Source organism: Crotalus tigris, unplaced genomic scaffold (assembly GCF_016545835.1).
Source record: "Crotalus tigris isolate CLP2741 ecotype Arizona unplaced genomic scaffold, ASM1654583v1 scf7180000019972.133881, whole genome shotgun sequence".
In the NCBI taxonomy this organism is placed as follows: domain Eukaryota; kingdom Metazoa; phylum Chordata; class Lepidosauria; order Squamata; family Viperidae; genus Crotalus; species Crotalus tigris.
The window spans coordinates 1-130,000 of record NW_024097801.1 but is presented as its reverse complement, the minus strand read 5'-3'; the positions used below and the strand labels follow the sequence as shown (position 1 = coordinate 130,000).

The 130,000-nt window shown below is 44.9% G+C and overlaps 2 protein-coding genes across 4 annotated transcripts; one reads left to right on the top strand and one right to left on the bottom strand.

Moving 5' to 3' along the window:
* The first annotated feature begins 21,722 nt into the window (after positions 1-21,722).
* APPBP2 (amyloid beta precursor protein binding protein 2) lies at positions 21,723-89,226 on the top strand. The gene is made up of 13 exons (XM_039365217.1): positions 21,723-22,204; positions 48,220-48,308; positions 52,658-52,809; positions 54,058-54,181; positions 60,089-60,257; positions 61,309-61,398; positions 62,874-62,941; positions 63,042-63,147; positions 65,951-66,075; positions 71,935-72,020; positions 73,582-73,772; positions 78,350-78,515; positions 80,627-89,226. The coding sequence occupies exons 1-13, from the start codon at positions 22,064-22,066 to the stop codon at positions 80,878-80,880; spliced, it is 1,761 nt and encodes a 586-aa protein (XP_039221151.1). The 5' UTR covers positions 21,723-22,063; the 3' UTR covers positions 80,881-89,226.
* A 4,678-nt stretch (positions 89,227-93,904) lies between these two features.
* CUNH17orf64 (chromosome unknown C17orf64 homolog) lies at positions 93,905-111,734 on the bottom strand. Of its 3 annotated transcripts, none has more exons than XM_039365219.1 (6): positions 111,495-111,734; positions 101,400-101,576; positions 99,583-99,758; positions 98,512-98,611; positions 95,801-95,982; positions 93,905-94,410 (listed from the first exon to the last, which is right to left on the bottom strand). In XM_039365219.1, the coding sequence occupies exons 2-6, from the start codon at positions 101,511-101,513 to the stop codon at positions 94,287-94,289; spliced, it is 696 nt and encodes a 231-aa protein (XP_039221153.1). In that variant the 5' UTR covers positions 101,514-101,576; positions 111,495-111,734; the 3' UTR covers positions 93,905-94,286. The 3 variants fall into 3 exon arrangements, with proteins under 3 accessions (XP_039221153.1, XP_039221155.1, XP_039221152.1); XM_039365221.1 differs by having other exon boundaries at positions 101,400-101,531; XM_039365218.1 differs by lacking the exon at positions 111,495-111,734 and having other exon boundaries at positions 101,400-102,093.
* Between the last annotated feature and the right edge of the window lie 18,266 nt (positions 111,735-130,000).

The following is a 130,000-nucleotide window of genomic DNA, read 5'->3' as shown; positions in this document are numbered from 1 at the left end:
TATAGGTTCTCCTGCTTGAGCAGGGGGCTGGACTAGAAGACCTCCAAGGTCCCTTCCAGCTCTACTCTGATTGATGGATTGCTACAAGAATCCTGAGATCAGTTGCTGATTTAATTTCATTTGGCAGCGGGTGTAAAAGTAATCCTAAACCATTTCCCACTTTAAAAAACAATAGAAAACTGCAGGAGTTCTCTTTTTTCCTTACTTCGGGGCATTACTGTAAAAAAAGTTTATTCATTTTTGATGGAAGCTACGTGTATTCAGACCCAGAATCCCCTTCTGGGGCATTTCATGAGGGGCCAATTTTACTCTCAGTCTGATTCATCTTCAGCAAAAAAAAAACCTATATATATGTCTCTAATTATATTAAAAATACAAATCCTGGGTAAAGCCATAAGATGAAAAACAAATAAGTTCGAACATCAGCATAACATGTTATGCTGTTAATAATAATAATAATAATAATAATAATAATAATAATAATAATAATAACTGTTAATAATAATAATAAACTTTATTGATTAGTTAATAATAATAGTAATAATAATAATATTTTTGACAAATTCGCTATTAGTCAATTGCAAAAGGCGGCCTTACTAGGAACTGCTTCCATTCTGCGACGATAACTGTAATACCATCAAACATCCACATCTGCCTATCCCAGGTCCTGGGTAAGGACTCGATAGGTAGACAAAATGCCAAAACCAGTCTGAACATCTGGCTGACTGTGCGATGATCCATAATAAAAAATCTTTATTGATTAGTCCTTCGGCTATATCAAAGTGCAAAGTTCCAGCAACAAATGATTTACTAAAGTTTGATAAAAGCAATTTAAAATGAAATTTGATAAAATACAGTTTAAAATGGAACTAGAGTAAAATACGACTTAAAATGAAATTGGAGTAAAATGCAGTCTAACATGAAATCCAAATAGAGTACAGTAATTTAAAATATAGATAAAATATGATAAAATTATGTCTTGGAGTCACCCTTGCCATCTACCCCAATCAGTCCCACATATGCAGATCTCAACCGAACCATTTTGTTTACGGTAAATACTGTGCTGCGTTAAATGTTATTTTCAAGTTCTGGACGCACATAAGGTAAGTTGTTTTGATATGGGGATCCCAATGAGTCATTCGTTTGGTATATAGACCGAGGTACCTGTCTCTCATTCTCTTGTACAGGCAACAATCAAATAGTATGTGAGCCAGATCTTCTAACTCTGCTGCTCCACAAACTGTTTAATACAAGTGCTGAGCTTTCGTAGGTATATATATATATACAAACACCCGCGAAAACCTCAGAAAACAAAAACACCAGCCTGAAGATGACGAATGGGACTTCGTCGAAACGTCGCCAAGACACTTCCAATTTTACGCGGGAGAAAACCCGAATAACCAAAGAGCTACATACAAACACCCGCGAAAACCTCAGAAAACAAACACACACACACACACACACACACACACACACACACACACATATATATATATATCACCACATTCTTTCAAAAGAAGAGTCAGAAAGATAGTCCTCACCTTACAACAATTCGCTTAGTGACCATTCAAAGTTACCACAGCATGGAAAAAAGTGACTTGTGGCCATTTTTTCACCCTTATGACCGTTGCAGCTTCCCAATGGTCACGTGATCAAAATCCAGACACTTGGCAACTGGCTCATATTTATGACGGGGTCACATGATCCCCTTCTGACAAGCAAAGTCAATGGGGAGGCCAGACTCACTTAACAACAGCATTACCCACTTAACAACTGCAGTGGTTCAACTTAACAACTGAGGCAAGAAAGGTTGTAAAATGAGGCAAAATTCACTGAACCAATGTTTCATTTAGCAACCCAAATTTTGGCCTCAATTGTAGTCATGTTGAGGCCTACCGGTACCTGTATTTCAGGAACTCTATGCTTACTTGTCTAGATTCAGAAATTCACTCTAGTTCAGCTGGACTTACAAGTGTGAGGGATATACAGAGTGATTCATACATTCTCAATCTTCACCTAAGCATACATAATTTAGGCGCAAAAGTATTTTGGCATTAAATAAGGGAGTCAACCTTGTTCTTTGAAGAACAGGATAGATAGCTGGATTCACACATGACGCTAATATAGTGGGGGGGAAATATAAAAGCTGGATTCATACATGAAACTAATATAATAGAAAAAAAATATATAAAAGCTGGATTCACACCTGTCTCTCTTAATATATTGGCAAACACGTAATATATTGGCAAAACTAGATTCATGCATGACACTAATATATTAGGAAAAATATACAAGCTGGTTTCACACATGACACTGATATATTAGGGGGATAAAGCTGGATTCACATATTTCACTCTATATATTGGGGGGAAAGTACAAAAGCTGGATTCAAATATAACACTAATATATTAGAAAAATATAAAAGCAAGAGTCACATATTCCCACTTGTAATATATCAGGAAACTTATAAAAGCTAGATTCATGCATGACACTAATATATTAGAAAAAAATATATAAGCTGGATTCATACATGACACTAATATATTGGAAAATATTTATAAGGCTGGATTCACACATACTAATACATTAGGAAATACTTATAAGACTGGATTCACACATTACACTAATATATTGGGAAATATTTATAAGGCTGGATTCACACATGACACTAATATATTGGGAAATACTTATAAAGCTGGATTCACACGAGACTCTTAATATCTTAGGAAAAAATTACAAAAGCTGGATTGAAGCACGACACTAATATATTAGAAAAATATAAAAGTTGGATTCACACATTTCACTCTAATACAGGGGTCTTCAAACTTGGCCCTTTTATGACTTGTGAACTTCAACTCCCAGAATTGCTGGCTGAGGAATTCTGGGAGTTGAAATCCACAAGTCATAAAAGGGCCAAGTTTGAAGACCCCTGCTCTAATACATTGGAAAGCAACTATAAAAGCTAGATTCAGGCACAACACTAATATATTGGGGGGGGGGGGAATATAAAATTCTCACAACACACAAAACCCCAGCCAACCTCTCCCCCTGCCATTGTGGCTTTTAACAGAATATGAGGTACCCAGCTATGTGCAAAGAATGTGACTTGCATACAATGGTTGTATGAATGTTAATGCAAGACATTTCATCCAAACCTACAAAAGATCAATCGTGAATCCAGTAATACAGGTACGCCTCCACCTACAATTGCTCGTTTAGTGACGGTTCAAAGTTGCAATGAGAATGAAAAAGTGATCAAGACCAGACGTCACGCTTGCAACCATCGTACGGTAGTATCTCCACCGTCACACAAACAAAATTTGGGCGCTTGGCAACCACCAAGTATTGAAAGAGCTGCAGCATCCCAGGATCATGTGATCCCCATGTGCAACTTTCTCAGCTGGCTTACGACAAGCAGCAAAGTCAATGGGGGAAGCCAGATTCGCTTAACAACTGCCTGATTCACTTAACAACCGCAGTGACTGGCTTAATGATCAGGGCCAAAAAGGAAGTAAAGTTTGTAAAATCAGGCGAGACTGACTTAACTGCATTGCTTAGCTAAGACACTGCGGTTGTAACTTGAGGATTACCTGAATAAACCTCCTTTCTGTTAGTAACCCACAACACGGATAAGAAATCCCAGAATCTGTATTTGAACCAGGCCCCAAACATTTGTAGGATTTGGATGCCCAACCAATCTTGAGGGCAGAAAGTAGGGAAACCCTGATTCACAGCATCCCGGGTCAAAATCTACAACCAACTATGTAAAAACACAGCCCTCCCTCCTATCCTGAATCTAAGGAGTTGCTTCTGCACGCAACTCACAAGTCGGAAGATGGCTTACATGTTTTTTTCATAAACACGCCACTAGAGAAGGCCAATGGGGAAAAAAAATGAACATTAAAAACCAGCTAATAATCACAGGACTATTTCCTTATTATTATAATTACAGAATTAGGGTCTGTGTGAAAGGTTTATTTATACGAAGAATACCTTGTAGGTACATTGTTGATTGTTTTCTGCAATATGCATTTTGTTTGTTGGTTTGGTTTTGCTGCCCCAACAGAAATGGATGATCTGCAAAAGCAGGCAGCCCATCCATCATGCTACCATCCCAGATTCTTTGTTTTGCTTTTACACACGTCCACCGGGCTTAAAACCCACCCATCCCATTTGAAGCCCTCCAGACGGTCTTACAACTAGTTCTATGGACCCCAACTTTGACTGTGAAATGCTTCCCCATGAAAAGCCAGCATAATTAACACGTAATGTGGGAAAAACATGGGTGTGTGGAAGAAACACCCCCCCCCTTTCCCTAAACTGCCATTCTTTCGACCCCTCCATTTGGAAGGAAGTTTTCCGGGATGGAATCAAAATAAAATAAAATAAAAATAATGTCTGGAAGGCATCCAGCGGCGTGCCTGGATGATTAAGTGAGGGGCAACGTAGGACGGACGGGGAAGGGAAGGATTAGAAGAAGGAAGGAAGGAAAGAAGGAAGGGGAAGTGGAAGGGAAGAAGGAAGGGAGGGCAAGGAGGGAGGAAGGGGAAGGAAGGAAAAAGTGAAGGAGGGAAGAAGGAAGGAAAGAAGGAACAGGAAGGAAAAAAGGGAGGGAGGGAGAGGAAAGAAGGAAGGGGGAAGGAAAGAAGGGAGAAAGGAGAAAGGAAGAAGAAAGGGGAAGGAAAAAAGGGAGGGAGGGGGGAAAAGAAGGAAGGAAGGAAGGAGGGAAGGAAGGGGGAAGGGAAGAAGGAAGGGAGGGGAAGGAGGGAGGAAGGGGAAGAAGGAAGGAAGGAAAAAGGGAAGGAGGGAAGAAAGAAAGAAAGGAAGAAGGAAGGAAGAGGAAGGAAAAAGGGAGGGAGGGGGAGAAAAGAAAGAAGGGGGAAAGAAAGAAGGGAGGGAGGGGGAGGGGAGAAGGGAAGAAGGAAGGAAGGGGAAGGAAAAAAGGGAGGGAGGGGGGGAAAGAAGGAAGGAAGCAAGGGGGAAGGAAAGAAGGGAGAGAGGGGAAGGGGACGGAAAGAAGGAAGGGGAATGAAAGAAGGGAGGAGAAGGAGGGAGGAAGGGAAAGAAGGAAAAAGGGAAGGAAGGAAGAAGGAAGGAAGGGAAGAAGGAAGGAAGAGGAAGAAAAAAAGGGAGGGGGAGGAAAGAAAGAAGGGAGGGAGGGGGAGGGGAGAAGGGATGAAGGAAGGGAGGGGAAGGAAAAAAGGGAGGGAGGGGGGAAAAGAAGGAAGGGGACGGAAGGAAGGAAGGGAGGGAGGGAGGGGGGAAGGAAAGAAGAAAGGGGAAGGAAAAAGGGAGGGGGAAGAACGAAGAAAGAGGGAAGGAAAGAAGGGAGGGAGGGAGGACGGAAGGGAAGGAGGGTCGGCTCCCGAGAGCGCCCGGTTGCCGTCCTCCGGAGCGACCCCCCCTCCCCCCGGGGTCTCCCTCCCGCGGCTCCAGCCGGCCTTCCCCCCCCCCCCTTTGCCCCCCAGCCACTCACGCAGCTTCTTCCACATGGCGCGGTGGCAGGCGAGGAAGCCCTTGCGCAGCGCGGCGCAGACGGCGGTCGGCTCGGCGGAGCGGAAGCCCTTCTGCTTCTTGATGAACGCCCAGAGGTTCTCCCGGGCGAAGTCGGCCGCTTCCCTCCCGCCGTGCCCGTCGCACACGGCCAGGAAAGCCACCGAGGACCGCGACGCCGGCACGGGCGCCCGAGGAGTCGGGGAGGGCTCGTTTGCCGGCCCGGCCCGGCCCGGGGCTGCTGCTCCTCTCCCGACGCCCTCCTTCTCCTCCTCGTCTTCTTCCTCCTCCTCCTCCTCGTCCTCCTCCGGCTCCAGCACGACCTGGGTCACGTCCTCCATGTATTTCCTGCCTCCCTGGTCCGAGAAGAGGCTCACCCCCAGCGAGCGGAGCCCCTCCATGCGCGGGGCAAGCGGGCCGCTTCCGCCGGGGAGACGACGGGCAAGGAGGAGCGGCAGGCGATGGGCCCCGCGGAGCTCCGGGCGTCGCTTTTTTCCCCTGGACGACACTTTTTCTTTTTTTTTTTCCTGGCCGGCCTTTTTTTTTTTTTTATTGTTTACACGCGCCGGGAAGGAAGCGGCAGAGGCGCTGTTCCGACATGCCTTTTTTTCTTTTCCTCCTCTTCCTTCTTCTCCTCCTCCTTTTCCTCCGCCTGCAACGTTGGCGAGGAAGCGAGAAACGAGAGCTGGGGGGGGGGGGGAAGAAAAGGGAAAGCGCCGCGGAACAATCGCCGATGGAACGCTGGGGAGCTCAACGTTCCAAAAGGAGAGGGGGGGAGGAGGAGGAGGAGGAGGAGGGACCACCCACCCTTTCGCCGGCCCCCACCGCTCGCCTACAAAGCGCGTCTCCCGCTGGCCCCGCCCCGGCTCCACCCCCTCCCAGTCTCTCTCTCTCTCTCTCTCTCTCTCTCTCTCTCCAAAGGAAAAAAAAATAATAAAAGCGTTTCCTTGTCTGGGTCTGGTTGGGTTAGGTTGGATTCGGACGAGCGGGGAGTTCGAGAAGGGGCTCGGGGGAACGTTCCGGATCCTGCTCCACGCTAAACCCCCCCCCTTTAAAAAAAAAAAAGTTTGATCGCTGGGGAAGTAAAGGAGAGGAATGGTGGGCAAGTTTATTTGCTGGGGGGGGGAGGGACAGAAAGGAGGGGAGGGGGGTCAAAGGGCAGAAGCTGATATTTGGATTAAAGTGTGTGGGGGGGGGAACTCTTATTACTTTCATCGAATTTGGGACTCTTCCCTCCCCCCAGCCTCCTCTTCATTAGGCTAAACAAACCTAGTTCCCTTCCAACTCTGCCAGTTCATTTGAAATGCAAAATAAAATGATTATGCCACTAATGCTGAAGCCGCCTTTCAACCCCAAATTGCGCAAAAGGCAGCTTCAAAACTTTTAAATTAGCGAAAGAATCTTTCAAGCAATGCAACATTAAGTCCAAACTTATAGAACAGAACAGAATATTGAGAATAGAATATTGAAAATAGAATAGAATATTGAGAATAGAATAGAATGAAATATTAGAATAGAACAGAGTAGGGTAGAGTAGAATAGTTGGAAGGGACTTTGGAGGTCTAATAGTCCAACCCACTACTCAGGCAGGAAACCCCATCAGACAAATGGTTGTCCAGTCTCTGAAATGGTATAGGATTTCCTCCCTGAGCAGGGGGTTGGACTAGAAGACCTCCAAGGTCCCTTCCAACTCTATTATTCTGTTTTATTCTATTCCATTCTATTCTGTTCTATAATAAAGTTGACCTTGGAGGTCATCTAATCCAACCCCCTGCTCAGGCGGGGAACTCTATACCAGGGGTAGGCAACCTTGGCTCTTTTATGACTCGTGGACTTTAACTTACAGAATTCATAAAAGAGCTAAGGTTGCCTACTCCTGTCCTGGCCTATACCATTTCAGACAAATGGCTGTCCAGTCTCTTCTTAAAAACCTCCAGTGTTGGAGCTTCTGGAGGCAGGTTGTTCCACTGGTTAATTGGTCCAACTGTCAGGAAATTTCTCCTTAGTTCTAAGTTGCTTCTCTCCTTGGTCAGTTTCCATCCATTGCTTCTTGTCCTGCCTTCAGGTGCTTTGGACAATAGCTTGACTCCCTCTTCTTTGGGGCAGCCCCTCAAACATTAGAAGACTGCTGTCATGTCACCCCTAGTCCTTCTTTTCACTAAACAAGACATACCCAATTCCTGCAATTGTTCTTCATATGTTTTAGCCTCCAGTCCCCTACAACAGTGCCAGTCCTGGCTGTGTGAAACTGGGTAAAATGTCCTTGCTGGCTTTGCAGCATCCAATGCTTGTGCCCATCCAGCCTCGATCAAGTTCTTGTATTTCTCCGTGTGTTTAAGTCACATAGTGTTGATTCAAATTGTAATCCTTAAACCCAGCGATGTGTACCTCGCAAATTAAGCACCGGGCTTTCCTTGGGCTTCAAAAAAAATAAAGGAGGGAGGTCAATTTATTTCCCAAAGCGCCACAAGGCAAGACACGAAACAACGGATGGAAACTAATCAAGGAGAAAAACAGCCTGGAATTAAGGAGAAACTTCCCAACACTGAGACAATTAACCAGCGGAACAGCTTGCCTCCAGACGTTGTGGGTGCTCCAACTCTGGAGGTTTTCAAGAAGAGATTGGACAAGCATTCATCTGTAATGTTACAGGTTTTCCTGCTTGAGCAGGGGGCTGGACTAGAAGATCTCCAAGGCGCCTTCCATCTATATTCTGTTCTAATATTTTGATCTAATACTTCCCCATGGACCTCTTGCTAAAAACTCTGCATTCTGCATCGATTTATCCTTTTCTTCACTTGAGCTGACATTTTGGAGGGTTAACCCCCAGCAACGTGTGAACGCGTTTGCCGATGGAAATTACTGGCACGTGAAGTTTCTTTATTTACCTTCCTCCGGTTGATGCCGGCTGATGACGCAAATTAGACGCGCCCAGAGGCCGCTAGTGCGCGTTCTAGAGCAGCGCGTACGGATTGGTTCGTTCCCGTCGGCCCGCCTCCTTTCAGTTGTATTGAGTTAATGCCATCTTTTTTTCTCTTGGAATGCTGGGAGGTGTGGCGGAAGAAAAGGGAAGGAGAAGGCTAGAGGCGAGTTTTCTTGTTTTGACCTTCCTATGCCTGGAATTATACAGCATAGAAGGCAATGGGCCGGAAGGGACCTCGGAGGTCTTCTAGTCCAACCCCCTGCTCAAAGCAGGAGACACTACAGGTAGTCCTTGACTTAGAACAGTTCATTTAATGACTGCTCAAAGTTATAAGAGCAATCACAACTTCTGGAGGCAAGTTGTTCCACTGATTAATTGTTTTAATTGTTTCTCCTTAGTTCCAGGGTGCTTCTCTCCTTGATCAGTTTCCATCCGTTGCTTCTTGTCCTGCCTTCCGGCGCTTTGGAGAAGAGCTTGACTCCCTCTTCTTTGGGGCAGTCCCTTAGAGATTGGAACATGGCTATCATGTCCCCCCTCGTCCTTCTCTTCGTTAAACCAGACATGCCCAATTCCAGCAACCATTCCTTATATCAGTGGTGGCGAACCAATGGCACGCATGCCAGAGGCGACACTCAGAGCCCTCTCTGTGGGCATGCATGCCATCACCCTAGCCTTGCCTTCCCCCAAAGCCCCCTCCTCACCAGTAGCCCCCCAGAGGAGAGTTGCCCCTGGGTGCAGCCTGCGCAGAGCAGCACAGCGAAGGACATGGCAGCCGGGTAGTGGAGACAAGACCCCACCCTCGCGCTCTGTCATGCGCAGATGATGCTGCAGGGCATGGGTGGAGAGTGTGGCCACCATGGCGCTGCTGGGCTGCCTGGGCGATCTGCGGCAGGCCATGGAGGCAGTGGCTAGCCCCGCGGGCAGGCGGGTGGCAGGCAGGGAGGGGTGGTTTTGGGGCACTCGGTCTCTAAAAGGTTCGCCATCACTGCCTTATATGTTTTAGCCTCCAATCCCCTGATCATCTTTGTTGCTCTTCTCTGCACTCTTTCTAGAGTCTCAACATCTTGTTTACATCGTGGTGACCAAAACTGGATGCAGTATTCCAAGTGTGGCCTTACCAAGGCATTGTAAAGTGGTATTAATACTTCACGTGATCTTGATTCTATCCCTCTGTTAATGCAGCCTACTACTGCGTTGGCCTTTTTGGCAGCTGCAGCACACTGCTGGCTCATATTTAAATGATTGTCCACTAGGTCTCCAAGATCCCTCTCAGAGTTGCTACTATTGAACGAGGTACATGCTGTGTGACTGTGGAGAGACACAAAGCCTGGCCAATCTGCTGGTATGTCAGCTACAACCTTAAACATGTACCAATAATGAATTATTTTTGGACAATTTCAAAGCCAAGAAGGTAGCTTCATTCTGGCAGTTTAAAATTTGATCTAGACAATGGAAGAAGTAAAAAAAATAACTGAGCCTTAGTAAAATATGACTTTTTAAAATAGTTTTACTGCATTACACAAAAATGACCATTGAATGGCTACATTTCTAATAAGAGTTTCTATGCATTTGTTATGTATAAACTACTGTCAGAAGTCACCCCCAGAGAAGGAAATATTAAAAGGGCAGAAAAAAGTATATTTCCTCAGGATCTTGAAGAGGCAGGAAAGCATGCCCAGTTTTCTTAATAACCCCAAGTCTGCCTCCCCCAAGCAGAAACCAGCTCTGTACAAATGCAGATGCAGACCATTCAGGAAAGTTGGAGCTAGAAGATTAAGAAGACAAAGACCTAAAATCTGCATACCTCACCCAAACACTTAAGAGTCATTAGCCCAGCCCCAGAGAAGCTGGATATGATCTTTGGGACATAATAGGATTAAACCACAGATACCAAGGCCCAGAAAAGCACACTCAGACTCAGTTCAAAGTTCATGCCACAGGAACAGGAAACAACTCAAAACAAAAGGCTTCAGAGGGTATAAAAACCCACTCCCTACATGTGTTGCCTCTCTTTTCTGCCAGAGCCATCTTTCTGTCTGGCTCTCCTCTCCAATAAACTACAGACTTCTTCCCAAAGCAGTTGCCATGTTTATCCCCAGCTTGGATGAACCAGGATGAAGACTTTTCTTCCAACACTACACATTTACACCATTCCACCTCAGCTCCTAACTATTAATAAAAGATTCTGATTATCTGTATTTTTTTCTGTACAGTGTTTTTCTTACATTATACAGTATGCCTTTCCTCGGAACAGCATCCAATAGACTGTGGTGCAACAGAGACTACAGAAGAAATAAGAAAACAAGGTTGGCTAAGATAAATATGTAATTATTTCAGTTACACAGGTATAATTATAGGCTTCCTTGAAGCAAGATATGGGACTTAGGGAAATATGCTGAGTAACTTTCCAAAAAAAAGGGAAAGTAAGCGGATACAAAAGACGTTTTGAGAGGCACTTACAAACACAAAGTAGATGGCATGATTTTAAAATAGGCGTTTTAAATGAGTGCGGACTTCTGCAAGAGAGGTTTCCAGAGAGCCAGTTTGCTCTAGTGCAGGGCTAGACAACCTTGGCTCTTTTATGACTGGTGGACTTCAACTCCCAGAATTCCTGAGCCAGCCGTGCTGAGGGGAAAGGGAGAGATTTCCAGACTGAGCCATACTGGCTCAGGAATTCTGGGAGTTGAAGTCCACGAGTCATAAAAGAGCCAAGATTGCCTACCCCTGGTCTAGTGCTTAAGGCACCAGGGTAGAAACCAGGAGACAGTGAGCTCTAGCCCCACCTTAGCCATGAAAGCGATTTATTAAGCAAAGCCATTGTTAAGTCAGTGGTGCCCAATTTTGCAATCTTGCTTTCTCACAATCAAGCCAATCGTTGCATTTCATTGAGCAAGGCCAGGTATTGTTCGTAGGTAGTCTTTGAGTTACAAAAATGTCTATGGAGATTCTCAGTCATCCAGGTCATGGTTGTTGAGTCCTTGGCGAAAAGCAGACACGAGAAGCAGTTGTAGTTCTCAGGTTTCTTTTATTTTGTGTTCAGCTTACAGGTGAAGGCTTCAGCAATGCCCAAAAGCTCCCAGCCTCTTATATAGGCAACTCCCGGGTCAATGTGTTACTTTTCCTGCGCCAGCACCCGCGCATGCGCACAGGCGCTGGCGACAGCCTGTCTGGTCCCGGGCAGCTTGCACCTGCCCGGGACTGCCTGCAAACGCCCCGAGCCCGTTTGCAAGGCTCAGGACATAACAATGGTTGTCTTAAAGGTGTTTTTTTTTTTCAGGAGGCAACTGGACTTCCTTGTTTGTTTGTTTTTGAAGATGTTTCACTTCTCATCCAAGGTTCTTCAGCTCTGACTGAATGGTGGGAAATGGAAGGATTTATATTCCTTGCAGACAGCTGGTCATTTGCCTTCTTTTAGAGAGCCGTGCACTAGAAAGGGTACAGAGAAGAGCAACAAAGATGATTAGGGGAGGCTAAAGCATATAAGGAAAGGCTGCTGGAATTGGGAATGTCTAGTTTAATGAAAAGAAGGTGGAGGGGGGACAGAATAGCAGTGTTCAAATATCTCAGGGGCTGCCCCAAACAAGAGGGAGTCAAGCTATTCTCCAAGGCGCCTGAGGGCAGGACAAGAAGCCACGGATGGAAACTCATCAAGGAGAGAAGCAACCTGGAACTAAGGAGAAACTTCCTGACAGTTAGAACAATTAATCAGTGGAACAGCTTGCCTCCAGAAGCAGTAAATGCTCCAACACTGGAAGTTTTTAAAGAAGAGACTGGACAGCCATTTGTCTGAAATGGTATAGGGTTTCCCTCCTGAGCAGGGGTTGGACTAGATGACCTCCAAAGTCCCTTCCAACTTTATTATTATTATTATTATCGTTGTGTTGTTGTTATTATTATTATTATTGATCATCACACAGTCAACCAGATGTTCAGACTGGATTTGGCATTTTTGTCTACCTATCGAGTCCTTACCCAGGACCTGGGATAGGCAGATGTGGATGTTTGATGGTATTACAGATATCGTCGTAAGATGGAAGCAGTTCCTAATAAGGCCGCCTTTTGCAATTGACTAATGGGGAATTTGTCAATGCCAATGGTGTTCAAGTGGTGCTACAGTTGTTTTGGGATTGCACCCAACGAGCCTATGACTATTGGTACTACCCTTGCTTGCTTTTGCCACAGTCTTTCTATTTCTATTTGTAGGTCTTTGTATTTTGTTATCTTCTCCAGTTCTTTCTCGTCTATTCTGCTGTCTCCAGGCACTGCTACGTCCACTATCCAGACTTTTTTGTCTTTTATTATTATTATTATTATTATTATTATTATTATTATTATTATTATTATTATTATTATTATTATTATTATTATTAATGCCCAGCTGTCTGCAAGAAATATAAATCCTTCCACTCCCCACCATCCCAGTCAGAACTGAAGAAGCTTCTTGGATGAGAAGTGAAACAGCTTCACATAAAAACAAGAAAGTCCAGTTGCCTCCAGGGGAAAAAGCACCTTTGGGACAACTGAGACCAAAATTTCCATCGCTGAGCAAGGCAATGAGTTAAGTGACTTTTGCCCCATTTTAGGACCTTTTAGTGCCACAATAGTTAAGAGGTTGCTAAGTTAGTAACACAGTTGTTAAGGGCATCTGGCTTCTTCTCCACAGATTTTGCTTGTCAGAAATTTGCAAAAAAGGGGATCCTATGATCCTGGGACACTGCAACCATGGGAAATAAATGCCAGTTGCCAAGCATGTCAATTTGGATCATGTGATCACGGGCGATGCTGCAACGGCCATAAGCGTGAAAACGGTTCTAAGTAATTTTTTTTTCAGTGCCTTTCTAACTTCAAACAGTGACTAAACGGTTGTAAATTGAGGATTACTCTTATGCTGATGATCCGTCAGTGGTAAAGCTCAAGGTCCAGTAGGAATGTTCCTAACTTAACAACTGCGGTGATTCACTTAACAACTGTGGCAAGAAAGGTCATAAAATGGGGCAAAACTCACTTAACTGTCTCACTTAGCAACTGAGCCCAAAGGCTAATTGTGGCTATACGTCAAGGATTATCTATACATGAGGAAAATACCTAATTTGTTCCTATAACACATTTCAACACACAGGAACCAGTATTCTTTCAGCTCCAGCATATTCCATTTGCTAATCAATTCTCTGATATAGGAATATCTGCATCACACCCAACAATTATGTAAATTGTCGTTACTGTTGGACAGCTATCGCTGTCTATATCTCCTGCAATTTATTTCCGACTGACTCCAGCGTGGGTGCATCCTTTGCCAAAGCAATAATTCCATGAATGTGTGGAAGGAAATCCACAAAATGTTGTACAGTACAGGCAGTCCTTGAATTACAATCACAATCGGGATCAGAATTTCCATTGCTAAGGAAGTGTTGAAGGAAACGTCTTTATCATGGTTCAGTCCAAGCTGGGAATAAACAACATGGTGACTGCTTTAGAAAGAAGGTTGCAGTTTATTGAAGAGGAGAGCCAGACAGGAAGATGGCTGTGGAAAAAAAAAAGAGTGAGCACATGTAGGGAGTGGGTTTTTATACCATCTGGAGCCTTTTGTTTGGAGTTGTTCCTGTGGCATGAACTTTGACCTGAGTCTGAGTTTGCCTTTCTGGTATTCTGATGGTGGTGGGTTAATCCTATTATGTCCCAGGGGTCATATCCTGCTTCCCTAGGGCTGTGGCTGATGACTCCTAGATTTTTGGTGTTGATTCTAGGGAACTTTCTTCCTAATCCCAGTTTCCTGACTCCAGTCTTTCTGACAAGATTATCATCTGCATTTTGCAAACTTGGTTTCTGTTTGGGACAGAGAGACTTGGGGGGGGGGTTGGTTTCTGCCTTTAAAATCCTTTAGGGAAATATATTCTGCCTTTTAAATATTTTCAAGAATATTTCTTTTTCTGGGGGGGCTGACTTCCCACAGAAGGCAGTTGTTAAGTGAATCACAGCGAATTTTACAGACAGTCCTTGCTAAGCAAGACAGTGTATTGTGAGTTTTGCCCCATTTTTACCATTTTTATGGCCCACTTGTTAAGCAAATACTGCAGTTGTTAAATGAATCATGTGATCATTAAGTGAATCTGGTTTTGGCTTTGCCCAATTGACTTTGTTGTTGAGAAACCAGCTGGGAAGATTATAATGATAATGATAACTTTTATTGTCATTTTTTTTCCTGTGGGCACAACGGCACACATTAAAATTGAAATTTAGTTGCTTGCTCTCAAGTGTACACATCCATAACACACATTTAAAAACATACTGTATACAACATATGTATAGGCCTACACCCTTACGTATAAGTAACATATAAATATTAATCGCTGTCCACCTTGAATACATAACAAAAGAGGAAGCTTTAGAATTCACAAGGTTAATACCGTATGGAACAAAACTCCGACTGAATCTGGATGTTCTGCTTCGGATACCAGAAGGTAACAAGGAAAACAGGTCGTGAAGAGGCTAAGTAGCATCCCAGACAATCTTACGGACCCTGCTCAAGCAACGCTTCTGTGCTACGTCCTGGATGGGAGGGAGGGAACTGCCAATGATCTTTTCAGCCATCCTTACCACTCTCTGCACCGCCTTCCTGTCTGAAGCAGGGATGCTTCCAAACCAGACTGTGATGCTGCATGACAGGATGCTCTCGATCGTCCCTCTGTAGAAAGTGGTCAGGACAGCAGAAGGAAGATGTGCTTTTCTCATGCAACACAGAAAATGCAGGCGCTGCTGTGCCCGCTTCATCAGTGTCTCGCTGTTGAGCGACCAAACCAGCCTACTCGTTAATTGCTCACCCAGGAATTTGATGCTGGTAACCATCTCCACAGGTGAATCATTGATGCACAGCGGAGTGTGGCTGTGCCTGCCTTTTCTGAAAGCGACAATGATCTCTTTGGTTTTTCCAGTTACAAGTGGTGATCACATGACCACGGGACAGTGCAGCCCGGATTTTGATCGCATGACCAGGTGATCTGCTGTTTTTTTTTTCCCCAGGGATGTTGTAACCTCAAACAGTCAAGAAATGAAGGAGTATAAGTCGAGGACTATCCATATGACCTCTTTTGCCATTTGATCATTAAATGAATCATTGCAGTTAAGTGAATCACATGGTTCTTAAGCCAATCCAGTTTCTTCCATTGACTTTGCTTGTCAGAAGCTGGCTGGGAAGATTCCAAATAGTGATCCTGTTATCCCGGGATGTTGCAAGCATCATAAAGACATCTTTAAATACTGAAATGTAAAATTAGAACATTAATAAAACATTATAAATAAAAAAAAAGACATGCCAGTTGCCAAATGTCTGAATTTTGATCGTGGGGATGCTGCAATTGTTATAAGTGCCAAGGACTGGCTGTAAGTCAATAACAATAACCATAGCAACAACAATAACAGTAAATATGCAAGGGACCTTGGAGGTCTTCTAATCTAACCCCCTGCTCCAGCAGAAGACCCTATACCAGTGATGGCGAACCTTTTAGAGACCGAGTGCCCAAAAACGGGCCCCGCCCCTGCTCCACCCCCTGCCCTGCCCCGCTCCACCCTGCCTGCCCACAGGGCCACTAACCACTTCCAGGGCCTGCCGCAAATCGCCCAGGCAGCCCAGCAGCGCCATGGCGGCCACGCCCTCTGCCCGTGCCCCGCAGCATCAACTGTGCATGTTGGGGCGTGAGGGCAGAGTCTTGTCTACACTGCCTGGCTGCCATGTCCTTGGCTGCGCTGCTCCACGTGGGCCACGCTCGGGGGCGACTCTCCTCCAGGGGGGCTGCTGATGAGGAGGGGGTCATGGGGGGAGGCAAGGCTGGGGCAACAGCACGTGTGCCCGCAGAGAGGGCTCCAAGTGCCACCTCTGGCACCCGTGCATAGGTTTGCCACCACTGCCCTATACCATTTCATAACAAATGGTTATCCAATCTCTTCTTAAAAACCTCCAGTGATGGAGCACCCACAATTTCTGGAGGCAAGCAGTTCCACTGGTTAACTGTTCTCCCTGGCAGGAAATTTCTCCTGAGTTCTAAGTTGCTTCTCTCTTTGATTAGTTTCCATCAGTTGCTTCTTGTCCTGTCTTGCCCTGCCTGTTAGTGCTGCTGTAACTTCAAATGGTTGCTAAACAAATGTTTATAAGTTGACGACTATCTACATCAATTTTGCGCAACCTGGTGATCTCCAGATTCCTTGAGTGCCAGCAGGGAATTCTATGGAAGGCTGACACATCATAAATTCGCACCTTCCCATATCTTATACAACATTATTTTTAAAAAATTATACCAAAAAACAAACAAGACTTGATCTATCTAATTAATTCTGGTTGGACCAATGGACCAACCTTCCAAGATTTTTTTGGCATCTTACTTTCTCCTATACACAAAGCTAGATTTGCTTATTTATTTACTTACTGAAAATGACTTAAAAAGTGTAAAGGTATTTTGCAAAGAGGCAATTTTCTTTTTCCTTTATAACAGTGGTTCTCAACCTGTGGGTCGGGACCCCATTTGGGGTCGAACGACCATTTCACGGGGGTCGCCAAACAACGCAGTCCGCCATTTTTTCCCCCCTTTTCCTTAGCTGTGCTACTCCCTTTTATTCTATTGGCTTTTGAAAGCCAATAGAATAGACTCTCTTGAATAGAGTCTAATTCTATTGGCTTTCAAAAGCCAATAGGAATTGTCCAGGCTGTCTCTGCCCTGCTGAGCCCGCCAAAAGTCCCATTCTGCAAACGGTGCTGCACCAGTTGAGTAGTCCTCGACTTACGACCGGTTGAGTAGTCCTCGACTTACGACCGGTTGGGGGTTGCGGCATTAAAAATGTTGAGAACCACTGCTTTATAAAGCAAAGATTTTTTTTTCCCCTAAGAAAATCATTGCGGGGATATTGAGCTGCTTTCTTTCTTTTTTTAATTCCCTATGTGGGAGAAAGCTATCCCAAGAGAAAGAGAGAGAGAGAAGACAAAAAATAGGTCTTTTAAATATATTTATTTCATTTCACGTGGCATGTGCAGAAGTCAGAATGTTAGGCAAAAAGATACCTTCACTTGTATCAGATCCTTCAAAATTTGTATTATATTTAATTTACAGGTAGTCCTCAACTTACGATCACAGTTGAGTCCAAAACATCTGTTGCTAAGTGGGACAGTTGTTAAGTGAGTTTTGCCCCATTTTACGACCTTGTCACGATTGTTAAGCAAATCACTGCAGTTGTTAAGTTAGTAACCTGTTTGTTAAGTGAATCTGGCTTCCCCATTGACTTTGCTTGGCAGAAGATTGCAAAAGTGATCACATGATCTCGGGATACCGCAACTATAAGTACGAGTCAGTTGCTCAGCATCTGAATTTTGATCACATGAAAAGCAGTCATCACTATTAACAGTGACGTTGTAACTTCAAATAGTCACTAAATAAACTGTTGTAAGGCAAGGACTTCCTGTTTTTTTTTTTGTTGGTTTCATTGCCTGCTTAATTTTTTTTTATTGACTGTGACCTGCCTTGAGCCAAATCAGACAATATAATTAAATGATTCAGACAACTGAAAACAGTATTTTCTCAGAAATGGTCCACTCTTTGTCACTTTTGTTTTTTTGCCAATTTGCTAGCTATTCCTCCCCATGTGTATGCAGTAACATAAAAAAACAGTGAAAACCATCAAAATTAAGCTTTTTCCATTTTTAAAATCTATTTGCAACTTATAAATCTAACTACTTGTATTGTCAAAGTTATAACTGTACAAACCCACTAATTACACCAGTAGTAAGCTGTGCTATGCCCAATGGCACTTAGTCATAGGAAATTATTTACAGAATGGGTACCTGAGGCTAAAATCCTTAGAGACAGGCCTATTAAATGCTGTACCTATGTTTACGGAACATGACAGATTAACACAAAAACTTGCTCAACAAGGAGGCAGGATCAAAATTGTACCTGCAGTCAGAATCAGCCAAAGCTTTTAAGCCAGACACGAACTTTATGCTTGCAGACTTTCCATCTGGTAAACTTGCAAGATTCATTTTTCTCGGCATATATATATGTATACATCCGAACTAGACTGTGTTGTTTCTCTGGGCCACATATTTGTGTGTACATGGGTATATGTGTAATTTATTGTATTTTTTTTGTCATGTTTATGCAGTGTATATTGGAGGTAGTTACCCTTTGAGAGCTATATGCAATGAAATCTCATTTTAATGTATGCTGATTAGTGTACATTTAAAGTGACTATTAATAATGTTATTATTCTATTCTATTCTATTCTATTCCGTTCTTTCATTATTCCATTCCATTCCATTCCTATTCTATTCTATTCTATTCTATTCTATTCTATTCTATTCTATTCTATTCTATTCTATTCTATTCTATTCTATTCTATTCTATTCTATTCTATTCTATTCCGTTCTTTCATTATTCCATTCCAATTCCAATTCCAATTCCATTCCTATTCTATTCTATTCTGGAGGAGGAAGAGGATAATATTTGTAGCTGAGAACTGAAAAGAGGGGTCCTTGGTGCTCTCTGAGTTTGGCAGTTCTCTTGCAGACGTTTCATGACCCAATTAGGTAACATTATCAGTGCTACAAGAGAGAGATGTTTGCAGCGAGGAGAATATTTCTATCTCAGGTTTGAACTATGGCAGTGATGGCGAACCTTTTAGAAACCAAGTGCCCAAACTGCAACCCAAAACCCATTTATTTATCGCCGGGGGCCAGGTGGGTGGGGCCCACTGGATGGGCATGGCTATGGTGGTCATGGCAGACTGGGTAGATGTGGCCAAGGTGGGCGTGATCACCTCGATGTTGCTCGTGGGGAGGGACGCCTGTAGGGGCCAGGCAGGGTTGGGGGAGATCCAGGGGGTCTCTGGCAGGTGGGGTGGTGGACAGGAGGCTCATCTCGCGGGGTGAGGCGAGGCAGGGCGGGGGTGCCATTGTTGCAGGGTAAGGCAAGGCAGGGGCTGGGGCGGCTGCTGCCTGACACCATCAGCCCCCGCACATAGAGGCCAGCGAGCACATGGGGGCCGACAGTGTCTGTCAGCAGCCACAGCCTGCCGACCCCTCAACCAGCGCACTCTGGGGCTCCGCAGCCCGCCAACAGTTCAGAGAAGCTGCCTCTGAGCTGGACAGATGCCGACAGCTGAGGAGGCAATGCAGTGGGTCATGCTGGGAAAAGGAGAGCATGCAAGGCCAGGAGGGATGGGACAGGGGGAGGGAAAACAGCCATGCTGGGATTCAGCCAGCCATGTGGGTGAGTTAGCGGGCGGCTGGTTGAAGAGGGAGTTGCCATCTCTTGGGCATGGTGCGCGTGCCCACAGAGAGAGTTCTGAGTGCCACCTCTGGCACGCGTGCCATAGGTTCGTCACCACTGAACTATGGAGTCCCAGGTGCTCTCTGAGCTTGGATGTTTTCTTGCAGATGTTTCATTACCCAACAATGAGCCCAGGTGGTGCAGCAATTAGAGTGCAGTACTGCAGTACTGCAGGCCACTTTAGCTGACTGTGTTCAGCAGGTCAGCGGCTCAAATGTCACCGGCTCAAGGTTGACTCAGCCTTCCATCCTTCCGGGGTAGGTAAAATGAGGACCCAGATTGTTGGGGGCAATGTAAATATATATATACATTGCTTACTGGTGTACACCGCTTAGAGAGTGCTTGCACTTAAAGCGGTATATAGTAATAGTAATAGTAGTAAAGTTGGAAGGGACCTTGGAGGTCATCTAGTCCAACCCCCTGCTCGGGCAGGAAACCCTACGCTATTTCGGACAAATGGCTGTCCAGTCTCTTCTTAAAAACTTCCAGTGTTGGAGCATTTACTGCTTCTGGAGGCAAGCTGTTCCACTGATTAATTGTTCTCACTGTCAGGAAGTTTCTCCTTAGTTCTAGGTTGCTTCTCTCCTTGATTAGTTTCCACCCGTTGCTTCTTGTCCTGCCTTCAGGTGCTTTGGAAAATAGCTTAATTCCCTCTTCTTTATGGCAGCCCCTGAGATATTGGAATACTGCTATCATGTCCCCCCTTGTCCTTCTCTTCGTTAAACTAGACATACCCAATTCTCGCAACCGTTCCTTATATGTTTTAGCCTCCAGTCCCCTAATCATCTTTGTTGCTCTTCTCTGTACTCTTTCTAGAGTCTCAACATCTTTTTTACATCGTGGTGACCAAAACTGGATGCAGTATTCCAAGTGTGGCCTTACCAAGGCATTGTAAAGTGGTATTAATACTTCACGTGATCTTGATTCTATCCCTCTGTTAATGCAGCCTAGCAATGTGTTGGCCTTTTTGGCAGCTGCAGCACACTGCTGGCTCATATTTAAGTGATTGTCTACTAGGACTCCGAGGTCCCTCTCACAGTTACTACTATTGAGCATGGTGCCACCTATGCTGTACTTGTGCATTTGGTTTTTCTTGCCTAAATGTAGAACCTTGCTTTTTTCACCATTGAATTTCATTCATAAGTCTCATAAATAAATAAATAAACTAAGTAACATCATCAGTGCTAGAAGGAGTGGGGATTGCAGCAAGGAGGAGCAGGAAGGACTGTGGGATCCTTGGTGCTCTCTGAGCTGGGTTCTTTCCTCGCAAAACTTTCATCGCCCAAGTAGGTAACATCATCAATTTGCTAGAGCGCCTAGTTCGGAGAATGCAGCCTCTGCAAAACAACCAAGCGCAGAGACCACCCCTCATTGCCTTATTAAAGCAATCCCATTTAAATCTGCATTTAAATCCAAAAAACACAATGGGGGGGGGGAGAAAGGCTCCCAGCTGCCCATTTTTGAAAACAAAACAAAACCCCACAGAAATGCTTATGACCGCCAAACCCCCTTCTTTCCCACACATACCAGTAGGGCTTTCCCACAAGCCTAAACACAAACACGTGTCTCCATCCATTTCCCTCCCACCTCCTCTCCCGGGCAACCCGAGCCCCCAAACTTAACAAACCAACACCCCCCCCCCACCCGTTTAGCCTGCCCTAAAGGATGACCCACAACCCCAAAAGCCCGGACGGAGGAGGAAAAGCGGGGAAGAGGAGAAATTGCACGGCTGTTCCAACAGCAACCTCCTCCCCTCGGCCCCCCCATTCCGACATCCCCCTCCGCTAAGTGGAGGGTGCGCGCGCCTCCTTCCCTTGCGGGGAGGGGCGTGGCCGGCCCCTCCGAGGCCGCGCGTGCGGAGAGGAGGGGGGGCAAGTCGCCCCTCCTATTTTATTTAGAGGGCCCTCCGCAAACCCCGCCCCCAACCCCCCCCCACTCCAGACGCCGCCGCGGCCTGCGCGCGCCGGGCGAGGCCGGCCTCCGCGCGGCTTTTCCTCAGGCGCTGTGAGGGGGGGGGGGGAAGCGCGGCGCGGACTCGCCCCTCACGCGGGCGGCGGGTCCTTGCCAGGCCGCGGCGGCCGCCTCTTCCTTCCTCCTCCTCCTCCTCCTCCTGCTCAGCGAGGGCGCCCCCAGCGGCTCCCGCCTCTCCTCGCCTCAGCCCGGCCGGGGAGGCGGGTGAGGCAAAGCGCGGGGAAGGCAGGCGGAGAGTCGCGGCGGCGGCTGGGCGGAGCGACTAGGCCCGAGTGGCGGGGATAGCGGTGGCCGTGCGAAGGCAGTTGAGGCCTGCCTGCCCGCCCGCCCGCCCGCTTGGTCTGGGCGGCCGCCCGAGCCAGGCAAGATGGCGGCGGTGGAGCTGGAGTGGGTGCCCGAGACGCTCTACAACACCGCCATCTCGGCCGTGGTCGACAGCTACGGCCGGGCGCGCCGGAGAGACATCCGCTCCTTGCCGGAGAACATCCAATTCGACGTCTATTACAAGGTGAGGAAGGCCCGGCCCGCCTCGCCTGCCTGCCTGCCTGCCTGCCTCTCCGGCTGGGATGGGAGACTCGGATGTTGGGGGGGGGGGAAGAGGACACGCTGGAATTTTGCCCCCCCTTTTAGACAAGGGGGGGGAGAAGAAAGCAGGGAGGGTGTCTTACCTTCCCCCCCACACGGCCGTTGCCCCCTGCCTCTTTTGCACCCCCAACTTTCCCCAAACCATCATCATCATTATCGACCTCGGACTTGCAAGTGCCCCCGATCTGCTGACTTAGCCCCCGTGGCTTTGCATCCCTTTTGGGAAGAATTGCACCCCCCTCCTATCTTTTTGGTTTCCCCCACCCCTTTGGTTTGCACCCCCATCTGAAGAATTGGTTAGCCCCTCTCAGCTTTTCACACCTAGGGAGAATTGCACACACACACCCCGCCTATCTCTTTGGTTTCCCCCACCCCTTTGGTTTGCACCCCCCTTTGAAGAATTGGTTGCCCCCCCCAGCTTTACACACTCAGGGAGAATTGCATGCCCCCCACGCCTATCTCTTTGGTTTCCCCCACCCCTTTGGTTTGCACCCCCATTTGAAGAATTGGTTAGCCCCCCCTCAGCTTTGCACACCTTCTAGGGAGAATTGCAATGCCCCCCTCCTATCTCTGGTTTCCCCCACCCCATTTGTTTGTTTGTTGCCCCCCTGTGAAGAATTGGATCCCTCCATCTGACAGCTGGTAGTATGGGCAGCTTTTTTTTATTGTATAAAGAAATTTGAAAGATACATCCCCTGTCTCCGCCCCCCCCTCCCCAATATGGGCCTTGTTTATCCTGCACCCAGTCAATTCATGGCAGAATTAATATTCCACCAAGAGTCCTTTTTCTTTGAATTCTGTTGTTTCAGTGTTCCTGGAAAATGACACCGCTGTAATCTGTGCCTTTTGCTTGTCTCTGCACCCTTTTTTTTTTTGCATCTGGGAGCTTCTCCCATTCACATGTTGTTGTTTTTAAGTCACCTTGGGACCTTTCAGCCTTCGGTGGAATTTTGTTTTCTTTCTGGGGTTTTTTTTTTTTTTTTGCAGTGGGATTGGCCTCTTGGAAATACCTCTTGTTTTCTGTTCTGAAAAATGATTTGCACCCATCAGAATAACTGGCTTCATCCCAGCCCGTTGCTGCATGATTTACTCCTCTTTGCTTTTCACATTTGCTTCCCAGGGATTTCTCTTCTGCCCATATTCCACCCAACTATTTCACTATTGCATCTCAGCTTCCTTGGACTTTTTCTCTCCACTCCACTCCAAACCCTCTTCATTTCAACCCTGAGCTACAAATAGAGGCAGTCTTCAACTTATAACCATTTGTTTAGTGACTGTTCAAAGTTACAACAGCACCGAGAAAAGTTATTTATGACCATTTATCAGACTTAATGGCTGTTGCAGCATCTCCATGGTCCCATGATCAAAATTCAGAGATGCTTGGCAACTGACTCATATTTATGACAGTTGCAGTGTCCCAGGGTCACATGATCCCCTTTTGTGACCTTCTGACAAGCAAAATCATTTGGGAAGCCAGATTCACTTAACAACGGTGTTACTAACTTAACAACTGCAGTCATTCACTGTGGCAAAGAGAGGTTGTAAAAATGGGGCAACTGCACTCAGTTAAGACATGTCTCACTTAACAAAGGAAATTTTGGGCGTAAGTTGAGGACTACCCGTGTTCTACTGTATTGGCTCCTCAAAAGCTTATCCCCACTTCTAAAGTTGGCCAACTTTGATACCCTTTCTTCATGATTTTTAAAACTTCCTCCAGAAAACTCCTCTCATTTGATTCTTTACAGTTTATTGGAGAATGTGAGACTTGTGCCTGTATGACACCCCCAGATGTCCTGGTCTGGGAAAGGTTTTGCGATTTCTACCCAACCGACTGCCATTTTTTAAGAGCCATTGCTCAACACATCTGGAGGGCACTGGTGCAGGAAGGCCAATTTAGGAGCTGAGGATACATCCTGTAGCACCCTAAAGGGCTAATTTACAACCGTCCTGCCCATCCCAGACATGAAATACTGTAATGTCAATGCTTTGGAATCTGTGTTGTGTTTATTATCTGTATTTTTCTTAGAATGCCCTGTGGTTTGTAATGTGTTTTTGAATTGTTCTGATAAATTTTACCAGTTATGATACAGATAGTCCTCAACTTACTGCTATTTGTTTAGTGACCGTTTGAAGTTACGACAACACCAAAAAAAGTAACTTAGGACCCGTTTTCACACTTGTGACCATTGCAGCTATGGTGGCATGATGAAAATAAAGAGGCTTGGCAACTGGCATGTCTTTATGACGGTTGCACTGTCCCGGGGTCATGTGATCACCATTTGTTTACCTTCCCAATTGGCTTTTGAGAAGCAAAGTCAATGGATGAAGCCAGATTCACTTAATGACTGCATGATACACTTAACATCTACAGTGATTCATTTAACTGCTGAAAAAAAGCAGGTAAAATAGGCCAAAAGTCACTTAACAACTGCCTTGCTTAACAATGGAAATTTTGGGCACAATTGGGGTCGTAAGTTGAGAACTACCTGTAAAGAAGGACTGGTGCTTTTTTAACTTTGGCTTTTGATGTATGTTCATAGATGGGACCTCATCAGGGTGCTGAGATTGGTGGAATTAATTGGAAACAGTCCTTTAATAGAGAATGTGTGCTTTGGGGCGGGGAGGTTTATGCCTCATAAAAATGATCATCTGATTGTTTACTGCAGTCCCTGCATTTTGCTATGTCTGAATATTTTCAGAGAGGGATCGACCGGAAGACTCCAAACAAGTTGGGCAATAATCCTTGGTGTTTGTCTAGACTAGAATTCAGTGGCTTTGTTTTTCATATTGGTTACGTAGCGCAGTGTTTCCCAAACTTGACAATTTTAAGGCATGAGGACTTCAACTCCCAGAATTCCACAGCCAGCAATGCTGGCTGTGGAATTCTGGGAGTTGAAGTCCACATGCCTTAAAATTGTCAAGTTTGGGAAACACTGACTTAGCGGATCACTTTATTTGTTTACATAGAACTTTCCTTTGAAACATAATTCATATTTATGTTCTTGATGATGGTGGAAACCCTGTTCACCTTCTGTCCATTTTGAGGCAGCGCAGAGACAATATGTGGCTTTCCTATTAAAAAAAAATAAGAATAGGTAATCTCCCACCTATCAGTCATTTTCATACACTGGAGTGAATGTTTGCATGTTATACCTATCTTAATTTTTCTTCCAAAAAAGAAACCCCTCCCATCCTTTACACTTAGGAGTAACTCTTTAAGGCAGTGGTTCTCAACCTTTTTAATGCCGCGACCCCCAACCGGTCATAAGTCGAGGACTACTCAACCGGTCATAAGTCGAGGACTACTCAACTGGTGCAGCACCGTTTGCAGAATGGGACTTTTGGCGGGCTCAGCAGGGCAGAGACAGCCTGGACAATTCCTATTGGCTTTTGAAAGCCAATAGAAGTAGACTCTATTCAAGAGAGTCTATTCTATTGGCTTTCAAAAGCCAATAGAATAAAAGGGAGTAGCACAGCTAAGGAAAAGGGGGAAAAAAATGGCGGACTGCGTTGTTTGGAGACCCCCGTGAAATGGTCGTTCGACCCCAAATGGGGTCCCAACCCACAGGTTGAGAACCACTGCTTTAAGGGATTCCGTGAGTTAGTTCCAAGTGCAGGATATATCATATGGACAGTAGAATGTTTTAATAATAATTTAGCTAGAACCTCTGGTTGAGAGAAGGAAGGGTTTCTGATTCAGTCTTTTCCTCCACCTGAAAATATATTACAGGTAATAATAATAAAGTTGGAAGGGACCTTGGAGGTCATCGAGTCCAACCCCCTGCTCAGGCAGGAAACCCTATACCATTTCGGACAAATGGGTGTCCAGTCTCTTCTTAAAAACTTTCAGTGTTGGAGCATTCACCGCTTCTGGAGGCAGGTTGTTCCACTGGTTAATTGTTCTAACTGTCAGGAAGTTTCTCCTTAGTTCTAGGTTGCTTCTCTCCTTGCTTAGTTTCCATCTGTTGCTTCTTGTTCCTCGGTTTACAGTCACAATTGAGCCCAAAATTTCTGTTGCTAGGTAAGACTTTTGTTAAGTGAATTTTGTCTCATTTAAAAAGTGGCTCATCACAGTTGTTAAAATAGGAACATGGTTGTTAACTGGATCTGTCTTCCCCATTGACATTCCTTCTCAAAAAGTTGCAAAATGTGATCACATGACCTCAGGACACTGCATCCGTCATAAATATGAGTCAATTGCAAAGTGTCTGAATTTTGATCACGTGACCACGGGGATGCTGCAATAGTCACAAGTGTGAAAAACAGTCATAAGTCACATTTTTCAGTGCTGTTGTAATTTCAGATTGCCACTAAATGAGCTGTCGAGGACTACCTTAATATGTTTTCTATAACAGGGATTTTTATCATATGAAACATCTGTCCTAGAAATTAAAGTGATTATGTGATGGGAATGCAGTCTCATTATTTAGAAACGGAAGGATGAACTTTATATAAGAGAAATCTGTCTGTAAAGAAAAATGTAAATTCCCCGTATGCTAACATTTAGCATACAGGTGCTAAATCTGATTCCCACCTGCTCCCCTCCTTACATTGTCCCTGAATTAAAATTAGAACATTATATAAGGAAAACATTCTTGGAGAGCTGTCAGGAAAAAATAAATATAACTCTTTAAAGTTAAATTCTTACCCTAGCCCTTCCCACTTTTTGACCATTTGCCTGTGTTAAAAGGTGACAGTAGCTCGATAATGCAGCTGCCAGGAGTCTCCTCCGCCTTAAAAAAAAACTTGTGCATTCTTGCTACTTCTCACAGCATATTACTTAGCTTATCAGTATGAGAAAAACAAGCCCTCCAGCTTGGAAGTTGTGAATTGCTGACTAAGCAGTTTGCTTTGTGGTTTGTGACATGCAGCAGTTCTGTTTTTGTAGGGTGATCAGGAGAAGGGGCCTGTGAACAGACCACACAAAGATCTGATCCCCTGGCAAAGAATTTATTGGGGGGGGGAATCCTTTTGTTCCACGCATCAGGTATTAGATCAGTGGTTCTCAACCTTTTTAATGCCGCGACCCCCAACCGGTCGTAAGTCGAGGACTACTCAACTGGTCGTAAGTCGAGGACTACTCAACTGGTGCAGCACCGTTTGCAGAATGGGACTTATGGCGGGCTCAGCAGGGCAGAGACAGCCTGGACAATTCCTATTGGCTTTTGAAAGCCAATAGAATTAGGCTCTATTCAAGAGAGTCTATAAAAGGGAGTAGGACAGCTAAGGAAAGGGGTGGGGGAAATGGCGGACTGTGTTGTTTGGTGACCCCTGTGAAATGGTCGTTCGACCCCAAATGGGGTCCCGACGCACAGGTTGAGAACCACTGTGTTAGATGGATATCTCTCTGTGTTTTTTTCAACATCCAATTCTTTCTGCTTGTGACCTTTAAAGGTCAGATGAATGCTGTTTTTTTTTAAATGGGCAGCAGAGAAGTACAAGAATTCTCGACTGATGACCAAAACTGAGCCAAAAAATTCTGTTGTTAAGTGAGTTTTGCCCCATTTTACAACCTTTCTTGCCACAGTCATTCAATGAATCATAGTGATTGTTAAGTGAGTAACACGATTGTTAAGTGAACCTGGCTTTTCCATTGACTTTGCTTCTCAGAAAGTCACAAAAGGTGATGGATGACGTGATCCCAGGACACTGCAACTGTCATAAGTATGAGTCAGTTGTTAAGCGTCTTAATTTTGATGACATGACCATGGGGATGCTGCAGTGGTCATAAGTCGCTTTTTTCACTGCTGTTGAACTTCGAACGGTCACAAAATGAACTGTTGTTAAGTCGAGGACTACCTATATCAGAGATAGGCAACCTTGGCTCTTTTATGACTCGTGGACTTCAACTCCCAGAATTCCTGAGCCAGCCATGCTGAGGGGAAATGGAGAGGTTTCCAAGCTGAGCCATGCGGGCTCAGGAATTCTGGGAGTTGAAGTCCACGAGTCCTAAAAGAGCCAAGGTTGCCTACCCCTGACCTATATAAATGATATTCTGAGACAGAGGAATAGTCTATATAGCATGGACAATACAGATGAATGCCAACAATGAATGCCAGTTGGAAATGTAATTTATTTATTTATTTATTTTATGAGACTTATATACCGCTTTAAGTGCAAGCACTCTCTAAGCGGTGTACACCAGTAAGCAATGTATATATATATTTACATTGCCCCCAACAATCTGGGTCCTCATTTTACCTACCTCGGAAGGATGGAAGGCTGAGTCAACCTTGAGCCGGTGAGATTTGAACCGCTGACCTGCTGAACAGTCAGCTAAAGTGGCCTGCAGTACTGCACCCTAACTGCTGCGCCACCTCGGCTCAGTTAATTTGATTAGAAGTGTCAGCAAATGACATATACGAGTCTAATGAACCACTCAGAATGGCAGAAGGCCCCCAGTTCCTCCAAGCTCAGCCAACGTGGCCTTCAGTCCAGGAGGATGGGGATTACGTTCAAATCATCTGGATGGTTTATGTTGGATAATTCTGTACCAGTTCACGTGTTATGCCACGTAACACGAATGCTTTCTGGTGGGGTTTTGCCAATGTTGATGTCTGGCAACTGCCTGGATTAGTCTCTGCAATTTTCTTGGCAGGGTTTTTAAAAATATTTTATCCTTGTCTTCTTCTAAGAGAGAGCTCATTGAGCTGGTTTTATGCCTAAAGTGGGATTAGAAATCACCCACTTTCTAGCCACTACACCAAACTGGCTTTTGGTTTATAACTACAGGCAGTCCTCAATTTACAACCATTCATTTAGTGGCCCTTCAAAGTTAATAGCGGCCCTGTAAAAAGTGACTATATGACTGTTTTCCCTACCTACACTGTTGCTGCATCCCCATGGCCACGTGATCAGAATTTGGACTCTTGGCAACTGGCTCATATTTATGACGGTTGCAGTGTCCCGAGGTCATGTGATCACCTTGTTTCCACCTTCTGACAAGCAAAGCAATGGGGAAGCCAGATTCACTTAACGGCTGTGTTACTAACTTAACAATTGCAGTGATTCACTTAACAGGAAAGGTCATAAAATGGGGCAGATACACTTAATAACTGTCTTGCTCAGCAGTGGAAATTTTGGACTCAGTTGTGGTCCTAAGCCGAGGACTACCCGTACTTTGGATGGGTCACACAACACATTGGACCAAAATGCATGCTGCAAATCTAACCAACTGATGTCATTAAATCAGTCATGGCTGAGTGAACTTTTTAGCTCGTCAGCTAGGATAGCAGCAGTCCAATTTGTTTAAATTGTTATTCAGCTGGTCCTTTTACATTTTATTTGTTTGATTTCAAAATTAAATTTCAGTAGGGTGGAAAGAGGTGGCACAGAGAAATGCCATGGATGCTGCTACTTCTGCAATAAGATATAAACCAAAGTTTACAAAACAAAAAATGGTGGTGCGATATACAAGGCCAAAACCAAACAACCCCATATAAACGACTAATGTGCTATGTCAGGGGTGTCAAACTCAATTTCATTGAGGGCCGCATCAGCAGTGGGTGCGGCCTTCTGGGTGGGCGTGGATGGAGTGGTTGTGGCCTACTGGGTGGGTGTGGCCAGCTCTACATCATTTGCGTCAAGGGTGCCTGTGGGGGCCTGGGCAGGAGTGGGACAGATCTGAGGGTCTCTGGCAGAAGGGGGTGGGACCAGGGCAAGGGCCAAGGCATGGTCCACTGGAGGAGCCTCACTGTTCCTCTCAGGCCATGCAGGGGGGAGGGGCTTATGGAGCTAAGACTGAATGCATTTCAGCATAGATGGCCACCACAGAATTGTACATTGGCTCCCGGCCGGCCTGGGCCAGGGCCAAGGCAGTGGGGGCCATTCCCTCACTGTTTCCAGGATGGCTTCGCGGGCCGCATGAAACCACATTGCGGGCCGCATCCGGCCCCCGGGCTTTGTGTTTGACATGTCTGCGCTATGTGAATCAAGCCTTTGTCTGACCCAGCATTTGTATCCTTACATTCATTGAACTTATTCTAGAGCCAACTAAATGGAATTGTGTTATCTTTGTTTTTCCAAGAAGCAGGAGGAAAAAATAATTTACAAAATGGGACTAGGAAGTTGTGAAATAGTAACTGGAAAATCTGGCAGGATGATAGCGCTGCAGAGGCATTATTTGCAAAAATAAGAAAAAGACAAAATAACCTCTGAGACTGTGTCTTCTTCTCAAAAGAACAACATGGAACTGTGATTAAAATGTTTAATCCTGCGGGGGAGCCAGTAGGTTCCTTTCCTGGGACAGAGCATGAAAGAGCATCACGGAGTTGCTATGCTATGTAAAATAAATATTGTGCGTTTAAGCAGCGGCTTGTTTTTTAAAAAAATTTTTGGAATATTTATTTACTTGATGCTTTTTCTCCCAAACGGAACAGAGTACGTCATCCAGTTTTTGAGCAAAGTTGTCTTTCATCAACATGTTGCTCTCATCCAATTCTGTCACAACTCCAATGTGATTATCCTACATTTTCAACTATGGTGGTAAAATAACATAGCATAGGTAAAATGCAGTGTAAGGGGGTCTGTTGCTTATACGGAAGGACTAATGCCTGCCTTTTAGTAATTTTTTTTTAATTTGAAGAATTAAAAATAAAATTCTACAATATCTGGAAGTTGCATGTGAATAAGATGTGTATTTATATTTTTAAAGGGCTGAGGGAGAGAGCTACTGGTCCAAAGATTAGATACTGGTACATAAAAATTAAATTCAGATTCAGATTCCAGAACAGTAGGTCCTTTTTAACCGCAACCCAGTTTGATTGATATATTCTCTCTTGAGTTAATCCCACTAACATGTGGTTCTCAACCTTTTTAATGCCGTGACCCCCCCCCAACCGGTCGTAAGTCAAGGACTACTCAACCGGTCGTAAGTCGAGGACTACTCAACTAGTGCAGCACCGTTTGCAGAATGGGACTTTTGGCGGGCTCAGCAGGGCAGAGACAGCCTGGACCATTCCTATTGGCTTTTGAAAGCCAAGAAGTAGACTCTATTCAAGAGAGTCTATTCTATTGGCTTTCAAAAGCCAATAGAATAAAAGGGAGTAGCACAGCTAAGGAAAACGGGGGAAAAAAATGGCGGACTGCATTGTTTGGCGACCCCCGTGAAATAGTCGTTCGACCCCAAATGGGGTCCCGACCCACAGGTTGAGAACCACTGCACTAACATCATTTGCTTCCCTTTAATCTCCAGAACGAATTCCTCTTTTCTAACTTCAACTATAGCTAAGCATAATTAAGCCAGTATTTTTTAATCATTGGTTATCAAAGTAATGGCTTGGTTCATACAACATGCTAAGCCAGGAAGCAAGCAGCAATATGGTTTAGTACAGGGGTCTTCAAACTTGGCCCTTTTGTGACTTCTGGACTTCAACTCCCAGAATTCCTCAGTCAGCCTGCCTGGCTGAAGAATTCTGGGACTTGAAGTCCACAAGTCACAAAAGGGCCAAGTTTGAAGACCCCTGGTTTAGTACAATGTTTAAATCTGGCCTAGGCACCGGCTTCAAAACATGATTGTTTTTGCAATGTCTAAAAGTTGAGTCATGGCAATTGGATTTCTTTTCTTTTTTGGTTTGAAACGTTTTGCCTGCTTATCCAAGTAGCTTCTTCATAACTTTGCTTCCTTTCATCTTTGGCCTCCAATTCCTGCTTTCCTGTGGCCGTTTGGATCCTGGAATGCAGAGTTCTACACCCAATAATATTCCTAAAGCACATTTGTTAAATTGCAGCACTAATCCAACACCATTCAGAGAGAGGTTACGCATAGGCTGATGTTTTTTGAAGAGCGAGATCTAAGAGGCAGAAGCCTTAAAGTGACAACTTGGATTTTAACCTAGAAAGAAATGACATGCTGTGTACAAATAATTATTTTCAGAAAGGAAGAGATGGAATACATATAAGAGAGTTCAAAAGATACAACAACAACAACATTATCATCATCATCATCATAGAGTTGGAAGAGACCTTGGGAGTCTTCTAGTCCAGTGTTTCCCAAACTTGACAATTTTAAGGCATGTGGACTTCAACTCCCAGAATTCCACAGCCAGCAATGCTGGCTGTGGAATTCTGGGAGTTGAAGTCCACATGCCTTAAAATTGTCAAGTTTGGGAAACACTGTTCTAGTCCAACCCCCTGCTCAGGCAGGAAACCCTATATCAGGGTTCCCCAACCCCCGGTCCATGGACCATTACCGGGCCACGGCATGCCAGCAACTGAGCTGCACAAACAAGGAAAGCCCCATCCACAGAAAGTTGGGAGGGACCTTGGAGGTCATCTAGTCCAACCCCTTGCTCAGGCAGGAAACCCTATACCATTTCAGACAAATGGCTGTCCAATCTCTTCTTAAAAACTGCCAGTGTTGGAGCATTCACAGCTTCTGGAGGCAGGTTGTTCCACTGGTTAATTGTTCTAACTCTCAGGAAATTTCTCCTTAGTTCTAATCTAGGTTGTTTCTCTCTTTGGTTAGTTTCCATCCGTTGCTTCTTGTCCTGTCTTCAGGTGCTTTGAAGAATAGCTTAACTCCCTCTTCTTTGGGGCAGCCCCTGAGATACTGGAAGACTACTAGCATGTCCCCTCTGGTCCGTCTCTTCATTAAACTAGACATACCCAATTCCAGCAACCGTTCCTTATATGTTTTAGCCTCCAGTCCCCTGATCATCTTTGTTGCTCTTCTCTGCATTCTTCTAGAGTCTCAACATCTTTTTTACATCGTGGTGACCAAAACTGGATGCCATATTCCAAGTGTGGCCTTACCAAGGCATTGTAAAGTAGTATTAACACTTCACGTGATCTTGCTTCTATCCCTCTGTTAATGCAGCCTAGCACTGTGTTGGCTTTTTTTGGCAGCTGCAGCACCCAGCTGGCTTATATTTAAGTGATTGTCCCCTAGGACAACGCACAGCTTTCTAGTGTGTTGTGGGAGCTCTCTATTAGACCCCGAAACTCCCATCTAGTTATCTGGTGATAAGATGGCTCTAGCTAGGTATGGCCCAAAGCATCGCTTGACCTGCTTCTGTTTCTGGTAAAATTCCAAGTGTTGATCTGTATACCTGTTTTATCAATTATCCCTGGTACGACTGACCTTTGCTTGGAGAACTCAAGAGACACATAGCCAACTCTTTTGGAAGTAAGGCCTCGCTAAAATATGACAGGCATTTGGGAAGAAGAATTACAGTAGTTACTTAAGCCACGCTCATTGGAAGAAGAGAAGTCAGCTGGTTCTTAACTTTTATAAATCAATATTAATTAGCTGATTATCTTTTCAGACTTAGAACTTTGATTTAGATACTTTTCATCCTTGAAATACTGTGGTTCTCTAAGATTGGGTTCCATGTTAAGCCTTGTTTAGTTTTGGTTTGGCATAATGGCGTTACTGCAGTTAATTTAACCACTGTGATAGAATCTATAGGCTGTGACTCAGTGCAGAGATATGATAGCGTGGGAGCCCATCATATTTCCCCTGCGAAGGAATTCCATTATTTGGGAACCATCAGAGAAAAAATGCTACCCTTAAGCAACATGCTGGAGGACTGATCTGTCATTAGAACAGTTATTCCATTTTCAGAATGTATGGCCCGGAGGAAAAAAACAAATTACAGGAAACACAATGAAATTAACAAACATAGTACCCACCACCATTTCAATAGCAGCAACAATTCTCAATGTCCTTGCAGGAAAGTTCAATTTTTTCCAGCCTTTCAAAGTAATGCCAGGGTAGATTTACCAACCAAAATGCCAGGGTAGATTTACCAACCAAACCTTTCTCAGATAAGTCTCCTTTGATGGGCCTTTGAGTCAATTGTAAAAGGAACTGTTACAGGGAGGGTGGTGGCTAATTAAATTCAACTATTCTTGAAGAAAATAGACAAATTTCATTTCAAAATAGATTTCAAGTAAACTCTAGTGCAGTGGTTCTCAACCTTTTTAATGCTGCGACCCTCAACCGATTGTAAGTTGAGGACTACTCAACCGGTCGTAAGTCAAGGACTACTCAACTGGTGCAGCACCGTTTGCAGAATGGGACTTTTGGCGGGCTCAGCAGGGCAGAGACAGCCTGGACAATTCCTATTGGCTTTTGAAAGCAATAGAATTAGACTCTATTCAAGAGAGTCTATTCTATTGGCTTTCAAAAGCCAATAGAATAAAAGGGAGTAGCACAGCTAAGGAAAAGGGGAAAAAAATGGCGGACTGCGTTGTTTGGCGACCCCCTTGAAATGGTCGTTCGACCCCAAATGGGGTCCCGACCCACAGGTTGAGAACCACTGCTCTAGTGTTAAGGTAACTTTGATTAGCCCAGGGGTCTTCAAACTTGGCCCTGGCCCTCAGCCAGGCACACTGGCTGAGAAATTCTGGGAGTTGGTCCACAAGTCATAAAAGGATCAAATTTGAAGACCCTTGGATTAGCCTATAATTGACTTTCACTAACATCCTGGCAGATAACAGACACAATGACAGTCTTCTGGGTTTGTTTGGTTCCCCCCCCCTTTTTTTTTTGATCTCTTTGGACTGGTGATGATACTCTGAACTGTGTGAGAGATTTAGAAGTGGGTCAAATACCTCCAGACTCTCTCCTGCCACCAGTGCTTTGCCATGGCTATATTAAATTACTGAGTGAGGTCACCAGAAGGTTTGGTGCTGTGTATTATTAAGATGTTGGTGTCACTCAAAACAATATGTGTCATCATTCTCAAGTCGTGTCATTAACCTCCTTAGATGCCTGCCAGCAGGCACTTACTAACCGCAGGAGTGACGATACATTGAAATGGAATTTAAGAAAGATAGTAGGTGTATTGTCCACGAGTGCTCCTGAATCCTGGTGTTTCAGGTTGAAAGGTACTTACTTACTGTTAGTAAGAGGTGCTTACTGTTAGTAAGAGACAGTTCCACTCATTTCTTGTAGCCTGATTTCCAAGAAGTAGTGCATTAATTGTCATCAAATTGGACTTCTATATAACTTGAAAAGTTTGGTTAATAGAAAATACAGCAATCAGATTATTGGGTTGTGGGTTTTTTTAAAACAAAAAATCTTGCCCCCCCCAAAAATCTTGACAAATTTAAACATTTGCCGTGACCCCTCATAGATTTCTTGGATAAATTATGAAATGTTGGCTATCATTTTTAAAGAAATAAATAGCTTAGATATGGATTTATTATGTGAACTCATGCGGCTGCCCATCTCAGTCAAAACCCTGGACAGCTTAACAAAGCATAAGAGCAGAAACATCAGTGAAAACAGTAGAACAAATAATAAAAGGCATCAGATAAATCAGTTCTGTTAGTACAGGGCAAACGACTAACCAGGCTCTATTTACATCTTGGCCCTAAACCAGGAGTAGGCAACCTTGGCTCTTTTATGACTCGTGGACTTCAACTCCCAGAATTCCTGAGCCAGCTTAGGAATTCTGGGAGTTGAAGTCCACGAGTTATAAAAGAGCCAAGGTTGCCTACCCCTGCCCTAAACCCTGAGAGAAGCACCCGATTTTTTTTTCTTTTTTATTTTTTGGATAGGCCCAACAAGCATTGGGCCTATCCAAACTTTAGTGGCAGATCTCTTCCACAAAGCAGGCACTGTGACAGAGAAAGTATCCCTCCCAGATTCCATATGATGACACCTATGGAAAGGACCTAAAGCAGTGATGGCGAACCTTTTGGAGACCGAGTGCCCAAACTGCAACCCAAAACCCACTTATGCATCGTCAGGTGCCGGGTGGGTGTGGCCAATTGAGTGGGCGTGGCTATGGTGGTAACGGCAGACTGGGTGGGACTAAAAGGTTCAGTCAATCAATTCCAACTTTGCAAGATCTTTTTTTTCCCACGAGAAGTTGAAATTAACTGATTGATTGAACCTTTTTTTTTTTTTTTGTACACGGCGGCGGAGGCCTAAAGCGAAAAGGTTTTATAAAACCCAGCTGAAGGCCTAGGACTGGGGCGACGGCGCGCGTGCCCACAGAGAGGGCTCCGAGTGCCGCCTCTGGCACCCGTGCCATAGGTTCGCCACCACTGACCTAAAGCATACCTATCTTGCCAGATCTGATAGGCTGGGCAGAAATGACTGGAGAGAAAGAACATTCAAGGTTGACTCAGCCTTCCATCATTCTGAGGTCCGTAAAATGAGGACTCTGATTGTTGGGGGCAAATATGCTGACATTCTAAACTGCCCAAAGAGTGCTGTAAACTAAAGCATTAAGGGGTATTATATAGGTAGTCTGTGACTTAAAAGGCGAGCCCAGAATTTCTCTTGCTAAGCGAAACATTTTGTTAAGCGAGCTTTGCCCCGTTTTTTTACCACTTTTCTTGCCACAGTTGTTAAGTGAATCACTGCAGTTTTTAAGTTAGCAACCTGGTTGCCAGGTGAATATGGCTTCCCCGTTGACCTTGCTTGTCAGAAGGTCATAAAAGGTGATCATGTGACCCTGGGAACTCTGCAACTGTCATAACAATGAGTCATTTGCCACGTGTCTGAATTTTGATCATGTGATTATGGGGCTGTGACAACGGTTGTAAGTGTGAAAAACGATCATAAATCATTTTTTTTCCAATGCCTAACTTTGGACAGTCATTAAATCAACTGTTGTAAGTCAAGGATTACCTATATAAGTGCTATTGCTATTTTTCTTGGAATAATCCCAGTAGCTCATTAAATCCATAAGAAAAAGTATGTTTGGGGGCAACTCAAGAATGGGCCTCTCAAATGTCATATTGAGAAAGACACTCCCTGTGAAATACCATGTTTTGAGGTGGTTTTGTGGCTCAAGGATAGTAATCTTTGATAGCATGGATCATGGAAATAAGGAGGAATTTCCTGAGAGTGAGAACTATTAAGCAGAGGTGTGCTCTATCACTGGAGCTTTTCAAGAAAAAAACCCAGAACATTTGCCAAAGATGGTATGAGGACTCCCGCTTTGAGCAGAGGGCTGAACTAGAACAGGGCTTTTCAACCAGTGGTACGGGCACCACCTGTGGTCCATTGGCACCTGGCAGGTGGTACGCGACCATCCTAGAAAAGTGGTAGCAGGGGAGGGGAATGAGCTGAACCGGTGGCAGCACCGCACAAGCCTGAGCGAGAGATGGCTGCAGCTGCAGGGCTGTCAGGGCTCAGCGGAAGCGTCAGGATCAGTGCTGCTTTCCAGCTGATCGGCGCTTCTTCGGGGCTGTCAGGGCTCAGCGGAAGTGCCAGGATCAGCGCCAGGCTCCAGCTGGAGCTCAGCACTGATCCTGGCGCTTCTGCTGAGCCCAGAAGGAGAGCTGATCAGCTGGAATATTGCAGCATCTCCTGGGTCTTGTGATTCTCCAGCACTGGAGATGGATAATTCACCAATGGGTCGAGACTGTATTCCTGCCCAATCAGATCAGCCAGCCAAAGTTGCCACGCCCGTCCTGGACCACGAGATTCCAGTCTTGACTGATCTCGCCCACTGGTCAGAGGTTGCAAACTTGGCTCAGGCAAGTACAATCTCCATTGGTGGATTATTCCGCAAACAATTAGGCAAATTTATTCTTTAATTCAACTTAAATTAATTCCTTAATTCAATTTAATTTGAATTAAATTATTCAAATTTAAAATTAGAAAATTTCTTTTTGGGGGGAATTTTTCCCAGTAGCTGTGCATTGGGGGGCGGGGGGAGAAAAGATCGGATTACTAATTAAGTCTTTGTTTAGTCTTTGTTTACTCTTAGTCTTTGTTTAGCAAAGGCTAAGAAGTATTCTCTTGCTGAGAACGTCAATCTAGGTAAGGAAGGTGATCCTTCCTACCCCCCCCCCCACTCCCCGTCACCCCCTCCTTCTCCTCGTTCCAGCCAGGGAAATCCGAGCCGGCTGTTAAAAAAACTAGTTTAGCCAGCTGGGGAGCGCGAGCCGAGCCTGCGGCTGCAGCTCTGCTGAAGATACAATTCCCTCGTTTAATTCCCTTGGGCAGCACCGGACCCATAAGGCTTCAGACTAGCGGGCCGGAAGAGGGGCGGGGGCACGCATGGGGGGGGGAGGCAATCCCTGGAATTCACACGTTCAGGCTCTAATCTTACGATAACAAGAGCCGGGAGCGCCGCCCGATCATTCTTGCTCGGACCTCCCATTTCAAATTTCGCGCGCGGATCCTTTGTTAGGCTCCACGTGGCTCAGGCAGGAAGAAGGATCACTGCGCATGCGCGGCAGCCATCTTTGCGCACGCGCGGTAGTAACCCTCTTCACTGAGCAGGGGAGTCACTGCACATGAGTGGAAGCCATTTCCTGCGCGTGCGCGGTCTTATCTCCTTTATCAGACCTTCACAGTGACTCAAGCGACCTGAATAATACTTAAATAAATAAATAAACTAGGCCTAGCTAAGGAGAGCATTGGGAACGACGAAAGGGGTAAGCCCCTTCCTAGAGAGGGTGAATACTCGCTTTTAGGATAAGAAGAGACCCCTTTTTCAGAGAGCGCACAAGGGCTAAATATTGATCTTCACCTTAGTGATCTCCATCTTTCCAGGACTTGGTGTCCCTTGCTTCCAAGTATCCACTATTTGATTGGCTCCACCCGGATTCCAGGCTCCCCCGGTAGTGTGCCTATCCTTATCGGGATAACAACCGCTGGGATTCCAGACGCCCCGTATCGTGCGTCTGTCCTTATCCACAGCATTCCAAGCCAGATTCCAGGCACCCCCATTAATTAATGTGTCTGTCCTTATTCATGCACAGCCATTGTTAGTATCTGGGCGCAGAGGCTGTACCTGGGTTCCAGGTGCCCCCAGTAGTGTGTCTGTCCTTACTCAGTGTGTATTCTCTCCTAATACCGGGATCCCCCTACTGTGGTCCTGTGCTATTGGAGAATGGAGAAAGCCATCATTCCCTTGACAGGAGCCTTGCCATCCACATCAGGCCTATCTGGCCTGGAAGGCAGCCACAAGGCAGCGACTACTAAGGCCAGATCTGCCAAAAAATCTTCCAGGAAGATGGACAAACAGGCAAGCAGGAGACACCAGGCCCTAGAAAAGGAGTTCGCTAGGGCGCAGAAAAAGGCCAGGTTGGAAAAAACTCAGAATGGGGGCCTAGCTCCTAAATTAACCCTTGGAGCCTCATCTTCTCCACTGGGGGCATGGTCGACGGGGGAGTCCTCTCAGTCCCCCACGCGATGCAGGACAGGTGAGTTCTCTTCCCTCTCCCAATCTTCCTCAGCACGGGTGTCTCAGGGGCCTACCGAGGCCACATTCACACCCATGGCAGCAGGACCACAACCTAGCGAGGCGCTTCCGCTACTATCGGAGGATCACCTGGCGGCCTTGATCGCACAGGCCATAGACCGAGCCTTTGAAGCTAGGGCTCTGGGTCCCAGGCCTTGAACGTCCAGGCCCAAGACCGGCCACCAGCAGGAAACAGGGACACTGAAATGTCCATCCTCTCCATCCGAATCATCTCTTTCCGAGGATTCTTACCTTGACCAACCAGGTGCAGAGCAAACGGTCCAAATGTCCGAAGATGAGGACGCCCTACCTGAGGTACCCTCGTTCAGTGGTCTCTTTAACCCCTCTCTCTTTGTTACCCTACTACGTAAGGCTGAACCCATGGCTCATTTCGAACAGGGAACTCCATCAGAACCTGTTCTTCCTGACGCGGAGGCCGACCCGAGGTTCGTGGAACCGGTAACGAGTCAACATCGCATCCCCTGCCCCGCCTTGTTCCTGAACGTGGTCAGGAAACAATGGTCCTCTCTAGCTTCCCTTCCTCTTCCAGGTAACACCGACAAGAGGTTGTATAACGTAGCCAAGGAACTGGAGGAGGCGTTGGAGGTGCCCATGGTAGACGAGCCCTTAGGGCCCTTAGTGTCGTCTACTGCCATATCTGGTGACTTCTCTGAGGCCCTTAAGGCCGAGGACCGCAAATACGAGTCCACCTACCGGAGATCACACCAAGAAGCAGCGTGGGCTATCAGGGCTGCAACCTCCGCCTCTTTCTTCAGCAGAGTCACACTCTGTTGGCTCCGTCAACTACAGAACCAGGTACCAGCGGAGGACATCCGCATGCAGCAGGAACTCAGTAAGATGGTAGCGGCCACGGAGTACGCGGCAGACGCAACACTCCAAGCGACCAGATTCTCGGCCAGGGCCATCGCCTCCAGCATCATGGGCCGGCGCATGCTTTGGCTAAAACATTGGCAAGCCGATGCCAAATCCAAATGGAAGCTGGCATCCGCCCCATACCAGGGAGGCAAACTATTTGGGGATGCGCTGACACCTTACCTAACAGAGAACAAGGACAAGTGCAAGGTCCTTAATCACATCCTCAAGAGACAGGAAAGACACCCCGGTCGCTATTCAAGGAGGCAATCCTTTCGTGCAGGGGCAAGGTTTGGCTATTCTCAGTCATCGCAGCCCTTTCAGGCCAGACAGGAGAGACAAACAGAGAGACAAAATTCAAGACCTAGGCAGCAAGCACAAGGCAAGCGGCCCTTTCGCGGGAATAACCACCCGTTCCGCCGCTCCAGATGACTCCTCATCAGTCCTTCCCATAGGGGGCAGACTCACCCTGTTTGCCCACCAGTGGGAAGCAACCACCACAGACGCATGGGTGATAAACACCGTCCCTCACGGCCTATCCCTAGAGTTCCTCTCCAACCCCCCAAATCGGTTCCGTTCTTGCCCATACCCCCGGAACCAAACAAAGAAAAAACTCATGAACGAAGCTGTTCAACATTTACTAAGCATTCGAGCCATAGAACCGGTGCCACCGGACCAGAGAGGCCAGGGTTTTTACTCCATACTCTTCGTCATCCCAAAACCATCAGGGGGATGGAGAGCTCTTCTAGATCTCAAAGGTCTAAATTTCCATCTGGCATATTGCAAATTCAAAATGCAAACACTACGCTGCATATTGGGAAGTGTAAGGAAAGGAGACCTCCTGACGTCGATCGACTTCACGGAGGCGTACCTACACATTCCTATCTCTCTGGCCCACCGCCATTTTCTACGGTTCGAATACGGGGGAAGTCACTTTCAATACAGGGCACTCCCGTTTGGCCTGTCATCGGCTCCCAGGGTGTTCACCAAGATCCTTGCGGTCCTGGCAGCTCATTTGAGGACGATACCAGTCAGAGTCCAATGTTACCTGGACGACATACTGATCCAGTCGTCCACCCGGTCCTCCCTGGCGGACCTCGAACTAGTGGTAAGGCTACTCCAGGATCACGGGTTCTCGGTGAACTTCCCCAAGAGTCACATGGTCCCCACAACAAGAATACTACACCTAGGGGCCATCATAGACGCGGTGGAGTGCCGAGTGTACCTTTCCCAGGAACGCTGGAACAGCATAAGGGAGTCAGTGCTCCAATTACACCGACGCCAGTCTACAACGCTAGTCAGCCTTTCCAAATTGCTAGGGAAGATGATCTCGACCATAGCAATCATGCCATGGTCCAGACTTCACTCGCGGGAACTGCAATGGTTCATGCTCCCATTCCAGAGACAGAACCTCAGTGCATCCCAGCAAAGGGTATGGCTGCCACAACGGGTAAGACGCTCCCTCGCGTGGTGGCTGTCCCCAGCCATGCTCAGAGGCTCATACTTCAGAGAACCGAACAGGTTAGTTCTCACGACCGACGCAAGCATGTTCGGTTGGGGAGCTCCCCTCCAGACAAGGTGGGTGCAGGGCCGTTGGTCCACATCGGATCTTCGACACAGCATAAACTGGCTCGAACTACGAGCCATTCACCTAGCCCTACGGCACTTTCACAGCTTGCTGGCACGGCGTCACATACCAATCCTCACGGACAATGTGGCAGCCAAAGCCCACATAAATCGCCAAGGGGGCACTCGCTCCCGCTCCCTATAGTCCGAGTCCCTCCTGCTAGGAGCCTGGGTGGAACAGAACCTGGCTTCAATCAGGGCCGATCATATATCAGGGGAAACAAACACTCAGACAGACCTACTGAGCAGGACAACAGTAGATCATTCGGAATGGCGCCTCCATACGAGGGTCTTCAAGGAAATCTGTCACTGTTTCGGTCGACCTCAGGTAGACCTCTTCGCATCTCAGTCCAATGCCCAGTTGGATCGATTCTTCTCCCGATTTCCGTCCGAGGGAGCGGAACAGACAGATGCATTCTGGAGCCCATGGCCTCGGGGGCTACTTTACGCCTTTCCCCCTCTGCCTCTTCTCCCAGCCGTAATACGCAAACTCCTTCAGGAACGAGCCGAGGTATTCCTGGTGGCCCCATACTGGCCAAGGAGACCTTGGTTCGCTGACCTGAGAAGCCTATCCCTGACGGATCCTTGGCAGATCCCCCCGGACAAGGTCTCAATCAATCAAGGGGTGATTCTACACCCGGACCCGCAGTGGTTACAACTAGCCGTCTGGCACTTGAACGCTCGATCTTAGCAAGGGGACTTTGTTCGCAAGGGGTCATCAGAGTAATTCAGGCTTCTCGACGCCCTTCCACAAACCGCATTTACGAGGCTACGTGGAAGAATTTTCAATCATGGTGCTCTGGCCAGCACCTGAACATCGGGGAACTTACGGTTCCCAACATCTTGGAATTTTTGTTAAGTGGCCTGGAAAGGGGTCTGGCTCCAAACACATTACGCAGACAAATCGCCGCCCTTTCCACGATTCTATCGTGCAACTCCGGGGAGTCTCTGGGTCATCATCCTTTACTCCGTTCGTTCCTTAAAGGGGCAGCGAACATCAGGCCACCCACCGTACACAGGTATCCTTCCTATTACGGGTCCTATGGGCACTTACCAGGGCACCGTTTGAACCACTGAAAACATGTGACATCCGCTACCTACCCCACAAGGTAGCATTCTTGGTAGCCGTTACATCGGCTCATCGTATCTTCGAGTTAGCCGCACTCTCGATAAGGAACGATCCGTGTTGCTTCCACAGGGATCGAGTAGTCCTGCGACTAGATCCCACTTTCATTCCAAAGGTCAATTCCTTATTTCACAGGTCACAGGAGATAGTCCTACCGGATTTTTGTCCAAATCCAACACACGACCGGGAATGTCAGTGGCATACATTGGACGTCCGTAGGGCTCTGAGGTACTACATTTCACAGACCGCGGAATTCCGCAGTTCTGAGGCTCTCTTCATATCCTTCCACCCCTCTTCCAGGGGTTGGAAAGTCTCCTCTTCCACTATTGGAAGGTGGATCAGAGCATGCATCGCCGGGGCATATCAGACGGAGGCCTTACCGATCCCCAGTCGGATCACGGCACACTCTACCAAGGAGTGCAGCCACTTCGGCGGCATGGGCCACCTAAGCCTCCATTGAGGAAGTATGTAGAGCAGCCACTTGGGCCTCTCCTTCCCCGTTCATCCGGCACTATAGGATCGATAGGTTTTCCTCTGCAGAGGCCTCCTTTGGTAGGAGGGTTCTGCAGCAGGTTTTAGACCAAAGTTCCACACAGGACCAGGCTATTTCCCACCCTCAGGGACAATGAGCTTTGGTATGTCCCATTGGTGGATTCTCCACCTCCAGTGCTGGAGAAGGGGCGTTGTCTTACCTGAACGCCTTTTCTCAGCACGGAGATGGAGAATCCACTCCCACCCTTCTAGGTCACGTAGGTCTAGGGTTAGTTGTTTTTTTTGTGTGTGTGTGTGTGAGCCACAACGTCTTGCTGTCAGTCAATGGCTTCACTCGTGTCAAGACTGGGATCTCGTGGTCCAGGATGGGCGTGGCAGCTTTGGTTGACTGATCTGATTGGGCAGGAATACAGTCTCGACCCACTGGTGGATTCTCCATCTCCGTGCTGAGAAAAGGCGTTCAGGTAAGACAACGCCCCTTTACATTCAGATGCTTGGCAACTGATTCATATTTATGACGGTCACAGTGTCCCAGGGTCATATGACGTGACCAAAACTGCTGCAACCAACCCAGCAGATGGGGGGAATAAAAACCAAACACTCCCCCCACCCCTGCTGCCAATCCTCAACAGAAATGCTCACAACAATGAAAACCTCAAACAGGAGGAAGAGCGCCGCCGGGCGGGCAGGCAGGTGTCTTGCTCGGCTATGGCTTAGGGGGCACTTTTTTCAGTGCCATTGTAACTTCGAACAGTCACTAAGTAAACTGTTGTAAGTCGAGGACTATCGGTACTTTATCACTTTTTCCGTTTTTGTTTTTTTTTTTTTTTGGTCGTCAAGTTTTTGACACCTTGCAAGGCGACTGGTGGTACTCGGATATTGCTATATCCTAAAAGTGGTACAATGGGTGAAAAGGTTGAAAAGCCCTGAACTAGAAGATCTCCAAAGTTCCTTTCAAACCTATGATTTTATGATTATTGCCAATATGTCATAGTATTGAGTTTACATCATAGGTCTCTTTTTAAGAGATTCAGAATGTGAAGGCTGTGTTGGTTCAGTGGGATTTGATAGAAAAATTGCAGCTCTAAATAGTTCTTTATGTTGTGCCTAATTCATGATCTTACTATTTCTTTCAAGCGTAATCAAGTTCTTAATCTTTTTTTGAGTTCAACAGTCTTGGTGGGAATTACCCTACATATAAAATTTAGTACCTGGCCAGTTAAGTGTGCCATCTAAAACAAAAGTGGCCTGTTCTGGAAGGATTTTAATAACAAATGAGGTTACTTGATAAATACTTCTGTGACATAATTGTGAAATAATTATTTTTCCGGCTATTTTGAAAAACAATTAAGATACATGGAAAAAATCATCAAATTGCCAGAGGTGTGTAATATTTGTAATGTACATTATGCATATTCATATGGTATTCAAATGATTAATATTAATGGCATATTTATTGACCTGGTTAGTGCCTACATTAATCTGCGGTTTGTGGAACAAGTTAGCATAGCATGGTTAACGTAGGATACTGAGCTACGAATTGGGCAGACGACCTTTTTTTGTTTCATATTTGTAGGCAGCAGCGATGCCACCAGGATGGCAAAACTGACATTTCTGTTCGCTCTCCTTAACCCCCAATGCCATTTTTAGGATATTTTGCGATCTAAGGGCAAAAGGGTGGCTTAAAAGTTTAAAGCTGAAAATGTACCTCTTTTGGCTGTCAGTGAAATAGCCGTATTTTCATTTAGTTCAGTATGCTAACTCAGCTACAGAGGACAGTTTACTAACAGAATAACAAAGTTGGAAGGGACCTTGGAGGTCTTCTAGTCCAACCCCTTGTTCGAGCAGAAGACCGTATACCAGTGGTGGCGAACCTATGGCACACGTGCCAGAGGCAGCACTCAGAGCCCTCTCTGTGGGCACGTGTGCCATGCCCCGGAGATGGCAACCATCCCTCTTCAACCAGCCGCCTGCTAACTCATCGAGGTCCCACATGGCTGGATGCATCCCAGCACCCATGTGCTCGCTGGCCCCTGTGTGCAGGGGGTGATGGTGTCAGGCAGCAGCCACCCCGGCCCCTGCCTCACCTTGCCCTGTGATAATTGCACCCCCGCCCCGCTTCGCCTTGCCTCACCCCGCAGGATGAGCCTCCTGCCAGAGACCCCCTGGATCTCCCCCAACCCTGCCCAGCCCCCATAGGCGTCCCTCCCCATGAGCAACATCGAGGTGATCACGCCCACCTTGGCCACACCCACCCAATCTGCCATGACCACCACAGCCACCGTCACCCATTGGGCCACGCCCACCCGGCACCTGGTGATAAATAAGTGAGTTTTGGGTTGCAGTTTGGGCACTCAGTCTCTAAAACAGCGGTTCTCAACCTGTGGGTCGCGACCCCATTTGGGGTTGAACGACCATTTCACGGGGGTCGCCAAACAACGCAGTCCGCCATTTTGTCCGCCATTTTTTTTCCTCAGCCGGCACGGGGGCGGCACCGCGCATGTGCACCATGCCGTGCACGCGCGCCGTGCATGGGGCAGCGCAGCGCATGCGCGACGCATGCTTATGGCCAGGGTCGCCGGTATAAAAAGGTTGAGAACCACTGCTCTAAAAGATTTGCCATCGCTGCCGTATACCATTCCAGACAAATGGCTGTCCAATCTCTTTTTAAAAGCCTCCAACGTTGGAGCACCCACAACGTCTGAAAAAAGCAAGCGTTTCCACTGATTAATTGTTCTCACTGTCAGGTTCCAGGTTGGGTCTCTCCTTGATTAGTTTTCATCTATTGCTTTTTGTCCTGTCTTCAGGTGCTTTGGGGAATAGGCACCCCTCCCCTCTTTTCTTTGTTGCAGACTTTTAATGCTACTGAATTTATTTGCTATTTTTTTCTCAGCATTAAGTCATTCTTTTTTAAAAAACAACAAGGAAATGTTCTTTTTAATAAAACATTAGATCTGGTTCCCTCAAACTAGAACACACTGTTTGTCTTAGGGAAAGCATGCGGCGCTGTAAACATATTTTTCCCCTAGATTATACAATTGTGCAGATTGCTAGGTGAGCGATATATTATTTGCTACAGCAGGGGAAACAAAGCTGCTAAATCCGTTGAGTGTTTCAAAAAAAGAAATTCAAGCACAATCCAAAAGATTTTTTTTTAATGAAAGTAGACTTGTTGTTGTTAGTTGCAAAGTCGTGTCCGACCCATCGCGACCCCATGGACAACGTTCCTCCAGGCCTTCCTGTCCTCTACCATCTTCTGGAGTCCATTTAAGCTCATTCTTACTGCTTCAGTGACTCCATCCAGCCACCTCATTCCCTGTCGTCCCCTTCTTCTATTGCCCTCAATCTACAAGCCGAAAGTAGACTAAGATGTAATAAATAAATAAAACAACATCATTTTGTTTGCTTGTAGCATCAGGTATTCTGAAATAAACTGCCCTTATATACAGGTAGTTGTAATAATAATAAAGTTGGAAGGGACCTTGGAGGTCATCTAGTCCAACCCCCTGCTCAGGCAGGAAACCCTATACCATTTCAGACAAATGGCTGTCCACTTCTTGACTTACGACCACAACTGAGCCCAAAATGTCCATTGCTAAGCAAGACAGGGTGTTAAAAGTGAGTTTTGTTCCCATTTTACAACTTTTACAACCTTTCTTGCCACAGTTGTTAACTGTTAACAACTTCACTGCAGTTGTTCAGTTAGTAACACAGCTGTTAAGTGAATCTGGCTTCCCCATTGCTTTGCTTGTCAGAAGATCTCATGACCCTGGACACTGCATACATCCTAAACACCATGCCATTTGCCAAGCATCCGGTTTTTGATCACATGACCACAGGAACCATTTGGGAAAAGGTTGCAAGTCACATTTTTCAATGCTCTTGTAACTTCAGTCAGTCACTAAACAAATCATTGTAAGTTGAGGCTACTTAATAATAGTCGTCATCATCATCTCGATAGGTAGACAAAAATGCCAAATCCAGTCTGAACATCTGGCTGACTGTGCAATGATGATTAATGATAATGGTGATGATGATGATGATGTTGGAAGGGACCTTGGAGGTCATCTAGTCCAACCCCCTGCTCAGGCAGGAAACCCTATACCATTTCAGACAAAGGGCTGTCCAGGCTCGTCTTAAAAACTTCCAGTGTTGGAGTGCATTCTGGAGGCAGGTTGTTCCACTGGTTAATTATTCTGTCAGGAAATTTCTTGTATATGCAAATTCTATTTTTCAGAAGTAATGGCCACGTACATAACTGTTTTCCATAAATTTATTTCTTCTCGCTACATTGATTTAAAATTTGGGATGAAACCCCAGTCATTGTGGTTTATTTAAAAAAAAAAGTGGTTTAATACATTGTTGAAGTGAAACTGTGTTTAATTTGAAATGCCGCATCCAGAACACATTGCCTACTGTCCAGCAAATAGCAATATATCTTTAAGTGGCAAAACACTGTCATATTGGAAGGAATGGCTGGCACACCCCAATTCATATTTGCTAAATGCAGGAAGCCTTCAAGCCTTTGGCTTGAAAAGCCGCTCGGGATCCAGTTCTTCAAAGGAGCCTTGAAACTGAGCACTCACTGTACCAAACCTGTGTATGAAATTAGCACCTGTTGATGTATTAATAAAAATCATTTCTTTTTTTCTTTCTGTTATGCAGCTTTACCAACAAGGCCGACTCTGCCAGCTGGGTAGCGAATTCTGCGAACTAGAAGTTTTTGCAAAGGTGCTTCGAGCTTTAGATAAAAGGTACATTTTGCAAATATTGCTCCCCTTTCGCTTCCTTGTATTATGGATCAAGCAGGTTCTGCCAGTAAAAAACTTCCTCAGCCCAATTCAAATGCCGATAAGCATTTTTTAAAAAAAGTCCTGCTAATTTAAGTGCAAATAAACTAAGATTGTCCTTGATGGAGGCAGTATGAGGGGGCTGTCAAACCTTTATGCAGGCTAGCTTGTCCATTGCAGTTACACAGTAGTTTCCTCTTAATTTAAAATAGGGCTTTTAAAGGTAGCCCTTGACTTACAACCATTCATTTAGCAACCATTTGAAGTTACGCCTTTTGTAAAAAGTGACTTAGGACCCGTCCCCGTAAGGCACAGCCATTGCAGCAACCCCAGACAGACAATCAAAATTTGGGTGCTTGGCAACCGAGATGCATTTACAGTGGTTGCAGCCTCCCGGGGTCACATGATCCCATTTGCGACCGCCCCAGCCAGCTTCTGACAAGTAAAGCAAAGGGGAGAAGCCAGTGTCAACGCTGCAAATATTGTATATTCTTGCTTTTGACAATATGCAGAACTGTCTGGTATTTATGGGGTTAATACAGAGCAGAAGGGGGTGGGGGTAAAGCCGAGGAAAGAAAGAGGAAGAAAACCTTTGACCTTCACACTAATTGGATAATGTGATATATGGCTAATTTAGGGAGGGAACATGCTGATAATTTAACTGCTCAGAGGAAGAGAACTTAGATCCTAGCATCCCTCCATTGTGTAACATTTTGTAACAATAAAAGACTTTTAGGAAAATAAATGCCTGGAAGTTCTTTGAAATGTTTCATTAGCCGGAACCATAACAGCCAGATTCGCTTAATAACTGCATCATTCACTCAGTAACTGCAGTGCTTCCCTTAACAACTGTGGCAGCAAATAGGGCACAGCTCACTTTACAACCGCTTCCTTTAGCAGTAGAAACTCCAGTCCCAATTGTGATCACAAGTCAAGGGCTACCTGTGTTACTGGAAACCACTAGCGAACTCTTCTTGGGTGTGTTCCCTTAGAGTAGGAGAGGAACAGCCTGAACAAACTGCATCCAGTTTTGGTCACCACGATGTAAAAAAAATGTTGAGACTCTAGAAAGAGTGCAGAGAAGAGCAACAAAGATGATTAGGGGACTGGAGGCTGAAACATATAAGGAATGGCTGCTGGAATTGGGGATGTCTAGTTTAATGAAGAGAAGGACGAGGGGGGACATGATAGCAGTCTTCCAATATCTCAGGGGCTGCCCCAAAAGAAGAGGGAGTCAAACTATTCTCCAAGGCGCCTGAAGGCAGGACGAGAAGCAACGGATGGAAACTGATCAAAGAGAGAAGCAACTTAGAACTGAGGAGAAACTTCTTGACAGAACAATTAACCAGTGGAACAGCCTGCCTCCAGAAGCGGTGAATGCTCCAACACTGGAAGTTTTTAAGAAGAGACTGGACAGCCATTTGTCTCAATTGGTATAGGGCTTCCTGCCTGAGCAGGGGGTTGGACTAGATGACCTCCAAGGTCCCTTCCAACTTTATTATTATTATTACTATTATTATTATTATTATACCAAGGGCTGGGTCAAATGCATCATGAGTCTGGAGTCTCTACACCAGACATGTCAAAAGGCCCGCGGGCCAGATCCGGCCCGTGATGTGTTTAGATCTGGTCTGCAAGCAGACTCGGAGGAGGAGGAGGTGATTTAGTATATAGGGATGTGTGTGTGAGCTGAATTGGCAGCTCCAAAGAGGCTGGGGGAAGAGTCAGCTCGAGCTGCATTGTTGCTGGGGCTCTGCTGAGGCTCCAGGATTGGTGCACATTGCTTCTGGTGGCCTGGGGGGAGGGGTGGCAGCTGCACACAGTCTTTGGGGGGGCGAGTCAGCTGGAGCTGCGGGGCTTGGCAGGAACCCCAGAATCAGCGCACGCAGCTCCAGCTGATGAGCGCTGCCGTGAAAAGGCCAGCTAGGCAGTGAGCTACTGCATGAGGGAGGAAAGAGGATATAAAAGGAGGCGTTTTGGCGGGAAGGAGGAAAAGTGAGGGGAGAGACAAGGCGATAGGAAGGAGAGGAAGGGGATAGGATAGGATAGGATAGGATAGGCTTCTGTGGGGCAAGACTGAAAGAGAGAAGGGGACAGCAATTGGCATCCCGGTTCTAACTCCAGCTCCCCTTGGCGCCCATTTGCATTGACCATAATAGATCAGATTCTTCTGTATAGATTGCATGGAATAAATGGGCAGTGCTTTTGAACTCTATCCTTGTTTTTTGCACCTGACACTTAGTTTCTCCTCCTCAAGTTTCTCCTCCTCAAAATTTAATCATAGGGACTACTGATGCAATCATAGGGACTACTGATGCTGGGGAAGCTGCGTGCATGTGTTTACTTGTTTGCTGGCTTTGTTTGATTTCTATGCCTCCCATCTCTCCGAGGCTGCTCTAGAGGGCTTCAGCAAAAGTACCATACAAATATCTAAAACGATAACTAGAGACCGTACGTTTAAAATTCTCTTAAAATTCAATTAAGTTTCTTGGCTTAACATTTTTTCCACTGGGTGTGTATACCGTCTCTGGCTGTAATGCTGAGTGATAGAGCCCTTCCTGCTTAGCGGATTTGAATCAGAGTTCCAGTTTTTCATTTTGTATTTGTGTTTTCCCCCTTTGCTGAAGACGTGGCGCAAGTTTATTCTGTAATATAAAATGCGGGGGAGCTGTTGGGATGAGTTGGGTGGATGTGTTAAAATTTCACCTGCTGTTCTGACTTCCTCTGCAGCTGCAGAGAGGAAAAACTGATACCAGTGTGAGGAATGGGTGGGAATCTATTTAAAGGAATTAAACCAATAGTTGGACTGTTCAATGCAGAAACTTCCATGAGGCTCTACTCCTAAGCATGTTTTTCAAGAATACATTCCCGCTTGATAATCGCCTTCCTGAATCTGCTATTTTTTAAAAGTTCCATTTGACCTCCCAAAATTTGCCAGTGACTGTAGCTGGCTTGCATTTTCATATGGCAAGCAGAGTACAGGTAGTCCTTGACTTATGACCATAATGGAGCCTGCCCATTAGGGTCATATATGATGATGATGATGATGATGATGGAGAAGGAGGAGAAGGAGAAGGAGAAGGAGGAGAAGAAGTAGTTGGAAGGGACCTTGAAGATCATCTAGTCCAACCCCCTGCTCAGGCAAGAAACCCTATATCATGTTGGACAAATGGCTGTCCAGTCTCTTCTTAAAAACTTCCAGTGTTGAAGCATTCACCGCTTCTGGAGGCAGGTTGTTCCACTGGTTAATTGTTCTAACTGTCAGGAAGTTTCTCCTTAGTTCTAGGTTGCTTCTCTCCTTGATTATTTTCCACCCATTGCTTCTTGTCCTGCCTTCAGGCGCTTTGGAGAATAGCTTGACTCCCTCTTCTTTGGGGCAGCCCCTGAGATATTGGAAGACTGCTATCACGTCCCCCCTCGTCCTTCTCTTCGTTAAACTAGACAGACCCAATTCCAGCAACCGTTCCTTATATGTTTTAGCCTCCAGTCCCCTGATCATCTTTGTGGTGATGGTTGAATAGCAGCAGGTCACCACATGACCAGATCCAATTTTACGACCTTTTTTGCAACAACTACAGGTAGTCCTCGACCTGCAACACTTTGTTTAGTGACATTCAATGTTACAATGGCACTGAAAAATGTGACTTACGTCCATTTTTCATACTTATGACCTTTGCAGCATCCCCATGATAATGTGATCAAAATTCAGATGCTTGGCAACTGGTTCATATTTATGACCGTTGCTGTGTCCCAGGATCATGTGATCAACTTTGGCAGCCTTCTGACAAGCAAAGTCAGTGGGGAAGCCAGATTCACTTAATAACCATGTTGCTAACAATGGCAGTGATTCACTTAACAACTGTGGCAAGAAAGTTCGTAAAATGGGACAAATCTTACTTAACAACAGAAATTTTGGGCTCAATTTTGGCCATACGTCAAGGACTTAACCTGTATTAAATCCATTGCTGGCTATGGTGCACTTTGGCCAAAAAAGTAAATGCCAGTTTTCAGTAAAAACATACATTGTGGTCGTGTGACTGTAGGATGCTGCAAACAGCCATAAATGCAGGCTACTTGCTGGGCACCTGAAATTCGGTCATGTGACTTTTTGTGAGGGGGTTGGCTGTCGGAACTTTGGAGCTGAGTCATAAGTGTGGGGATCCACCCTAACTTTGAAAGGTGGCTAAACAAATCAGTTGCAAGTCAAGGACTACCTGCATTTTTAAGAGACATAATAAAGACTGCAATCTGCCAGCATTGCTAGAAGGCAGGAAAGTATTCTTATCTCCACTGGTGCTTCTTTTGTCTTCTAGGCATCTCCTTCACCACTGCTTTCAGGCGCTGATGGATCACGGAGTAAAAGTCGCTTCCGTCTTGGCCTACTCATTCAGCAGGAGGTGTTCCTACATTGCAGAATCGGATGCTGCCGTAAAAGAAAAAGCGATCCAGATCGGGTTTGTCTTAGGTAACTCTCTGCAGACATAATATTAGCCACTTCACTTCTTTACAGGTACCTTCAAGGTTATGTGAAAATGTAGCACTTTGTCTTTTTAAAAACAAACCCTCCCTAGCAAACTGGACATGGGGAGTTTAGTTTGTCTCATTAAGTCAGTGGTTCTCAACCTTTTTAATGCCGCGACCCCCAACCGGTCGTAGGTCGAGGACTACTCAACCGGTCGTAAGTCGAGGACTACTCAACGGGTGCAGCACCGTTTGCAGAATGGGACTTTTGGCGGGCTCAGCAGGGCAGAGACAGCCTGGACAATTCCTATTGGCTTTTGAAAGCCAATAGACTTAGACTCTATTCAAGAGAGTCTCTTCTATTGGCTTTCAAAAGCCAATAGAATAAAAGGGAGTAGCACAGCTAAGGAAAAGGGGGAAAAAATGGCGGACTGCGTTGTTTGGCGACCCCCGTGAAATGGTCGTTCGACCCCAAATGGGGTCCCAACCACAGGTTGAGAACCACTGCATTAAGTAGATCGGGGGTGTCAAAATCAATTTCATTAAGGGCCACGTCAGCATTGCGTATGCCCTCAAATTCCAAACAGGCCAGGGCTCTTTAAGACTAAAACCAACAATTTCTGGGAGAGAACATACATTTCTCAGATCAATTTGCCCTACTGAGTTGCTAAAAGAAGGAGAATTACAATCTTCATTTTGAAAAAAAATTAGAAGGAAAGATAATGTTTAAAATGTAATAAGACGCTCCCTAATTTAGAGTTCATTTCTTCTTAAACATTAAATGCCATTACATTAATTACCACTTTAGGCCTTACTCATAGTCACCCATGCCTTAGTAACCCCCCTTTTTGGATTACTGAAATGTACTCTACATGGGGCCATCCTTGAAGACCATCTGGAAGTGGCAAATGGTCCACAATGCAGCAGCATGTGCAGTTTTGGCTACCCCACCATTTTTTGTTAAAGCAAAACCTACCATCATTGTTTATATATCAGTTGATGTGTATTTTATATGTCTATAAAACTTGACTGTTGAAAAATCACCCAGTAATTGACTCCTCTTCTTAATCAGTATGCTTAAATATTAACAGACAGCTTCAATTTCTTATTTAGACCTTCTGTAGTTTCAAACAGGATAAATTTGACCCAACGCTTATGTTGTTAGCATTAGAGTCAAGATCGCACGTCAGTGTCTTTTAAAATAAGATCAGTTGTGTTTTGAAAATAAGCAGTGATATTTTGATCTTTCTAGGGGGGTTCCTGTCTGATGCTGGCTGGTACAGTGATGCCGAGAAGGTGTTCCTTTCCTGCCTTCAGTTATGTACCCTTCATGATGAGATGCTCCACTGGTTTCGTGCCGTCGAATGTTGCGTCAGGTAAGCATTGCTCTGTTTTGAAGGCTGAAAAAAATTCAAGCAGCAGAATGCATCTCTGCTTGTACGAAGGGATTATCCAAATGTTACAACACATGATTGTTTTTTTTCTCCTCCCCAAACAGGAGGAACAGGATGAAGGGGAAAAAAAATGATATCTGTAAACAGTCTTTCCTTTGTCTGACCTATTCCTCACACTTGCAGAGCAGAGAGATTGGAGAAGAAGGGGTTACAAGAGAGTAAGCAGTTGGGGAATACACCAAGCAGCTTGTGTAGTGCACTTGCAGCTGCTGGTGTCAGCACATTTCTTTCTGTCTGTTCCACATTGTGTGCCTACTTACTCTCTTGTAATCCCTTCCTCTACAATGAATGTAAATGCAAACATTAATTCAATTCTGTGAAGTAATTATCAAGATGTTACAATGTATGATTGTTTTTTCTCTCCTCCCCAAACTCAGATAGAGGAAGAAAAGAAAATGATTTCTGTAAACAGTCTCTCTCGCAAGTGACCCATTCCCCACACTTGCAGAGCAAGGAGATTGGAGAAGAAGGGATTACAAGAGAGGAAGCAAAATGTTTCTGTAGTGCACTTGCAGCTGCTGGTGCCAGCACATTACTTTCTATGTGTATTCCCCATTGTGTGTCTACTTAACTCTCTTGTAATCCCTTTCTCTACAATGAATGTAAATGCAAACATTAATTTTTTTCTTGTTAATTCTAAGGGGTAGTGGAGTGATTAGCAGGCAAACAAAAGTGGAAGGTATGAACCTGATTAGTCATGCAGTACAGTTGTGATCATGTGATTTTTCCACTTAGTGACCACTTAGCAACAGAATTGCTGATCCCAACTGAGGTCACTAAATAAGACTACCTATATACTGAATTCAGTAGAGCTGTCAATATCCAAGATACCTTAGGCTTAGAAGATATTTCCTATTTACAAAACCATCTACAACCAGAGGATAAAAATTAGAACGTTGCTCTGCTCATTCCCAAATTGGAAGATTACAGGAACCAATGGAATACTGAATCCATAGAAATATGGCAAGCAACAGAAGGATCAGTACAAGTTCTAATTGTAGGAGGACTGGCAGAATCGGGTCGGAGTTAAAAGGGGGGTCAGCCTAGTCCAGTGGTTCTCAACCTGTAGGTCCGGACCCCATTTGGGGTCGAACAACCATTTCACGGGGGTCGCCAAACAACGCAGCCCGCCATTTTTTCCCCCTTTTCCTTAGCTGTGCTACTCCCTTTTATTCTATTGGCTTTTGAAAGCCAATAGGAATTGTCCAGGCTGTCTCTGCCCTGCTGAGCCTGCCAAAAGTCCCATTCTGCAAACGGTGCTGCAACAGTTGAGTAGTCCTCGACTTATGACCGGTTGAACAATCCTCGACTTACGAGCAGTTGGGGGTCGCGGCATTAAAAAGGTTGAGAACCACTGTGCTAGATATTCAAGCCGGTTTTAGAAAAATTCAAGGAACATGAGCCAGTTCTGCTGATGCATGTTGGATAATTGGGAAAGTTGAAAAATAGCCAAAGAAGGAAGTTCGTGCTTCAAAAAGCAGAGCAATGGATTGTGGATTGGGTGTCAAGCTGTGGTGTGTGGTTATAAAGGCAATCAGAACATCTCCTCCTTATGAGAAACCTACATACAGATCAGGAAGCTACAGTATGGACAGTACATGATGAAACCCATTGGCTTCAGGTTGGCAAAGGAGTGACAAGGCTATATTCTGTCCTCATTTATTCAGCCTACAGGCTGATTATACATTAATTGGGGCTGGTTTGTAAGACAACAAGCATGATTTCAAGATTGGAGGAGGAAATATTAGTAATATACATTAGGCTAATGACAAAGGTCATTGTTGTCACTTTGATTATTTTTTTTATCTTGCCCTGTAGATACACCTCCACGTAGAGCAAGGGTCTTCAAACGTGGCCCTTTTATGAGTTGTGGACTTCAACTCAGAATCCCTCAGCCAGGCACGCTGGCTGAGGAATTCTGGGAGTTGAAGTCCACAAGTCATAAAAGGGCCACATTTGAAGACCCCTTATGTAGAGAAAGCCTGCTGGGCTGGCTGAAGTGCTTAAGCACTTCTAACTTTTTCCTTTACAAACTGGTTGTACACAGTACCACTTTATAATGCCTTGGTAAGACCAGACCTGAAATACTGCATCCAGTTTTGGTCGCCACAATTTAAAAAGATGTCAAGACTCTAGAAAGGGTACAGAGAAGAGCTACAAAGGTGATTAGGGGACTCGAGGCTAAAACACATGAAGAATGGTTGCTGGAATTGGGTATGTCTAATTTAATAAAAAGTAGGAGTGACATGATAGCAGTCTTCCAATATTTGAAAGTCTGCCACAAAGAAGAGGGGGGGTCAATCTATTTTCCAAAGCACCAGAAGGCAGGACAAGAAGCAACGGATGGAAACTAATCAAGGAGAGAAGCAACCTAGAAATAAGGAGAAATTTCCTGACAGTGAGGACAATTAATCAGTGGAACAACCTGCCTCCAGAAGCGGTGAATGCTCCAACCCTGGAAGTTTTTAAGAAGAGACTGGACAGCCATTTGTCCGAAATGGTATAGGGTTTCCTGCCTGAGCAGGGGGTTGGACTAGATGACCTCCAAGGTCCCTTCCAACTGTTATTCTGTTCTGGTTGCTGACCTCAACTCAAAACAGTTCTTATATTGACCATTCAAAGTTACAACAGCACTGAAAAAAGTGACTTATGACCATTTATCACACTTAACCGTTGTAGCATCCCCACTCTCACATGATCAAAATTCAGACACTTGCAACTGACTCATTTATGACAGTTGCAGTGTCAGCTATGCTGACTCAGGAATTCTGGGAGTTTAAGTCCATGAGTCATAAAAGAGTCGAGGTTGCTTACCCCTGACCTAAGATCTTGGTATCATGTTTTGTGACCTGATAAGCAAAGAGAATGGTGAAGCCATACTCACTTAACAACTGTGTGACTAACTTAACAACTGCACTGATTCACTTAACTACTGTGGCAAGAGAAGTGGTAAAATGGGGCAAAACAAATGTCATAAATTTTGGGCTCAGTTGTGGTCATAAGTCGAGGACTACTTGTATTTCAGTCCATGCTACTTTTATGTTTCACTGTTTGCACAACAGACCGATTAAAGGAGGAAGATCCTGTTCTTTCTTTCTTTTTTTTTATGAGTAACTTAGAGGAAGGAACCAACGCTGTTCTTCCTTCATTAATCAGTAACATTTAGTGTGTTAATACCAATTATTTATTAAGGCTGAATTGACAAACTGGCTCACCTGCCTTTGGGTCTTCCTTTAATGCCTTAGAGCCAGTATCTACTTCCCCTCAGTTGTTTTTTTACCATGGAAAAGTTTGTTTTGGCAAAAAAATTGTGGGTGGGGAAGTTTAATGATAGGAAAAGCTTACACATTATTATTATTATGGATCATCGCACAGTCAGCCAGATGTTCAGACTGGATTTGGCATTTTGTCTACCTATCGAGTCCTTACCCAGGACCTGGGATAGGCAGATGTGGATGTTTGATGGTATTACAGATATCGTCGCAGGATGGAAGCAGTTCCTAGTAAGGCCGCCTTTTGCAATTGACTAATAGCGAATTTGTCAATGCCAATGGTGTTCAAGTGGTGCTCCAGTTGTTTTGTTGTTGTTGTTGTTGTTGTTGTTGTTGTTGTTATTATTATTATTATTATTATTATTATTATTATTATTATTATGGATCATCGCACAGTCAGCCAGATGTTCAGACTGGATTTGGCATTTTTGTCTACCTATTGAGTTCTTACCCAGGACCTGGGATAGGCAGATGTGGGTGTTTGATGGTATTACAGATATCGTCGCAGGATGGAAGCAGTTCCTAGTAAGGCCACCTTTTGCAATTGACTAATAGCGAATTTGTCAATGCCAATGGTGTTCAAGTGGTGCTCCAGTTGTTCAGGTATTGCACCCAAGGAGCCTATTACTATTGGTACTACTTTTGCTTGCTTTTGCCACAGTCTTTCTATTTGTAGGTTGTTGTTGTTCTTGTTGTTCTTGTTGTTGTTGTTGTTATTATTATTATTATTATTGTTATTATTATGGATCATCGCACAGTCAGCCAGATGTTCAGACTGGATTTGGCATTTTGTCTACCTATCGAGTCCTTACCCAGGACCTGGGATAGGCAGATGTGGATGTTTGATGGTATTACAGATATCGTCGCAGGATGGGAGCAGTTCCTAGTAAGGCTGCCTTTTGCAATTGACTAATAGCGAATTTGTCAATGCCAATGGTGTTCAAATGGTGCTCCAGTTGTTTTGGGATTGCACCCAAGGAGCCTATTACTATTGGTACTACCCTTGCTTGCTTTTGCCACAGTCTTTCTATTTGTAGGTTGTTGTTGTTGTTGTTGTTGTTGTTATTACTATCGATCATCGCACAGTCAGCCAGATATTGAGACTGGATTTGGCATTTTGCCTACCTATCAAGTCCTTACCCAGGACCTGGGATAGGCACATGTGGATGTTTGATGGTATTACAGATATCGTCGCAGGATGGAAGCAGTTCCTAATAAGGCCGCCTTTGCAATTGACTAATGGCAAATTTGTCAGTGCCAATGGTGTTCAAGTGGTGCTCCAGTTGTTTTGGGGTTGTTGTTGTTATTATTATTATTAAAAATGTGTATGCCATTTATATGCCACCCTACCCCCAGTTACTCTGGGCAGTTTGAAAATTGTTAAAAAAACATTTAAACACAAGGAACAATATAAATACACACAAAAACACAAAACCAAAGAACAGAAACAGCAGGGAATACAAACCTGGATGGAAACAAGGAAAAGGGAGAAAAAAAGGGGGAGTCAGTCATTTTGGGCAACAGCCTTAGTGGAGAACCGCATCTTTGGGACCCTTTGAAATACAGTAGAGTTGGGGGGGAGGCTGTTCAAATCTATTAAAGATACAAATGGGAGAAAAAGCAAAATACAGAAAATGTACACAATTATCTGCCTCTGTGATTTTGTCGGGTTATTTTATTTTTATTTTTGAGAAAATTTTATTGATTTTCTAGTTTTACATTTAAATATTTGAAAAGCAACGTGGCGGCTCATTTGATCAATAATTCCATAACATACAAATATCTTTAGTACAGATCTCAAACTATTACATTAAACATTTCCTCTCTTTTCCCCTTGGTATTTACTGTCTCATATTTAAATTAATACACTTCTCATTATATCGAGTAAATAAAAGTAACTTTCTTAACATTTATCAATATTTTTTTAGTTTATACATATCCTAGTTGTTTTAACCTTCAATCTTTTTTAGACAATCAATGTCCTGGTTGGTGTTTCCCAATTTTTAGTTTCCCATTAATATTTAAATTTAACGTTTAATATTTATTTATTCAGGCAAAGGTGAGAAATCTTTCCGATTCCTTAATAATTGTGCAATTTCAATACAGGTATTCCTCAGCTTACAACCATTTGCTCAGGGGCCATTTGAAGTTAACAACAGCACTGGAAAGAGTGGCTTACAGCTGTTTTTCACACTTAACGACCATTGCAGCATCCCCACAGTCACATGATCTTAACTTTAGATATTTGGCAATTGGTTTATATTTACGACGGTTGCAACGTCCTGGGGTCACGTGATCACCTTTTGTAGCCTCCTGACGAGAAAAGTTTACGGGGGGGGGCACCAGATTCACTTAATAACTGTTAGTAACTTAACAGCCACGGTCATTTACTTAACCGTGGCAAGAACGGTCGTAAAATGGGGCAAAACTCAGCTGCCTCGCTTAGCAATAGAAATGCTGGGATCGATTGTTGTAAACCGAGGACTCCCTGTAGTCTTGTAAGCGAAGCATTCCAAGTTTGAGGGTCATCACACAGGTGCCTGGATCTGTTTCCTAGGTTACTGCACGTCCGGAATGGCAACTGTAAATACCACTTGGGAGAAGAAACCTTCAAATTAGCGCAGTCTTATATGGAAAAACTAGCAGAGCACGGCCAGCAAGCCAACAAAGCTGCACTCTACGGGGAGCTGTGTGCTCTGCTCTTTGCAAAGAGTCATTACGATGAGGTGAGTCTAGATAATATCACTAGCACTGATGAGGCTACCTAGTTTGGGTCATGAAGCGTCTGCAAGAAAGCCACCAAGATCAGGAAGGACCCCTTGTGTCAACCCTGAGCTACAAATATTCTTCCTTATTGGTATTTGTTTGTTTGCTTGTTTATCAGATTTCTGTCCCAACTTTATTATTTTACAAGTCACTCAAGGTGGCGAATATGTATCCTCCTCCTATTTCCCCACCAAACAACCCTGTGAGGTGGATTGGGCTGAGACAGAGTGACCGGCCCAAAGCCACCCAGCTGGCTTTCCTGCCTAATATGAGAGTAGAACTTGTCGTCTCCTGGTGATTGGCCCAAACCCGCCCAGCCAGCTATCGCACGTAAGGCGGGACTAGAATTCACAGTATCCTGGTGATTGGCCCAAAGTCACCAGCCAACTTCCATGCCTAAGGCAGGACTAGAACTCACCGTCACCTGGTGATTGGCCCAAAATCATCAGCTTTCATGCCTAAGGTGGGATTAGAATTCACAGTCACCTGGTGATCAGCCCAAAGTCACCCAGCCCACTTTGATGCCTAAGGCAGGACTAGAACTCACCATCACCTGGTGATTGGCCCAAAGTCATCAGCTTTCATGCCTAAGGTGGGAGAAGAACTCACAATTGGCTGCAGCTTCCACTTCTTTCTAGTAACACCCCCACATTTAAGTTGTCCTTCCTCCTCCCCCCAACAAATGATTCTGTGCTGTTTGGAGGAGCAGGACTCCCATCCAAATCATCAACCAGAGTCACCTGGAAAACAAATCGGTGAATAAAATGAGTGCATTCCTGAAAACAGCTTCTGCATTCAGCACGATTCTCTGGGTTTTGTGTTGAATAATAAGGCAGCCTGAGTGGTGCTGATTTGGGGAGATTGTGGGGATTGAAATTCAGCTTCTCCAGAGGGGCCAGTTAGTGGAAGACCGTTGTAAAATTGTGGGATGTGACCAGCCTGTGTTTTCTTTTAAATCTCTGTAGCCTTAGTAACAAATGCTTTTCCAAACTTTTGTTGTGTGCCCCATAGGCTTACAAATGGTGTATAGAAGCAATGAAGGAGATCTCGGTTGGCTTGCCTGTAAAAGTAGTAGTGGATGTTTTACGACAAGCCTCAAAGGTAAGTTGAACAATTACTTATATCAGGAGTCTTCAACCTTGGCGACTTTAAGACTTGTGGACTTCAACTCTCAGAATTCCTCAGCCAGCAAAGCTGGCTGAGGAATTCTGGGAATTGAAGTCCACAAACTCCTAAAGTTGCCAAGGTTGGGGACCCCTGACTTATATGTTGCTGAAGAGGACAGGAAAAAGGACCATTTTTCCTTGAGGATAGAGCCTAAGCCAGGGGTAGGCAACCTTGGCTCTTTTATGACTCGGGAACTTCAACAGCTGTGCTGGCTCAGGAATTCTGGGAGTTGAAGTCCACGAGTCATAAAAGAGCCAAGGTTGCCTACCCCTGGCCTAGGAGAACCAGATTCTCAAGAGAAAAATAAGCATTTGCAAAATTCATAAAACTCTTCCCAGAGGCAGAGGGAAGAATACAGGTAATCCTTGACTTACGACCACAATTGAGCCCAAAATTTTATGTTGCTAAGGGAGACATTTGTTAAGTCAGTTTTGCCCCATTTTACGACCTTTCTTGCCACAGATGTTAAGTGAATCGCTGCAGTTGTTAGTAACACAGTTGTTAAGTGAATCTGGTTTTCCCATTGACTTTGGTTGACAGAAGGTCACAAAAGGGGATCACATGACCCCGGGACACCGCGACTTTCATAAATACGAGTCCGTGGCCACACCTTTGAATTTTGATTACAAGACTATGGGGATGCTCCTAAGTGTGAAAAACGGTCATAAGTCCCTTTTTTCAGTGCCGCTGTAACTTTGAACGGTCACTAAATGAACTGTTGTAAGTCGAGGACTACCTGTACCTAAACATTGACCCTCTGCCTATGTCATGATTCTGACAGACGAAACTCTTCAAAATAACTTCGAGGCATTGTTTTCCTTAAAGAATCTTTATTTTGAGTAGCATAATATTGGCACTGCATAATCGAAGCCAAAAACTGGATTCCCCTCCCCTGAGCACATAGTATCAAAGCACAATTCCCTCCTCTAATTAACAGCCATAAATCACGTTCCCCAATTAGCTTGAACCCCGGGCTTCCTCTCCATTTCTCCAGCCCCCAATTCCTTATCAGCTCCAGTTACAATAACCTTGATTCTCACACCAAGTTTAGTGTTGTTATGTCTAACTCAGTGTTTCTCAACCTTGCTGGCTGTGGAATTCTGGGAGTTGAAGTCCACATGCCTTAAAATTGTCAAGGTTGAGAAACACTGGTCTAACTGGATCCCGTTCACTTTCCCCCCTCCCAGCATCATCTAACTCTAAAAGCAAAAGGGAAAAGATGGCTACAGTTCCATCTGTTGTCAATGAAAACATCCGATGTTAGCAGCATTGACATCCTACACACACTGTAGTAATTGAGATTGCAGGTTGAGTTTTAGGAGCTCATTCTCGGCAAGGGGGATGGCAACAAGAAGATGGGACGGGGCTTTGAATATCTGTGGAGTCTTAATTTCTTCCATCTGTTTTAGGCTTGCGTTGTGAAACGTGAATTTAAGAAAGCCGAGCAGTTGATAAAACATGCAGTGTACCTAGCACGGTATGTAAAAGTTATCTTGGAATGCTCTAACATGCCCAAATCCTTAGGGAAGATTTTGTGATGTTCTTAACCTGGGGTGTTTTGGTTTTTAATCTTTCAGGGAGCATTTTGGAGCCAAACATCCTAAATATTCGGACACTCTACTTGACTATGGATTTTATTTACTCAACGTAGATAACATATGCCAGTCAGTTGCAATTTATCAGGTATGGCTTTGGTTTTGTAATTTATTGCAAGCCAGAAGCATATGTTACTATTGTTGTATTGCAGTGCTTTCTTCTCTCAAATCAGAAAACCATTCCTTCATGCCTTAATTTTGAACATAATCTCAAGTAGAAGGGAAGCTGGCAATCTGATGCAAGACAGAAAAGAATAAAGAAAAAAATATATAAAATAGGATAAAAACAATATACAGGTAGTCCTTGACATACAACCGCAGTAGAGCCCAAAATTTACGTTGCTAAGCTAGGCAATTGTTAGATGAGTTTTGTCCCATGTTATGGTTTTTTGGGGGGACAGTTAAATGAATCATTGCAGTTGTTAAGTGAATCATGCAGTCATTAAGCAAATCTGGTTTCTGCCATTGCTTGCTAGAAGCCAGCTGGGATGGTTGCAAATGGCGATCACAGGACCCCAGGACAGTGCAACTGTCATAAATACATGCCAGTTGTTAAATATCTGAATTTTGATCACCCAGCCATGGGGATGCTACAATGGTCATAAGTGCAAAAAGCAAATCATAAACCACTTTTTCCAGTGCTGTTGTAATTTTGAACGGTCGCTAAACAGATGGTTGTAAGTCGAGGACTACATGGGCTTTATGCAGTCCTCTGCTCTTTGCAGCATAGCCAAAAGATCAGCCTTCAATTAATTTGCCTTTAGACACAGCTTGTTCATCTTAGCCTTTGCTATGATTTTTATATGCCTGCCCTTACATAAAGGAGGTGGTTTGGGTTTTTTTGTTTCCTTTCTGTCTCTTTTGAGTGTTATGTAGATACTGTTTATCTCTGTGTGCCTGTTGATAGCCACTCAGACAAATCGCAGACAAACAACATCTACGTACTCTTCAAAAGAGACAGTGAAAAAGCCAAAAAGGAAACAAAAGACCAAAACATCTCCTTGCCGGCAAGCAATACCCAGATAGGCTAGAGATTACTGTTAGCACCAAGGTTAACACTAGACCAGCAATCAAGAAGTAAACAATAGACCAATCAAGGAACTACGAGTGCAGGCAAACAAGCAGCAGTAAACAAGCCCAGGCCAGAGCCACCCAAAACAGTCCCACCACATTGACAGGGCAAGCAGTGTGTATAACATGAGAGCAATCCCTACTACCCCCGTATCCCTGAAAGTAAAGCCTACCTCGAAAATAAGCCCTAGTTCGATTTTTTGGGGGGGTGGGTGGGCCTAATATACGCCCTACCCGCAAAATAAGCCCTAGTTTTGGGGTGAGGCACATACCTAAAAATCAAGCTGGGCTGGGGGAGTGGATCTGCCCCATGTGCTCCACGCCCCATTACCTTGCAGTCAGGCCTCTCCTCACCGGCCCACTTCTTCTTCGGAGGCATCTTCTGCAGCCAGGCCTGCATTTCTGGAAAGGCCACTGCAGCCGAGAACTAAGCTATAGATTGAATCCTCGGCATAGGCCTTCCGGAAAGGCCTGACTGTGAAATGCAGGCCAGAATGCAGCTGCAGATCTTTGGCCCCAGAAGAAGTGGACCAGCTGGCCAGGTCTGTTGGTGCAGGAGGTGAGTAAAACAGACACCCCCTGAAAATAAGACCTGGTGCTTCTTTTGGAGGCAAAAAATAAAATAAGACCCGGTATTATTTTCAGGGAAACACAGTAGCACTGATGATGTTACCTAATTGGGTCTGCAAGAAAATCACCAAACTCAGAGAGCACCAAGGACCTCACCTTTTAAAATAAATCATATAGTAGGTAGTATTAGTCTACCTAACCCAGCGGTTCTCAACCTGTGGGTCGGGACCCCATTTGGGGTCGAATGACCATTTCACGGGGGTTGCCAAACAACGCAGTCCGCCATTCCCACCCACCCCCCCTTTTCCTTGGCTGTGCTATTTCCTTTTATTCTATTGGCTTTTGAAAGCCAAGAGAATAGACTCTCTTGAATAGAGTCTAATTCTATTGGCTTTCAAAAGCCAATAGGAATTGTCCAGGCTGTCTCTGCCCTGCTGAGCCTGCCAAAAGTCCCATTCTGCAAACGGTGCTGCACCAGTTGAGTAGTCCTCGACTTACGACCGGTTGAGTAGTCCTCAACCTACGACCGGTTGGGGCTCACGGCATTAAAAAGGTTGAGAACCACTGACCTAACCTTTCTGACCGTAGGATGGAGAAGAAAAGAGTAAGGGGATTATAACTTCACCTTTCCACTGTTATTTCTGATGGAACACTTTAGCCTAGCCCAGGGGTAGGCAACCTTGGCTCTTTTATGACTCGTGGGCTTCAACTCCCAGAATTCCTGAGCCAGCAATGCTCAGCTTGGAAACTTCTCCCTTTTCCTTCAGCGTGGCTGGCTCAGGAATTCTGGGAGTTGGTCGACGAGTCATAAAAGAGCCAAGGTTGCCTAACCTTGGCCTAACCAATTCCATTGGAATGTTCCAAGTAACGCTGTCTTATCCCAAACTTGAAACAAGTTTCCTTTTTTCAGTCTTATGTGCTTAAATAAGGCGTGACATTTAGGAAGTCACTACTGTGTTAAAGCATGCTGTACAACAGTGTTTCCCAAACTTGACAATTTTGAGGCATGAGGACTTCAACTCCCAGAATTCCACAGCCAGCAACGCTGGCTGCGGAATTCTGGGAGTTGAAGTCCACATGCCTTAAAATTGTCAAGTTTGGGAAACACTGCTGTACAAGAAGGTAGCCAATCCTATGGTAATGGGCAGGAAGATTCTGTTTGCAACTAATCTGATGTTAGATATGTAAAAAAAAAGTTTTGACTGCAAAATTGAGTTACTGGCTTAGATGTTTTGCACAAATCATTTCAGACAGCCTTGGACATCAGACAGTCGGTGTTTGGCGGCAAAAACATCCATGTAGCTACAGCCCATGAAGATCTGGCATACTCTTCTTACGTTCACCAGTACAGTTCGGGAAAATTTGATAACGCACTGTGAGTACTGTATTCATTTAAGGCCCAAATGATTTTGTTTCTTTATTTCAGAGTCTTATTTCAATGTTAGAAAAGTATGTTTTTCTGAGATAGTAAATTTCAGCATTCATTTCCGCCCTTTTGCCACCACGAAAGATCATTTCTTTTTGTCCTACGTCTTTTCCCTGTTTTACTTTCTAAATAAGGAGTTATAAAAATACTCGGCCGCCATTTGTTTTTGGTTTTTTTTTTTTAGATTTTGAGACATTGTGCTGTACAGGTAGTCCTCAACTTATAACTAGTCTTTTTAGCAACCATTCAAAGTTACAACGGCATAGAAAAAGGGGACTTGCAGTTGGCACTCACACTTACAAGCATCCCCACAGTCACATGATCAAAATATGGGCACTTGGCAACTGGCATGTACTTACGACAGCTGCAGCACTCATGGGCCGTGTCATTGCCATTTGTGACCATCCCAGTCAGCTTCCAACAAATGAAGCCAAAGGGAGAAGCTGGATTGACTTAACGACCGCACGATTCACATAACCCCTGCACTGATTTGCTTAACAACCATGGCCGAAAGGTCGCAAAATCAGGCCTGACTCACTTAACAGTTGCCTTGCTGAGCAGTGGAAATTTTCGTCCCAATTGCGGTCCTAAATTGAGGAGTACCTGCAAAACAGAAACGAGCTGTCCACATTTTAAAATAAAATATCTAAATTTTTTTTTTTTTTAGTACGCCACACTTCAAATAACAAGATTAGGCACCTCCTATGGGGAGGGGGTGCAGGGTTCTGCTCTCTTACCCCTCCTCCTTTTTCAACATCTACACCAAGTTTCCATTTTGGGATTTGGCGTCTTCAGCGTGCTGAAGATTGCCAATGAAGTCTTCCAAGTGTTCCACGTGATACTAGCAGTGTTCCAGTATCTGAGGGGCTGCCACAGAGAGGAGGGGGTCAACGTATTCTCCAAAGCACCTGAAGGCCAGACAAGGAATAAAGGATGGAAATTGGTCAAGGAAATGAGGAATTTTGTGACAGTGAGAACAGTCAACCAACAGTTTGCCTTCAGAAGTTGTGGAAGCTTCATCACTGCAAGCTTTCAAGAAGAGAATGGACTGTCATCTGTCAGAAATGGTATAGGTTCTCCTGCTTAAGCAGGGGGTTGGACTAGATGACCTACAAGGTCCCTTCCAACTATGTTGTTCTATTCCAGTGATGGCGAACCTTTTAGAGACCGAGTGCCCAAACGGCAACCCAAAACCCATTTATGCATTGTTGGGTGCTGGGTGGGCCATTAGGTGGGCATGACTGCGGTGGTAACGGCAGACTGGGTGGGACTAAAAAGTTCAATTAATCAATTCCAACCTTGCAAGATCTTTTTTTTCCTCTGAGAAGTTGGAATTGACTGATTGATTGAACCTTTTTTTTTTTGTATACGGCGGCAGAGGCCTAAAGCGAAAAGGTTTTATAAAACCCAGCTGAAGGCCTAGGGCTCCGAGCGCTGCCTCTGGCATCCGTGCCATAGGTTCGCCACCACTGACCTAAAGTATGCCTATTTTGCCAGATCTGATAGGCTGGGCAGAAATGACTGGAGAGAAAGAACATTCAAGGTTGACTCAGCCTTCCATAGGTTCGCCACCATTGCTTTATGGCATGGGTCCAGAGTATCTGAGAACCATCTCACCCCAATGGGATTAGCCTGCCCCACTCATTCCAGCAGAAAGGGCCTACTCCAGATCCCATCAGCTGAAGAATTTCAGCTGGCAGGGTCCAAGAGAAGAGCCTTTTCTGCTGTGGCCCCCGTCCTCTGGAATATTCTCCCTCTGGAGGTGAGGTCCACCTCCACATACCTGACCATCTGGAAGAGCCTGAAAATTTAGCCCACTCACTCACAGGCTGCCCTTCGTCTTGGTTCTTAGCTTTTCTGTTTAATTCTTCTAATTTTAATTGTTTTATGCTACTTTTTTATCGCTCAAGTCGCTTTCTCAGTGAGACGGGTGGCATAGAAATTTAATAAATAAATGTCAGCAGTAGTTAGGGAGGCATTTACAGAACTACGTCTGGTTCACCCGTTGCGCCCTTTCTTAAATCAGGAAGTCCTTATGCCCTAGTCCAGGGGTAGGCAACCCAAAACACTCAAAGAGCTACTTGGACCCGTTTCCCACCAAAAACAAAACACCAGGAGCCGCAAAACCCTTTTGATATCTAAAATGAAGATAACACTGCATATATCCTTTTTTAACCTTTATTATAGGTGTGTGTGTGTGTGTGTGTGTGTGTGTGTGTGTGTGTGTGTGTATGGACATATCTCTCTATATATATATATACATACACATACATACATACATACATATATATATGTACTTTTACTTTTAACGTGTGTGTGTGTATACATATATATATATATATGTAGGTCTTTGGTTGTTCGGGTTTTCTCCCACGTAAAATTGGAAGTGTCTTGGCGACGTTTCGACGAAGTCCCATTCGTCATCTTCAGGCTGGTGCTTTCAGCTTCGTGCCTCGAGCAGCAATGTGTGGTCTTAGCTGTTTCTTCCTTTTAACTGCCAGTGGGGGTATGAACTGATTGGGTGGGAGCTTGGCTGTGTTCTGATTGGGTGGAGGTGTGTTCTGATTGGTTAGGGGCGTGGCTGTGCTCTGATTGGCTGGGGGGGTTGGCTGTGCTCTGATTGGCTGGGGGAGTGTTCTGTTTGGTTGTGCTCAGGTTAGTCTGAGTTGCAGAGGGATTTTGGGCTGCCCTGCCATTCCTTGGCTTCGCGTTCGTGGTCGTGCTTCCTCTTCATGGAGAGTGTCAGTTTGCTTCATGTATGGATTGGGGGGGTTTAAAGTGGCTAATGATGCAGCTGTGGTCTGGCTTCTGGTTTGTGGTCGTGCCTCATAGTCAGTGTGGCTTTGGGTTTGTTTTTTGCGTGGATGTTGGGTGGTGACCTCCTGTGTGGTTTTTGTGAGTGTGGGTCTGGTATCATTTTTTGTGTTAGGGAGTCGTTTGTCAATGAGGGCGGGTTTCCAAATGGCTGGTAGGCGGGAGGTATCATCTCGCTTGTTCATGCTGTGTGGGCGTTTTTCTATCTCGATGGCTTCTCTGATTATTCTGTTATTAAAATGTTCACTTTTGGCAATGGTTCTGGTATTTTTAAAGTCAATTTCATGTCCTGTGGCTTTAAGGTGTTGGACCAGGGAAGATGTTGGTTCCTCTTTTTTGACTGAGTTCTTATGTTCTTCAATGCGTGCACTTATTCTTCTGTTGGTTTGTCCGATATATGTGGTGGGACAAGTGGTGCATGGGATTTCGTATACTCCTTGATTTTCTAATTCAATTTTATCTTTGGGGTTTCTAAGGATGGTGGATATTTTTCTGTTTGTGCAGAATGCTGTTTTGATGTTGTGTTTTATGGAGGATCTTACTGATTCTGTCTGTGATGCCTTTTATGTATGGGAGGATGGCTTTGCCGTTTTCTTGTTCTTTGTCTTGGATTTTAGTGGGGGTTTCTTTTTGGAGTAGGTTTGTAATCTTATTTCTATGGAATCCATTGGATGTTAGTACATTGGTGAGAGTGTGTAGTTCGGGCTTTAGGTGTTGTTCGTCAGCTAAGCGTTTTGTTCTGGAGATGAGTGTCTTGGCTACAGAGTTGATCTGTGCTGGGTGGTGGTGTGAGAGAGCGTGCAGATAGCGGTTTGTGTGTGTTTTCTTCTGGTATATGGTGTGTCCTAGGGAGCCATTGGATTTCTTGTAGACTAAGACATCCAGGAAGGGAAGTTGGTTGTTAGCTTCTGTTTCCATGGTGAACTGTATTTTGGGGTGTAGGCTGTTGAGGTGTGTGAGGAAGTTGTCCAGTTTTTCTTTCCCATGTGGCCAGATTATGAAGGTGTCGTCCACGTATCTGAGCCAGAGTTTATATATATATATATATATATACACACACACAGTATATATATATATATATACACACACACACATTAAAAGTAAAAGTAAAAATATGACTCTTGGGAATATCCATACTATTAAAACAATGATCACCAAGAGAATGCTTTAAGAGAATAAAATTACATACACACACAGGTAAAAAAAGGATATATGCAGTGTTATCTTCATTTTAGATGTCAAAAGGGTCTCTCTCTCTCCCTCCCTCTCTATCTGCCCTTGGTCTGCCACTCCTCTTCCCCCACTCTCTTTCTTTCTCTCTCTCTTTCCTCTCTCTCTCTCTCTCTCTCTATCTCTCCCTGCCTCCCTCCCTCTCTCTCTTTCTCTCTCTCTCTTTCTCCCTCCCTCCTATCTGTTGCTCACCTGGCAAGCTTCAAGCTGTTGTCCAACAAGCTCAGGGGTAAGCAACCTCGTCTCTTTTATGACTCATGGACTTCAACTCCCAGAATTCCTGAGTCAGCCTAGCTGGACTAGCTAGCTCTCTCCTGCCCTTCTTGCTTCCTGCTTCCTTCAGAGACGCAGGAAAGGGAGGAGCTCCGCCCAATAAGCTTTTCAGCTCCTCGGAGAACACTGTGAGTGCATTCTCTTTTACACATACACACACACAAAAAAAAACACAAACACAGAGAGAGAGAGAGAGAGAGAGAGAGAGAGAGAGAAGCAGGGAAGCGCAATTGCCTCTCTCTGTCTCTGTCTCTCTCTGCAAAGGCAGAGGAGGCTGGGAGCCACAGGGGAAGGCTCAAAGAGCCGCATGCGGCTCCGGAGCCGGAGGTTGATGACCTGTGCCCTAGTCACATCACAGCTTGAGTACTGCAATGTCTCTACTTGGGGCTGCCCTTGAATACCACCTGGAAGCTTCAACTGGTTCAGAATGCAGCTGTGCAAGCAAATGATGGGCATGCCTCAGTATTTGCATGTACGACTTCTGCTTCCCGAGCTGAATTGGTTGCTAATTTGCTTCTAGGCGCCATTCCAGAGGATTCCATAAACGGCATACTCATGCCAAAGGCGGCACTCAGAGCCCACTTTGTGGGCACATGTGCCATGCCCTGGAGATGGCAACCATCCCTCTTCAACCAGCCGCCTGAGGTCCCAAGTGGCCGGACGGCTGGTTTTCCTCCTCCCCCCCGTCCCCTCCCTCCTGGCCTCGCATGCTCTACTTTTCCCAGACATGACCCACTGCATCACCTCCTCAGCTGTCGGCCAGCTGTCCAGCTCAGAGGCAGCTTCTCTGAACTGCTGGTGGCGGGCTGTGGAGCCCCAGAGTGCGCCAGTTGAGGGGCCAGCAGGCTGTGACTGCTGACGGACACTGTCGGCCCCCATGCACTCGCTGGTCTCTGTGTGCAGGGGCCGACAGTGTCAGGCAGCAGCGGCCCCTGCTTCGCCTTGCCCCATGGCAATGGCACCCCCACCCTGCCTCAACTCAACTCACCCCGCAGGACGAGGCTCCTGCCCACCGCCCCACCTGCCAGAGACCCGCTGGATCTCCCCCTGCCCGGCCCCCACAGGTATCCCCATGAGCAACATCAAAGTGACCACACCCACACAGTTTGCCATGACCACCCCAGTGGGCCACATCCCACCTGGCACCCGGCGATAAATAAGTGGGTTTTGGGTTGCAGTTTGGGCACTCGGTCTCTAAGAGGTTCGCCATCCCTGGCTTAATGCAGTGTTTCTCAACCTTGGCCGCTTTAAGACGGGTGGACTTCAACTCCCAGAATTCTGGGAATTGAAGCCCACCCATCTTACAGCGGCCAGGGTTGAGAAACACTGGCCCAGTGAGTGAAAGGAACGGGAGAGGAGAGGAAACACTGCGTTTTCTACCATCAGGACCTATTCAAATGGGAAAGTTGTGGCTTTTCTCCAAGTCACACCGATGGGGTTGGCACAGTTCCAGGAGCTCAAGTGTTCCTCTTGCTTGTTTTTGATCTTTAGATTCCATGCAGAACGTGCGATTGGTATCATCACCCACATTCTCCCAGAAGATCACCTGCTCCTCGCCTCTTCCAAAAGAGTTAAAGGTATTACCTGCCAGCTGGGTTTAGCTGCCATGGGAAGGAAACAGAAAGGGCTACTGATGGCTTTAGAGAATTCAGCGCTTTGAGGAAACAGTGATAATTGAGATAAGAAAGACGCCTTTGTGAGTTCCTTGACAATGAGAGCTAGTTTGATTTAGTGCGCGGGTCTTCAAACTTGGCTCTTTTATGACTTGTGGACTTCAACTCCCAGAACTCCTCCTGCAACCCAAAACCCAGTTATCCATTGTCGGGTGCCAGGTGGGTGTGGCCCATTGGGTAGGTGTGGCTCATTGGGTAGGCATGGCTCATTGGGTGGGCGTGGCTGCGGTGGTAACGAGACTGGGTGGAACTAAAAAGTTCAATCAATCAATTCCAACTTTGCAAGATCTTTTTTTTTTTTTTTGCCGCAAGAAGTTGAAATTGACTGATTGATTGAACTTTTTTGGGGGGGGGGGATATGGCGGCAGAGGCCTAAAGCGAAAAGGTTTTATAAAACCCAGCTGAAGGCCTAGGACTGGGGCGACGGCGCGCGTCCCCACAGAGAGGGCTCTGAGTGCCGCCTCTGGCACCCGTGCCACAGGTTCGCCACCACTGGACTAGACAGAAGATTTGAAAGGTCAGAGCAGAGCAGATCTACCTGAACAGCAGCTCAACCTGAGGTTGCTTGTCCTGTTGACTGAGAACTGGGACAGGTAAAAGAGCTGAAAGAGCTTCTTTGTCTAATTCTGGAAGATGACTTTCAGACCATGGTCTTCTTCACTAGCCAGATACCTTTTAATATCTTTTATTAATCCATGATGGCGCAGTGGTTAGGATGCAACCTTGCAGGCTAATTCTACTGACTGCCAGCAGTTCAATTCTAACCGGCTGAAGGTGGACTCAGCCTTCCCTCCTTCCGAGGTTGGTAAAATGAGGACCCAGATTGTTGGGGGGGGGGTGCATAGGCTCACTCTGTAAATCTCTTAGAGACAGCTGTAAAGCCCTGTGAAGCAGAGTACAAGTGCTAGTGCTATTGCTAAGAAAGTTGCCCGTCCAGCCAGTGTAAATTATGCAGGAGTGAACTGTGTTCAGGGATGAAGCAGGAAAAACCAATTTGGCTAAATAAAGGTACTTAAAAGGAAAATAAAATATAGGAATATCTCTCTCTCTCTCTTTCTCTCTCTCTGTAACCATGTCTGTCTGTCTCTTTTGCTCTTTCCCCCTCTGTCTGTCTGTCTGTCTATCTATCTATCTAATCTACCATCTCCTGGATCTGTCTACTGTATCTGTCTGTCTGTTTCTTTGCCTATCTATCCATCCATCCATCCATATAATCTATCATCTCCTGGATCGATCTATCTATCCATCTATCTATCCATCTATCTATCTAATCTATCTAATCTATCTATCTATCTATCTATCTATCTATCTATCTATCTATCTATCTATCTATCTATCTATCTATCTATCTATCTATCTCCTGGATCTACCTGTCTGTCTGTCTGTCTCCCTGCCCCCCCCCTCTCTCTGTGTAACCATGTGATACCTTTAAGATTTGTGCCCCTTTTCTTTCCCCCCTTTAAAGCGCTTATCCTGGAGGAGATTGCAATCGACTGCCACAATAAGGAAACCGAGCAACGGCTACTCCAGGAAGCTCACGACTTGCACCTCTCCTCTCTCCAGCTGGCCAAGAAAGCGTTTGGGGAATTCAACGTTCAGACAGCGAAACACTACGGCAATCTTGGCCGACTTTATCAGTCAATGAGGAAATTTAAGGTAAATCCAGCCTTATCGCAGCGGTGGGCAGGAATTTGCTAACGGGCCTTTTGTAGGAAACAGGTAGTCCGGACCGGTTTCAGTCAAAAACATCACAAATTGCAGTCATCTGGGATGCTGCAAACAGCCATCAGTGCGGGCCAGTTGCAAAGTGCCCACGATGCAGTAATGTGCTTGCAGGGGGGAGCAGTGTGGTAACTTCAACACTGGGTTCGAAAGCTTTGGCGGGTCATAACTTCAAGTGGTTATAGGTTAAGGACTACCTGTATTTTCTCTGTAATGTATTACTTTGTAATAATATTTGCTAATTAATTTTGTCTTTTTTTTTTTTTTTTTTTGTATCACCAAAGCTACTAAACTTCATTGTTCACACAACAACTACAGGTTATAAATAAGATCATTGGTTTGATGTTCAGGTTTTCTGCATTCCTTGCCTGTTTGTTTGTTTTTTTGATTAAGGAGCAAGAAAATAACTTCTACTTCATTTTTATTCTTTTTTTTAAAAAATGCATATGATTTTTTTATGGCTCCTAGATAAGACACACCTGTTAATATTATGCTAGGATAAGTCAGCTAAACCAGGGCTTGTCAACCGGTGGTACGCGTATCACTTGTGGTATGCGACCACCTGGCTGGTGGGATGCGGTATCGCCTTCCTCCCGCTCCGCGACGTTGCCTTCCTCCCGCTCCGCTCCTTCCACCTCACTTGTTTGTGGAAAATATGCTGTTTGGCGGCAGCCTGCACAAACTTTACTGAACGTGCCCTGCAGGAGGCGCGTGAAAAGCGCAGGCGCAGAGCAAGGCCCCGCCCTCCCCAGGGACTCATTGTGCAGCAACTGGTTTGACTCAGATCAGCAAAGGGGAGGCCGCTGCAGCACCGAACTCCTGCGCCCGTCAGCTAGCGACCCCCGAACTTGCGCTTGTCAGCTGGGAGGTCTGGCTCCGGCGCCGGTCTCCTTTGCCACCCCACACGTCGTCCTCGACCTCTCCCCCAGCCCGTTCATGTCGAGCCCGTGGGGGCTTGACAGAGAAGGAGGGAAGGAGGAAGTGATTCCTCCTCTCCTAAAGTTCAAAGCATGATCAGCTTCCCAAGAGCGCCACAATCCCAACTCATGTGTTTCTGCCATACCTCCTCGGCACTCCCGGGAATGGGGCGGGCAGAAGAAAGCTTGGCTAGGCTAAGCAAAGAAAAGCCACGGAGCCGCGAGCTCAGATCGCAGGCAGGCCGGGGAAGAGGGTGAAGAATAGAGGGACTGGGAGAGAGGAAATGCCAACCTTGTCCTCGCCTCTCCCAACAACCTCCTTCGCCACCTCACAGGAACACCCGGTTTCAGAGTTACGCCGCAAAAGTTTTTCTCGCGCAGAGGAGAGAGGAAAAACAATTGCGGAACGCTCGGGAATCCCTTGCAAGGCACCATGTACCTTGGGGCTTATTTCCTAATGCCTTCCCCACCGTGTTTTCTGCTCTACCCCGAATTCGCCTCCCTTCCACTCTCCTTACACAGCCATCTATGGTCTTAATATAGCCCTAAGTCTGTCTCGCTTTCAACACCCCCTAAAATTCTTCATTCAGGCAGGCTTCCAGTATTCGGCTGGCAGGATGCAGGTAACCCCTCCCCCCTGTCCTGGTGCCGCTCCGCGTCCCGCGCCTCCATGTCTCAAGCCTCCGTGGCACAACTGCTGGCGTTACGCTTGGGCGGAAGACTTTTTCTTTTACAGATGGGGCGGGTGGGCCCAACATTTGCGGGCAGGTAGGACCCCGCCCGCCGAGCCACCGCCTCCCCATCGCCCTCCACGCCAGGCGGCTTGGTCTCCAGACCTCCCAGCTGACAAACGCAGGAGTTTGGCGCTGCGATGGCCTCCCCTTCGCCCTCTGCAGCGGCCAAAGTGTTGCCGGTCGTTCCAGCTGACAGGTGCAGGTCCGGGGGTCGCCAGCTGACAGGCGCAGGAGGTAGGCGCCGCGGCGGCCTCCCAGCCGCCTGCTTCTTCGGCTGGAGCAGTTGCCATGGCTTGCATGGTCCCCAAGGACCGCTGACGCACTCCCCGCTGCCGGCGACCATGCAAGCCCTAGCAACTGCTCCAGCCGAAGAAGCAGGTGGCTGGGAGGCCGCTGCGGCACCGAAATCCTGCGCCCGTCAGCTGGAATGTCAGGCAACGCTTTGGCCGGTGTGGAGGGCGAAGGGGAGGCCGCCGCAGCACCGAACTCCTGCGCCCATCAGCTGGCGACCCTCCGAACTTGCGCTTGTCAGCTGGGAGGTCTGGCGATGGAGCCAGCTGGCATGGAGGGCAACGAGGTGGCGGCTCGGCGGGCGGGGTCCTGCCTGCCTGCGAATGTCGGGCCCACCCGCCCCATCTGTAAAAGAAAAAGTCTTCCCCCCCCCAAGCATAACTTTAAGGATTTTAAGATCTTTGAGGGGGAGAGAGAAATAGAGAGAGGGAGAGAAAGAGGGAAAGAGAAATAGAGGGAGGGAGAGAAAGAAAGAGAGAGGGAGAGAGAGAAGAAGGGAGAGAGAGAAAGAAGGAGGGAGAGAAAGGGAGTGAGAAAGGGAGACGGAGAGAGAAAAAGAAGGAGACGGAGAGAAAGGGAGAGAAAGACGGAGGGAGAAAGAAAGAGAGGGAAAGAGAAAGGGAGAGAGAAAGAAAGAGAGGGAGAGAGAGAGAAAGAAAGAAGGAGAGAGATTAAATTAGTAACATGGTTGTTCAGTGAATCTGGATTCCCCACTAACTTTGCTTGTCACAAGGTTGCGAAAGGGGATCACGTGACCCTGGAACAATGTGACCATCATAAATAAGAATCGGTTGCCAAGCATCTGAATGTAAATCACATGACCCTGGGGATGCTGCAATGGTCATGAGTGTGAAAAATGGTCATAAGTCACTTTTTCCAGTGCCGTTGTAACTTTGAACAGTCACCAAGCAAACTGTTGTAAGTTGAGGCTACCAGTACTTTATCACTTTTTTCCTTTTTTGGGGGGGGGGTCATCAAGCTTTTGACACCTTGCTGGGTGACTGGTGGTACTCGAATTGTTGCCATATTCTAAAAGTGGTACAATCGGTGAAAAGGTTGAAAAGCCCTGAGCTAAACAACCTGCTCAGTTACAGGTAGTCCTGGACTTAACAGCTACAATTGAGTCCAACGTTTCTATTGCTCAGCGAGACAGTTGTTAAGTGAGTTTTGCCCCGTTTGACGGCCTTTTTGCCAGTTCTTAAATGAATCCCTGCAGCTAGTCACACGGTTGTTAAGTGGATCCGGCTTCCCCATTGACTTGGCTTGCCAGAAGGTCACCAAAGGGGATCAAATGACCCCGGGACACTTGTAACCGTTACAAATACAAGCACCTGAGTTTTGATCGCATGACCACGAGGATGCTGCTATGGTCGTAAGTGTGAAAAATGATCACAAGTCCCTTTTTTTCAGTGCCTGTGACTTCGACCGCTCGCTAAACGAATGGTTGCAAGTTGAGGACTGCCTCTGTGTAGAAGGAAGACAGGTGTATCGTTGAAATGGCATTATGGACCCAGCTGTTAAAAAAAAGTCTTGATTGGAAGACATAGTAGTGGTCATGGGAATTAAATGCACCTACTTCCTTCTCTCCACCTCAGTGCTTAATTTAGACAAGAACCTTTTTCAGCCTCCCCAGGGATAGAATATAAGTTTCACAGGTGTTCACAGCCAGAATTGAGCAGGTTCAAATTCAGCCACTCCACCACATCTTCCAAATTAATAATAATAATAAAGGTGGAAGGGACCTTGGAGGTCATCTAGTCCAACCCCCTGCTCAGGCAGGAAACCCTATACCATTTCGGACAGGTGGTTGTCCAGTCTCCTCTTAAAAATTTCCAGTGTTGGGAGCACCCACCTGGAGGCAGGTTGTTCCACTGGTTAATTGTTTTAACTATCAGGAAGTTTCTCCTTAGTTCTAGGTTGCTTCTCTCTTTGATTAGTTTCCATCCATCTCTTCTTGTCCTGCCTTCAGGTGCTTTGGAGAATAGCTTAACTCCTTCTTCTTTGGGGCAGCCCCTGAGATACTGGAAGACTGCTATCATGTCCCCCCTTGTCCTTTCGTCATTAAACTAGACGTGCCCCATTCCAGCAGCCATTCCTTAATAATAATAATAAAGTTGGAAGGGACCTTGGAGGTCATCTAGTCCAACCCCCTGCTCGGGCAGGAAACCCTATAGTACCATTTTGGACAAATGGCTGTCCAGTCTCTTCTTAAAAACTTCCAGTATTGGAGCATTCACCGCTTCTGGAGGCAGGTTGTTCCACTGGTTAATTATTCTAACCGTCAGGAAGTTTCTCCTTAGTTCTAGGTTGCTTCTCTCCTTGATTAGTTTCCATCCATTGCTCCTTGTCCTGCCTTCAGGCGCTTTGGAGAATTGCCCCACTCCATCTCAAAATTCTTCGTTCGGCCGATTTCTCAGGTGCCCTCTTGTCTGAAAGGTTTTGAAGCTTGGCTTTTTGTTTTAAGATTTTTAAGAACGTTAGCTTGTATTCTCAAGCAGGCGGAGACGTGAAAAAAAAATAGCCATTAACGACCCCTGCGTCAGTACCTGACCCATTTTGGCTATTGCAGGAGGCGGAAGAAATGCACATCAAAGCAATTCAGATCAAGGAGCAGCTGCTTGGTCAAGAAGATTACGAAGTCGCTCTTTCGGTGGGACACCTCGCCTCGCTCTACAACTATGACATGAATCAGTACGAAAACGCTGAAAAGCTTTATTTGAGATCCATCGCAATTGGTGGGTCATTTCTTTAACTGTTTGGGGGAAGGGTGGAGATCGGGGGGCCTTGGGAGCTCCTTGACCCTCGTTTATAGAAAATTGATAGACAGACAGACAGGTAGATACCGTATATAGATTGGATGGATGGATGGATGGATGGATGGATAGATAGATAGATAGATAGATAGATAGATAGATAGATAGATAGATAGGATGGATAGATAGGATGGATAGATAGATAGATAGATAGATAGATAGATAGATAGATAGATAGATAGATAGATAGATAGATAGATAGATAGATGATGGATGGATAGATATAATGGATGGATGGATAGATAGATGATGGATAGATAGATAGATATAATGGATGGATGGATGGATGGATAGATATAATGGATGGATACATAGATATAATGGATGGATGGATAGTTAGATAGATGATGGATGGATAGCTAGATAGGATGGATGGATGGATAGATGATGGATGGATAAATAGATATAATGGATGGATGGATGGATAGATAGATATAATGGATAGATGATGGATGAATAGATATAATGGATGGATGGATGGATATAGTAGATGGATGGATGGAGGATGGATGGATGGATGGTGGGTGGATAGATAGATAGATAGATAGATAGATAGATAGATAGATAGATAAATAGATATAGTGAATGGATAGATGCATGGATGGAGGGTGGGTGGATGGATGGAGGGTGAGTTGGTGGGTAGGTGGATGGATGGAGGGTGGGTGGGTGGATAGATAAGTAGATGGATGGATGGATGGATGGATAGATAGATAGATAGATAGATAGATAGATAGATAGATAGATAGATGATAGTAAATGGATGGATGGCTAGATAGACAGATTTTTATAGCCAGTTCAAGCAAGCCTGTAGGGCAATGGTGGTGAACCTATGGCACGAATGCCAGAGACGGCACTCAGAGCCCTCTCTGTGGGTACATGTACCATGCCCCGGAGATGGCAACTGTCCCTCTTCAACCAGCCGCCGGCTAACTCGTTGAGGTCCTACGTGGCTGGATGCATCCCGGCACGGCTCGTTTCCCTCCCCCCCGTCCCATCCCTCCTGGCCTCGCATGCTCTCTTTTTCCCGGGCACGACCCACTGCATCACCTCCTGAGCTGTCAGCCATCCATCCAACTCAGGCGGCTTCTCTGAACTGCTGGCGATGGGCTGCGGAGCCCCAGTGCACCAGTCGAGGGGCCGGCAGGCTGTGGCTGCTGACGGACACTGCCGGCCCCAATGCGCTCGCTGGCCTCTGTGTGCAGGGCCCAATGGTGTCAGGCAGCAGCCACCCTGGCCCTTGCCTTGCCCCATGGCAATGGCACCACCGCCCTACCTCGCCTCACCCCGCAGGACGAGCCTCCTGCCTATGCCCCACCTGCCAGAGACCCCCTGGATCTCCCCCAACCCTGCCCACCCCCACAGGCATCTCTCCCCACGAACAACATTGAGGTGACCACGCCCAGCCACACCCACCCAGTCTGCCATGACCACAGCCACGCCCACCTGGCACACCCGGCGATAAATAAGTGGGCTTTGGGTTGCAGTTTGGGCACTCGGTCTCTAAAAGGTTCGCCACCACTGCTGTACGGAGATCCTCCTGACCACTTAGATTCTCGTGGTCAGTGCGTTTTAAAGCATTTAAAGTAGAATCCCCGATTTATAATTTAGACTTAAATTATTAACTGGTTAATCATTGGATGTAATTAAGGTAATTAATTAATATAAATTCCTTTTGAAGAAAGAAAGCAGGAAGAATCATGGAGGGCTTACAGCAAACAGTTCAGCTTTTTTGTAATTGTTGGAGATGATGACATCTTCCCAGAAAAAGAAACTTTGGAATGCTTCCAGGATTCCCCCTCTCCCCCCCCCAAATGGATTATTCTTTTTATAAGTCCAAACTTCCTTGGAAGAATCCGAAGGGGTCCGTTTCTAGAACCATTTTATTCATACTCTCCCTCCCCCCCCCCCCAAAAAAAAATTTCTAGTTTTTTTTTTAATTCTTCCCGTATCTATAATTTTAAAATGCAGAAACTACACTTTAATACGGCAGCCTTTAATATGGTTCTTGGTTTTTTCCAATTTTGTTGTTTTAGGAAAAAAGCTTTTTGGGGAAGGTTACAGTGGACTAGAGTATGACTACAGGGGCCTCATTAAACTGTACAACTCCATTGGCAACTACGAGAAAGTATTTGAATACCACAATATCTTAGCCAACTGGAACAGATTGCGGGATCGGCAGTTTTCAGTCACAGATGCCCTGGAGGATGTCAGCACCAGTCTTCAGTCAACTGAACAAGTCGTCCAGACTTTCCTGATCTCTCAGACCGTCGAAGGACCCGTTTGCTAAGGAACTTGGTCAATTTTACCAATTCTTGTTTCCTTCTTGGTTTTCCCCTAAATTTACACGGGAAAAGTCATACTGTGAAATTCGAAACCATATGTTTTTTTTTCCAACCCTCCTTTCCCGGAGCTGTTTTTAAAAAAACAACAACAATAATAATAATAATTTGCATTGAAACACTGGTCCAGTCCATTAAAAAAAATCCCATTTTGGGGATGATGTCAACTTTTGATGGAGTGACCATAAGCCGGACGTGTACTAAATGTGCGAGCATAAGCACAGCATATTTTGTTCGGGTTCAAGGTGTGTGTCTGTGTGCGTGCACGCGCGCATGTGTGTGTGGTTCACAAACACGTACACACAAGCATGTGCGCGTGGGGGGAAAATGATCTCTAATAATCTTCTCTAATTTTTTTTTTTTTTGTTCCAAAAAGCCACTTTACAAGAAATTGCTGCAAAGACTAGAGAGAAATAAAACCATTTGACAGTTTTTAAAGAGTTGCATTCTTAATTGAGAAAAAAAGGGGGCCAGTCATGTAAAATGTGGATTATTTCCTTTCTTCAATAAACGGAGAGAATCTTATTCAGTATTAGGGCCCTGCAGAATCTGGATGCAAAGGGGTGGGGAGGAAATAGGTTGAGGACTTGTGTGTAGTCTCTGTTGGAAACGTCTTTCCTTGGGCTCACACGGAAGTGGCAATCAGCTGTTGACCCAAAGTGTCAGAACTAGATGGCTTAAGAAAGTACTTGTCTGACCAGGCTTGTTCCTAAACCAGGGATAGACAACCTTGTCTCTTTTATGACTCGTGGACTTCAACTCTCAGAATTCCTGAGCCAGCACAGCTGGCTCAGGAATTCTGGGAGTTGAAGTCCACGAGTCATAAAAGAGACAAGGTTGCCTACTCCTGTCCTGAACCCTTCTTGTCCTCTGCATCCAGATTTCTCCACAGTTGGGATCGTTGAGAAATGATTGAAAAGCGAAAAAAACCTGCACATGTACAGAAGGAAGCTGAGAAGGTTTTCCCCTTCTCGCTTTGCACTACCTTAAAGCTACAGAGATTTCTTTGAAGAAGGAATATTTGCCTTGTGAACACCTCTTCTTTTGGAAGCGTGTGTGAACTGGACCAGTGGGTTCGCACAGTCGTGGCGAGAGCTCTCCAAAATAACCCCCTTTGCCTCCCATTTCTTCTCATAGTAGGCAAGGTGTTTATTTGGTTTTCCTTTTTTTTTTTTTTTTTGCGACAGGACCAGGATAATTTAAAGTGGACCAGCCTGCCCTTCGAAAAACAAACAAAACAAAATATTCACGAAACAGTGTCTTACCGTGCTGTTTCTCATGCCCCTCGGTTTCCTTTACCCAGTAGATTAATTTAATTAAGGGTGCATTTTTCAACCGTACCCCAAACATGGCAGACAGAGGAGAGAAATATATTAGCAGCTTCCACCATTTTCAGCCGTTGTAATGTAATGCCTTTTAAACTATTATGGATACACACTAAATGTTATTTTGCATAAACAAAGCTTTTTAGAAACGCTTCTCCATCCTTCCCTTCTGTGTTTTCAAAACAGGCTGTCTCTAAAGCAGTGTTTCTCAACCTTGACAATTTTAAGGCATTGCTGGCTGTGGAATTCTGGGAGTTGAAGTCCACATGCCTTAAAATTGTCAAGGTTGAGAAACACTGTTAAAAGATGTAACTTGCTTGTGCTGAGTTTTTTTTCTTCTTCTAAAAAGCACCTGGCTTTATTTTATTTTATTTTATTTTGGAAATGACCGTTCTTTTTATACTTTGTAGGGGTCACCGAAATAATATCCGAAGAAGAAGGGGAAAAAAAGCACAGCAAGGCAGTCTTGGTCTCTTTTGCTTCCCTTTGTGTTTTGAAGCCTCGTTATTTTTTTTTTTACACTAAACAAACAACCACAACCTGATTTCCTTAACTTCGTTTTTAAATGCTTGTCACTTCTTTTTTTTAAAAGCGTTAATGCCTGTCTCACTAACTTGTCTTAATTTGAGGGTGGAGTTGCCTTTTTCTTTTAGAGGAACTGTCTTTTAAACGTTGGGGGTAATAATTGAAATTTTGGAAGACCTGGCGAGTCTGTGCCCAGTTTGGAAAGGAGAAGCAAAAAACTTGCTGTTACCTCAGTTTTTAATATGGAGACGCTGACATTGTCTCTGTATATTAAAAGTATTGGTGGGTAGCCCACCCCTATTTTCAGGGGTTTTATCAGCCGCCAGGGAAAGAGCTTTGGCCAGCAGAAAGCACCTCTAGGATTTGGAGTGAATTTTATTTACTGTTTTAACTTTGGGGAGAGAGAAATGAAAGATCTGCATGTCTGTTTTTAAAGTCACAGATTCCGCAAAGAATAGCAATGAGTGGCTTTATATATATTCCTCTTTATCCCGAATATAGCAATACCATTGGCTTTTAACATAGAATATTGCAGGACAGTCCTTTTTGTTTTGAACTAGTGCCTTTTAAGTCTTTCTTTCTTTCTTTCTTTCTTTCTTTCTTTCTTTCTTTCTTTCTTTCTTTCTTTCTTTCTTTCTTTCTTTCTTTCTTTCTTTCCCAAAGGTGGGGGGGCGCATCTTGTAATTCTTTGGTGAAAAATTTGGAAGCAAATTTTATGTGGGGACAGACCGGAGCAAAAACATTACTTAGAAAAGAGAGTTGACCGTTGGTTTTGGGGGGCATGGCGTCTTGAGATCGGGATCGGACCCTTGAAAAGGGGTTTGGGAGGTGAACATCAGCAGTCAGAAATTCTGCTTGCCGTGGGGCTGGGCCCAAAAGATTTGGAGCAGTGAGGACAGGTGCAAACCACACCTCCACCTGGGCTGGGGTCTCTAGTAAGAAGTTGCAGAAGTTCAGTCCTGTTTGCAGGTACCGTATTTTCCGGCGTATTAGACGACTCGGCGTATAAGACAACCCCCGACTTCGGAGCCGATTTGCATGCTTAGAAAGTCATCTTATACACCGGAAACTACCGTAATTTCCGGGGTATAAGAGGACTCGGCGTATAAGACGACCCCCGACTTTGGAGCCGATTTGCATGCTTTGGAAAGTCGTCTTATACGCCAGAAAATACGGTAGCTGTATGGGAGCTGTTAATATTTTAAGGCTGGTTTTTTTCCCCCAGTCTTCTAGTCGGATGTGTTTCTGAGTGATTCACTGTTTTAGGAACGAAGCAGTTGGCTAGCTTGTCTGGATAGTTCTTTGCTTTGGGCTTCCCCTGGCCCTTTCAACTCCCATTGTTCACTTTTGTCCTTAAGTGGAATTCTCCGTCAGAGTGGCAGCGTAAATATTTCACATTGTGTTATTATTCCCCGTCCTAGCTTTTAAAACCGTTGTTTTTCTCTCTCTCTCCTTCCCCATCTCCTCTCACGCAAAAGCTGCCTGTTGCCTAAATCATGTTGGTTATATTCTCAGTTGCATTTGGTTGATCAAAATAATCCCAGAAGGGAAAATTCAATTAAATCAATTATATGTTTGTGCTGGCATGTTGCATCGGCCTAGCCCTGGGCTAGCCGTTCTGGTTAACAGTAGGAAGAAAAGTGGAGGACAGGACCCAAAAAAATATGCCTGGAAACATATATTCCCCCCCCCCCCATTTGCAGTGAAAACACAGGAAACATTCTTGAACTTTTAGAGAAAGATCTTTTTTCTTCAGAGTTGGTTTATCAATTGTAGCTCCATCCTCCCAAACGTTTCGTTGCGGAATTAGACAGGCCCGTGTTGGTGGCATGTTATCTGAACCCAAGCTCCCAGGTGCTGGCTGTTAAGGTCCCTTCATTTTGAAAATCATGACATGCTAAATTCTCACAGCCGCATAGAACCGTGCAAAGATCCTCAATTTTTCCCATCCTTTCTGAGCTCCTCGGAGTAGACTGCTCCCGATTCCTCTGCTGTTTTGGTAAAAGCCTTGCTTGCTACATCAACAGAAAGAATTTGTGATGTCGGGCAAGTTAATTGCAAAGTGTCTTCCCGAATCTTCGTCCCATCATCGTCATCCCTGCCCTGTTGTTGCTGGTCACTGGAGGTGATGTAGCGTCATGCACTTGGGACATTGTCTGCAGTGGCTTTCTCTTTTTCTGAAATTGCAAATAAAACTAGGGGAGGAGGGGAGTGGATCAATGGATAGCTTGAACTCAAAATCAGAAGGAGAAGTAACACAATTCACAAGATACTCCTTTTAAATCTTTGGCTGCTAGAAAGACAGGGCTGGGAATATTGGCGAGTCATTTCTTTAGTTGATGTTTTTGAGGTGGGTTGTCCTTTCAATGCCAGCTCGTGTGCAGTGTTGCCAAGGCTATCAACATTTATTTTCTAGTCCAGATCACTTGTTTTACATCCTGGGTAGATAGGTATAACTAAAGCAGAAGCTCCAAATTGCATTACTCAGCGGATCACGCACAATGGCACCACAAGGAGCTAGTTGTGAAGTTTGGGATACAGTAATTGCAAGGAATTATTCATAAGCTGTTCCTCCAAACCCCCCCCCCCCCAACATCCTGGTAGTTAAAGTAATTTAGCAAAAATGACTTTTTCCCCCCTTTCCTTTGCCTTCACCTACTCAGAAATCCCAGTAAGCTTTTATCTAGAGCAGGGCTCTCAAAACTTAGCCACTTTAAGACTTGCGGACTTCAATTCCCAGAATTCCCTAGCTAGCCAGATTTGGAGACCCCCTGATCTGGAGCACAACTGGGAGCAGAAGAAGAAGAATTCTCGTAAAGTATAAAAGTGAGAGTGCAGGTCTTACTTCAGAGTCACTCACCAATGGGTACCATGCCGGCGTGCCATGGTACCCATTGAAAACTAGGAAAGTGGCAAAAACTAGCAAAAATCTGTATGGTTGTGCTGAACTAATACCGAACTTCAGACGTGTGCTGTTAATTAAAGGCTGAGAAATTCAAGTCGAGGTATTTAAGGCTCGGTATTCAAGTCTAGTCCAATTAAAACGTTGCATACAGTGAAATTCCAGTTGTTACGTCCTTTGGAAGTGATTTGATTTTTTTTTTTTTTTTTTTTTTTTTGCAAATCCCGGTACGGGGGGTCATTCCTTTTTTCCCTTCTCCTTACTACTGAGAGCATGCGTCGTGAAATAATTTTGCACAGTCGTGTGACGCGCTTTGATTAGGAGATCATAAATAAATATAATAAATATCTATGAAGATGCACCTATGCAAGCAAAGTGTTCTTTTCCAGGAACGAAATAGGAAAATAGTTGCTCCTTTCTTTCACTGGGGATTTTGGCCTTCTGAAAACTCACTTTGGACTTCAAAATTTCTTTGCCCATTTGATCAGGATTGTGATTAGTGAGCCTGTGGTATTAGGGAAACGGAACCAGCTGAGTAGAGGCTTAACCTGTCACCCAGGTGTGACATGCTGCTAGGATAGATCTTTTTTCCCTTCCATAAAATTATAATTATTGCAGAATTTTCCCCACAGAGCTTTTTGCAGCTGCTTTAAAGAATTGAATGGCTCTTGAAAGAACATTTCAGATGTTGGAGCTCCTTCAGAGGCAATGCGTTTGTTTAGTTTCTCTTTCATTTCGGCCTTAACTTGGAAGTCTGGCTGGAGGTGAGGAAGCAAGAGAATAGGATAATCTGGTTGGTCCAGTCTACTTTCTTCATTGTGTCTTCTTTAAACAAAGACTGCTTCCCTTTGTGAATTTTGAGGACTTGGTTCCAAAGAGATGTTGGCGGGTGGATGCCCGAGCCAGGCAACCAGAATAAGAATGATAATTTAAGTTGGAACCCCTGGATTAAGTCGTTTCTGGATTTAAACTGTTGATTGGAAACCGATTTGGGAGCCTAGAACAGGGGTAGGCAACCTTGGCTCTTTTATGACTCATGGACTTCAACTCCCAGAATTCCTGAGCCAGCCATGCTGAGAAGAAATTGAGAGATTTCCATGCTGAGCCAGGCTGGCTCAGGAATTCTGGGAGTTGAAGTCCACGAGTCATAAAAGCCAAGGTTGCCTACCCCTGGCCTTAGAAAGTTGTGTTTAATTTTGGGGGACTATTTACAGGACAGTTCATACAACAGGTGGTTTAGGATCTGATTTTCCAGGTGCATTTAAGGATTGCTTGCGGTTTGAGGCGACTGCTTTTAAACCCACCCCCCTGCTCCCAAGGGTGCAAATCGTTTCGTGGCTTGTACACAAGCAGGGAACGTGATCTAGGACCACGATTTGAACTCGTTCACTTCTGTAAACAAAGGGCACAATCTAGCCAAAGGTTAAGGCTCCTTCAGACAGTTTTGGAGTCTCGCCAAAACTGAGAGGGCTTATAAAATTGTCCAAAGGTCGTCTTCTAGAATTGACCAGACTTAATTGAAACGCATCCCGAAGCACCGTTGCTATTTTCTCTCCCCGCAGCTTTAACCGCCACCGTGCGATTGAGGGACTTTGCCATTATTATTCCCCGCGGACGTTTCACGTCTTTGTGACTGTGTCCTCACATCGGTGTCCTTCTCCCCTATCCCATCCCACCTGGTTTTTTGTTTTTTTTTAAGGGCAGATAAAATTACTGCTGTAGGAGGATGACCAGGTGTTGGAAGAGCAACAAGATCCTTAGGACCTATGCCTTTCAGCGTCCCACCCATGACCACGTTTAGCTCTCCGTGCCTGCCAGAAATCGATCTCGTCCCACGGGATGGGGAAACACGGCCCTCAGCAGTTGATACTTCTTTCACGTGCCTCCTAGAGCGAGGTAGTTTCAGGAAAAATGCTGCAGACTTCAAGTAACCCCAAGGCCTCTTGCTTCCCTGTTAAAAAGAATCTGTGTTTCATCCGGGCGGCTAACATAATGGCTGAAAATAAAGCCAACCACTTGAAAGACGTCTTCAATTCCTTCTGATTGCCACACCTCTTTTTGCAGCTCTCTTTTTTTTCCCCAGCCTGAAAATAATAATAGTAATAATAATAGAAGAGCTGCTTGAATGAACCACAGAGATGCTACCCTCTCACGTCTGCAGCAATTCCACCGAATTATTATTTTTTTAAGTGCACAGCCTTCGTGCCTTCTTGTCAGACACCGAAGCCACTCCAAACTTGGTGCCTTCTGCGTGGATTGGACCACCCTTCCCATCACTCCCAGTGAAAACAACAACAGCGCACCCAGTTAGGAAGATGCTCAAGGATATTTTTTTTTCCCTTGTGGTCAAAGCTGCTCCATTACTGGGCACGGTGGAGAGGAACTGAGATTGCTGGATTTGAGTCGTGTTCCTCGGCTTCACATTCAAGCCTGAGTGGAAATGTCTGTTTTGCTTGTTAATGGCTGTTTTATTATTATTATTATTATTATTATTATTTTGTTGGTTTTGGGTTTTGACACCAGTTTGATCCGTGGCGGAGTTTGCCTCTGGGCCTTGGGAAGGCATAAATCTTGGCTACTTTGCGTGTCCTGTTGCATTGTAGAGAAGGGGTGAAGGCGATTGTCACATGGCGAAAATGTGCTTGCAGTGGGGTTCCTCGTGGACAGCGAAGGGGTTCAGTACTTTTTGTCCCCCCCCCTTCCCAAACTCAGGAATGTTTTTAAGGCAGCGAAGCCCACCTCCCTTTTCTGCGAAACCAATTCGCGGATTCTCGTTAGCAAATACAGTACTACGGCAGCAATTGTAGGTATCTTAATAGCATGAAGAGGCCTTAGTGCGTTGTTTTTAAGTGCAGATTTCTTTGGTTTGAAGACATTAAAGAGAAAAAAATAAGATGGGGAAAAATATATATGCTATATAAATATATAGAGATATCTAGAAACTTGGTGTTTCGACATCCAGGTTTTTTTCAGTGTTGGATCACTAACCCTCACAGGTACCGTGTGTGTAACCATCCTGCAACCCCACCCCCCAGCTTTCCTTTGTATGCATATTGATATGAGCTATGTTGCCATGAAAGTTAAGATTTTAAAACAGAGGAAAAACTTTTAGCATTGTTTCTTGGGGTGGGGGTGTTGAATGAGCTTTTATTTTTATTTAATATTACCAGTTTCAGTACTATTATTTTTTAATACTCCATGGATCTTAATAGGGGATTAAAACATGTACATATATTAAGCAGAAATTGTCTTTTATCAGCAGTGTTGTTGGAAACCAACCAGCTGAAAGCTGAGTCACACCACCCAGTGTCTCATAATTCTGAATCCCTTCCATCCTTTCTGTGCCACTGTTACTTATATGAAGACGTTTGGATCATCCTTGGCCATCCCGTTCCTTTTTTTTGTATCCGGTGCCACGTGCTTGAATTTTATTCTTTGTACACATCCAACCATCCTGAGTATGTTTGTAACCAACATTGTGATATTCTGTAATTGTATTGCTAAAAATGAACTATTGACTTAATAAATATAGTGTTCCTGCACGTTGCGTGGGTGTAATATTTGGCTGATCAGAAAAGACACCAATAGAAGATAATATTTATAGCTCAGGGTTGAACTTAAGGGTCCTTGCTGCTCTCTGAGCTGGGTGGTTTTCTTGCAGACGTTTCATGACCCAGCTAGGTAACATCATCAGGGCTAGAAGGGAGTGGGGATTGCAGAGTGGAGGAGAAGTAATAGTAGTAGGACTCTGGGGTCCTTGCTGCTATCTGAGCTGGGTGTTTTTCTTGCAGACGTTTCATGACCCAGCTAGGTAACATCATCAGGGCTAGAAGGGAGTGAGAATTGCAGAATGGAGGAGAAGTAATAGTAGGAGGATTCTGGGGTCCTTGCTGCTGTCTGAGCTGGTTGGTTTTCTTGCAGATGTTTCATGACCCAACAAGGTAACATCATCAGGGCTAGAAGAGTGGGGATTCAGAGTGGAGGAGAAGTAATAGTAGGGGGACTGTGGGGTCCTTGCTGCTCTCTAAACTCAGTGGTTTTCTTGCAGACGTTTTGTTACCCAACTAGGGAACATCATCATTGATAAAAGGAAGTGGGGTTTGCTCTCAGTATGTTATACCACTGATGACGTTCCCTAGTTGGGTCGTGAAACGTCTGCAAGAACACAACCAAGCTCGGAGAAGCACCAAGGACCCCTCAGTAGAAAGACAAAGTCCTCTGGGAAAAGACTAAATGAACTTGGAACAGTTCTGCTTTAGCGATAATCGATTTGGAACTATTCTGACATGACTTACGGAGCATTTTGGGATCTAGAAAAAAGTGACAGGTCCCAGATCTCTCTCTCTCACTTCGAGTTAATGGATTGGCTGAACCTGCTTACATCCAGGGCTTACATCGATGTGGCTTTGTTCACTGACAGTGACCCGCTGCAGCCTTGACATTTTCTTCAACAAAGCTGCTGATCTTCCATAAAATTTACTATTTTCTTTGAGGGGCAGGAGAGAAAAAGGAAACGTTTTTTAACGGTTTCCTATGAGGCTTCTTTTGAGGGTATCCGAATTTGCAAGATTAATAATAATAATATAATAGTAGTAGTAGCAGCAGCAGCAGCAGCCCCTGAGATACTGGAAGACTGCTATCATGTCCCCCCTCGTCCTTCTCTTCGTTAAACCAGACATACCCAATTCCAGCAGCCGTTCCTTATATGCTTTAGCCTTCTGTCCCCTAATCATCTTTGTTGCTCTTCTCTGTACTCTTTCTAGAGTCTCAGCATCTTTTTTACATCGTGGTGACCAGAACTGGATGCAGTATTCCAAGTGTGGCCTTACCAAGGCATTGTAAAGTGGTATTAACCCTTCGTGTGATCTTGATTCTTTCCCTCTGTTAATACAGCCCAACACTGTGTTGGCATTTTTGGCAGCTGCAGCACACGGCTGGCTCCTACTTAAGTGATTGTCCACTAGGACTCCGAGGTCCCTCTCACAGTTACTACTATTGAGCAAGGTACCCCCTATACTCTACCTGTGCATTTGGTTTTTCTTGCCTAAATGTAGAACCTTGCTTTTTTCACCATTGAATTTCATTTTGTTAGATAGCACCCAGTGTTTCAAATCTGTCCAGCTCCTCCTGTATCTTAAGCCTGTCTTCTGGAGTGTTGGCTATTCATGCCAGTTTGGTGTCATCTGCAAATTTGATGAGTTCCCCATCTATCCCCTCCTCCAAATCGTTGATGAAGATGTTGAAGAGCACTGGGCCCAGAACAGAGCCCTGGGGCACCCCACTACACACTTCCCTCCATGTAGATGGTGCGGCTTCACAACCAAAGGCCCAGCCCTTTTGTATACACGTGTTCCGAATGGATGGACTTTCCAGCTGTGACAATCCATCTCCAATTTACAGGCACATAGAGGAAACCCCCGACTTACAGCAGTTTGTTTAGTGAGCATTCAAAGTTACAACGGCATTGAAAAATGCCTCTTACGGCTGTTTTTCGCAGTTAACGACCTGGACAGCATTCTCTATGATCATGTGATCAAAATTCAGATGCTTGGTAACTGGCTCATAATTATGACCGTTGATGTGTCCCAAGGTCACGCGGATCTCCTTTTGCGACCTTCTGACAAGCAAAAGTCAATGGGGAAACCAGATTCACGTCACAGCTGGCTTACTAAATTATCAAACTGGAGTGATTCACTTCACAACCGTGGAAAAGAAAGGTCGTAAAACAGGGCAAAACGTCTGGAGAGAAATTTGGGGCTTAATTATCATACGTTTGGGACCGCCTACATAGACAAGCACATCTCCCGGAATGCCTCTGTTTCAGAAGGAATAATAATACTAATACTACTACTACTACTACTACTACTAATAATAATAATAATACCACCTGGAGACAGCAGAATAGACGAGAAAGAACTGGAGAAGATAACAAAATACAAAGACCTACAAATAGAAATAGAAAGACTGTGGCAAAGGCAAGCAAGGGTTGTACCAATATAGGCTCCTTGGCTGCAATCCCCAAACAATTGGAGCACCACTTGAACACCATTGGCATTGACAAATTCGCTATTAGTCAATTGCAAAAGTGGCCTTACTAGGAACTGCTTCCATCCTGCGACGATATCTGTAATACCATCAAACATCCACATCTGCCTATCCCAGGTCCTGGGTAAGGACTCGATAGGTAGACAAAATGCCAAATCCAGTCTGAACATCTGGCTGACTGTGCGATGATACATAATAATAATAATAATAATAATAATAATAATAATAATAATAATAATAATATTTCAAGGAGATTCATTATCTCCATTACTATTTGTTATTGCACTGTTTCCTCTGTCAACAATACTGAATAACTCAGGACATGGCTATCAAACATCAAAAACATCTGCCAGACTATCCCACCTCCTTTATATGGATTATCTGAAGCTGTATGGAAAAACATCATCTGAAATAGAATCGCTGCTCAACACTGTCCGTATATATAGCCAAGATATTGTAATGGAGTTTGGCTTGGACAAATGTGCCACACTTACTATCAAACAAGGAAAAATAATGAAAACTGAAGGAATCAAGATGCCCCACGCAAATAACATTAAGAGTCTGGATGAGGAAGAGTACTACAAATACTTGGGTATCCTTCAAGCTGACAACATCAAGCACACTGAAGTCAAGAAAAAGATTAGAGGTGAATACATCAAGAGAGTGAAGAAGATCTTAAAATCCAAACTCAATGGAGGAACTACCATAAAGGCAATCAACACCTGGGCAATCCCAGTCATTAGGTACACAGCTGGAATAGTGGACTGGACTCAAGCAGAACTAAAAGCAATGGATAGGCAGACCAGAAAAATAATGACAATGAATCATGCCCTTCATCCACGCAGTGACATTGATAGACTTTATCTACCAAGGCAAATAGGTGGGCGTGGAATGCTACAAGTACATCAGATGGTTGAAGAAGAAAAAATGGCTTTGGAATAATATCTGAAGAACAATGATGAAGATGCACTGAAATTAGTATATCAGGAAGGCTTACTGACTACTGGAGAGACCAAACTGGCCTACAAGAAAGACCAAATGAAGAACAGAATAAAGGCATGAGAAGACAAAGCACTACATGGCCAATAACATTAAAAAAATAGCTGGGAAAGCAGATAGTAACAAGACCTGGCAATGGCTAAGAGCAGGAAAATTGAAGAAAGAGACCGAGGGACTAATTCTGGCTGCACAGACCAAGCCTTAAGGACAAATGCATATAAAGTCAAAATTGAGAAGACAGCAACAGACAGTAAGTGCCACCTATGCAAAGAAGCTGAAGAAACAGTGGACCATCTGGTAAGCTGTTGCAAGAAGATTGCACAGACTGATTACAAGCAGCGGCATGACAAAGTAGCAACAATGGTGCATTGGAAGATCTGCAAAAAATATCATTTGCCTGTAAGCAAAAACTGGTGGAATCATAAAATAGAGAAAGTCATAGAAAATGATAAAATTAAACTGCTCTGGGACTTCAGAATTCAAACAGACAAGCACCTGCAACATAACACCCCAGACTTAACAATTGTTGATAAGAAAGACAAAAAAGTCTGGATAGTGGACGTGGCAGTGCCTGGAGACAGCCGAATAGAAGAGAAAGAACTGGAGAAGATAACAAAATACAAAGACCTACAAATAGAAATAGAAAGACTGTGGCAAAAGCAAACAAGGGTAGTACCAATAGTAATAGGCTCCTTGGGTGCAATCCCAAAACAACTGGAGCACCACTTGAACACCATTGGCATTGACAAATTCGCTATTAGTCAATTGCAAAAGGCAGCCTTATTAGGAACTGCTTCCATCCTGCGACGATATCTGTAATACCATCAAACATCCAGATCTGCCTTTCCCAGGTCCTGGGTAAGGACTCGATAGGTAGACAAAATGCCAAATCCAGTCTGAACATCTGGCTGACTGTGCGATGATCGATAATAATAATAATAAAGTTGGAAGGGACCTTGGAGGTCATCTAGTCCAACCCCCTGCTCAGGCAGAAACCCTATACCATTTCAGACAAATGGCTGTCCAGTCTCTTCTTAAAAACTTCCCGTGTTGAAGCATTCACCGCTTCTGGAGGAAGGTTGTTCTACGGGTTAATTGTTCTCACTGCCAGGAAGTTTCTCCTTAGTTCTAGGTTGCTTCTCTCCTTGGTTAGTTTCCATCCGTTGCTTCTTGTCCTGCCTTCTGGTGCTTTGGAGAATAGCTTGACTCCCTCTTCTTTGGGGCAGCTCCTGAGATATTGGAAGACTGCTATCATGCCCCCCCTCGTTGGAGCAAGTGGAATGGGCCAAACCTGACTCCTCCTACCCTAGGGCTTTGCAACCTCTTCCAAATAATAATTGGAAAAAACAGGTTTTGCCATACAGACACTATATTTAATGCCAATTGCCATAAATACTACATAGGAAGTGGATCTTGGACATTTTGCTAAATGTCTGCAAAAGTCTTAAGTTTGAGTGCTTCCAGAAATTCAAAAGAGTTGACGTACAGTAGTCCCAACGGTGTGAATTCTTATTTAATGAACTTTTTTTTTAAAGCTGCCTTTCTCCACGGTCTGTCTTTAATAGGGATTTGATGATGAAGAGCTGTCTGTTTCCTCATTCATAGTAACAGAAAGAGGAGCAGAAACGTAGCACGTGGCACCATGTTGGGACATAACTTCTTTGTCTTGAGTCGTTGAGCACCTGATGGACCGACACAAAAACCTTTGTGAATTTTGAAAGAGATACCTCTTTATACCTCACTAGGATACTGGAATAGCGCATCCAGGTCTGGTCACTGTGGTAGAGAAAAGATGCTGAGACCCTAGAACAGGGGTCCCCAACCCTCGGTCTGTGGACCGGTAGCAGGCCACAGCATGCCAGCAACTGGGCCGCACAAACAAGCCAAATCCCATCCGTGGGATGCAGGCAACACACAAAACCACGTACCATCTGGTCCGCAGAAAAATCTCTCTCCACGGAACCAGTCCCTGGTGCCCAAAAGGTTGGGGACCTCTGGCCTAGAAAGTGTGCAGAGAAGAGCAACAAAGATGAGGAAGGGTCTGGAGGCTAAATCGTATGATGAATGGTTGAGGGAGCTAAGTCTGTCCAGCCCCATGAATCAAAATAACAGAATAACAGAGTTGGAAGGGTTCTTGGAGATCTTCTAGTCCAACCCCCTGCTCAAGCAGGAGACCCTACACCATTCCAGACAAACGGTTGTCCAGTCTCTTCTTAAAAACCTCCAGTATTGGAGCATTCACAACATCTGGAAGCAAGCCATTCCATTCATTGTTCGAATTATTAGGAAATTTCTCCTTAGGTTGCTTCTCTCCTTGATTAGTTTCCATCTGTTGCTTCTTGTTCTCCCTTCAGGTGCTCTGGAGAATACCTTGACCCCCTTTTCTTTGTGGCAGCCCCTCAAATATTGGATTGCTATCATGTCACCTCAAGTCCTTCTTTTCACTAGACTAGACACCCACTTTCTGCAACCGTTCCTTACATGTTGTAGCTACCAGTCCCTTAATTATATTTGTTGCTCTTCTCTGCACTTTTTCTAGAGTCTCAACATCTTTGTGACATCGTGGTGACCAAAACTGGATGGAGTATTCCAAGTGTGGCCTTACCAAGGCACTGTAAAGTGGTATTAACACATCACGTGACCTTGATAGCTGGCTTTCATCACTGAGGCAGGACTAGAACTCACCGTCTCCTGCTGATTGGCTCAAAGTCACCCAAATGGTTTTCTTGCCCAAGGTCAGACTAGAATTCACCGTCTCCTGGTGATTGGCTCAAAGTCACCCAAATGGCTTTCATGCTCAAGGTCGGACTAGAACTCACCATCTCCTGATGATTGGTCCAAAGTCGCCCAGATCGCTTTCATGCCCAAGGTGGGACTAGAACTCACCGTCTCCTGGTGATTGGGCCAAAGTTCCCCAGATGGCTTTCCTACCTAAGGTGTGACTACAACTCACCGTCTCCCAGCGATTAGCCCAAAGTCATCCAGCCAGCTTTCCTGCTTAAGGCAGGATTTGAACTCATGACCTCACTTTCAATTTAGCCTGATGCCTTAACCCCTAGACCAACTCTTTACCTTTCTTTAGGCACGTTTCCTTCTGGGAAATCACCGCTTTCTGGCAGCGAGTGCAAATATTCTTTCCATTCCTTCATCTTCATCCCGCAACCAGCGAGCCTCCACCGATCACGCAGCTTTGTCAATTTTTTGTTACTGGGAAGGCTGGTCAAGTCAGCGTATTCCAAATGGCAGTAGGCTTTCTGCAATGTAACCACAGGAAAAAGAGGCAGAGGGCTGTGGCTGGCAAGGGAGGGGGGAATTTTTGAGTGAAACACAGCTAAGGGAACCCGTTTGAAGGAACTTGGGGAGCGCTTCCTATTTCTTTTTGATGGGCTTTTTTTCCCTGCCTAAATCTTACGTATTTTCATGTAAAATACTTTTTGTTTAATGTACACGCTCCTGGGCTTACTTTTTTTTTTTTTTGCACTGAGTTCCACCTTCAGCCTAAGCCAGGGTTGAGGAACCTTGGCTCTTTTATGACTTGTGGACTTCAACTCCCAGAATTCCTCAGCCAGCCATGCTGAGGGGAAAGGGAGAGTTTCCAAGCTGAGCCAGGCTGGCTCAGGAATTCTGGGAGTTGAAGTCCACGAGTCATAAAAGAGCCAAGGTGGCCTACTACTGATCTAGGCCAGGGGGAGGCAACCTTGGCTCTTTTATGATTCGTGGACTTCAACTCCCAGAATTCCTGAGCCAGCCATGCTGAGGAGAAATGGAGAGGTTTCCATGCTGAGCCAGGCTGGCTCAGGAATTCTGAGAGTTGAAGTTCATGAGTCATGAAGGGGCCTAGGCCTAGCCCAGACGTAGGCAACCTTGGCTCTTTTATGACTCGTGGACTTCAACTCCCAGAATTCCTGAGTCAGCCATGCTGAGGAGAAATGGAGAGGTTAACATGCTGAGCCATGCTGGCTCAGGAATTCTGGGAGTTGAAGTCCACGAATCATAAAAGAGCCAAGGTTGCCTAACCCCTGAAATAAACCACAACTGGCTGGGTTTCTATAAAGGCCAAAACTAATGTTGTTTTTTTCCAAATTTGATGTAGTACAGGTAGTCCTTGAGTTACAACCCTTCGTTTAGTGACTGTACAAAGTTATAATGGCATCGAAAAATGTGACATGACTAGTCCTCACACTTACAACTGATGCAGAATTCAGGCACTTGGGCACAAAGCCTGTATTTAGGACGGTCGAAGTGTCCTAGGCCAGGGGTAGGCAACCTTGGCTCTTTTTTATGACTCGTGGACTTCAACTCTCAGAATTCCTAAGCCAGCATGGCTCAGCTTGGAAACCTCTCCATTTCTCCTCAGCATGGCTGGCTCAGGAATTCTGGGAGTTGAAGTCTATGAGTCATAAAAGAGCCGAGGTTGCCTCCCCCTGTCCTAGGGTTACGTAATCATCACTTGCAAACTTTCTAGGCCGCTTCTGAGAAGCAAAGTCAGTGGGGAAGCCAGGTTCACTTAACAACCACATCGTTCATTTAGCAATTGCAGTGATTCATTTAACAACGGTGGCCAGAAAGGTTGTTAAATGGGGCAAAACTCACTTAACAATGGTCTGGCTTAAACGGAAATTTTGAGGTCGTAAACTGAGGACTACCTACATCTCCTTACTTCAGCTCAGACATTACAAGATGGCTGCCATTTGGGGAAGAACCCCCAATTTTGGGGAGCCCTCTTTGATATACGACAAAAAAAAAAAAAAATAGCCAACTGAGCCCCAGAGATTAATTTACTAAGGCAGCATTTTACTAAAACTTGGTCAGCTTAAATGTGCTTCTTAAAAGAATCAAGGATGGTTCATAATCAAACTTCCTGAGCGAGGTGGGAAGAAGATAAGTGTCCCTAGGAATGCCAGCCGGGTCAAAAAAGTCAAAATGGCCACAATCAGCTGACTGTTACCCTGCCCTGTTTTTCCCAAGAGTGATGCACATCAGAAGGGCCGTGGCTTCAATTGCATTGTCTTTGGCCCCTCCCATTTGACTTTTGGGAAATCCCCCTGCAGATACCTCTGGAAACCTTGCTCAATAGTAGTAACTGTAAGAGAGATCTCGGAGTCCTAGTGGACAATCACTTAAATAGGAGCCAGCCGTGTGCTGCAGCTGCCAAAAAAGCCAACACAGTGCTAGGCTGCATTAACAGAGGGATAGAATCAAGATCACGTGAAGAGTTAATACCACTTTACAAGGCCTTGGTAAGGCCACACTTGGAATAGTGCATTCAGTTTTGGTCACCACAATGTAAAAAAGATGTTGAGACTCTAGAAAGAGTACAGAGAAGAGCAACAAAGATGATTAGGGGACTGGAGGTGAAAACATATAAAGAACGATTGCTGGAATTGGGTATGTCTAGTTTAACAAAGAGAAGGACGAGGGGGGGACATGATAGCAGTGTTCCAATATCTCAGGGGCTGCCACAAGGAAGAGGGAGTCAAGCTATTCTCCAAAGCACCTGAAGGCAGGACAAGAAGCAACAGATGGAAACTAATCAAGGAGAGAAGCAACCTAGAACTAAGGAGAAACTTCCTGACAGTGAGAACAATTCAACCAGTGGAACAACCTGCCTCCAGAAGCAGTGAATACTCCAACACTGGAAGTTTTTAAGAAGAGACTGGACAGCTATTTGTCCGAAATGGTATAGGGTTTCGTACCTGAGCAGGGGGTTGGACTAGATGACCTCTAAGGTCCCTTCCAACTTTATTATTATTATATTATATTATATTGCATATAATCCTTACCAGGAATTTGGTGAATTGGTCTGTCTTGCTGTATCGGTACAGTTTATGCAGCTGCTTCTCATCGTAGGATGAGAAGAGGGAGACAAACCTCCACAGCATTCTGAAAAGCAGAGGAATAGCATTTTACAGCGGGTCCTCGACTTACAATCATTCATTTAGTGATGGGTTGAAATTACGTTGGTGCCGGAAAAAAAGAATACCCGTGACCAGTTTCCACACTGACAACTAAGGAGAAATTTCCTGACAGTGAGAACAATTAATCAGTGGAACAACCTGCCTCCAGAAGTTGTGGGTGCTTCATCACCAGAGGTTTTCAAGAAGAGATTGGACAGCCTTTTATACAGAATGGTACTATAGGGTTTCCTGCCTGAGGAAGGGGGTTGGACTAGATGACCTCCAAGATCCCTTCCGATTTGTTGTGTTATTCTAAACCAGTGGTTCTCAACCTCTGGGTCGGGACCCATTTGGGGTCGAACGACCATTTCACGGGGGTCGCCAAACAACGCGGTCCACCATTTTTTTCCCCCTTTTCCTTAGCTGTGCTACTCCCTTTTATTCTATTGGCTTTTGAAAGCCAATAGAATAGACTCTCTTGAATAGAGTCTAATTCTATTGGCTTTCAAAAGCCAATAGGAATTGTCCAGGCTGTCTCTGCCCTGCTGAGCCCGCCAAAAGTCCCATTCTGCAAACGGTGCTGCACCAGTTGAGTAGTCCTCGACTTACGACCGGTTGAGTAGTCCTTGACTTACGACCGGTTGGGGGTCGTGGCATTAAAAAGGTTGAGAACCACTGTTCTAAACAGCTACATGAAACAGATGGCTGGCTGGGGAATTCTGGGAGTTGAAGCAGGCCTCTTCAAGTGAGCCACCTTGAAAAATAGTGGCATATAAAGTGATTTCTCCCTTTTCTAAGCATCTTCTCACCACGAACCTTTACTTATACATAAAAAAAGAGATATTAATTTACCTTTCCAGCTCAGATCCTAATTTAGCAAAGGGCACACCAGACTAAAAAAAACTTATTGTGGATTTACCGCTCGCAGTTTCTACAAAGGACAAGTGATTTCCTTACTTCTTCCAGTGTTTCAGTTCCCAGGTTTTGCAGTAATGCTGAAGAAACATATTAATATGATCCCCAAGAATGGTGAGGTTTTTTCTGATGCAGATTAGTTTTCTTTCCTTCGGGAAATCTTTCGGGAAGTTCAGCCTCCGAAGGAACTTTTTAAAAGGTCTCAAATATTCCTTGCACTTGGGAAGAGAAAAGGCAGAGAAGTTGCAAAAAAAAAAAGAAATAAAAAATAGTTTCTGTGATTTGCTGCCTGGATCGATTCCCTGGAGTCATGGTTGACTTGAGGGAGACTTGATTATTATTGTTAGACCACTGGGCAATTTTAAGAGGTGTGGACTTAACTCCCAGAATTCCACAGCCAGTATGATGATGATGATGCATGCTGGCTGTGGAATTCTGGGAACTGAAGTCCACACCTTAAAATATGATGGCTAAGGAATTCTGGGAGTTGGGGACCACCCATCTTAAAGCATGCTGGCTGGGGATTCTGGGAATGGAAGTCCACCCCTCTTAAAGCAGGCTGGCTGGGGATTCTGGGAATGGAAGTCCATCCATCTTAGAGCATGCTGGCTGGGGAATTCTGGGAGTGAAAGTCCACCCCTCTTAAAGCAGGCTGGCTGGGGAATTCTGGGAGTGGAAGTCCACCCCTCTTAAAGCATGCTGGCTGGGGATTCTGGGAATGGAAGTCCACCCCTCTTAAAGCATGCTGGCTGGGGAATTCTGGGAGTGGAAGTCCACCCATCTTAAAGCATGCTGGCTGGGGATTCTGGGAATGGAAGTCCACCCCTCTTAAAGCAGGCTGGTTGGGGATTCTGGGAATGGAAGTCCATCCATCTTAGAGCATGCTGGCTGGGGAATTCTGGGAGTGGAAGTCCACCCCTCTTAAAGCAGGCTGGCTGGGGATTCTGGGAGTGGAAGTCCACCCCTCTTAAAGCAGACTGGCTGGGGATTCTGGGAGTGGAAGTCCGCCCATCTTAAAGCACACTGGCTGGGGAATTCTGGGAGTGAAAGCCCACCCCTCTTAATGCATGTTGGCTGGAGAATTCTGGGAGTGGAAGTCCACCCCTCTTAAAGCAGGCTGGCTGGGGAATTCTGGGAGTGGAAGTCCTCCCCTCTTAAAGGATGCTGGGTAGGTAATTCAGCGAGTTAAAGTCCACCCAATCTTAAATTGCTAATGTTGAGAAACTCTATTTTAAATGGATTCTGATGGGGCCATTTAAAGTTTTGGTGGTCCTGAGGCCACTTAAAAAGAGGACTATCATTAAGCCTCCTAACTTGTTACTAGCCATCCATAATCCACTGGGGGAAAAAACAGAAATAGTTTACTTTCTGTTTGAATATATGTTGTCACATTTTGCACTTTAGAGTCAATACAGCTAGCCCTCGACTTCCGACGACCACCGAGCCCAAAATTTATGTTGCTACATGAGACCTTCATTAAGTGAGTTTTGCCCCATTTTACGACTTTTCCCGCCACAGTCATTAAGTGAATCCTTGCAGTTGTTCAGTTGGTAACACGGTTGTTAAGTGAATCTGGCTTCCCTCATTGACTTTGCTTGTCAGATGGTCACAAAAGGGGATCAAGTGACCCTGGGGGGGGGGGACACTGCGACCATCACAAGTCTGAACCAGTTTGCCAAACGTCCAAATTTTGATCCCATGACCACGGGGATGCTGCAATGGGTCCTAAGTGAGGAAAACAGTCCCAGTCCCCCTTTTCAGCCCCGTTCAGTAACTTTGAACGGTCACTAAACAAGTCGAGGATTATCTGTAACTTCGGAACGTGAAAGCCTTAGTAACCATGAACTTTTGAGACTTGCAATTTTGAAGGTGTCCTCGCCAAGCCCATCCCCATAATGGAACAGCTTCACTTCGGTAGGCACCATCCTGGCGAGGGTCCCTCGGGCGGTGGCCTTGTTCAACTGGCAGAGCATCAGCGGCTTTGTGGTCACCTGCAATTCAGGTTAACATCTGGACCTGAGCATCTGGATTGCCTCCTACGTGTTGGGCAGAAGGAAAGTGAAGGTGGGAGTTTACTGTGGGCGTGGCCTGCCCACCTGAACATTCTGTCAGTTGACTTGGGCAGCCAATGGGAGCCCACCAAGCCCTATAAAAGTCCGAGCAGCAGCAGTTGGTCCTCAGTCTGATGTCGGGATGCCTCTCTGGAACCAGATCTTCCTTCCGTCTTGGGAGCTGAATCTCTTTCCTTGTCATTCCTTCCTTAGCAACTGTGACACAAAAGGCCGCACCTGCTACCCCCTCCCCTCCTGGTCATCCACACCACTCACAAACCCCGACTACAACTGTTGTGAACCCACAAACCATCAAACAAAAGATCCCTTAAGCCTTTCGGCCCATAGAGACACCTAAGGCTGAAACGGATTAAGCGCTTCTCCTGTTAGGAACTTGGCAAATACCGGTGACTCAATCATAACCAGAATCAGAATAAGAGCAATAGCACTTAGCCTTATAGCCCGTTTCACAGTGCTTTACAGCCCTCTCTAAGCGATTTACAGAACCAGCATCTTGCCCGCAACAATCTGGGTCCTCATTTTACCGTCCTCGGAAGGATGGAAGGCTGAGTTGACCTTGAGCAGGTCAGGATTGAACTCCTGGCAGTGGGCAGAGTCTGCCTGCAATACCGCATTTTAACCACTGCACCACTATGGCAAGGGAGGAAGGAAGGAAGGAAGGAAGGAAGGAAGGAAGGAAGGAAGGAAGGAAGGAAGGAAGGAAGGAAGGAAGGAAGGAAGTGAAAGAAGGAAGGAGGGAAGGAAGGAAGAATAAAAATAGCACGTAGACTTATAGACCGCTTCACAGTGCTTTACAGCCCTCTCTAAGCAGTTTACAGAACCAGCATCTTGCCCGCAACAATCCGGGTCCTCATTTTATCAACCTTGGAAGTATGGAAGGCTGAATCGACCTTCAGGAGGTCAGGATTGAACTCCTGGCAGTGGGCAGAGTCTGCCTGCAATACCGCATTCTAATCAAAGTGCCACCATAGCGAGGGAGGGAGGGAGGGAGGGAGGGAGGGAGGAAGGAAGGAAGGAAGGAAGGAAGGAAGGAAGGAAGGAAGGAAGGAAGGAAGGAAGGAAGTTCTTAATTTGCTTAGTTTCTATTCACAATACTAAGTTTCATTTTCTTTATATCTCTGTACAAGTTATGGACTGGTGTTTAATTTCAGGCTTCCATGTTATTTCAAATGATGTGTGCACAAATGCAAACACACATACACATATCATTGAACCCTTCCTATGACATTTAATATTTTGGACCCACACCAGTCTTTTTTTTTCTTTCTTCCTTTGCAGGAGACCACATCTACTTTATGGACTTTGGGGAATGTTACCGTACTTTCCGGCGTATGACGACTTTTGAGAGCGTTGAAATCGGCGCCGAACTTGGGGGTTGTCTTATACGCCGAGTCGTCTTATACGCCGGAAATAATGGTAGTTTCCGGCGTATAAGATGACTTTCTAGGCATGTGACTCGGCGTCGAAGACGGGGGTCGTCTTATACGCCAGAATATACGGTACATTTTCCCTTGAATCTTTTTCTTAACTAATTTGCAATTGTATGGTATGGACAGCTTGATAATTATCTTTTTCCACACTGAATACCTACTTTTAATGCTTACCATTAAAAAGGCAGAGTTACACATTCATCAGTTTCTAAAATAAAGTTTGATTTTGTTTATCTCATGTGGGATCGTTCTATGAGATTATTTTCCAAGGGTGGGGTGGAGGAAAGACTGTATGTGTGTGCATACACATCCAAACATACATATTTTTCAAAAAAATACCCGGACTTGGTAGGCTTCGTTGTTCTCCTCCTCTCTTTCTTCTTTCCTAGCTACTCTCTTGGTAGGGAAAATTTGGCTTATGTCCTCCCTATTTCCCAGGCTTTCCATTGTAGATCAGGAAGCCAATATGAAATGGGTTTGTACATCACTGCTTAGCCTGTGTGGAGTGTAAACATGCTTTTATGGCCTCACCCTGAGGTAAAAGGTTCCAAGTTCCTATAACAATCCCAGGATAATCAGGTTGTCTGGAAAAGGGAGAAGGATCTGAGAACAGAGGCCTTGATATTTTTATTTAAAAATGGGATAGAATTCAGAATTTGGGAATGCTTTGGTTCTTAACCTTCCTGCTAGCACAGGGGTAGGCAACCTTGGCTCTTTTATGACTCGTGGACTTCAACTCCCAGAATTCCTGAGCCGGCCATGCTGAGGGGAAAGGGAGAGGTTTCCAAGCTGAACCATGCTGGCTCAGGAATTCTGGGAGCTGAAGTCCATGAGTCATAAAAGAGCCAAGGTTGCCTACCCCTGTGCTAGGATGTCCTTCAAGGCTTTTACTGCTGTGGTGGTGAAGTGGTTAGAATGCAGTACTGCAGGCTACTTCTGCTGACTGCTGGCTGACTGCAGTTCGGCAGTTCGATTGTCACCGGTTTAAGGTTGACTCAGCCTTCCATCTTTCCGAGGTCGGTAAAATGAGGACCCAGGTTTTGGGGAGCAAATATGCTGACTCTGTAAACCGCTTAGAGAGGGCTGTAAAGCACTGTGAAGCGGTATATGCTATTCCTTCCTTCCTCCACTCTGCCCGCTATCTGCAGTTCGATCCTGACCGGCTCAAGGTTGACTCAGCCTTCCATCCTTCCGAGGTTGGTAAAAGGAGGACCCAGGTTTTGGGGGGCAAATATGCTGACTCTGTAAACCGCTTAGAGAGGGCTGCAAAGCACTGTGAAGCAGTATATAAGTGCTATTCCTTCCTTCCTTCCTTCACTCTGCCCACTGCCTGCAGTTTGATCCTGACTGGTCAAGGTTGACTCAAGCCTTCCATCCTTCCGAGGTCGGTAAAAGGAGGACCCAGATAGTTGGGGGTCATAGGTTGGTTCTGTAAACCGCTTAGAGAGGGCTGTAAAGCACTGTGAAGTGGTCTATAAGGCTAAGTGCTATTGCTATTGCTTCCTTCCTTCCTTTCCTTCTTTCTCTTCCTCCCTTTTCTTCTTCCCTTCTTCCTTATCTCCCTTCCTTTTCTCCTTCCTTCCTTCCTTCTTTCCTTCCTTCCTTTTCATGGTGGTGCAGTGGTCAGAATGCCATAGTGCAGGCTAATTCTGCCAACTGCCAGCATTTCGATCCTGACCGGCTCAAGGTTGACTCAGCCTTCCAACCTTCTGAGGTTGGTAAAACGAGGACCCAGATGGTTGGGGGCCATAGGTTGACTCTGTAAACCACTTAGAGAGGGCTGTAAAGCACTAGGAAGTGATATATAAGTACTATTGCTATTGCTATTCTATATGAGCTATCTTATGACATGATCCTGTCAATGCTGCTAATCTCGGATGTTCTTGCTTTGACAACATATGGAAATGTAGCCATTTTCTCTATTGATTTTAGAATTAGATGCTGCTGGGAGGGGAAATGTGGATGAGAGTCCAGCTAGCCATAACAATAATAACTCAGTCGTAGGAACCCAAGGACATTGGGCCCAGAGCTGATAGCATTTTGGTGGGCTGGAGAGCTGGGGAGAAAGCCCGGGATTCAAACTAATTGGGGAATGTGATTTATGACTGTTTATTGGAGGAGGGAATTACACTTTGTTACTTTGTATCCAGGGGAGAGGAATTTAGTTTCTGGTTTCAACTATGTAGTGCCGATACTTTGTTTCTCGAATAAAAGATTCTTTAAGGTAAACAATGCCTGAAAGTTCTTTTGAAGAATTTCATCTGTTAGAACCGTGACAGATCCCTAATATCAATTCCTTTTGTGGGATGTACTGATACGTGTAAACAAATATCTTTGTGGGGAAATGAGATTTGGATCTTGGCTATTCTGAATGAAACTACTTTATGCCTCCTCAGAAGCATCTTTTCTCTGATTGTCACATGTCCTCCTGAGGGATTTAAAGATGCTGAAAATGAGGGGCAGGAGTAAACACTTGTTCTGATCAAACCCTGCATTTTCTCAGCTAATTTTCTTTTAAGCAGATATTCCAGATTGTGTTTACTTTCCAAGAACCACCTCCTCCTCCTCCCCCTCCTTTATTTATTTATTTATTTATTTATTAGTAAAATTTATATGCCACCCAATCCCTAGGGACTCAGGGCGACGTACAAAATTAAAACAACAAGTATAACAATTAAAAATGAATACATTCACACAGCATGTCCCAATCGAATCCCAGCCCCCCGGGGACATCAACCCCAGGCCTGCTGGAACAGGAGAGTTTTAATGGCTTTCTTGAAGGCCGGCAAGGTGGGAGAAGTTCGAATCTCTGGGGGAAGTGGATTCCACCACGTCGGAGCCACCACAGAAAAGGCCCTTCCCCGAGGGCCCGCCAGCAGACATTGTCTGGCCGACGGGACCTGAAGGAGGCCCAATCTGTGGGACCTCACCGGTCTCTGGGAACTATGCGGCAGTATGCGGTCCTGTAAGTAACCTGGTCCTAAGCCATGAAGGGCTTTAAAGGTGTATAACCAACACCTTGAATTGCGTCCGGAGACCCACAGGAAGCCAGTGCAGCTCGCGGAGGATAGGTGACACGTAGGTGTACCTCCTCCTCCTCCTCCTCCTCCTCCTCCTCCTCCTCCTCCTCCTCCTCCTCCTCCTCCTCCATCCCCATCCTCTCCCTTCCCCTCTTCTGCTCTCCCTTCCTCCTGCATTGCAAACAATGCTCTGGGTCCATTCTTTATTCTAGATCACATTTTATTTTAGCCAGGGTGTGCTGGTCAGGCCATAAAGAATGCATTCACACACCACCTTAAGTCATAAAGTGCTTTGCTTGGTGTGGTTTTAATGCTCACCACAGACTGCCACAAAAGAGCTGCACAATTACTGATTGACCACTAGAGGGCATAAAAAAGTTGTTGTTTTTTTTTGCGATCACCCCAAGGGCGATGTTCCTTCAAGTTGGTCATTTGAAGATGAGTGGACTTCCAAGAATTCCCCAGCCAGCATGCTTTTATAGCTTTTGTACCACGGCTGTTTAACCGAATCACAGCGGTTGTTAAGGGAGTCACACAGTCATTTCTCAATCTTGGCAACTTTGAGTGTGGACTTAATAATAATAGTAATAATAATAGTAACAATAATAATAGTAATAATAATAGTAATAATAAATAAATAAATAAAAAAGTTGGAAGGGACCTTGGAGGTCATCTAGTCCAACCCCCGGCTCAGGCAGGAAACCCTATACCATTTCAGACAAATGGCTGTCCAATCTCTTCTTAAAAACTTCCAGTGTTGGAGCATTCACCACTTCTGGAGGCAGGTTGTTCCACTGGTTAATTGTTCTAACTGACAGGAAGTTTCCCCTTAGTTCTAGGTTGCTTTTCTCCTTGATTAATAATAATAATAGTAATAATAGTAATAGTAATAATAATAATAATAATAATAATAATAATAATAATAATAATAATAATAAACTGCTTCCAACCTGCAACGATATCTGTAATACTATCAAACATCCACATCTGCCTATCCCAGATCCTGGGTAAGGACTCGATAGGTAGACAAAATGCCAAATCTAGTCTGAACATCTGGCTGACTGTGCAATGATCAATAATAATAATAATAATAATAATAATAATAATAATAATAAAGTTGGAAGGGACCTTGGAGGTCATCTAATCCAACCCCCTGCTCAGGCAGGAAACCCTATCCCATTTCAGAAAAATGGCTGTCCAGACTCTTCTTAAAAACTTCCAGTGTTGGAGCATTCACCGCTTCTGGAGGCAGGTTGTTCTACTGGTTAATTGTTCTGACTGTCAGGAAGTTTCTCCTTAGTTCTAGGTTGCTTCTCTCCTTGATGAGTTTCCACCCGTTGCTTCTTGTCCTGCCTTCAGGCGCTTTGGAGAAGAGCTTGACTCCCTCTTCTTGGGGGCAGCCCCTGAGTTACTGGAAGACTGCTATCCTGTCCCCCCTCGTCCTTCTCTTCATTAAACTGGACATACCCAATTCCAGCAGCCTTTCCTTATATGCTTTAGCCTCCAGTCCCCTAATCATCTTCCCCAATCAGTATCCTGGGAATTGAGGTCCACCCATTTTAAATCATACTAACTGTGGTATTCTGGGAGTTGAAGTCCACCCATTTTAAACCATGCTGACTGGGGAATTCTGGGAGTTGAAGCCCACCTTCTCAAAGCTGTGTGAATTGAGCCACTAAGTTCACATTACACTATAAAGTGAACAAACCACTGTATGCCTTATTGCCTTGCAAGATCCCCACTGCTGATTCAACTGAATAATATTTCAACTATGAAAAATCTTCTTGCTGTTTGGGATAAATGGATAAAATTTATACAGTTTAAAATGGATATTAAAAAATATTATATAGCTTTTTCTTAATTTTTATTCTTATATATATATACATATATATTTTAAAATATAATTTTTCTAATTGTTTTTTAATTAAGCCTATATTCTGCTCTGGGAAGCTCGGGGGGGAAGGGGGGGTCTTTGGGGGAGGGAGGGTTTGTTGTGTAATGTTTAGTTCTTTCTTTGTATGTTTTTTGTCTTTGTATTGTTTTTTTTTTTTTGTAAAACTTATAAAACTCTTAATAAAAAAAAAAATCTAGAGGAGAGTGTATTACTCCAGTTTTTAAATTAATGTAATTCTTGTTGAAAAATTAAGTGGAGCTGCAAATCCTTTACTCCATCATCTCCCTAAAGTTGGGTGGGTTGGAGAAAAGTAATCCAGGTAGGAAGAAGGACCCAAATTTTGGGGGGAAACACTGACTCTGCAAACCGCTTAGAGAGGGCTGTAAAGCACTGTGAAGCGGTATATAAGTCTAAGTGCTATAGATAGTGTTATTAAAGAGATATTTTCGTCTCCGTCATTCAAAAGCAGGATGCAGAAAAGAGAAGGATCTTCTTCCAAGCCAGATGGAAACTAATCAAGGAGAGAAACAATCTAGAACTAAGGAGAAATTTCCTGACAGTGAGAACAATTAATCAGTGGAACAATCTGCCTCCAGAAGTTGAATAGAATAGTGTAGAGTAGAGTAGAGTAGAGTAGAGTAGAGTAGAGTAGAGTAGAGTAGAGTACAGTAGAGTAGAATAGAGTAAATATTTATTGAGAATAGAATAAATAGAATAGAATAAATAGAATAGAATAGAATATTTATTGAGAATAGAATAGAAGAGAATAGAATATTTATTGAGAATAGAAGAGAATAGAATATTTATTGAGAATAGAATAGAAGAGAATAGAATATTTATTGAGAATAGAATAGAATAGAATATTTATTGAGAATAGAATAGAATAGAATAGAATAGAATAGAATAGAATAGAATAGAATCAGAGTTGGAAGGGACCTTGGAGGTCTTCTAGTCTAACCCCCTGCTCAGGCAGGGAATCCTGTACTATTTCAGAAAAATGGTTGTCCAATCTTAGTTTCCATCCGTTGCTTCTTGTCCTGCCTTCAGGTGCTCTGGAGAATAGCTTGACTCCCTATTCTTTGTGGCATCCCCTGAGATACTGAAAGACTGCTATCCTGTCACCCCTTGTCCTTCTCTTCAAAGGTGTTCCATCACTGGAGGTTTTTCAGAAGAGATTGCACAACCATTTGTCTGAAATAGTATAGAATCTCCTGCTTGATCAGGAGGTTGGACTAGAAGACCTCCAAGGGCCCATCCAGCTCTCTCCTGTTATTCTGACTTCCAAGTTACAGTTCCAGGAAAACGCCTGTAGATGGCAGACTGGCTGCATTTATGATTTGAGAGTTTGGGAACGTGGACAGACTCGGTGATATTTTAAGTTTGCTCTATTGGTGGATTTGATACTACAGGTAGTCCTTGATTTACAACCAATTGTTTAGTGCAGGGATAGGCAACCTCGGCTCTTTTATGACTGCTGGACTTCAACTCCCAAAATTTCCTGAGCCAGCTGACTCAGGAATTCTGGGAGTTGAAGTCCAAGAGTCATAAAAGAGCCAAGGTTGCTTACTCCTGCAAGAGCTTCAAACTTGGCCACTTTAAGACTTGTATTGTCTTGATCGGGACTGAATCAGTGACTCAATGAATCCATTTTCTGGATCTGCACATTAGAGAAAGTTTGGGAGATTAGGAGGGAGATCGATCAAATAAACTTCTGATAATCTCTTATTTGATTACCTTGACTAGGTTATCGATGATGATGATGATGATGATGATGGAAGGGACCTTGGAGGTCTTCTAGTCCAATCCCCTGCTCAGGCAGGAAATCCTATACCAGGGGTAGGCAACCTTGGCTCTTTTATGACTCGTGGACTTCAACTCCCAGAATTTCTGAGCCAGCCATGCTGAGGAGAAAGGGAGAGGTTTCCATGCTGAGCTATGTTGGCTGAGGAATTCTGGGAGTTGGTCCATGAGTCATAAAAGAGCCAAGGTTGCCTACCCCTGCCCTATACCATTTCAGACAAATGGTTATCCAATCTCTTCTTAACAACTTCCAGTGTTGGAGCCTTCACAGCTTCTGGTGGCAGGTTGTTCCACTGGTTAATTGTTCTCACTGTCAGGAAATTTATCCTTAGTTCTAGGTTGCTTCTCTCCTTGATGAGTTTCCATCCGTTGCTTCTTGTCCTGCCTTCAGGTGCTTTGGAGAATAGCTTGACTCCCTCTTCTTTGGGGCAGCCCCTGAGATATTGGAACAATGCTACATCTATCTATCTATCTATCTATCTATCTATCTATCTATCTATCTATCTATCTATCTATCTATCTATCTATCTATGTTTGTCTATCTGCCTGTCTGTCTATTATTTATCTAATCTATCTGCCTGTCTGTCTGTCTGTCTATTATTTATCTAATCTATCTATCTATCTATCTGTCTGTCTGTCTGTCTGTCTGTCTATTATTTATCTAATCTATCTATCTATCTGTCTGTCTGTCTCTGTCTGCTTGCCTGTCTGCCTGCTTGCCTATCTATCTATCTATCTATCTATCTATCTATCTATCTATCTATCTATCTATCTATCTATCTAATCTATATAATCTGCCTATCTATCTATCTAGCTATCTGTCTGTCTGTCTGTCTCTCTGTCTGTCTATTATTTATCTAATCTATCTGTCTCTGCCTGCCTACCTGCCTGCCTCTCTCTCTCTCTCTCTCTTGTCTATCTAATCTATCTATCTAATCTGCCTATCTATCTATCTATCTATCTATCTATCTATCTATCTATCTATCTATCTATCTATCTATCTATCTATCTATCTTTAAGACTTCAAAATACTGGAGTTACTTTGCCCCAAGAAAAAAGCCGAGAAAGCTATCCCTCAACTTAAGTCTTTTCTTGCACTGGTAAAAAAAGTTGCATTACTACACCATAAATAAACTCCGCAACCCACAGACCACACTAGCCCACCCAAAAGCAAACGTCAACGTAACTAAAGTTAGCCCTGGGGCTGGTAGGTGCTCCTTGGCTCAGTTGTCTGAACGCATGCCGTGAACGGCTGCAAAATGTCATTTAAATTGAAATCTGTGTTGTTTCTGATCTGGGTCTCCCCGTTTACGTGGCCCTCGAAGGATTGAGCAAGCGTTTTGTTTTCTCACCCTTTGCAGACCGCTAGGGAATGAGTCACCGGCAGGCATAACCTTGCATAAACTAATTTATGGAGAGATGCAGGTTGAGAAATAACATCCTTTAAATTGATTTTTTTTTTTTACATCAGTCTTTTGCACCTGAAGGGGGAAGACGGGGCAGAGGTGAGTGCGCTGGCTTGCACCCCTGTTGAGGCGCAGCTAATTATAGCTGTAGAATTAATGCACCTCAGCTTTGCTCTCCAGTGGTTAATTCAATAATTAAACAGCCTTCGAAAAGCTTTTTAGCAGAAGAGGCCTTGCAACAGAGTAGGGAGGGTAGATTTAAGTCAAAGCAGTTGCCACGGTCAGCAGAACTTCAAAGCGTTCTGCAAAAATAAAAAGGCAGACTCTCTTACCTGCCGTGGGCTTCAGGACACACAAAATATCCCATCCTTTTCTTGGCACCACCTGCCAGGGATGAAACTGGCAAACTGGGGCCTGTCCAGGAACCGCAGGGAAAATCATAAGGGGCCTGGAAAGAAAAAAATCAGTGAGGAACAGTTGGGGGCACTGGATAAAATTGGAGAAGACCTGAAGGGGCGTCTGGGAGAAGAGTGTTTCTGAAACTTAGCCAGTTTTACACGTGTGGACTTCATCTCCCAGAATTCCTCAGCCAGCTTTGGGAGTTGAAGTCCATATATCTCAAAGAATGCTGGTTGAGGAATTCTGGGAGTTGAAGTCCCTATATCTCATAATGTGCTGGCTGAAGAATTCTGGGAATTGAAGTCCTTATATCTCTAAGCATGCTGGTTGAGGAATTCTGGGTGTTGAAGTCCATATATCTCAAAGTGCTGGCTGAGGAATTCTGGGAGTTGAAGTCCATATATCTCAAAGTGCTGGCTGAGGAATTCTGGGAGTTGAAGTCCATATATCTCAAAATGTGCTGGCTGAGGAATTCTGGGAGTTGAAGTCCCTATATCTCAAAGCGTGCTGGCTGAGGAATTCTGGGAGTTGAAGTCCTTATATCTCAAAGCATGCTGGTTGAGGAATTCTGGGAATTGAAGTCCATATATCTCAAAGCATGCTGGCTGAGGAATTCTGGGAGTTGAAGTCATATCTCAAAGCATGCTGGTTGAGGAATTCTGGGAGTTGAAGTCCATATATCTCAAAATGTGCTGGCTGAGGACTTCTGGGAGTTGAAGTCCCTATCTCTCAAAGCGTGCTGGCTGAGGAATTCTGGGATTTGAAGTCCATAAGTGTCAAAATTGTCACGGTTGGACACCCTTGATCTAAATGAAAATAATGTTCATAACAAAAGTAAAAACTTCATAAATGACTTGCATCCCATAGCCTCTAGAAGTTGAAAGGATGGGTGTCTATGATGTAATGCCTCCCCTCTCCAAATATAAGACATTTTTCACGCCACTGACTAAAAAGATGGTGATCTTTCTCAAGTAGCGGGTTCAGCTAGATGACCTCTAGGATATGTCTAGGTTTTTATACCAGCAAAAGCTCCTTTATCACTCTGGTTGAAACAGGCAGTCCTTGACATATGACCATTTATTTAACAATTGTTCAAAGTTGCAACAGCGCTGAAAAAAGTGACTTAGACACTGCCAGTACATTGTTTTGGTTTTTTTTTTCTTTCATGCCAGATGCTACAGACCTTTCCTGCTATGTGTGCAATTCCATTAAAGTTTCCAGATTATTTTTCAAAAACACTGGAAGGGCTTTTCTTAATTATCACATAGATTAGAGTTTAATCAAGCCATCAAGCTAGGAGCCTTGGGAGAAGGCTGCAAATCCAGCCAAGGAGATCCAAGGCAATTTCTCGTTGGCAGCTATTTTTAATCCATATTTTTTAACTTTCTTTTTCACCGTCTTCTGAATCAGTCGTCACGCCTGGGGAGAGCAAAGATTTGAAAATGCAGTGGGGAACAACAAAGCAATAATTCCATCACGCAACCAAAAATGCTATTGATTTAATTTGAAGTTGTTGTTGTTGTTGTTTTTTAAAAAAAACCAGACTTGGTTAAGGCACCCGATAGAAACTGTGAGATCAGACAGGATGATTTTGTAAGGACCCACCCCACTTTGCATCTTAAGAAGACAGAACTCTTGGAATAATTCTTCCAACAGGAATCCTTTATTAAGAGAAGTGGTTGCAGGCATGCTAGACAGGACTTGGGGTTCAAGCTCTTCCATTCAAGGTTTTAAGGGGTTCCCCAGTAGTCCCACCCAATCAACCCCCCTTCCAGTGATAGTTTCAAGTATCACAATTCCACCCCTTTTCTTCTTTCTTCCGTCTGGATGGAGACTTCAGATAACTACATGAAAGGCAAATACTCTCCTTTGGTATGCTAACACTTCGAGGTTACAATAAACACACATTCAACATTCAGCCCTTTGAAGTGTACTGAAGGAAGTGAGGGCCATAAAGCCCCTTTGTTCTCCCCCTTCTCTCCCTCTTATGGCAGAATCCAGAGATGGCAGAATTGGGAGTTTCTATATTTGATAATTAAAGATGAAATATAATTGGATTCTGACATCCGGCCCCTCTTAACAATAAGAGAGATCCACCTGAAAGAAAACACAAGTATAAAATTTAGTCAGGCTTGTTAGGATACTCTGTGTGAAACTTCTTCAATAGCTTCGGGGCTCTGACATGACGTTTATGGACCCACTCATTTTGTGAGGGAGGGAGGTGTTTCCAGGCAACTAGGTACTGAGTTGCCCCATGATATCTCCTAGAATCCAGGACTTCCTTTATTTCGAAGTGTTGTTCACCCTCCACCATGAGTGGAGGTGGTGGTGGGGGGATTTTTGGCCGTAGATGTGACTGATGCTCTCTTTTCAGCAAGCTGCAATGAAAAATTGGGTGTATTTGCCTGAGGTTTTTGGGTAATTCCAATTCTACTGTTACTGGATTTATGATTCTTTTAATTGGAAAAGGTCCTATATATTTTGGTCCAAGTTTTTTACAGGGCTGTAGGGACTTTAGGTATTTTGTAGATAAGTACACCATTTCTCCTATAATGAATGGTGTAGGCTCAACCCTTTTTTTATCGGCTTGTGCTTTGTATGCCCGCCTAGCTTCATCTAGTGATTTTCTGACTATTGGCCAGGTGTTTTGTAGGTTTTCCATCCATTCTTTCAGTGAAGGGATCGTTGGTTCTTTTGGGGTTAACTCTGGCATAGGGTTGAAACTTTGACCGTTGGCTATTTGAAAAGGAGTGTAGCCTGTGCTGGAGTGGACTGCATTATTGTAGGCAACTTCTGCAAAAGGAAGTAAGTCCGTCCAATCACTCTGTTGGAAATTTAAAAAACATCTCAAATATTGCTCAAGTACCGACTGGCAGCGTTCCGCTTGTCCATCTCCTTGAGGGTGGTGGCTAGATGTCAATCCCTGAGTGGTCCCTAAGAGGGATAAAAATTCCTTCCAAAATGCAGACGTAAATTGCACTCCCCTATCAGAGATGATGCGTTGGGGTGCCCCGTGCAATCTGTAAATGTGCTGGATGAAAAGTTTTGCTAAGGCCTTTGCAGTGGGAATTTTTTGGCAAGGGATAAAGTGCACCTGTTTGGAAAATAGGTCCGTGACTGTCCAGATAACAGTATTCCCATTGCTTTCTGGCAATTCCACTATAAAATCCATGGCTATTTCCCTCCAGGGGGCTGAGGGACTTGCCACTGGTTGTAATAGCCCTGGCGATTTCCCTTGCAACCTCTTTGCTGATGCACAGGTTGGGCAGCTGGCAACATAACTTTCTATGTCCTTTTTTATTGATGGCCACCAAAATTGCCGTTTAATTAAGTGTAAAGTTTTTACAAATCCAAAATGCCCTGCTGATTTTGTGTCATGGCAAAGGTGCATGAAAGTTAGTCTTTGAGTTGTTGGTATATATAACTTTTCCCCTACCCAAGGCAACCCGTCTCTCATTGTGCACACATGTTTGTTTTTCTGGAACCAGTCATCTGTTTCCAAACTTTTTCTGAATTCAATCCCAGTTTGGCTGTCCAGTTGTGGTTTTATTTTGGCTTGGGTTCTTGTGGTTACTGGTGCTGCCAGTTGTGACTCTGCCATTATTGGTCTAGAGTCTGTGGTTCGTGCGCTGTTATATTGAGGCATGCGAGATAGTGCATCTGCCAGGAAGTTCTTTCTTCCTGGTAAATGTTTGAGCTTAAATTGGAATTGGTGAAAATGCTGGGACCAGCGGACTTGTTTGGGATTGAGTTTCCTGGAAGTTTTCAGGGCTTCTAAATTTTTGTGATCAGTCCACACCTGGAAGGGGATTTTGTTGCCTTCCAGGAACTGTCGCCACGTGAGTAATGCCCAACGTATCCCATAAGCCTCCTTCTCCCATACGGGCCAGCGCTGTTCTGTTTCCGTGAGTTTCTTGGATGTATATGCACAGGGTTGCAATACTGTATCATCATTTTCTTGTAATAGCACAGCCCCCACTGCCACATCACTTGCATCTGCCTGTATTATGAAGGGCTTGTCCATGTCTGGGTGCCTTAGTACTGGTTCGGCAGAAAAAAGTCTCTTTAGTCTCTCAAACGCTGCTTGGCACTCCATTGTCCATGTTAGTGGCTGGCTAGGTTTTACTGAGGATGTTCCCTTCGTTTTTAGTAAGTTAGTGAGGGGCAAGGCTATCTGTGCAAATGAGGGGATGAATTGGCGGTAAAAATTTGCAAAGCCCAGGAAACTTTGTAGTTGCTTTCTTGTGCGGGGTGGTGCCCAATTTAGTACTGCTTTGACCTTCTCCGGGTCCATTTCAATACCCTGTGGGGATATGCGATAGCCTAGGTAGTCTATCCTTTCCTGGTGGAATTCGCATTTTGAGAGTTTGGCATATAGGTGAGCGGCTCGCAGCTTCTTTAAAACCGCTCTGACAAGTTTGACGTGTTCTTCTTTTGTTTCAGTAAAGATAAGAATGTCGTCCAAGTAAACAAGGACCCCCTTAAATAGGTGCTCCCTTAGAACGTCATTGATTAATTGCATAAAGACTGCAGGGCCCCCTTGTAATCCAAATGGCAAGACTTTGAATTGATAGCACCCCATGGGGCAGTTAAATGCAGTCTTCCATTCGTCCCCTTCCTTGATTCTCACGCGATAGTAAGCTTCCCTTAGGTCTAGTTTAGAAAAAATTTTCCCTTTCGATAGGTGTGACAGCATGTCTTTCATGAGGGGCAGCGGGTATAGGTTGCTTTCACTGATTGTATTCAGGGCCCTATAATCCACGCATAAACGTAAAGAGCCATCCTTCTTCTCTCTAAAAAGGACCGGGGCAGCCACTTTAGGCTTGGCTGGCTCAATGAAACCTCTCTCCAGGTTTTTTTTTATAAATCTTTCCATTTCCTCCTTCTCCTTTGGGCTCATGGAGTATAATCTGGGCTTCGGGAGTTTTGCCCCAGGCTTGAATTCAATGGTACAGTCTGTGGGTCGGTGGGGGGGAAGCTCATTCGCCCTCTCCTCACTGAAGACTTCAGCAAGGTCCCTATATTCCTCTGGTATTTCTGTTAATCTTTTTTCCTCTCCTATGGATGCTTTTTCTATTCTTGATTCTGGTAGCCTCCTTGGGGTTTTAAGTCCATAGGGTCCCCCTTCGGGAATTTGATTTCTGTCGTCCTCCAATTTACCCAGGGGTTCCATTTTTTCAACCATTCCATCCCTAGAATCATTGGGCATTCCATACCTGGGGTCACCACAAACGTTAAGTCCTCTTCATGGTTGCCCAGGGAGAGGTGTATTGGCAGAGTGGCTAGGGTAGCTGGCATCCCCCCTGCTATGGATCCATCTAGCTGGCCAAATGAGATTGGTTGTTCCAGTCTCCTGGATGGGATGCCCAGATTCCCCACTAGTGTTGGGCTAATGAGGCAGCGGGTGCAGCCAGAGTCTATTAAGGCTTTCACCTTCACAGCTTCGGGCATGGGGGGGATTAATATAGTCACTGTTTTGAAGATGGGTGTGATGCATCCACTTACCAGGGGTTCGCCCTCCGAGCTGTCATCTGAGGCATCCACCGGCCCTGTGGTGTAGGCTGGAGTTCTTTCCCCTTGGTGAGCAGAGGTGGGGGTTTCTGCAATTTCCATCATTCTCATGGCTGTTTCTTTTGGCTTAGCTGAATACTCTCTGGGTTTGTTGATTGGGGATCTGTCTGGGTTGTGCTGGGGGGCCTTTGAGCGGCATTCTACAGCTCGATGCCCTTCTCTTCCGCACTTGAAACACCCCATTTGCTTCTTGGCTGTATCCGATGATTTCACCGGTTGGTGTGTCAGCTCAGGCGGGGGGCGGCTCCATTGTTTTCCTCGGCGGTGCCTCTTCAATATGTCGATCTCTGCTTCCTCTGCCAAGACGTACCATTCCTCAAGTCGATGTGGGTCCCCTCGGGGCAGGCAAGCATCATATAGATCATAGTTTAGTCCGTCTTTGAAATGGCCAAGGAGGATGTCTTCTGGCCAATTCAGTTTGCTGGCAATGGCCCGGAATTCTTGTGTATACTCGGCCACTGGGCGTTTGCCCTGCCTCATCGTTGTTATTCTTTCACGGGCTTTGCGATCAGCCAGGGGGTCTTCAAATCGTCTTCTCAAAGAGGACATGAAACGGTTGAAGTTACTGAGTTCTGGGGCATTGGAGTCATGCAAGTTCACTACCCAATCCGCAGCTGGTCCATCCAGGGCAGATTGCACGATCCGGATGCGGGCTTTGTCGCTGGGAATGTCCTGCCCATATTCCTCCATGTAGCTGAGGACTTGGGTTAGGAAAAACCCCAAGCGTGTTGGCTCCCCTTTGAATTTCACCTCCAACGGTGGACGTCTTGGAATGGATCGGTGCCTCCGTTGTGGGTGGTAGTGTCTTCCGTCCAGATTGCCATCTGTGGTCCGGTAGGGGGTGGGGGCTCCTGGATCAGTAGATGTCCCTGGGGTTGCAGGTTCCACGTCCCCCTCGGTGTCTCTCCCTTTGTGGCTCCAGGAACTGGGGCGGCCGTAGGGCTCAGGTATTCTCCTCTCCTAGGGAGCTGAGAGTTCTCTTCATCAGGTCAATAGCTTTCTCTAGGATCCAGTCTGAGTACGGTGCCCAGCTTCCTCCCTCTTCACTTGCGTGCAGGGATTTCTCCATCTCCTGCTTCCATTCTGGTTGCTTGGTCCCCCGTCTCAGGGTCACCTTTCTTGATTCCTTTCCCCACTCACTTTTCTTTCCAACGCCCATCGACCAGCGAGGCTTGTGGTCCTGTGTCTCCACCACTTCTTCTCCTGAGGAATCTGGCCTCTCGGATCCCAACATCTGGCAAGGTTCCAACTGGGTCAGCGGCTCTCTTTCCAGGGAGTTTTCCCCCTCTCTTGCTTCGTTGTCTGACATGGTAAATTTTTGCAAAATCCCCCGGCAAGGGTCTCCCTTCCAGGTGGATTAATTTTGCAAGTCCTGTCTAATGTAAGGACCCACCCCACTTTGCATCTTAAGAAGACAGAACTCTTGGAATAATTCTTCCAACAGGAATCCTTTATTAAGAGAAAATGGTTGCAGGCATGCTAGACAGGACTTGGGGTTCAAGCTCTTCCATTCAAGGTTTTAAGGGGTTCCCCAGTAGTCCCACCCAATCAACCCCCCTTCCAGTGATAGTTTCAAGTATCACAATTCCACCCCTTTTCTTCTTTCTTCCGTCTGGATGGAGACTTCAGATAACTACATGAAAGGCAAATACTCTCCTTTGGTATGCTAACACTTCGAGGTTACAATAAACACACATTCAACATTCAGCCCTTTGAAGTGTACTGAAGGAAGTGAGGGCCATAAAGCCCCTTTGTTCTCCCCTTCTCTCCCTCTTATGGCAGAATCCAGAGATGGCAGAATTGGGAGTTTCTATATTTGATAATTAAAGATGAAATATAATTGGATTCTGACAGATTTCTAGTCCTGCCTTAGGCATGAAGGAAGGTGGGGTGACTCTGGGACAATCACCAGGAGACGGTGAGTTCTAGTCCCGCCTTATACATGAAAGAAGGCTGGGTGACTCTGGACTAATTACCAGGAAACAATGAGTTCTAGTCCCGCCTTAGACAGGAAAGAAGGCTGGGTGACTCTGGGCCAATCACCGGGAGACGATGAGTTCTAGTCCCGCCTTAGACACGAAAGAAGGCTGGGTGACTCTGGACCAATCATCGGGAAATGATGAGTTCTAGTCCTGCCTTCGGCATGATAGCCAGATGGGTGATTCTGAGCCAATCACTGGGATACGATGAGTTCTAGTTCCGCCTTAGACAGGAAAGAAGGCTGGGTGACTTTGGGCCAATCACCGGGAGACGGTGAGTTCTAGTCCCGCCTTAGACACGAAAGAAGGCTGGGTGACTCTGGACCAATCATCGGGAAATGATGAGTTCTAGTCCTGCCTTCGGCATGATAGCCAGATGGGTGACTCTGAGCCAATCACTGGGATACGATGAGTTCTAGTTCCGCCTTAGACAGGAAAGAAGGCTGGGTGACTCTGGGCCAATCACCGGGAGACGGTGAGTTCTAGTCCCGCCTTAGACAGGAAAAAGGGCTGGGTGACTCTGGGCCAATCACTGGGAGACGGTGAGTTCTAGTCCCGCCTTAGACACGAAAGAAGGCTGGGTGATTCTGGACCAATCACCTGGAGATGTTGAGTTCTAGTCCCTCCTTAGACACAAAAGAAGACTGGGTGACTCTGGATCCAGGGAGACGGTGAGTTCTAGTTCCATCTTAGAATGAAAAAAGGCTGGGAGACTCTGGGCCAATCTCCAGGAGACGATGAGTTCTAGTCCTGCCTTCGGCATGATAGCCAGATGGGTGACTCTGGGCCAATCTCCAGGAGATGGTGAGTTCTAGTCAGTGCTTTTTTTGTAAAAAAGAATGGTGCCGGAATTCACACACTTCATACAACCTGTCTTGCCTACCCTACAAGGTTCCATCCAAAAAAGATGCAGGAACTCCGTTCTGGGCATTCTATGACAAAAAAAGGCCTGGTTCTAGTCCCGCCTTAGATATGAAAGAAGGCTGGGAGACTCTGACCCAATCACCAGGAGACAGTGAGTTCTAGTCCTGCCTTAGGCACGAAAGAAGGCTGGGAGACTCTGGGCCAATCACCAGGAGATGGAGAATTCTAGTCCCGCCTTAGGCATGAAAGCCAGATGGGTGACTTTGGGCCAGTCCCTCTCTCTGACAGCCCAAGCCACCTCACAAGGTTGTTGTTGCGGGAAAAATAGGAGGAGGAAGGTGTGTTGGATATGTTTGTCACCTTGAATTCTTTGTAAAATTAATAACAACAGAATGCAAATGAATAAATTAATAAACTAGAAGCAAATTCGGATCAATTTCAATCCTGTTCCAGCGCACAGGACAATCTTGTGAAGCAGAGGTATAACTAACTTAACAGCTGCAGAGATTCACTTAACAACTGTGGCAAAAAAGGTCAGAAAATGTGGCAAAGCTCACTTAGCTGTTAATTTGGGGCTGAATTGCGGTCATAAGTTTAGCCATGTCAACGCTGCTAACATCGGATGTTCTTGCTTTGACCACAGATGGAAATGCAGCCATTTTTTCTATTGCTTTTAGAATTCGTTGCTCCTGGGAGGGGGAATGTGGATGAGAGTCCAGCTAGCCATAATAATAATAACTCAGTCGTGGGAACCCAAGGACATTGGGCCCAGAGCTGGTAGCGTTTTGGTGGGCTGGAGAGAAAGCCTGCGTTTCAAGCTAATTGGAGAATGTGATTTATGACTGTTTATTGGTGGAGGGAATTGCAGTTTGTTACTTTGCATCCAGGGGAGGGGAATTTAGTTTTCGGTTTCGACTATGTAGTGCCGATACTTTGTTTCCCGAATAAAAGATTCTTTAAGGTAAACAATGCCTCGAAGTTCTTTTGAAGGGTTTCATCTGTCGGAACCATGACATCTAGGACTACATGCACACAAGTAAGTCTGATCTGCATTTAGCAGTACAGGGGGGGTCTGCAAACTTGGCAACTTTAACATATGTTTTTTTTTAAATAAACTTTATTGGTTTTTAAAATATAAATCACATAATAGTTGATTCACAGTGTGTTTGCCTGGCTTACATTTACACAGGAAAGGCCACTTTAAGACTTGTGGACTTCAACTCCCAGAATTCCTCAGCTGAGGAATTCTAGGAGTTGAAGTCCACAAGTCTTAAAGTTGTCAAGTTTGAAGACTGCTGTAGCAGTATTTCTCAAACAAGACTTTCCCACCCAGTAAATTGCTCTCATTGGCTGAGGAATGCTGGGAGTTGAAGTCCACCTATCTTAACGTTGCCCAGTTCTGTTTCCTGGGCTGCCAATAAGGATAAGACAGCCTGGCTAGGTTTTTAAAACCAATCCATCTAATGAAATATTAACCTGGCTATTTGTTTTTGTTTTTTTTAAGAGTCCTGTTAAGAGCATTTGAAAGCCTTGGTGTTTTCTCTTTCCATAATTATTTTTTGGCATGGGACAAAAAAGGCCATTACAGGCAGACCTCAACTTATGACCACAGCTGACCCCCAAATTTCCAATGCTAAGGAAGACACTTATTTGCCTCGTTTTACTAAGTGACTCCCTGCAGTTGTTAACTTAGTCACACCGCTGTTCAGTGAATCTGCCTTCCCTCCCCCCCATTGATTTGGCTTGTCAGAAGGTTATAAGAAGAGATCACATGACGCACGGAGGACACTGCAACCGTCATAAATATGAGTCAGTTTCCAAGCAGTTGAATTTTGATCATGTGACCATGGGAAGGCTGGAGCTATCAAAGCCAACACAGTGCTGGGCTGCATTAACAGAGGGATAGAATCAAGATCACGTGAAGCGTTAATACCACTTTACAAGGCCTTGGTAAGGCCACACTTGGAATACGGCATCCAGTTTTACATCCACGATGTAAAAGAGATGCTGAGACTCTAGAAAGAGTACAGAGAAGAGCAACAAAGATGATTAGGGGACTGGAGGCTAAAGCATATAAGGAAAGACTGCTGGAATTGGGTATGTCTAGTCTAATGAAGAGAAGGACGAAGGGGGACATGATAGCAGTCTTCCAGTATCTCAAGGGCTGCCCCAAAGAAGAGGGAGTCAAGCTATTCTCCAAAGTGCCTGAAAGCAGGACAAGAAGCAACAGATGGAAACTAATCAAGGAGAGAAGCAACCTAGAACTAAGGAGAAACTTCCTGACAGTGAGAACAATTATCAGTGGAACAACCTGCCTCCAGAAGCAGTAAATGCTCCAACACTGGAAGTTTTTAAGAAGAGACTGGACAGCCATTTGTCTGAAATGATATAGGGTTTCCTGCCTGAGCAGGGAGTTGGACTAGAAGACCTCCAAGGTCGCTTCCAACTTTATTATTATTATTATTATTATTATTATGGATCATCGCACAGTCAGCCAGATGTTCAGACTGGATTTGGCATTTTGTCTACCTATTGAGTCCTAGTAAGGCCGCCTTTTGCAATTGACTAATAGTGAATTTGTCAATGCCAATGGTAATAATAGTAATAATAATAATAATAATAATAATAATAATAATAATAATAATAATGATAAAGTTGGAAGGGACCTTGGAGGTCATCTAGTCCAATCCCCTGCTCAGGCAGGAAAGCTATACCATTTTGGACAAATGGCTGTCCAGTTTCTTCTTAAACACTGAGATATTCTAGGTTGCTTCTCTCCTTGATTAGTTTTCATCCGTTGCTTCTTGCCCTGCCTTCAGATGCCTTGGAGAATAGTTTGACTCCCTCTTCTTTGGGGCAGCCCCTGAGATATTGGAAGACTGCTATCATGTTCCCCCCTTGTCCTTCTCTTCGTTAAACTAGACATACCCAATTCCAGCAATCTTTCCTTATATGCTTTAGCCTCCAGTCCCCTGATCCTCTTTGTTGCTCTTTTCTGTACTCTTTCTAGAGTCTCAGCATCTCTTTTACATTGTGGTGTCTAAAACTGGATGCAGTATTCCAACTGTGGCCTTACCAAGGCCTTGTAAATTGGTATTAACACCTCACGTGTTTCCATCTGTTGCTTCTTGTCCTGCCTTCAGGCGCTTTGAAGAATAGCTCGACTCCCTCTTCTTTGTGGCAGCCCCTGAGATATTGGAAGACTGCTATCCTGTCACCCCTCGTCCTTCTCTTCATTAAACTGGACATTCCCAATTCCAGCAACTGTTCTCCCTATGTTTTTGTCTCCAGGCTTTTAATCATCTTAGTTGCTCTTCTCTGCACTTTTTCCAAAGCTTGTTCTTCTTTTCCTCTCCCCCATCTAAGTTTTCCCTTCCAAATTGAATTAATAAATCACAGGAAAGCTTGTCCAGGGGAAGCTATCACATTAAGGAAATAATTGCTGCAAGAAAGGACTCTGATATCAAAACACTTGTTTCTGCACAAGAAATGTTTCATTTTAATTATGTGCTTGGGGAGCACTGCTTCTGGACACCTGCGAAGAAAAATATGGTAATAATGCATTGCTTTGTGCAGAGAAGATGATGAAGTAGAGATGTTTTACTGGTGGCTTATAAGTGGCACATCAGCCCTGCAAGGCAGACCGGATCGAGAAATCAATTCCACCGAAGGCTAAAACTATTTTTATTGAGTTTGGCTGTAAACAATCGGACGTTGGCCTTGTTCCAGGTTTGGAAAAGATTTATTTTTATTTTATTTTATTATTTTATTTTATTATTTTATATTTTATTTTATTATTTTATTTATTTTATTTTATTTTATTTTCTTATTTATTTTATTATTTTATTTTATTATATTATTTTATTTATTTTATTTTATTATTTTATTTTATTTTCTTATTTATTTATTTTATTTTATTATTTTATTTTATTAGTTTTTTCTTTTCTTTTCTTTATTATTTTATATTTTATTTTATCTTATAATTTATTTTATTTTAATTTTTTTATTTTATTATTTTAATTATTTATTTTATTTTAATTTCTATACCCCATCGTTACCCCATTATTTTTGCAAACAACTCAAGGCATAAATATACTTAATACCCCTCCCTCCTCCTATTTTCCTCACAATAACCCTGTGAGGTGGATTGGCTGAGAAAGAATGACTGGCCCAAAGTCACCCAGCTGGCTTTTATGAATAAGGCAGGACTAGAACTCACAGTCGCATGGGGAATAGGTCAAAATCACCCAGCCTGCTTTTATGCCTAAGGCAGGATTAGAACTCACCGTCCCTGGAGCACCAGATAAGATCCAAAGATAAAACATCCCCCCCCCCCAAGAAAATTGAATCGGTCTCTTAGCCAAACTGCAGACATTCAAAAAGTCTGTTCCTGAGCTATAAATACTTAATACTTTTTTTTTCTTTAAAAGCTTGAACAAAAATAGCTGTTATGGAGGAAATTTTCCTCTCGCCACGCCAGTTTTCCGAAGGCCTCCTGAAACCATATTATTTTTGAAAAGGGTTCAAGACATTGAATGGAAAATGGGATTGTGCTTTCTCTGTTTGGAAAGGTTAAATCATTGCAATAAGTTGGGGTTTTGTGTGTGTGTGGGGGGGGGTATGCCAGCCTCTGCTTTAGCCTGGTGGAAAGGAGAAACCCCGTTTTTTTGCAAAGGGAAATGAGATATTTCTATAAGTTGACCAACTTTTTTACATTGAAAAGGAGGACACAAATAAATTGAAGAAAAAAAATATCGTAAATAAAAGAAACATTTTATTCATTGCAACAATAACACAGACAACTTGCATGTGCAAAGTTTGCCGGCCGGGTGTTTTGGCGTGCTCAGCAGCAATTCCTATTGGCTTTCGAAAGCCAATAGCGGGAGTAGCACAGCTCATGCAAAAGTTGAAAAAAACCCATCAAAAAAAGGTGCCGGAACACCGTTCTGAGCATTTTATGAGAAAAAAAAAGCCCTGCAAATTAGTCTTCAAATATCGAAAAGGAGGACATGAAGGAGGACACTTTTTGAGGGAGGACAGAACTTACAAAAGGAGGACTGTCCTCCCTAAAGGAGGACAGTTGGTCACCTTATTAATTTCAGCAAAGTTCACTCTTTGGGGGTATCCCGTGGCCTCAGCAAATGTTTGCAGCACCTCAGCTTAACTACGATAACACTCGAGTGTGTTTTTTTCCCAAGAGACACCATCAGGGATAATGCTTGATCATTTAAAAGAGCATCAAGAGAACACACCGTTTTGAACAGCTGCGCAATAAGGCACAGCTGGAGTCTGTGCATCAGTGCTTCAGGAAAAGCTGTCGGAGTCTGCCCCAACATTAAAAGGAAAGAAAGATTAAAAAAAAAAAGTTGGTAAATCTGCCCAATTGGTATTGTGCTATTATCAGAAATAAAGATATTTCGTGGTTGCCAACTTTTAAAGTGATCACCGTAACTCCGCGATTAAGCACGGCAGAACAGAAGCGAATGTTCGTAGCTGAGGGTTGAAATGAGGGGTCCTTGGTGTTCCCTGAGCTGGGTGATTTTCTTCCAGACGTTTCACGACCCAACTAAGTTCCACTATCAGTGCCAGAAGGGAGGGAGAGTTTGCTCTCTGCTTATATATGGGTGGGTTGCCCTGTCAGTGTTGGTGAGGAGAGCTCTTAGTGGTTCTTTGATTATGTTGTTGTTGGCGATAGATAGATAGATAGATAGATAGATAGATAGATAGATAGATAGATAAAGAGAGAGAGAAAGAGACAGAGACAGAGAAAGAGAAAGAGAAAGAGAGAGACAGAACTATAGAGATTGAGAGAGAAAGAGAGATATAGATAGATAGATAGATAGATAGATAGATAGATAGATAGATAGATAGATAGATAGATAGACAGACAGAAAGACAGAGAGAGAGAGAGAGAGAGAGATGGAGAGGGAAAGAGAGATGATAGATGATAGATGATAGATAGATAGATAGATAGATAGATAGATAGATACATAGGGAAAGAGAGATGATAGATAGATAGATAGATAGATAGATAGATAGATAAAAATATCAAGATTGAGAGAGATAAAAATATCAAGATTGAGAGAGATAGATATAGATAATGATAGATGATATATAGATATAGATTATGATAGATGATATATATATCTATATATCTATAACTATAGATATAGATAGACAGACAGACAGACAGAAAGACAGACAGACAGAGATAAAGATAGAGATAATGGATGGATGGATGGATGGATGGATGGATGGATGGATGGATGGATGGATGTGAGGCCCTTGGTGCTCTGATCTTGGTTGTTTTCTTGCAGGCATTTCATGACCCAACTAGATAACTTATCAGTGCCCGAAGGGAGTGTTTATATACTAGCAGTTTGTCCTATCAATGTTGGTGGAGCCTTGTTTTCTTTAATCTTGGCAATTAAATTAACATTGAAGGCTGGCAATTAAATTAACATTAAACATTTTTACCAGGAGAGGAATCTAAAAGGGAACACAGAATCTTCAACTTACAGCCATTTGCTTCGTGACTGTTTAAAGTGAGACACCGGAAAAAGATGAGTTACAACTGGTCTTCACGCTTACGACCATCCCAGCATCCCTAGGGTCACGTGATCAAAAATTCGGGAGCTCGGCAACTAGAATGTATTTATGACCATTGCAGCATCCTGGGGTCACATGATCCCCATTGGTAACCTTCCCAGCCAGCTTCTGCTAAGCAAAGTCAGTGGGGGGGAAGCTGTATTCACTTATTGTCCTCACGATTCACAGAAGAATGAACTGGTGTAAGGAAAACAGCCTAGTTTTAAATACTGGAAAAACCAAAGAGATCATTGTTGATTTCAGAAAAGGCAGGCACAGCCACACTTCTCTGTGCATTAATGATTCACCTGTGGAGATGGTTACCAGCGTCAAATTCCTGGGTGTGCAGCTAACGAGTAGGCTGGCTTGGTCGCTCAACAGCGAGACACTGGTGAAGCGGGCACAGCAGCGCCTGCATTTTCTGCGCCGCATGAGAAAAGCACATCTTCCTTCCCCTGTCCTGACCACTTTCTACAGGGGGAGGATCGAGAGCATCCTGTCATACGGCATCACAGTCTGGTTTGGAGGCATCCCTGCTTCAGACAGGAAGGTGGGGCAGAGAGTGGTGAGGACGGCAGAAAAGATCATTGGCAGCTCCCTCCCTCCCATCCAGGACATAGCACAGAAGCGCTGCTTGAGCAGGGTCTGTAAGATTATCTGGGACACGACACACCCTCTTCACGACCTGTTTTCCTTGTTACCTTCTGGGAGACGGGGGGGGGGCTTTGTGGTATCCGTAGCAGAACATCCAGATTCAATCATAGTTTCATTCCATACAGCATTAACCTTGTGAACTCTCAAGCATCCTCCTTCCGTTATATATTCAAGATGGACAGCATTTAATATTTATTTGTTATGTATATGTAGGGGTGTGGGTCTATACATATGTTGTTCATAGTATGTTTAGGTGTGTGTCCTATATGTGATTCACTCTGAGAGCGGGCAACTAAATTTCATTTTTGATGTGTGCCGTTGTGCCCACAGTAAAAAAAAATGACAATAAAGGTTATCTTATCTTATATCTTATCTTATCTATTTATTTATTTATTTATGAGACTTATATACCGCTTTAAGTGCAAGCACTCTCTAAGCGGTGTACACCAGTAAGCAATGTATATATATATATATATATTTACATTGCCCCCAACAATCTGGGTCCTCATTTTACCTACCTAGGAAGGATGGAAGGTTGAGTCAACCTTGAGCCAGTGAGATTTGAACCGCTGACCTGCTGAACACAGTCAGCTAAAGTGGCCTGCAGTACTGCACTCTAACTGCTGTGCCACCTTATCTTATCTTATCTTATCTTATCTTAGAACCACTGGGATTCACTTAATTAACCATTGTGGCAAAATCAAGATAGTAAAATTGGGCAACACTCACTTAAAACAGCTCTGCTTAGCAATGAAAATTCTGGTCCAATTGGGGTTGTAAGTGGAGGACTGCCTTTACATCAAGCCAGAAGAGGGAGGGGGGTGTTTCTGATAATTCTCATGAGGCCACTTTTATAGGGACCCACATGGAGATGGGGAAGCTGTCTCCATCTGCTGAATTTTGAGGTTCCTTATTCTCCCCCATTTAAGCTTAAGTTGTAGTTTCTCAAGTACAGGTAGTCCTCGACTTACGACACATCTGAGCCCAAAATTTCTGCTGCTAAGCGAGACAGTTGTTCAGTGAGCTTTGCCCCATGTTACGGCTTTCCTGGCCACAGTCATTAAGCAAATCACTGCACCTGTTAAGTTAGTCACGCGGTCGTTAAGTGAATCATTGACTTTGCTTGTCAGAAGGTAGCAAAAGTGGAGTGTGGGATACCCCCCCCCCAGGACATTGTGACTGTTATGTCCCGAGCCTTTGCAAACGGCTCGGGCGTTTGCAGGCAGTCCCGGGCCGGTGCAAAGCTGCCCGGGACCAGACAGGCTGTCGCCAGCGCCGTGCGCATGCGCGGGTGCTGGCGCGGGAAAAGTAACCCATTTACCCGGGATTTGCCTATATAAGAGGCTGCGAGGCATTTGGGTGAGGCTGAAGCCATCTTCCTGTAAGCTGAACGCTGAATAAAAGAAACTGAGAACTCCAGCTGCTTCTCGTGTCTGTTTCCCGCCACGGACTCAACACTGGCGACGAAGGTGGGATGCCTTGCACTACCTGGAAAGGAAGAAGTGTAAGCTTACCCAAGGAGTCCTGAGCGGCGGAAGAGGAACGGCGTCGACTCGGCAGCTACCCGCCAATCCGGTGCGCATTCGGGGGTAGGCTGGCTGATAGACCCGTCTCCTGAAGATCCGAAGATGGCGAAAATCGGAAGGCTTTCAGAATTCGACGTCTCACATCCAGAGCGGTGGGAGTCCTACGTATCCAGAATGGAGAACTACTTCAAGGCAAACCAAGTGAGGGAAGATAGCTTGAAGGCTGCCACCCTGCTTTGCGTTTGCGGCCAAGACGCCTTCGAAATCGCAGAAAACCTTGCAGCACCTGTTCCAGTAGAGTCTGTAAGCTACGCAGACCTGAAGAAGCTGCTGAAGGAGCACTTCCACCCCAAGGTGTCCGTTATCTCATGGCGCCACACCTTCGAACAGAGGGATCAACGGTCCGGTGAGTCAGCCAAGGAATACATCGCCGCATTACGGAAGGCCGCCAAGCCCTGCGAGTTCAAGGACCTCGAGGAACGACTGAGGGACCGATTCGTGTGCGGGTTAAGGCATCGAGAGCTACAACAGAGACTTTTCGCTAAGGAAGAATTATCCTTCCAAGACGCCTTAAGGGAAGTCCCCGCAGAAGAAGCAGCAGGCGGCGCCGTCAAGAACATGCGGCCGATCAGAAGCAGTGCAGAGGGTGCGTCCGTGCACCAGGAAGACGTCCGACGAAACTCCGAGGAGGATCCGGACGAAGAAGTTGACCGTCTACACCCCGCGAAGGAAGAGAACCAGAAGGGAAGCTCTTCGGCTCCGCTCAAGTGCATCGGCTGTGGAGGTCGCCACAGAAGAACCGACTGCAAGTTACGCTCCGCTACCTGCCGGGCATGCGGCAAACAAGGGCACATTGCAGCTGTGTGTCTGAGCCGACGAAAGGCACAACCCCAAGAAGAACGCCTGAAAGGTACCAGATTCCCCAGCCAGAATAGGGTAGGGTTTTGCGCGTCGCGAAGAAGCATCTGTAGAACAGGCACACACAAGCCCATGAAGAAAAAGCTGTCACTCAACGTGAAGCTACAAGGGGTTCCATTATCTATGGAACTAGAAACAGGGTCTGCCCTTTCCATCATTTCATTGCATACATTTAGGAAGATTTGTTCCAGTAGTGGGACTAAGGCCAAGTTAAGGCCTTCTGATATTGTATTACCAGATTTTCAGAACTCAAGAGTGTGTGTTAAGGGGGAGGCCACCCTTAACGTGCAATACAAGAGTTTTGAAGGTCCACTAGACTTAGTAGTAGTAGGGGGTGAA

What these genes read in the sequence shown, in the direction of transcription:
- APPBP2 (XM_039365217.1), top strand. Translation starts at nt 22,064, where the DNA reads ATGGCGGCGGTGGAGCTGGAGTGGGTGCCCGAGACGCTCTACAACACC. An exon ending in TTTTACGACAAGCCTCAAAG is followed by an intron (nt 61,399 to 62,873) that starts GTAAGTTGAACA and finishes CATCTGTTTTAG; the next exon opens with GCTTGCGTTGTGAAACGTGA. An exon ending in GGAAAATTTGATAACGCACT is followed by an intron (nt 66,076 to 71,934) that starts GTGAGTACTGTA and finishes TTTGATCTTTAG; the next exon opens with ATTCCATGCAGAACGTGCGA.
- CUNH17orf64 (XM_039365219.1), bottom strand. Translation starts at nt 101,513, where the DNA reads ATGCTCTGCCAGTTGAACAAGGCCACCGCCCGAGGGACCCTCGCCAGG. An exon ending in ACCAATTCACCAAATTCCTG is followed by an intron (nt 95,983 to 98,511) that starts GTAAGGATTATA and finishes GTTACATTGCAG; the next exon opens with AAAGCCTACTGCCATTTGGA. An exon ending in GGAAACGTGCCTAAAGAAAG is followed by an intron (nt 94,411 to 95,800) that starts GTAAAGAGTTGG and finishes TCGGTCCATCAG; the next exon opens with GTGCTCAACGACTCAAGACA.